The sequence below is a fragment of the Python bivittatus genome, unplaced genomic scaffold (assembly GCF_059951505.1).
Source record: "Python bivittatus isolate LINGU-HERP-01145 unplaced genomic scaffold, Pbiv_v1 ctg000160_np1212, whole genome shotgun sequence".
Classification (NCBI taxonomy): Eukaryota; Metazoa; Chordata; class Lepidosauria; order Squamata; family Pythonidae; genus Python; species Python bivittatus.
In genome coordinates, this window is record NW_028277076.1 from 7,914,173 (window position 1) to 8,057,888 (window position 143,716).

Consider the following 143,716-nt stretch of genomic DNA (forward strand, 5'->3'; position numbering starts at 1 on the left):
TTATTTTATTTACAAGGTTAAAGTGACCATTGTTTCCTGTCAGTTGACTATGTAAGTATGACAGCTCGAGACATCTTATCCTTATTAGAGGGGCAGATTTTTAGAAGCAGCCACATGGGACTTGCGTTTCTCAAAAATGCATATTTTACAAAAACTCCGTTCCTTGATCCCATCGAGGCAGAGAAACTGTTTCTTCCCCATGTCAAAGATTCCAGATTGGTTCCAAGCAGCTCCAGAACTTTAATTGGACAAAAAGAAATTGCACAAAAATTCTTCTCTGGGAGAGATCTAGAAAGCTGCGGTCCCCACATACAATACTGAGAAAAACCCTTTTGTAAAGCAGGGTCTGTTTCGATTTCAAGTCATTTTTTCCCCAAGTTTTAAACACGAGTGGACAATTGTTTTCTATCCATGAGACTGATACTCTGCCAGAGTAGAGAGGCAGAAAAATGGGTGCAACAGGTTTAAAAAAAAAAAATAGGGCCATTTGCAAAGCGCATCCATTGTTCCCACCCCGGATAAATGCAACACAGCGCTTCAACCATCTTGTCTGGGCAGCGAAGCTAAGCAGGAATTAGCCTGGTTAGTACTTGGAGGGGAGCTGGACTGGAAGAAAGCAAATTGCTTTTGAACCATGGCCAGGGAACGGAGAGGACGCCTTGAAATATTCAGAGCAAGCCTCGTGTTTTCGGGAAACCATACAACTGCCCTGCCAGGTGGGCTGTTGTTTAGTCCCACGTTGCAGATGGGAGAAAGGAAAGACTCTCCACCTTGGGGCAGAGACAGGAAATGAGAATGGTGGGAGAACTACAGGCTGCCAAAAATCCAGAATTCGGCCCAAATCCACTTTTTCTGACTGGGAAATTATCTCTAGCCCCGGGCAAACAATGTAACCACTACGAGATATTCCAGATTGCAACCCTTCATCACTCCCACTGACTGGAGATGGTCTTCCTTCCTTCCTTCCTTCCTTCCTTCCTTCCTTCCTTCCTTCCTTCCTTCCTTCCTTCCTTCCTTCCTTCCTTCCTTCCCTAGACACCTCTGGAAAGCCCCTGGCCAGAGAAACTGCTGGGCAAAATTTGCCATTCCTCCTCCCCGTGCCTTCCATCTTTCTCCACTATTCTGATGTCCCATTTCTGCATTAACTTGCCTCCCCAAACAGCAGTCCCTTGGTCCAACGTCACCAATCCGACGGGCCAGAAAGCCTTCTTCCTTAGCCCCCCCCCCCCAAGATGGTTGAAATCCTCCCCGCTGGATTAGACAGGCCCGTCCGAAAATCAGAGTTCCTCCCTCTCCCAGATGCCCACGAGACGAGTGAAGGTTTTGCGGCCGAAACCTGCATCTTCTCCTGCCGCTCCTCCCCGTTCTGTTCGCATGGCCTTGCTGGAGCAGAGCCCAGATGGCTGTAACCCAGTCTTGTGTGTCCGACAGGGGATAGCCAGAGGCCCCTGGGGAACACACCACCGGGCCACAGAGACCGGGCACCGTCTTGCAGCGTTTGCTTTCCCTGGAGTAAGGCGCCATCCGTGTGCCCCAGGACAGTCCCCCGGCCCTTACAGCACCATGGTGGGGATGTGGTGGCCCAGGGCGGTGGGGTGTGGCACAGGGAGGGCGGGCGAGTGGGGCTGCAAGGCACTGTTAGGGGGCCGGTGTCGGGCGCTTTTCTGATGGGCCCGGAGCCCAGCCAGTTGCGAGTAAGCGCTCTGGCAGACTTGGCACTTGTACGGCCGTTCTCCGGTGTGAAGGCGGACGTGGTTGCGCAGGGTGGACGACTGGCTGAAACGGCGGTTGCAGAAACGGCAGATGAAGGGCTTGTCCAGAGTGTGGATCCGCATGTGGGAACGCAGGTTGCTGCGGGAGTTGAAGCCGCGGTGGCAGATGACGCACCGCATGCGGCCCATCGTGCTGATCCCACCTTCGGCCACGTGGAAGTCCTCTGGGGGGCAGAAAGGAAGACAAACCAGTGGATTTTTGGAAGCAATCGCTGTTGCACACCTAACGCCACGAGAAACTTGGAAATCGAGAGACATTCAGAAAATGAGATTAGGTTCAGCAATTGAGAGAAGCCTGGAGATGTCAAGACCAAGAGCTGAGGATCTGGAGAGATTGGAGGCTTAGATGTGGGCATTTTAGAGGAATTTGGACATTTAGAGCCTTAGATTTGGGATATTTCAAGGGATCTGGAGCCTTAGATTTGGAGACGATGAAACACCAACATCACGGACAAACCTATATCATATTTTAGCTCAAGCCCATAACGTATGTATGTCTGTATTCACACACAGATGGGCATGTAGTTCATGAAATAAATAGGTATGACATCGACCCCTGCACTCTGCTTGTGCTGCAACAACACTCATCTCCCTAAGCCCGAGCAAAAATGAAATCAAGCAGAAGAATCCATTTTCAAGAGCTACTCCAGGCTCTTCTATCCAAATCTGGGTTCCTGAGAGGGGCACGGGGGGAACAAGTGACATCATGTGTGTTATCCCTACAACGTCATAATGAGGTCCTTTGCACCCATCATATAGGAGACTGTAAGTTGCCTCCAACAATGTCCCAATGGGACCGATGCAAAGGACATCACTGGTGTTATTGGCGTGTTGATGTCATGGTGGCTTGTTCTGGACATCTATGAAGGCTTCGGATCTCAAGAGGGCAACCAAGCGTCTTCCAGGGGATAGACATGTCACAGAAAGATCCTGCCAAGAGAATCTAGCCATCTTCTCACCATGTTTGGTCTTCTTCTGTTCCTCTTCAAGCCCGAGGACACCGGGAATGCCCAAAAAAGTATTATGGGAATTTCCATACCAAACCAGCAGTTCTTGATCTGGTGGAATCATCTGGAGGGAAAGAAGAGAAGACAGAACACATCTGTTGTTAGCTCTCTTGCCACAACAGGCCTTTTTTCTAATATGGGATGGAGATCCGCTTCATCAGATCAAGAGAATATCTTGTCCAGCTATTTTTGTTCCACTGTGGACCCAAGACATCCATGACTACCTTCCATTCCTAGCCTTCAAATCCAGATTGGCCCTAACTCTGGAGGTGGTCACATTGACTAGGGACCTCAAATGTGATGTGGCTACTAGAAAGATCAATGCAATTTTAAGCTGAATCAACAGAAGTATACTGTACTTTCCAAATCAGGGGACAAAATCATTCCACTTTATGCTGTTTTGGTCAAACCCAACCTTGAAGTCCATGTAATGGTTGGGGTATCACGCTTGAAGGAGGATTCAGAGAAAGTGAAACGGGTTCAGAGAAGAACATCAAGGAGGAGGAAGAGACTGAAAAGTAAGTTCTATGAAGAGAGGTAGAAGAGGCAATTTGAGCCTTCAGAAGAGCGACATGAGAAGTGATATGAAAATACTCTTTAGAACTTCCAAAGATGTCCCACAGAAGATCAAGACGAACAAGAGGAGCGGTTAAATCATGAAATCACAGATCCAGAGAAGTTGAGGACTTCCCTTCACTGGAGGGGTTCAAAGAGAAGCTAAGGAGTTTCATTTGGTTTTCTGGACCAAGCACGAATCGGACAGGATGGTCTCCATGGAGTTTCCAAACAGTTGGAGTTTATGAGCCATCAGAATGGGCCACCAATCAAGTTTTCTCTTCCATAAATATACCCTATTGCCATTTCAGAGCATCACATGGGGAAAAAAAATCACCATTTAACACTCTTTTTTGCATTTGCGGACATTTTAATGACTCTTCCTAGTCCCACCCTCCCGTTGAGAGCAAAGATCAAGAAAACCAAGCTAATAATTAATAAATGTTCATGATCAACAAACAGACAAGCATTCGCTTCTTTTTCCCCAGATCAAAAAAACCCAGAACGACATTTTTCACCTTCCTTTTAAGAAGGAAAATAATGGCATAAATCAGATACCCAAAGCCACAGGGTGGAAAAGGAGTACCGTATCTTACTGCGATCCTAACAACAGCCCTGCGAGGAAGGCTGGGCAGCTGAAACAAACCAACCTGAGTTCCCCAAACAGGAGCAAACATTTTAAAAAGGGCAGACTGATGGGTCGCTTTTTAGCCTATCTTCTTCTGCATGTCTACCCCGAAGCAGCTGGACGGGACGGTCCACCCGCTTGGGTCTCTGGGAGGCAACTTGTGGGCGCGCTCACAAAATGGCTGCCCGGTTGCAGGCGTGCAAAATCCCCATTTATCAGGCTGGGGAGGCTGCTTTCGTTCAGCTTAGCTTTAGCTTGGCAAGGTGGCACGTTTTCAACGAGGGCTTTGAAACTAGGCATCACGTCGATCCTCAACGCACGGCTGCCGAACATGGAAACGAAGCCACAGCTAGCGTGTGGCTCCCTCCCTCCCGCTTAATCTTTTAATTATAATCATATCTTTAAAAATTAACTAATGGAGCAAGACGGTACCTGGAAAACCAGCCGCCCCCGCTATTCTCTCTCAGCTGCGGGAAGGCCCCTAGGGCTAAAAAACGAGGACCGAAACGCAGCGCCAATTAATTAAATCAGTTTAAAATATAGTTGACGGGGCTCTAATGAACCGGTTTGCAGACCCAGGGCTGGAAGGCGGAATCAATTCATTTTGTCAGTTGAAAAACATCCGAAGGGCTCAAAACGGGGCTTAATTTCCCACGCTGCAGAGAAGTCATGTTTCAGGTGTTTTTTTTTAATTGATTTTTAATACAGGTGTTTATATGAACTGCAGGCAGCGAGCCACGGTGTGTGTGTGTGTGTGCGTGCATGAAATTACAGCCACACAACCTTCTAATAGGTGTGAAATCCTTCCTGTGATTTCACACCTATTAGAAGCAAATGTCTCTTCTATCAATGTAAAAACTCTTCTGTAAAAACTCTCAGTATCAGGAGTTGGAGGGTAGCAATTCAAAAAAAGAGGGCTTTTGCTTATGGCTTTTTGCCCTGACAAAATCACCTGTAATTTTTTTTGGGGGGGGGGTCTCTTTGACAGTGTCACGCCGTCTCTCTCTCTCTCTCTCTTTTTTTTTTGCAAAAGAAATAAATAAGCCGGAAACCGAAAGGCATTTGAAACCTCCGGCAAAAGGGGAAAAGAAAAGGAGAGACGTGTTTTTCTTTCCCAAACAGGCTCGAGCGAGAATCTTAACGGTTATTTTTCCCATTAGGAGGCACAACCTGAGCTATAAGAAGAATGCCCCGTAATAACAGCACTTAGTTCATGCGCACGCTGGAATCACATAGATTGAGAATGCGCCGGGGAGGGACCCGCAAACATCTCAGCCTGTTCGTGGGTGCTTTGCACCTTCATGTGGCCCGCATTTTAGCATTTTCAAACTGCAAAGCCAAAACCCATTAAAGTTGTTAAATCGATCAACCGGCGCTTTAGAGCGCAATTCTCAACGGCTGCGTTCACCAGCGAAGGGAAATTACGACGCCCAGAGTTCCCTTCAAACTTTCTTTCGTTCGTCTATTTTTTAAACGGCAACCAGTCGCTCAGCCGAAGAGGCAAGCCGGGCATGGCTTGCCTCTTCGGCCCGCTCAGCTTAACAAGGCACACTTTTGTAACGGGTCGTGCCTCTTTGTAGCCGATCCCGTGCTTTGGGTCAAAAAGCAGATTTTTCTAGGCAAACAGAAGGATTTGCTACCTGCTGGGTGCTCTGCTGTCTGCATTCTGTGTTTTTTGTTAATCCTATACGTGCATCGTGGTACTTATTTTTGTATCATTTCCAATACAAAAGTTCAGTTCAGGAGGTTCTTACGCTTACGTTGACATCCTCCATGGCAATTCTTAGGGATAGAATTTTTAATTTTCTCTTTTTATTTTCAACACATGAAGCTTTTTCAATAATCGAGCGTTCATACTTTGTAATCGTATTATATAAACGTCGCATGGACATCCTGATTGAAATAATGCAAGGTATCAAGAGGTATCATGTAACAATAAAAGGGGGGAAAGGAAAAAAGAAACTGGGACTGATCTGTCCATTTCTCAGGCTAAATTTTCTTCTGGACAAATGCCATCCTCGGAGAATCATCCTAAAGATTCCCTCAAAGCTCTCTGCTAAGATTTTACTTTCTCCACTTTAAACTCCCCGCTTCCAGCATATCCCATTTGGAGAAAAATCCCTGACGACTGGAAAAATTCATGGCAGATCAGGCTATCAGGGGCTTCCAGTCTCTTACCTCTGAAATCTAACCCCAGATCCCTGAAAGACTAACTTTTTTTTAGGTTTTGGTTTGATGGTTGATGGTTTTAGGATGGCTGTGAACCGCCCAGAGTTGTGCTTGAAGATGGGTGGCCATGTGCATCTTTGAAACGAAATGAAACGAAATGAAATGCAGTGCAATAGACTAGACTAGACTAGACTAGATGAAAGATAGATAGATAGATAGATAGATAGATAGATAGATAGATAGATAGATAGATAGACAGACAGACAGACAGACAGACAGACGATAGAATGGATGGATGGATGGAAAGAGAAGAGAAGAGAAGAGAAGAGAAGAGAAGAGAAGAGAAGAGAAGAGAAGAGAAGAGAAGAGAAGAGAAGAGAAGAGATTAATAGATAGATAGGTAGATAGATGATAGAATGGAGGAAGGAGGGATGGATGGATAGATAGATAGATAGATAGATAGATAGATAGATAGATAGATAGATAGATGATAGAACAGAACAGAACAGAACAGAATAGAATAGACAAATGACAGAACAGATAGATGATGGATAGATGATACATAATAGATAGATAGGATAGAGAACAGAACAGAACAGAACAGAATGGATGGATAGATAGATAGATAGATAGATAGATAGATAGATAGATAGATGATAGAATGGAGGAGGGGAGGGGAGGGGAGGGAAGAGGAGAGGAGAGGAGAGGAGAGGAGAGGAGAGGAGAGGAGAGGAGAGGAGAGGAGAGGAGAAGAGTAGAGATAGACAGACAGACAGACAGATAGATAGATGATAGAATGGAGGAAGGAGGGATGGATAGATAGATAGATAGATAGATAGATAGATAGATAGATAGATAGATAGATAGATGATAGAACAGAACAGAACAGAACGGACGGACGGACAGATAGATAGATAGATAGATAGATAGACAGACAGACAGACAGACAGACAGACAGATGATAGAATGGAGGGAGGGAGAAGAGAAGAGAAGAGAAGAGAAGAGAAGAGAAGAGAAGAGAAGAGAAGAGAAGAGAAGAGAAGAGAAGAGAAGAGAAGAGAAGAATTTTGGCTCCCCCATTTCCATACCTCAATGGCTTTGTAGAAGATGCTGTTCCCAATCTGGACCACCTCCAGATTCTGCTCCTGTTCATTCCGGGCACACTTGATGTAGGTCATCCAGCTGCGGTGGTCCTCCTGACTCGCGTCAATGAAATACCGAACAGTCCCATCTTCATTGAAGACCTGAGGTTAAGAAGCCCAGTGGTTAATCCTGGTTTTTCTTTTTCTTTTATATTAAACCGTCTTCAATATGTCATACTTGATTGATTAGCCATTAGGCCATATCAGAGTACAAAATACAGAACAGTAACAAGACCGTAGGTTAAAAAACAGAGTGAGACGTAAGGAAAAGAGAATAGCGATCATATTTCTGTGTCGCCCCAATCAGATCCACCCAGGCCATCCTCAATTGTACTGTTTTGTTCAAATAAAAGGCTGAATTATATAGAATTTTTTGGATTCTGACCACAGATGAAATGTGTTGTTTTAATATAAGGATCCCTACAGGCCGTTCATCTCATGTGCCATTCAAGATACGGATCTCTCGCTTCCTTATACAATTGATGTTCAAATAAAACATGCATTTTGTCCTCTATCTCTGGGGCTCTGCAAATTCAAGTACGCAGCTTCAGTATGTGAATGGAGGCCCCTCATTCATCCTCTTCTTCCATTAAAGATAAAAGATTAGGGAGTCTAAAATCACATCTGCTGTGGATGCTCGGTCACCTCCTCCTCTTTCTTCTCCTTCTACAAATCAGATCACCAGCAAGGTAGAACTTTTATTTTAATATCCTTTTTTCCTCCCCTCTCCAAGCCAACATTGTATTATGGCCTATCTGGCCCCACGGAGAACCCTTCAGTGGCAAAAATTTACAAGGGGAATCTGTGTGCCATCCTGTTATTTATTTATTCGTAAGATTTGTATGGTCCCCCCGTTTTAAACACAACTCTGGGTGGCTCACGACGACGATAAAACCCAGTAACTATAAAATCAAAAACCCTAAAACCAGAAAATAAGCAATTAAAAAAAAAACACGATTGTTTGATCTAGCTCCAATCGAGTTTGGATCTCCATCGTCCGAGAAAAGGAAAGAGCAGTGCGAAACGCAACAGACTTTTTTCTCTTGGGGTTTAATAGCCAAGAATAATGGCGACAAGAATAAACTGATGATGGTTTAATAGCCTCTGGACTGAAAAACGGACAGCTCTAAGCTTTCATAGGTCCTATCGGATTTTTGAAGCAACTTTCATGAGAATCCTCTCCGGCGTTTTACAGATTTCAGCCGATCGAGGGAGAAAAGAAGATTTCAAGAGCGAAAAATTCGTAACCACGCCGTTCGTTCGGGGCCGACACCCAGAGGACACGTTTTTACGCAACTGTAATGAAAAGGCAACATTTCTGGCCACAGAGATGTGGGCTGGCCGAGGGCAGAGATGAATTTCAAAAGGGAGTGGATAAATTTATGGTGGAAAAGTAGTGTAAAAAATGTGGAACACCCTTATCCAGGCATCATCTACCTTTGATGGGTGTAGTCTGAAGGGGTTTCTGAAGGACACAACGGCTATGCTCAGGGAATATGAGTCCAGATGGCTACCAGGCTATAATTTAAGAAAAGTACAAGTAATTTTTTTTTCTCGGATTGGCGATTGCTGAGTTCTTCCATCTCCCACCCTGTTTTTCCCCCCATGTGGAATTTAGATTGTAAACTCCTTGGGGCCACTCGAAACACATACCAAATCTTCCCAACCCAGTTTCCCTTCTAAACTGGTGGCACCCGCTGCCACGTCTTGTGGCAAGGAATTCCACAGGCCAAGAAGATACAACTTTGTAGGGGGGGGAATCTGCAACTTTCTCCTTTCTGTTCTGCTGAAATCACCCGGCCCCAAACCGAAACTCGCGCAAGCAGCCGCGGAGATCTTCCGGGGCACAGCCGGGCGACGATCTTAATGCACTGCCTTTTTCTCCGGAGTTGACTTCATCCATCTTCTTCCCAATGTGGGCTAGACAGAAAGGGTGGATTCACACGACCTGCTCGTTTAGGCTAAAATGGTATAGGTTAGGCTAGGCCATGTCATTTAGACATGGCGTGAGCGTGCTGGGCAGAATGTGGTTTATTCACTGAAGCGCTGCCGTCTTTCAGGAACCTGAGTTGGCAGGGCTGTGCGAATGCGACAGAGCAAGGTTGTACAGGGAGAAACGTTGGATTGACCCCCTTCTCAGAAATCAGTTTCTTCTTCCAAGCAAATGGAAGAGAAGAAGGACAACGAGTAGGCAAGGAACTTCTATCCTCACCAAGACTATGGTGGACGGGACTAGGGACGTGCCACATGGAAAATGCTGCTTTCCACGAAAAATTTAAAGGGAGACCTGCAAGTCATGGCGCTGCAGGAAAATTATCTGCTGCAGAGAAAGCCCCCACCGCTCTTTCTGGCCTGGGTTTAAAACTTGAGCCGTTCCTGAACTCGGCTGCTCCCAAATTAACAGGGAAGGTAAGTAGCACTCATCTAGGGAAGAAGAAACTACAGATGCCCTCCAATGGCGCTCCTCTCCTTATAACCCCACCCAGGCATTCCTCTTGGCTACGTTGCGGACGTGTCTTACCCCTGCCTTCTTCTGGCATGGGTTTTCAAAGGCTCAGGCTAGCTGGCGCAACTGAGATCTCCTGGTGGTGTCCCTTCCCTGTACTACCCCACCTGGATCCTGCTTTGCTTTTCAGATCAGCCAAGGCTGATGCAGAATTTCTTTCCCCTGAGGGCTTCAGGCAGTGGTTCTTGATCCATTTGACCCAATGACCTCTTTCCCCAGTCCCAAATAATGTCCTTACCCCCACAAAAAAAACTCCAGATCCCGTTATTTTACGGAAACATCCCGAACTGGATCTTTGGCTCACAGACAAGCAATTGTGCATGGCTCCATTACCGCCAGAATATGCCCAGATTACCCCCAGTTTAAGAACCACTGCCTTAAGGAACTTCTCCTTATTGATAGAAAGACAACTCAGTTATTGGAAAGGAGCAGATGGAATATCAGAAAGGGAAAAACACTGCGAAAAATGGACGGAAACATATTTCCTGCATCCCCTGAAGATCACAGTGGGGTTTTAGAAATCCCACGGGAGCGTCTAAGAGGCCATTCATGGACTGTAGATCGCCACGTTAGGGTTGTCTCCCGATTAGCCTGGTTTGGGGTAGGGAAAAATCTTGGCCATCATCTGCGACCAATTTTTTAAAGTGAGCCCAGGAGCAATTGAATCACTGGAGTGTGAGCCATCCAACAGCTGGAGATATTTCCTTGTTTAGAAATCTCTCTCCTTGTTTAGAAATCTTTGCAATTGGAAAACTTGCAAAGGGAAAAAAGAAGGAGAAGAAAACTTGCAAAGAGAAAAAAAGAAAGAGAAGAAAACTTGCAAAGAGAAAAAAAGAAAGAGAAGAAAACTTGCAAAGGGAAAAAAGAGAAGAAAACTTGCAAAGAGAAAAAAAGAAAACTTGCAAAGAGAAAAAAAGAAAGAAGAAAACTTGCAAAGGGAAAAAAGAAAGAGAAGAAAACTTGCAAAGGGAAAAAAGAAAGAAGAAAACTTGCAAAGGAAAAAAAGAAAGAGAAGAAAACTTGCAAACAAAAAGAGTGGTCTTAGAAGCAGGAGGGCAAGTGAGCTGGAAACAGAGCAGCAACAGGGCCAATCCAATGTCAGTTTTGGAAAGTCCTTAGCGGGCTTTGCAAACAGTTGCCTCGGAGGCATTAGAGAGGGAGAGGGAAGAAATGCATTCAGTTTCACACTTTGCCAATCAGCTGGGAAATGCCCAGAAAATAGGCTTATTCTCCCATTCAAATCCCACTCGAAAGGCCTCTGCTGTGGGGAACGGCACATAATGATGCCGGCGTGGAAGAAATTACATTTTTAAAAAAATGTAATATGAAAAGTCTGGTCGCTTGCAAAAATATGTGCCTGTTAAGAAAAGCTTTGCAAAGAAGAAAAAAAAGAAAGCGTGCATCACAAGAATATACAGAATATCTATCTATCTCACACTCCAAATAGATACAGAAACAGAATTAACGTAAGTGTGAGGAGGAAAAAAACCCTGAGGTTTAATGGACAGATTCCTTTATTCCTGGGCTGAATGGCTGTCATTTGCTTTCATTTATATATTTTTGAATAAAGCAAATATTAGAAAGCATCCATTATGTCTCTGATGGCAGCTCGAACCCCACATTCCACCCCTGATCCTCAAGATAGGTTACAAAAACTAGCCACTTCATTCATGTAACAGGCCAAGCTGGGTTGGTTTAAACCTTAGTTAGTTTCTTTAGCGGCTTAACTTTGATTTCGCCCGTTTCCTGGGGAAGCATGAAACAAGCCACCATAAATTAACCAAACAGGCTGGCTTCCGACAACCTGCTAAGCCCCAAACAAACCAAGTTAAAACTAACCATGGTTAGCAGGTTGTGAGAATGGAGCCACTCGGCTCTCCCCTGAGCAGGGTAAAATGAGTCGTGTGAATACAGCCATAGCGTTTTTCCTGCATTTGCAGGGTCTGCTTTGTCACATGAATACAGCCAAGGTATTGTGCAAATTCAGAAACTCTGCGAATTAATCCAGTAACCAGGTTAAAACATGCTGTGCAAAGTCTAGCTTCACGGTCTTTGGAAAGGCTAGGTTTCTATGTTCCACACTGAAATCCATCTTTTTGAGTTAAGACGGTCAAACTGATCAGAGAAAACAGCCTGAGAATTATTTAAAATTTCACACTGGCTTCCTCGACTATCGAGGACTATTAAGAGAAGAAGAACTTCCCTTGAGGGTGAGGCCTCCCACCTCTGAATATCTTAAAAAGACCTGGATTTTTCTTCCCCCTTTTTGGAATTTTTTCTTGGTTTGTTTTTAATCTGATGTGAATTGCCCAGAACTAGGTGGCCCTCCAAGTCAATCAATCAATTGACCGATTAAATAGATAAGTAAATGAATTATTCAGGCCAGTCCCCGTCAGTAGTTGGGAGACCGGGACCATCGAAGATGGAGAGGTGAAATCAGAAGGTGGAGAATGACAGCCAAGGGACAGTCAGGTCAACGGATTCCCCAGGAGGCGGTCTGCACGTGTGTATCAGTACCTCGGAGTCTGGTCGTAGACGGGTTTGAAATGAATGCATGTGCTGGTTTGTGCAATTCTCGTGTGTGCCCTGCGCACCCACGTGTGTTTCTGTAAGCCCCAGCCCATGTTCTTCTGTCCCTTTTTGCACGCCCACGTTCTGCCTTTACCTCCCACATGAGATTGTTGTTCTTGCAGAGGTCCACGTGCTCCGGAGAGATGATCCGGCCGGTGAAGGGTCCCATCTCGGTGCCGGCTTTGATCCAGGTTTTGGAGAAGATGCCCAGCCCCTCCCCGGGGATGGAGCTCTGGGCGATGATGACCTCCGAGGGCAGGACAAGACTGGAGAGCTTCTGGACTTCTGCAGGGGAGAGAAGCAGGAGGGGAGGAGGAGGTTAAGCAGAGGAGGGTGACCGGGGTGCACCACGTCTGTTCATTCCTGGAGGCTCTCCGATGCCACCCATCTGCTCAGTCCTTAATTCTGCCTGGTAGAATTGAATTTAATTGAATTTAAGATATAATTTAGAGCCAGTTTGGTGAAGTGGTGAAGGCATCGAGCTACAAAGCAAGAGACTGTGAGTTCTAGTCCCGCCTTAAGCATGAAGCCAGCTGGGTGACCTTGGGCCAGTCCCTCTCTCCCAGCCCTAGGAAGCAGGCAATGGCAAACCTCTTCTGAAACAACCTTGCCAAGAAAACGGCAGGGACTCGTCCAGGCAGTCTCCGAGAATCGGACACGATCGAATGGATTAAAAAAAAAAATTAAGGACAACTGGGCGAGGATCTTTTCCCAACAGCCAGACATACTAGACTACCACTCCCATCCTCCCCACCCTGCCAGGCCGGTGTCTGAGGATGATGGGGATTGTCACCCAAGCCACGTTTGGGAGAGCTGGACTGGACTGACAGGCTGGCACCGGGGACGTCAAACTTGCAAGCAAAGGATGAAAGTCCATCGACTCTCCCAGCTGCTCTTCCGAACAAAGGAAACATTTGTTTCTCACCCTCCCTGTCACAAAGGTATACTGCTCCTGTATGTGGATGTTCTACTTATCCAACCGAGTGGAAGGACCCCATCCTGCTCTCTGCCCTGATTTTTTTCAGTAAAAGCAGCCTTCCCGCATTGCAATGGAAGAACAGCCCTGTCACCAGCCTCCCCAGCAGTGGTCAGCTCTGCTGGACATCGGTCAGGCCGTGAGCAGCTGAAATGTCACACAGGAGCACTCAGTATTGGGATCCTGAAAAGACATTGGGGCAGGTTTGATGGTAAATGAGATAAATAAATTAAATTAAAAAGTCCAGGCCAGGTCTCTGGACTGAGTTCTAACCTAGAGGCGTAAAGAGATTCACTCTTCGACCCCCAACGTAAATGATGATCTGATCTTAGCCATTCAAATCTCTCCCCAAAGCAGGGAAAACTTGCAGAAGTTACATTTGAAAACACGAACCGCTCAGCCTAGGACAGAGGAATGAATAAGATGCTATAGCATTATTGGGGAATTCCTTTAGCGAGCCACCAAGATCTGGGAGAAGTTGCCCCAATTTCGCACAAGCCATTTCAACACCCCAAAGCTTCTCTTGGGTCCCCCGACAGCTTCTCCCAAACGAGACTGTCGTTTAAAAAGTGAGAGAGCCACCAGTTGATTGACGCCCCAGGAATGCTCACTTCACCTGGGTTAACACGCACACAAAGCCCTGGTTTCTTCAGCCATGGTTTGCTGAATTCACCAATCTCCTAGATTGGCCCAACAGAACCGAGCTGCGCTGGGCTCCACCCTGCTTTAGTGAATTTGCACCCGGATTTACAATCTAAGCCATAATCTCCAAACCGCGTGTCCGTCATCGGCACCCGCCGATGAAAACCTAATTGCTAAATGGCACGGGGCAGCGCCTTGCGCGAGGCACGCAACTCATTCGACAACCCAATGAGAAATCGCGTTTGATTTAAACCGGTTCATTCTCTGTGGAAGCCGACTGGATAAAACTGGGAGAGATTATATTAGTTTAGTGGGGACAGGTTAAGCACAACATGCATTTAATTGCTTTTTAGGTTCAGGGACTCCTGAAATCCCATCTTCCAAGCGCATTTTGGATGGAGCAAGGCTTAACACGTGCAGACACTTGCAAAGTGTTACATTAGTGACTCACACCAATAGGTCCAGCCCTTCACAACGGTCAAGGATATTGGTCAATGTAGATTTGCTCAATAAAGCCTCCATTGATCATTTTCATCGTTTTCCTAATAACCCCAATATATTTCTTGACTAGCATCGGCCGGTCTCTTCTTGCATCTTCCGGGTTAAATTGTAAATGTGAACTCCTTGGAGCACAAAAATCTTGCAGTTTTATTTTCCTGTGGAAAATGAAGGCCACACAGTTGTAATGTAATTAACCTGCTCATTAAGTAGATTTTTCTACTTAGTAGAAGTAGAAAAATCTACCCATTCATCAACCAGCTGAACCATCCACGGGTATTTTTAGATCAATTGTATTCTGCAATTCCAGGTTGCCCCCGCAGATATTGTCAAGGAAATTCACATGACCCTCAATTTTTATTTTTCAGGATCAACGCTACACCCCCAGATCCTTTCCAATATTATTAACCCACCCCTCGGTTGGATAAGAACATAGGTAAGAGAAACCCCATGGCGCTGGGTACAATGTGGAAAAGGGCATAGAATAAACTTCTGTAGCCCTCTTTGTTGCAAACCCACCCATGTTAGATTAGATCAACCTTTCGCGATAACAGACTTAAGACGGGAGCTGGAGAAATCCTTGGAGAAACCATTATTTTTGAGAAAAACCAATGCCTATTAAAAGTACTCTCTACAAAACAGGCTGGTGAAGACCTGAAGCTGGGAGCCTTCAGCGATAAAATGGGGATGGTATATCCAAGAAGGGGGACAGCTGAAATTTAGGGTTCTTAGAAGTCAGACGCAGAGAGATATAAACAGAATTAGGTACGGTGGATGCTAGGAGCTGAAAATGACTTGATGGCATTCAATTAATCAATCAGTCTCCAAACCATTCATCAGCCATCTCTTCTGGAACTAGGAATATCATGTACACACACACCTGTACACACCCTCTTCCCCAGAATTGCAAAATGCAGACACTACCACTACCAAATAAATTAATTGATTCATTATTAGCCCCCAAATCAAAGTATTTGTTTTTAAATGTTGACCTCTGACTTTCAGGTACTGGGACCCCCAACACAAGATGCTAGTCCTCTGTTGGAAGCAAATTACTGGAGCTCATCAATGCTTGCTTGGATTTAAAATCACCCTAAAAAATGTGCCTTCCCTATACAAAAAATTTATATAAATTTCATATCAAAGTATAAATCTCAGGGATGTGCTTTCCTTCCACGAAGATGTTCGTACCACGGCAGACTAAAACTTTTCCATGCCACACAGCGTCCGCTTTTGCAAACCCCACGGGATTGAGGCGTGCCGTGTGCCCATGGGGAAATGAGGGTGCAATGCCCAGGTTCCACTTGGGACACACTTGGCGTGAAGTTACAGCCAGGTCGCACCCCCAGCCTGAAACGGCAACCTCCGATGGATTTGCTGTGGCTCATTCCGGAAAAACAGAGCTGTCGGATGGATGGAATTTGCGCAAGAATACACATTTTTGAGACCTGTGGGGTCTGACGCATAAGATACCAAGAGTCTGAGATCTCACTGTAACTGTGAGATTACAGTTGGCTCCTGGAGGGATCTTTGCTATAAATGCACCCCTCCAACTCAAGACGAATTTTAGATCAGTGCTCCACATCTCTTCTCTGCACACCCCCAAATTTTCTGTCCCCACTGGTGGTATCTTTGACCTCCCTGTGGGCTTTCTAAGAGAGATCACCCCTCTTTGCTGGAAATCCCCACCCATGCTGTTTTTTAGCTAGAGAACGCAACAGACAGCGCCCCAAACCATGTGCTTGGTTTACGCACCCTCTGCAGACCTGTGGCATTTTTAGATGTTTTTTTCAAGTATCTCTACACGGACCGGACCGTCAGCTCAACTCCGGCTCATTTTGCACACCTTGTCCCAAAAAAGTGGACAAAGAGTGACTTTAAAAACAACAGCAACAAGGGTTCCCTGGAAGATAGCTTAAGACAGAACCTGGAGGGGAAAAAAAATCTTTAAAAAGCTAAGAGTGTGAGGTTAAATGGTGCCATTGCATTCCATAAAGCAATTTGTCACGCTGTTTAAAGTGATCCGCATTCATTCAAGACCCTTAGAAGAAAAATGGCTAATTCTAAATTCATTAGCCTTTAGAGAATGCTGTTGCCCAACACTGGGGGGAACTGAATGGCCCAAGAAACTTGTTTTAAAAGGCGCAGGAATTTCTCTCTACAAAATGGGAGAGATTAGCTGGCTGACATCTTTTGAAAGGGGACAGAATGGAGTTTTCACGGTAGATTAAGAAAGGAACAGTAATCTTTTGGGGTGGGGGGAGACTAGGGAATCAGAAATGCCAAAGGCAGGGGGAAAAATTGCTTGTCCTGGGTTTGATGAATGAAGAGTAAGGACTTGAGACATTTTAAATAAAAGGAAAGTGGTCCCATGTCCTTTTAAAGTTCTCAGTTTAAGTGGGAACTCCCCCCCCCCCTTTAGGTCAGGCCCAAGTTAACTAAATGAATTTAAAACCTCTTCTTTATCAGTCAACTGCTATTACACGCTTAATAAGCCTTTAAATGCCTGGTGCTTTAAAAAAAAATGAAGGGGGCTGAACAAGGAAGAAACTAGAAGGGAAAACTTGAGTGAGAAAGGCAAAGAAATAAAGGGCAATTATTATTATTATTATCATCATTATTTTTAAAACTTGAAGAAGGCACCTTGAAATCTGGGCTAATCTTGCACTCCGGCTAGGAGAGGTGGAAAAGAAACTCCTTGAAGGGAAAAAAAAGAGGAAGACTTTTTGGTTCCATGCTAAAAAATCAGGGGTGGGGTAAAACTTCAACCAGAGACCATCAAATAGAAGCTGAGCCCCCCTCCCCGAAGAATTCAGCTCTTTGGGTCTTTAGGAGAAGCCGGCGAAGACAACTGTGGTTCTTTTTAAAGATATTTTGCTTCTAAGATTTTGTAGATCAGAAGGAGGGAGAGGAACTGGCCCACGGTGGGTTTTCAGGTTCCAGCTAGGTTGCTCCAAATTTGATCTGGAGGGGAAGGAAGGGAGGGGAGGGGGGAGAGAGAAGGCAGGATTCACACGAGAATGGGCTCAAATAGATCGTTCTTGGTTCAAGGGGTCGTGTGAATTAGATTCTTACATTCAACTAGAGTATGATTTACTTGGTTGGGCATTGCACAGTCTGGGTTGGGTGGGTTACCCGGGGGTTCAGGGTTTCAAGCTTGTATGAACCCACTCCTAGTCCCAACCCAGGGCTGGTGTCGCTTAGAGAAGGTGGGGGCGGTTTTAACCTTAATTCTTCATTCATCTCCTCTTTTAAACTTCGTATTAACCTCCCCTGCCCCCCCCAAAAGATTTATGGCAAATCTTGGATACCTAAAAGGCATAGATGCACGCACCCGACACACACTGAGAACGCGACACACGCGTGTAGAGAAACCAGCAGATACACACAGCTACAGACGGAGCTTCACTTTCAGACCCGTGTCTGTACTAAACACCAGAGTAGCTAGGGGCCCCTAAAAATGAGAAACTGCCCCAGTTCGGCTCGTTTCAGGGTCCAGCCTGGCCGGGTCTTTCTCGAGAAGCCGGACTTCGAAGGGTTCAAACTGCGCAAAGCGCGCACGTGTCCGACCCCGCTCCTGGCGCTGCTCCGGTGAAGTTTCCTCTCGAAAGCCGGGGAAGCCGGTGCCCGCTCAGGGTGCCTCCCCGGATCCGAGGGAACCCCATTCCCACGGCCAGGCCAAGGGACGCCGCGTGCCGAGGCAGGCCCCACACCCGACTTCCAGAGTCCCACACCCGCAGCTCTTACACGCGTCAGCCCCCCCGCCCCCGCGAAGCGTCGGCGCATTCCCACGTGCAGAGCGCCCCTGCCCCGCGTTCTCCCCCGCGCCCCCGCCCCAAAAGCAGAGAGGTTGGAGGAGAGAGAGGAACTCACCTCCCGAGAAGGACTGAGCCAAGACCTCCGCCGTGAAGGCAGTTTTGGGGTTCCCGTGGCCGCCGCCGCCGCCGCCGGCCGCCGCCCCGATTCCCCCTCCGGCGCCGCTTTTCTCCTCCAGCAGTTGCTCCCCCAGCACGTTCCTCCAGCGGCCGTAGAGAAAGCTGTGCAGGATATCCGACGTGATCACCTCGGCCAGGGAGAGGCTGGGAGGTTTCAGGCCGCCTTTGAGCACCAGCGCTTCGGCCGGCAGCACGGAGCCCATCATGGGGAAGGGGAGCGAGAGCAGCCGGGGGCGAGGGGTCGGGCAGAGGGGGCAGCCCCACACCTTGGCCGCGGAGAGAGGCTGGAGGGAGGCAGGGCGGTGGGGAGGCTAGGGAGAGCAGAGGGACCCCCCACCCGATTCCCAGCTCCTTGGCAAGTAGCAGAGTCTGGGACCAGACTCTCGGGCTGGTATATATGCGCTTGGGTGACCTTTCTAATTGCTTATTAATGACCCCCCTTCCTCCCCTGACGTTGCCCGAGAGAGAGGCAGATCCCGTTTTTTTTTTTTTTTCTAGAATGAACGAAGTCCAAAGAGCGAGAGAGCAGGAGGGAGGCGCCCCTCCCTTTTGCAGAAGGGGTGGGGGCGCGGCTGGGGGAGAGGGAGGCGGGAGGAGGCGAGGCTCCGCCAGGCCTGAGCCCACCCACCACATGAGGGGGACTGGGCTGCCCCCAAAGACACCTGCTCTTCCAAGGTTCTTCGCAGACCAGGGGAAATAAAGAGGGGGGGCGAGTCCACCAGGAGGAAGAGAAGCGGCAGCTTCACCAGGCGGAGCGGATCCAACGCCCACCTGCCCACCTCCGCGGGTCCAGCCAAGATGCCTTTGGGTTGTTCTTCCTCATTTGGGGGGGGCGATTTATTTTAGCAGTCGAAGAAAGCGAGACCCCCGGTTTGCCTTTGCTTTCCCCGTCGTCCACCCCCGTCCGAGTTTTAGGGGCAGCGAAGTCTGGGAAAAGGCGAGGCAGCTCCCGCGGAGCTGCTGGGCTAGCCAAGAGCGCGCTGCCTGCGCGCCGCGGAAAAGCCCGCCGTGAAACTGACTAGAAAGAAGGGCGAAACTGACCAGGCTGTCGGGAAAGTCGGGGGCTTCTGCCTTCGCCCGACCCCCGCGCAACCGCCGCTTCCACTTGGCGATCCCCAGTCCCGGCGCTCAGCGGGCTTGGAGGAGTCAAACAGGTTCTCCAGAAGTTTGTCCTGAGTCGGACTGAGGGGAATTAAAAAGCAGGTTTCTGGGTGGGAGGGAAGGCGAGAGGGATGACGGGTGTCTGATTTATTTTTGTAATATTCATTGGGGTCCCCCCGCGCTCCAAGTCCGTTATCTTTCTTTGGCTGGCCAGCAAGAAGGGACAGTCGTGCGTTTTAAAGGGGCGCGTCTCTGTCCCCAAAAGGAACGAGAAGGGGACGAACGATGTTGGCTAGCTTCCTTCGGGAGAGGAGGGGCGGGGCCCCTACCTTGCCCCAAAGAGCAAACCCGGACCCCATCTCGGGCAAAAAAGGCTATTAAAACAAGCCAGCGCCGGACGAGGCGGGGGCGCGCGCTGGTCGGCGGGGGCGCGCGCAAGGGTGCGGGGCGCGCGCGCGAAAAAAAGAGACGCGTTTCTCCTGAGCGCTATAGAAAAGCTGAAGTGCGCGCATCTTCCGATCAGTCTACGCCGAAGGATTGAGGGTTCACCAATGCGCCCCTAAACCAGGAAGCTTTGATTCAAGAACCACAACATTTACAGGGATGAGAATTATACGGACAGCTGAAGGGCGACAAAATGAAACGCCCTGGAGAAAAGAAATAAAATCAGATTAAATCACCTTTGGCGCTTTGTTTTTCCCCTGTAAGGAAAGGCAAAGATTTAGAAATGTAAGAGGAGGGTGAAGGAAAAGCAAGTCAAGATTTCACAAATGGTTGGAGTCTCCTTTCGCTCTGTCTTTCGGCTTACCCTGTTAAATTGGGAGGGACACACAATTGCGGAAACGTTTCGAAACTTTGGGAAGTGGGACTCCCCCCTTTCTGAAATTCCGGGCAAAATAATAACAAGAAAAGCACCCAATTGTTCACTACGCCCTGAATGTCGATTAATCCCAGTTCAAAAATCCAACGATTTTTTTTTCTTTGAAAGCTTAAAACGCCCGCCGCCGTGATTTAAATCTTTCTTGGGAGGTGAACATCTTACCTGGAGACCTGTGTTTTGCCAATTCAATTTGGCCTCAAGAAAGCTTTCATTCAGGAGGGAGGAAAAAAACATCGGGAAAGGATTTTTTGTAAAAATAAAAAACCGTAGATCCGAAGAGCTGGCCTTACGGATCAGCTTCCCGTCGTGCGTAAAGACAGCCCCGTGAAAGAATAAAAGGGGATTTTGTTTTCGAAAGCCAAAACACGAAGTCAAAATGGGATCTTTTTTGGGATCTTAGAAATTAGTGGGAACTTAGAAATAAGCCCCCCTAAATTCAACGGGACTCGTTCCGGAGGAAAACCTACTTGGTAACCGAGCCCACATCACATGCTTAAATTGGAGATGGAGTTGGCCAATTTGCTGGATTTCCCTAAACTCAGGCCACAAAAAACTAACCCCAAAGTTTTCTGCGAAGGCAGTCACTGCGTCTCGGACTAACTGGGTTAACGCGGTTGCATCGTAGTAGCTTGAAGGGTTTCGGTTACTCTGGATCTGTAAAGGTGGGGGGGGGGCGAGAAAGGGACGTTCCGAGAAAGACAACGCAAATTAAATTCAGAATTGGAATTTCATCTCAAAACAAAAGAACGACCCCCCCAAAATGCGAACTGGATTAAACGCAAGCCGTAAAGTGAAAGTTCATTTCAGGGGTTGCCAACCGATGCCGGATAAAAGGGGGCGCGCACACAACCGAGATGTCCTAAAGCCGGGTTGGGATGTCGCTTCATCGGCGCTACCACAATTCCCTTCTAAAGGCACCCCTTTCAAAAGCGGAGCAGACCTCTCCCCCCCCCTTTTTTTTTTACCCCGGATTTGACAACGCCACGATCACTGCGAGGGCTGAACGCAAATGAAGCGAAGCGGAGAGGAGACAGAAAAGCTTTTCCTGCTCTAAAAAGAAAAACGAGGTTTAAACAAATTTTCTCTATTTTGGGGGAGAGAAGGGGGGAAGTCGCCCGGCCGTGAAAGCCGCAAAAGACTCGTTCCTGTCTCGAGGTCCTGCGACCGGCGGGGTTCACACGGTTCGGAGAACCCGCAAACGTTTCGTTCCGCTGGGCGGCGGTGAGAATGAATCGGCGGGTTTAGGAGCCCGACCCGCTTACGAGCAGGGAGCAAGAAGAGCTCTGCCACCCGCGTCCCCGCTTAGCGGGACAGACAGACACTCGCATTCTTTCACACGTGCTACGACAGCAAACCTAGGTTCCTCCAGTTTTTACACGGCTAAATCCCGCGTACCTTCGCGTCTTTTTCCTTACGCATCGGTTTGGAGGGGGGCCCCGACCAGGAGCGTCACAGCCAATCAAGATACTCGAGTTTCATCGACTTCACACGTTAATAGAAATATATTCCAGACGTCGGTGTAGGCTTGCTAAGTGGTTACTACTGTTCTGATTACGGAGTATATTTTTCGCGCAGGGCAAGATCTGATCTTGTCTTTGTTTTGTAAATAACTCGTTTCCAACTGTTCTTAGATTTATATTTTAAAAATACTGGTTTTTCGGGAGGGTGGGACTGCGGGCTTCGACTTTTCTTACTCCGACAAAAACCCCGCGAAGAAATGTCGGTGGCTATTGATTCCCTGCGAAGGAAAAGGGGGAGCAAACAAAACCGGGTGCTAAATTTTGGAGCCAGTATTCGCCTTTGCGCCTCGCTTCCTTCCGGAGTCGAGGCTGCGTCAAAACAGGGCGCAGGACACGCAGAACGCAAGATCGCTGAGTTAAAGGATAGTGCTCGGGCACAATTTATTCGGAAGTAAACTGATTCGGGGGGGGGTCCAGATTCAGAAGACCCCCGCCACCGAAGTAAGAGAACTCCCTAAGAGTAGATCGGAGAAAAATAGAAGGGAGTCCCCCCTTTGATTCGCAGGATTTGGTGTTCAGGGATAGACTGCGTTCAAAGGTGGAGGCTCTATTGGACCACCCAGCCAAGAGCAGCGGGTGAACCGTTGCACTCGGGATCTGTGCCAACCCCCCTAACCTTCCAGCCTTTGGCAACCCTATTTCCTCCACCCCAAATCTATCCAAGGAATGTTTGGGACACCAGCCTCCATCTCAAGGCACATCCAGCATTGCAAAACAATTTTTTTTTCACTCCCTTTAAAAGAAGGGAGGTAGAAGGATGGAAGAGGTGAAAACCAAAATGTGCCGCCTAGAAAAGACAAAAAGAGGAAAAAACAAGCTGACTGGCCAGAGATGACCAAGAATCACCCAACTGTAGAACTGGAATTGGGAAGGGACCCCCAAGGATCATCTAGTCCAACCATCTCGCAAGGGGCAGGGGAACTACTGTAATTAAACTACCCCCGAGTTTTCAGTCTTTTTTGAAACCCCCCAAAGAGCAAAAACAATGGCTTTCTTCACCGCTGATGAATCTGGTAGGGGAAATCAACCCTTTTTCTGGAGTCTCACACTCCACTGGGTCACAAACTCATCCAACAGACCAGGTTCTGGCGACATGAAGCTGGACTCCCCTCTTAAGCCCACCCATGGTGCCTTTTCCCCCAGTAAGCCATGGTTAAACCAACCAGGGCTTAGACTGTGTGAAGCTGTACCATCCAAGGAGGACGGAGGCAAAGTGCGGAGACCCAGAATTAAATCAGAACACAAAACTCTCCCACATTCTAAAACTGCTAATAAATCAGGCTGGGGCTGGCATCTGAGTCAATTTGGTTTGGACCCTGAAATCCTACATCCGTCCAAACAATCTCTGTCCCACTGCAGCATCTAAACCTACATGGAGTTTACAGGGGGTGATACAACCTCCAGTAAACTTCCCTCCCCCCCCAATAGTCCATAGTAAATTCTACACACACACATACACACACACCAGACAGTTCTGATTCACACAACCACAACCCCAACCCCTTTCGGCTTCCCCAGGTTGTGCAAACCCAGCCAAAGTGGTTGGCAAACCACACTTTATTGCAAAGCATCTTAGAAAACCTAGGCCAATGGTGGCTTATGGGTCTATGCTGATCTGTGTCCAAAATAAAGAGTGATTTGATCTGATTCTGAGAATGTAGTTTCAGATATCTGTTTGGAATGGTGAAATGGCTCCATTTTTTTCAGTGTTACCATCTTTTTCGATACCCAGAAAGCTGTTTCACCCAAAGGGGTCTTTGCCACATTCTCAACCTAAATAAAGATTAACAATAATTGTTGCAGGCTTGGGGGCTGTTCTACTCACATACATCCCCCCGCTCCCTTGGTCAGGCAGTCCTCCAACAAAGTCTGAATGGCAGGGAAGAAAATGTTCTTTTTTGGGGTGGTTCTGTAAAAAACACCAATTTTTTGGAGTCATTTCGAGAACATCTTCCTTTAAATCAGTAACTTCTTTTCCAACAGGAATCTCACATCAGCCTTTTTTAACAGACCAACATTCCGGTGCACATTTTACCACCTCATCATTGCCCACCTCACCACATTTGGCTCTATTTTCCCCCCATAAAACTTTATTGTATAAGTTTTAAAACTTTGCTTTTATTAGCTGCTCTGGATTTTGGGGTACCCCCATGGGATTCTTCCCAGGGCTGCTGTTTCAATGCTGCTCAGAAAGGTTTTCCTTTCACACAACCAGTTGACCCATATCAGCGAAAGCCCACGTAACTTAATTTTCACAATACGCTTCTCTGGGACTGGTGCAAGCAGGAATAGGTCTTGTTTTGAGGGTCATCGGTTGGTTGAAGGTTCAAGGAGTTGTCTGAACTCAGAAAACGGGTTAATGCAAAATCCAAGATGTGTTCTTCATTGAGTGTAAGAGAGATGGCATCTTTTCTGTTTACACAATGGTTAAATAGTACGCTTACTATGATTTGGGGGAATGGAACTTCCATATCCATGAGCAGACTACCTTTAAATGTTAGGGCCAAAGCATGGGATGGAAATTTCCTTGTGGCACCAAACTTGATGCTATGGGAAAGAAAATACTCAGCTGAGCTGTTTGCTTTGATCCAACATGGCTTTTTCCTGCTGGCTGTTCTAGTTTATTCCTTTACGGAAAAGTAAATAGACCAGCTTTTTAATGCCCTTCTGGGGAAAATAATCTTTCATTGCTCTAGTGAGGCATTTTCAAAGGTGAGTTCCTAAGAAGGGCTTTTTTGCAACATGTTTACAGAGGACACCACAATGCCCTGAGTTCTGCCCCTGTGCTAAACAATTAAGCCATGATTTAGAAATGACGATAACTCCAGGCTATATCAAACCAACCATGTTTGATGTAGCCCAATGGGCGAACCTGACTAGCATCGGGCAGGGATGGAAAACAGCAATTGCCGTGTCAAAAACCACAGCGAAGGGGCGGATTAGTGGCAGGAAGATAAACCCAGTTGGTTTTCCCCACCTGAGGGCCCAAACCTTCAAGTCGCTGGTCCTCATTGGAAAACTTCCATCCAGGTCCTCACATGGGTTGTCTCAAAGCTTTAGATGTGCCAGGAAGTGCTATGCGTAATAAAACTGGGGTGTTTCCAATTATATTTCAAGGAATACTGGCTTTCTTTGGAAACACAGCAGGTTTCTTTTACCAGGGGTCATGGAGAACCATTCCTGAAATGAAAGAACAGGGTTACTCTCATCGGCAGTGCAGAACCAGGATTATGCTGGGTGTCTCCCAAGCTGATGGGAGACAGATCTATAAGCAACGTCCAGTTAATCAGCGGGAGCCCAACCCAGCTCAGGGGAGGCCTTTAGAAACCAGAAGGCCTTTAGAAATCAGGCCTTTAGAAACCAGAAGACTGGAAAGGAACTCAAGGGGAGAAATGGCGCAAAGATGGTTTGGCAGGACAGGCCCATCCTTAGGCACAAAAAGTATCCCAGCCCCAACCGAAGGGGCCACGCAGGCCTGCAGCCTCCTGATCCGGGTGTTCAATGGGCAGGCAAATACAGTGTACGGTATATCCATAATGTATGGGATTTATGGTCCACCCCAAAAAATTCAAGCAAGCGCTCTACCTAAACCAAGACTTATTTTCCCAACGTAGTAGTAGTAGTAGTAGTTCTCCTCCTCCTCCTCCCTCCTTCCTCCTCTCTGTTCTTGTTGTTGTTCTTCTCCTCCTCCTTCTTCTCCTCCTGCTCCTCCTCCTCTTCCTCCTCCTCCTCCTTCCTGTTCTTCCTTTCCTCCTCCTCCTCCTCCTCCTCCTCTCCTTCTCCTCCTCCTCCTCCTCCTCCTCCTCCTCCCTCCTCCCTCCTTCCTCCTCTTTGTTCTTGTTGTTCTCCTCCTCCTCCTCCTCCTCCTGCTCCCCCTGCTCCTCCTCCTGTTCCTCCTCCTCCTCCTTCCTGTTCTTCCTCTTCCTTTCCTCCTCCTCCTCCTCCTTTCCTTCTCCTTCTCCTGCTCTTCCTCTTCTCCTCCTCCCCTTTCTCCTTCTCCTGCTCCTGCTCCTCCACTACCACCACCTCCTTCTCCGACAGTTCAGAACTTTGCACTCCTTGCACCCCGCTTTCTCGATCTTCCAACTGCCCTATAAGATAGGCTAGTTTTGGAGACCCAGGACCACGAATGGGCTGAGGCAGATGGTTCATACGCTGTCCTCCTGGGCTGAATCCGGGCTCCCAGACGGGGGCTGCAAGATCACAGCAGCAAGAGGCAAAAATGGGTGGCTCTTCGCTGCCCTCTGGAGCCCTTTTGGAGATTAGCAACCCTGATGCAATCACCTTAGTTAAATCTGATGCTGCAAATCGGGGACTATGCTAGATCCCTTTTCTAGCTAGGCTAAAAGGGTTGCTTGGGAAAACTAGGCTCTGTTCTGTAGAACACCAATTATTTACCTCTGTTTTAAACCCCCAGGTCCAGCTTTGCCAAAGAAATCTCTTTATTTCGCTGCAGCTCACGCCATGCCTGGAGGGGCTCAGCCACGCAGAAAGGGAGTGCGCCAGGCTGCCTGCCCTGCAACCACCTGCTGCAGCCAACAGAGGGCGTCTGTGTCGATCAGCCTCGATCAGCTTTTGTTCGCAGTGATCTAATTGTGGTTTTCGCCGGGGAGGCCCACGAGCGAAGGCTGAGCCACGCAGACCCCTGAAAAGAATTCACGGCAGATCTGGAGCAGATTCGCATCCCACAGGCTTCGCTCATGGCGCAGAGGTGTTTGGAACAGGGCCCGGATGCAAGAATCCAGCTTTTGCATCTCTGATGAAGCCAGAATCTGGGTCCTTTGTGGGGCAAGGTGACTCCAGGCCCTCTCTCAGTCCAACCTACCTCGCCAGGTTGCTGTGGGGTTCAAAGGGAGTGCTCCATTTAAGCCACTTTGAGTTCATCCATAAATCCATACTTTTACTCAGTATTATGCTTCTCTCTAAATGCAGCACGAGACTTATTTCCTCCCGCAACAACCACCCTGCGAGGTAGGCTGGGCTGGAACCAAACATGGCCCCAGTGTTGATTAACTCAGAGTTGAGCGCACAGGACCCCTTTTTTCTCTGTAATCTGAACCAAGTTGGCTTGCCTTTAAACTTGGGCTGAAGAAACAAACAAACCCCCCGTCCGTTCAATTTTCACACTCATTCCCTCCGATCCCAGAGCCTCCTTCCACCTCCTGCTGAAAAAAACGGGATTCCTTCCCGTTTCCTTCCCCCGGTTATTCTCCAAAGGTTTTTTTTTTTCCCATAGGAAAACCACTTTAATATTCATAGCCTTTAATAGACCAGCCGTTCTCTTTAGGAGCCATTGTTAGCTCACTCTTCCCTTGTCTATATTCCCATAGTTCCTTCAGAAAGACTTTAATATTCATTGATGTTAATAGAGAGACCTCTAGTATATTGGACCTTTGTTCAAAGGTGTTCATCTTGCCACCAAGTCAATAGGCAAAGTTCTTTTTCTCTCTCCCCCCCCCCCCCCCCGAAGCTTTTTCTCCTTTAGAGAGAGGACATCTTTATCCAAGCTTTAGATTTTCGCTGGTCTCCTATTCAGACCCGCACACCCCTCCCCGGAACGATGTCAAGAAGGAAAACAGTGGAACAGATCAATCTTGTATGGTGCGCGAGAGCAATTTGACATCCATACAGGAACGGCCTGTTCTCTCTTTTCGTACACGGGGATGGGTGATGGAAAGGCGAGGGCGTGGGGAGGATGGAGGGAGAACTGGATATATTGGGGGGCTGATGAGCGAAATCAAAAAGGGAGAAGAGAAAGGCCCCATACAGCCACGGGGAGGGAGAGAAAATGCGCGAAGATGTCGGGGGAGGAAGGAGATTAACTCCAACAGCTGCTTTTTTGGGGAGGGGGCGATCCCAGGAGGGGAAAGGGGTCCTTTGCAAGTCTCTTTCAGCACCCCTCCCCGTGCATGAATAGGAATGGGGGGGAGGCAGCGAGAGCGAAGGTTGATTTATGTCTCTGGTGACTGAACATTTATTTCTCCTGGAAAGACTAGAGGCGAGGCAGCGCCTTTGTCCTAAAGACGATCAAATGAAGCTCAACCCACAGGGGCTGATGAGGATTTAATTGTCTGCCGTAAAATAAAAATAAAATATTTCTCTTCTTGACCTCCCCCCCCCACCCTCCCCACTCCACTTTTGCCCGCCTTCTCAGCGATGGTGGTGGGAGAGCTGGTTGGTTTGGCAGCTGAAGGAGCCTTTGGAAATTTAAAGCTGGGGAAACACACAGCTTTCTTGCCTCCTTCCTTCCTTCCCATAGCATAATATCAGAATCCTTCCTTCCTTCATCTCTGTTGTTCTCCCTTGCTAATTTGTGAATGGTGAGGAAAAAAGGGAGAGGGGGTTAGGATTGGTTGAGAGTTACCCCTCCTCTTGCTTTTCATAGGTGTGTGTGTAAAGCACACATATACACATGCACACATAAACGTATATATGTTTAAGCAGCTCGAATTGATACTGGATATCCAAGACGGAAGGAAAGCAAGTACTGAGTGGTGTGGCTTAAATGTTGGAGTGGGAAAAAGAAAGGAAGGAAGGAGGAGGAAAAGAGGAAAAGAGGGAAGGAAAGAGGGAGGGAGGGAGGAAGGAAGTTACAGGAAAAGAACAGGGTAGGTGAAGACAACTGGAGGGTGGAACTGTGTTCAGACAACATGTTTAACCGGGGTTCCTCCTTTCACCTATTCACGATCCATAAATGAACCGTGTTAGTACAATAGGCTAAACCACAAAGTAACTAACCCATATTAAAACTAACCAGGCTGCGCCGTTTCGGCGGATCAGCCGTTCTGCGCCCACGAGCTGACTTGGTTAAGCGCGGGGCGTGAAGCGGGAAGTTCACAGAAGTGTGTGGGGAGAGAGAGAGAGAAAGGAAAGTTGGTGTGAAAGGGAGGTGGGAGAAGAGGGTGTGTTTCCTCATCCCGTTTCTAAAAAACAGCCTTTTGTATTCGCCCCAGACACAGACGCCTAGATGAACCCAGGTTAAAGTTAGCCAACGCGCGTTACTCGCAGTTGTAGGAATGCAGCGACTGCTTAGCTAGAGCGTTACCGGACCATTGCTGGCTACTCATGGTTTGTGTGAGTGTGTGTGTGCAAAAGAGAATGAGCGAAGGAAAATAAAAGCAAGGAAGCGGTACGTCCGTACGGGAAAGTGCGCCAAGGAGATACGTGTCCGAGAGAACAGGGATGGGAGGAAAGCGTGTCCCAGCCTGCGCGAGACAGGCGGGCGGCGTGGCGAGAGCACGCGCGTGTGCGAGTGCGGGGATCAGGTTTGTGCGACTGAGGGTGGGCGCAGAGGGACGCCCCGGGGGCGGGAGCCGAAGGGAAGGCAACGAGAAAGGGACACCCCTAACCGAGCTTACTTGTGTAGATCTGGCCCAGGCCCGGCAGGCAGCGCCGTCCTCTCGTCAGCCCGTGTTAGACTACTTTCCCACGTGCAAGAGCGCTGACCTAGGCGCGCGTTTCCGCTCCGCACCTGCCGAACCCTGCCAGCTCGCCAGCTTTATCAGCAGAGTTTGGCCAGCTGGAACGCGCGCGCCCTCCCTCTTCATCTTCATACCCTCCCTGTGAGGTGGGCCCGTAGAATGGAGCACGGAGCGCGCGATTGAGCTGGTTGGGTTGGGTTGGGTTGTGGGCAACTGCCCCCCCCTTCGCCGCCCCCCCGCTGTGGAAGAGAGGTCAGTATGGAGAGGGAGCGTCTTCCAACCTCCCCCTTTGTGGGTTAATATTTGGGTTTAAGGCCACAGCAACTCTCAGACGAGTTTTAACCCCTGCCCCCTAAGCCAATCGACTGGGACCCCTCCCCAGCCCTGGGATCAGAATAAGCCCATTGTTAATCGGAGCGAAAGAGAAATACAGCTTTAATCATCGATTAAAAGCCTCTTAACTCTTTTAAACTTTCTCGCTTCAATTTCTCGCCTCCCGTTCTCCCTCCCCGCGGCTCCCGCCTTCCTTAGTACCTCGCCTGGCCCCGGGGGTGGCGGGGGGAGGAGGGAGATTGGCTTTAAACATCTGCTGGGATGAAATCCAGGCTTTAGGGCACCTCTTTATCCGCACTCCCCCCTCCCCCGGTTGGGAAGTCATTAAAAAGATATTAGTTAGGCTGTGAAGAAGGAGCACCAGGCCCTGTATTGATCAGGACGCGGGGAGGGAGGGAGGCATCCTCCAGACTATTTGGTAAAGATTTCGGCGAATTCTTTTGCGCCTCCCTGCCTCGCTGGATGTCTACCCTTAAATTGTCTTTCTCTTCAGAGAACTTCCTCTGCCCTTTCACACGTTCATGTCCACCATCTGGAATTTTTACCCCCCCCTTCCTTCCTTCCTTCCTTCCTTCCTTCCTTCCTTCCTTCCTTCCTTCCTTCCTTCCTTCCTTCCTTCCTTCCTTTTTTCCCTTTCTCATCTCCCTCCCTCCCTTTCTCTTCTTTTTTCCCTTTCTCATCTTCCTTCCTTCCTTCCTTCCTTCCTCTCTTTCTATATCCTCCCTCCCTTCCTTCCTTCTCTCCTCCCCCGCTTTTCCTTCTTTCCTTCTCTCCCCTCCCCGGAACTTTTCTACTTTTGCTGCCAGTGGTTCTCCGCCCCGCCCCCAACCTGCAGCCCTCCTCCTTTCCCCCCATAGGTACGCCAAAATGCATTCCCACGAAGGCATCCGTGAATCGATCATCAACCCAAGCAAGAGGTGAATTAAGGGATTCCTTAATCTCTGTGAACGCAGCTCCATTCCCGAATTTTCTTCGCATACACCATGTCTTCCAAAATGCATTCGCACGACCCGCTGAACCCGCAGTTAGCCCAATCCTAATTCTCTATAGGGGTTAGGGGAGATATGGGTTTAGGTATGGGGAGGCGAGGCGACCCAGCAACTTGGGGTCCCGGCGCGCACCTTGGCGCGCTTAACCATGGCGCCGCGAGTCGTGCGAATCCGGATTCAAAGTCTCTGTCTCTGCTCAAACTGAGTTTGCCCACTTTTGGGGGGGGGGGGGGAATCCCGCCCAGTCACATTCAGCAGAAGACGAAGGTCTGGGCTGTTTTGCGGGGGGAGGGGTCGGGCAGCTTCCTTGTCGCAGAAAAGGAGAAATCGCGAACGTTTGGAAGGGTTTTAACGCCGGGGTGGGGACACATCTTAGCCAAGAGGGTTGAAAGGCGGGGAGGGGGACGGGGGGAGACTGAGACGGATGGGGGGGCCTGGGGGCTCCGTGTTTGCCAGATCAGGTTTAATTAGCAATGGGAGACAAAAACAGGCAATCTGGATCCAATCCGAAATTAGTTTGGGAGAGAACGCAGCGAAGAAGGAAAGGGGTTTATGGAGCGAGGCCACGCGAAACAGCTTTTGGGGAAAAGGAAAAAAAGTGGGGTAGGGGAGAGAAGGAAGCATGGAAAAACACCCCCCCTTCTAAGCATGGTCTGGCCCAGGTGGGGGTTCACAAGAGAAGGGGGTTGGGTGCTACCAAAGGAAAGCAGGAGAGTGGGAAGTGCTATTCCACTTCCTCGAAAGGGAGGAAATGAAGGGGGCACCCACCCCCCAAAAGAGAGGGCAGGGCAAGTTGGTAAAACCCCGAAAGGGTAAAGATTCCACACACACCCCCACACACACACCCGTTGCTTTGGCGCTAGCCAGGCGGCAAAGAGACTCTCCCAAGGAGGAATGAACTAGCCCCTTTCTGGGAGAGGGCACTGAAGGTTAGCCTTACCGGTAAACAAGGGGAGAAAAGAAAAATCTTGGATGGCCCCACCCACAGGGCAGCCATTTTGTGAGTGCTCCCACAACACTTTCCAAATTCATGGGATGCTCTCGACCACTCCCCCCTTAGCTGAACAGGTATCATTTTGCTTGGCAGTGGGCACCCTCCTGACAAACTATGGCCAATTTGTATTAATTGATTTATTTTTAAGAGGACCTGACTCAGCAAAGGTGGCACATGTCAAATCTGGCTAGGAGTCAGGAACTAAGTCAGAGCCAGCTTGGTTGGAATATGGATAGGAGACCACTAGGAAATCCGAGGAGTGTAGGCTGCATTGGGGAGTTGGGAAAAAAAAACAGTAGAAGACTTCATAGATACATCCATAAAGTGACCAGGAGATTATTTCAGCTTAACATTTGTACCTTTAGCTGTGGGGTCTACAAGGGACCCTGATGATGCTTTGAATTGTGGCATGTCACCGTAGAAATTAGGACCAGAAAGAACAGGTACAAATTGCAGTTATTTAGATTTCTTTCAGTAGAAGAAAGCACTCCCTACAGAAGATCTGCTCACCGGTGGAACAGCGGATCAACAGAAGCGGTACCTTCTCCACATCTGGAGATTTTTGAGAAGGGGCCAGCCACTCCTCCTGTGGACGGTTGAACACTTCTTCCTGCATGTTGCAGAGGGTTAGCCTGGATGGTCCTTGGGATCCCTTCCAACTTTATGAAATTCGAAAGAAATCTTCAAGCTCCCTGAGAACGACAGGAGAACAGAACAGAAGAGCCCTTGAATCTGCAAGCTGGATTTGGCCATCGCGTCCATGTCCTAGGGTCGCCTTCTCTCTGCTGAGGAAGAAGGGAAATTTTGCCCACTTCCATGCCCAGCTCAGTCCTGGGGCCAAGCAAAACCCAGGACCTGTCTTTGGAAGCACCTGAGATGCTCTGGGGTGGGGGGGACCAGCTTTGTGGATTGCAAGAATCTGGACCTCCAAATGAAATCAGAACTCTGGCTGGCTGATCTCTCGTCTTGGTCACGGGGAGTTTATCCAGGTGGAGAGCCTGGGTTCATTCATTCCAGCATGAGTTTGTTCTCCTTGCTGAATCAGACCTGCAGCGAACCATCTCCTTGTTCGCCCCCTGGTCTTTTCCCATCACTTCTTCCCCATTCCCCCTGCCCGGGGGGATCCCCAGCTGGCTGGCTCTCCGTTTTTGTTTTTAGTGAGGAATAAAAGATAGAAAGAGCAGTGAGAAAAGGGGGGAAGGCTCCATCTGCCCCCTCCTCAAGCAGATCCTACAACTGAAGGACCTGGAGCTCCATCCATAAATTAATCAGGGGAGGAAGCATGCAATGAAACTTACAGATTTTCCGGAGCAAAAGGACTCCCACTATTAACATTTAAAAAAAAAAAGGCTAATTGGGGCATTCTTCCCAGATTATTTGACTCCACCCTAGGATGGTTGAGCAGGATGACTGAGCTTCTGAGCATGTGCAGAAGGCACTCTGTCTAAATCATAAGCGGTGCTCAGCAGCGCTCAGCCACAGCGCCCAGGATTCACCCCAAAACTTTAAAATATGAGGTTTCCCTGCCTTGCTACGTCTGCTTGAAGGCAGGGTTAGCTGTTTGAAAAGCAGCTAGCCAAACCTTGATAACCAAGACTGGGGAAACGTTGCCTCTGAGCATGTGTGAAATGCTTCGCCTTTCAGGAACTGCATCTGACATTGAGACATTTGCCTTCATAAATGAAGTAATAGCTGGCAGGTTGGTGACAGTAACTATATTTAATTTTAATGAATGTAAATCAAATCACATTTCGTTTCTGCCTTAGCAAATCTGCTGTTTTTTCGTGCTGTTCTCCTTCACGCCATTCAAAAGATTTCAAATGCACCTATAGAGAGTCCTGATGCTGCGTGGAATTGCTGACCTCTTATAGGTGTTACAGAAAGTGTCAGATCCCAGCTGACCTTGGTTAATTTTGCAAAACAGGGTTAAACCTGGTTAAGAGGTAGAGAAGATCTTGCTGGAAAAATAGGGCCTACAGATTTGGGCCACACCCCAAATTTATATTTTTCCACATTTAGGGTCTATATTATTTTATGAAACATTTTATTTCCAGTGTTGATCTAATATATGACAGCCTGTTATCCCATTATCCTACGTTTTCAGGTATTCTCATCTTAAATCGAAGAGCGATTTTTAATTCATATTTCATAGCTTTATGGGTATGAACGACACATTGTCAATTTTTCCAATGACATTGAAAAATCTCCATGACATTTTGATCCCATCTTTACTTAATCGTACCTTAATTGTAAGTTACCTTGTTATCCTTTTTACCTGTCTTTTACCTTTCATGATTCATATTCTTGTCAAAATGTTGGGGGGATGATGAGGATGATAATCTTCATCTTTAATGGTTATCTTGTCTTGATTTTATTGTAATTCCTTTGGTAGAATTGTTGAGAGATGGGCGGCATGCAAGTTTAATACATTATACATTATTTAATGTATTAAATACATTAAACTTGGACTCTCCTTTCCCTTTTTTAGAAATGTTTTTAAATTGATCTATGTATTTATACATATTTATGTTTTTAATGTTTGGTGTGAGTCGCCCAGAGTTCCCCCATTGGGGGGAGATGGGCGGGTGAGAAATTTAATAAATAAATAAATAAATAAATAAATAAATGTTGGTTGCGCAATCAGCCAGATGTTTAGACTGGATTTGGCATTTTTATCCACCTAGCGAGTCCTTCCCAAGGACCTGGGATGGGTAAATGTTGTCTGATGGTGTTGTCGCAGGATGGAAGCTGTTCCAAGTGGAGCGGCCTTGTGCAATGGACTGATGGTGATTTGGTCAACGCCGATGGTCTTCAAGGGGTGCTCCAGATGTTTTGGGATGGTTAAAGGTATCGTCACAGGATGATGATGACGATGATGATGATGATGATTGAAATCCTAGAGCTGTCGAAAGGTAATTGGTCAAGCTATGCATCCAGAGACTTATGTTTTGCATCCCTTATCAAGAATTGGAAAAAGGTCGAGAATAAGAATATTTCCCCGGGGTCGGGGGAAGAGGAAGATGGTTCTGCCCCTGCTATTGTCCACATTTCTAAAAAAATTACCCACAGACGATTTGGAACGGCTGAGCAGCAGTCAGGAACAACCCGGCTTGCGCCGTCTGCGCGGTAACCGCATTAACTTCGAAAGCTGGCAAGCAAGAGGTTTTTTCAGCCGTGGTGCTGCCTGTGGCCAGCCATCCAGCAGCCTGGAATTGGTGTGGAGCCTGAAAAGGCTTGCTTTGTTTCCAAAGTCGCGACGTCTCCGTGGGACAGCCGTTCCCATGTAAATACAAGCCGCACATGTGAACAGTCCGATTATCAGCTTCCCGAAAGTACTTGCACCTACGGTGAGCAATTGTTGGGCTCGGCAGGCGTTCTCTTCGCCACCAGAGTGAGATGGTGAGGCTTCCATTCTTGCCTACAATGATATTTGCAAAATTGTGCAAGCAAATTGTCGCGTGCTGCCGCTACCCAGATCACATCTTGGTTTGGTTTGGTTTTGCAGAAGGCAAATTGGCTGCCAACTCAAAGTGGCAGCTGGCTGAGGCGATGGGGTTGGCCAAAACTCAGGAAAAACTTGGAATGGGACTTTGGGGGCCCTCAACAACGGCCCAGGGGATGCCACGTGGTCTATGGAACTCCAGCTGTAGACTAAAATAAAAGGAGTAGGTTCTTGGCGAGGTCAGAAAGTTGAGTTGGACCCTTGGTCAATTCTGGCTTGGATTAAATCTTCTAAGAGCCCCAAAGAAAACGTGAGCCTTGATCCATTTTGTAGGGCAGTCTTGGTGGACTCCCTAATGGTTGACCTCAGCTCCCAGAATTCCCCAGCTAGCATTTGGCCACTGCTGAGACTTCTGGGAACTAAAGGATGTCCTCCAGGTTGGTGGACCTCAAGTCCCAGGATTCCCCATCTAGCATCTGGCCATTGCTAAGACTTCTAGGAATTAACAGATGTCTTCTACCTCGATGACATTCAGCTCCCACAATTCCACACCCAGTATTTGGTGATTGTTGGCTGGTGAAACTAGTGGATGGTCTCTTACTGTCCTCCAATGGTTTGAACAGAGGTATTTTCCATCATCTTCAGCCTGAACCTTCTACCTGGAGGTGCCGGATTCATCATTTGAATACAGAGCAAAGACTCTAGCTTAGAACAGAAATACACAAATTCTTTGGAGGCTCATGGCTAGATTTGGCCTCTGACTGACACACGCACTTTTTAAAATTTAGGCAGGGTCTGAGGAAAGAATTGCGGGGATCTGGACAAAAATGGCACATGCTTTCATTCAATTTACATAGCAATTTTCTTAAATGAGTGAAAAACCTTCCTATGCCTGTTCTCCATATCTTTAAATGTTTCCTCCTGTGATCACCTTGGGAATTATTATTTTAGTTGATGGCTTCTCTGATGGTAGAGGGAGGTTGATAGAAACTTCAAGTCTTCAGAGACAGTACTGTCCACCTTCTGGAATGTTAAATTTCCTGGATTCAAAAATGTTTGGAAGATGGTCTCCAAAACAGAATGATGTTAGTTGTCCTACTGTATAACCTAAGATAGCACATCAGCACACACTTTGACTACGGCTAGATTAAGCCATGTTTAGCAAATACAGGAGGAATTATTTTTCCCACTGCTTTCAGTTACTAGGGATGAATCTTGAATTTGTGGTCATGGAGGCAGTTTTTAGAGGTCAAAGAAGCCAATTTCCTTTGAGTTGAGCTCAAGGCCTGGATCCATCTCTTGGCAGTACTAATATTAGAAACAAGAAACCACTTAACAATGACAACTCCATGGCCATTGCTGCTGGTTCTCTGGATTGATATGTGGTTCAAACAGCCAACACAATGTTCAGCCTAACAGTTTTCAAGACGCGTTGTGTGAACTCCAGCTCAACCCTATAATATTCTCTGGTGAATGGCAGAAAGGTTTCTCGAGTCAACGTGGAGCACTAGATGAACAAGCGAGTTCTTCCAGGCAAAGGGTGAGAAGAGGAAACTTCTTAGAAGCCAAATTTGGGGGTGGGCAGGGGGTAAAGGGCCTGGCTGAGAGACCCGAAAGAAGATCAAGAAGCTTAATTTTGAGGAAGCCCCTCAGAAGAAGATTTTGCTGAAGAGATAAGTGAAATCAGAGGTTCAGACATGGTGGGACAACCTTAAAATAAACATCTGGAAGCAAGCTTGCCACAGTACCTTTAGATCCAGATCAATCACACCACAAAGGTTACTCATCTGTCAGGTTCATCAATAAAAAGTTTGATTGGAAACCATCTCTGGAGGAATCAGTCGATGGATTGCGCTTGCCCAGGGAGCTCTATTCAGCTGCGTTGGACTACAGCTCCCATCACTCTCAGCTACTATGGCCAACACCGATATCAGGAATTGCAATCTGGGTGTCAATGTTTCCCTCGCTGGTCTCATCCCATTTTTAGTCAGCTACAGCTCTGAGGCGAGACCATAAAAATAAATACGGATCAATCTCATGCCAGATCGATAGGTGTAAATAAATAATAATATTTATTATTATTATAAATAAAGATAAACCTTGGAAGATAGTTGCAACACAAGGCAGTAGTAATCATTGGAGATCTCAGTCGATCTATTTGGATTTAATTCTAAGCAGGTGTGTGCTAGGGAATTCTGAGAATTTAGGGCCCAGCACATCTGGAGGGCATAATGTCCCCAGACTTTCAGCATCTGTCTAAAGAATGTAACTGTGAGGTTGTCTACCAACTTACCCAGGGAGGAAAAGAGGTGCATGATTTGCCCTTTATGTACATGCATTGACAAAAATAATAATATTCTGTGGGTACTCATAAGCCTATTAGCCCAAGGTGCTAGTTTGTAAGATTTCTGATCCAAACAGTCTGATTTGAATCAGACCGTTTGGATCAGAAATCTTACAAAGAAGCTCTCCATACTTTTTGACTTAATAACCAAGGTGTCCGGTTTTCCTATGGCACTCTCGAAGAATTAGTTTAGAAAAGTTCTTTTCAGGGATGAAGCTATTCCAAAAATAGGAAAACAACTTACAACAACAGTTTTAACACGAATCCTCTGAAAAAGTCCTGAATCATAAAATCAAAAATCGGATTATAATGCCCTTAACCCTGGAGGAACATCTGGAGCACCCAGAGCCGAACAGAAATGCCTCAATAAATTATCATTAACATTGTATTGCTGTCCGAGACCGGAAAACAAAGTCTATTTTTTTTCAAACCCAACCCAAAATCGGTCACAAAACACCCAACTCAGCCGTGCCAAACTCACAACATCCATAACTTCATTTTAAATGAAGGGCAAGAGCAAGTCCATCTTAAACAAATCACAGCTAAAACTTAAAAGAACTGTTTATATTAAACATTTCAGTGAAATGTCAGAAGTCACTTTTCACCACTTTCAGGCAAGGATCCAAACCCTTGCTTTGACCTGTATTCATCATCATTTTAGCCGCTGTTTGTAACTGGGTTTTCATTGGGAAGTCAGATTTCGTTTCTTCTTCAACAAACTATTTTGAGCCCCCGAGAATGAAAAGGAAGACCTTTCATTTCCCATTATTGTAATTCATTGTATTATTGTAATTATCGTATTATTGTGGCTAAAATAGGCTTTTTTCATCCAGACTAGTTTTATTCTACATTTTGATTTCCGTAGGACCCCGAAGATGAGGGTTGCAAACCGGAGTGAGAATTTTCCACTCCAAATTAACGTTCACGTGGCCTGCACAATTCATAGATCCATGCAACACTCACGTGCCAAATTGCAACAGAAGGAAGCATTTGCGGACGGATTGTACATCCATCGCTCCCCATTCAATAAATTATAAATGCAGGGAAGGGAAATAAGATTCCAATAAATCAGTGTATTGTCAAATAAAAAGGTTTGAGAGTTAAATAAGGTCTGGACCACCAGCGGCTAAATTCCCTTGAGTTAATGCTTTGCTAACAGAAATTACTGTAAATACAAGGAAAAGGAAGGGAGAAATGGAAACGCAAATGGATGTTTAAGAGTCAAGAGACCCATATCTTCAGGCTTAAGAAGCTATTGAGAAAATTGGTTGTAATTTCACTTTACATTTGGGGAAGTAATTACTGCAAGGAGAATTTGCAATGAAATCCAGGCCTGTTTCGCCAGAGACAAGGCTAGTAAGGATTTTCCCCAAAATGTTTCCACTCCTCTTTTCATTCTACCATCCACCCAAATGGATTTTTACAGCATTATGTCAAACAATATAGGAGTTTGGGCAGAAGGATGGGGGTCAATGTTGAAATGTTAGCGAAGGGAGAATTTTCAAACCCATCTACGAAACTGAAAGTCAAGACTCATTTGAAAGGGGCAATTTTCCAAAATGTGTAATGCACTTCAATTATCATAAAAATAATGGGTATTAAGGAAACATCAATAGAAAATGGCAAGTATTCTTGACAGTTGTGGGCAAAAAATGCATTCATTAGGTGCCACTGAATTGAGTTTACCTGATGGTGATTATACAAACCAGTCTTTAGTAATTCAGGAAAATGCTTTGGGTTGGAGAAATTGTTTGCAAAACCTGTGGATGTTCGACAAGTTGCAAAAAAATAATAATAAAATAAAATAAAAAATAAAATAAAATAAAATAAAATAAAATAAAATTGCACATGCCCCAATGCACCGGTGCTTATTGCGAACTTCAGACAAAAAATCAGATGTTCAGTATACTGAATCTCTCCAATATTTGCTGAGATGAGAAGCTGAAACGGGTTGAGATTTTTTCCAAGTTCCTTTAAGTGACAGGTCGAGTTGTTGAACTCGAAACTTGAAATGCTGTAAGTTCTTGTTACAACCAGGTGTATTAAGCTTCACTAAGAAGATTAACAAATTCACATCAATAATATTAAAAGTATTTAATTGGTACAAAATCCCCACTCTTTTAATAACTTTCGTTGGCTCCCTTTTCTCCTTCAGGTGAGAAATGTCACTAATAGACAATTATTTCTGAATTTAAGCCACAAAAATTCACGTCCCAGCTCATGACCCACACAACACATTGTCCTTGGACTTCCACGAGAGATGTTCCTAGTCTATATTTCCATTTTAAAATCAGTTCATTACCCATATTACCACATTTCTTCCATTTTGATGGCCGACCTACAAGACGTTTAAAGACTGGATGGAGAATCATCATGCTGGTTTTGAACAGTCAGCAAAAGCCAGCAAAGAATTCAGTGTGATAGTTGTGGCAAAGATGAACGAAAGGGGATACAGATGAAAATACTAGAGGAAAAAAATCTTAAGCTAGCATGGAAAAGGTTGTGAATGAAATATTAGGCATACTTTTTTAAGCCGGACAAACCAGCATCATGCAAAGATGGTTACCAAGGAGGGTATAATTGTCTGAAGCCTGAAACAGAGGAGGTGAAATCCAACCAATTATGGGAAGAACATAGTAATTAAAAGTAGTATCTTGGCCAGGCTTCCTCAGCTGAACATCTTCTAGATGTGTAGCTTTCAACTCCCAGAATCCTCCAGCTGGTGCTTGGTCTTTGCTGAGAATTCTGGGAACGGTAGGACATCTTCCAGATGGATGGAGCTCAACTCCCAGAATTCTCTGGCCAACATCTGGCCATGGCTAAAACTTCTGGGAGTTGAAGTCCACCCCGATTGTGATAAACTACCCCAGTGGAGAAAAAGATCTCCTTTTTCTTGATCTTCGATTGTTCAGTAGATTCACACGGTCTTGAATTCCACCTGCTGTTTAATCCGGTGCCAAATGCGGAGGATTAAAAATTCAGATTGGAACTGATTTTCTAAGAAATCTGTTTTTTTTCACATTTTCTACATCGGCCATAAGTAATCTTTTAAGCCGCGTATCTGAAAGGAAAAGGGTTTTTAACATGGGAGGAGTCAATTCCACCCTGACTAGACTACTGTAATGCACCTTACTTGGGCCCATCCTTGAAAGCAGTTTTAAGCATCCCTTGGTTCAAAATGAAGCAGTGCACAGGTAGGATATGAAGCTGCAACTCCAGCTGAAAACCCCTTTAAGGCAAAATTAAGAAATAATGCAGGGCAAAAACCCACCTGATGTGCCTGTACATGACTCATGGACTTCAGCAGGTCTGGAGAGAAAGCCTGGGTGGAGATGTAACAAAGACTATAAGGTATCAGCTCCTATTTCTGGTTTGCAAGACTCCTTCATGATAAAGTGTTTTAACCTGGGCTTTACTGGGATGAACACTCCTCAAGGGAACACCTATCTTAATTATCCAGCCTCTAGATACTAATGGATCAATATCTAATTGTATCTCTACTACTGCATTGCTTTGGGCCACTATGGGATGTTACAGCAGGGTTCGACAAATTGACTCAAAGCTCAGATTCAGACATTATGCTGCAGTATGGTTTGTTTGGCTTTGACTCAGGGTACAAACCAAACATTGTGATTTGTAAACCGTAAGTTGGGGCTTAGCACCGCTTATCTCCACTTTGACACCCACCCAGCGGGTAGATTTCAGCTCCCAGAATTCTCTGGTGGGTGGACTCTAGAAAGATGGAGGAGATCCGGGTTGAGGAAAGTTAACCAAACATGTTGTGCTTGTTTGTGTCTTGTTTGTGTCTTGTGGCTTAGCCAATGAACCCTGGATTAACAAGCCATGGTTTCTTACACACGTCTGGGCCAGGTCAAACCCTCTTCTCCCAAGTAAATATAGCCACTTTAACCCCCCTTTCGGGGGGAGAGAGCAAGTTGTCTTTTGTCCTCCAAAGAAGTACACCACTAGGGCCTGCTGTCTGCATGACAGCCACCTTCCAGATGTTGGTGAACTAGCACATCCCCCAGATGTATCAGCCCTTCATCAGACCAGACTAGGAGAGCCATGCAGGCTTCCTGTCCCTCAAGGCCATTCCCTCTGTCCACGACAAGTTGTTGGGGAACAGACACACAACTATTGGTCATCTTTGCTGGAGCTGTCAGAAGCTGGACTTTAGCTTGAGTGATGCAATAGCTGTTGTCACCCTGGGAAGACCCAGCTTCAGGAGCACCAGCCTCTCACTTGGCCGACCTCACCAGAAGGTGAGGTGGGAATAAAATGAAGGATGGTCCAAAGTATGCCACCTTGAGCTCCTTAGATGAATACGATGAGAAGATAAATGTAAGAAATTAGTATGCCATAAACTTCTGAAAGGGCCCATGTTCTCCACCCGTCTTTTCAAATATGCCAGAGGGGCACTTCTGACCTATTCTGTGTGTGTGGTTCCGTGCCCACTTTTTCCAAGAAGGGCAAATTATGTGGACAGGTTGAGTGCTGAAAACAACCGAGTTCAAGGCCTACCTTGCAAGAGTTTCAAAGAGAAAAGATGGAGACTTTAGAGACAGGACTGCAAATCCGACTCATTTTCAGGAAGACAAACGAAAGGATCCGAGAACCATTTGGATAAAAGACAGCCCATATAATCCGTAATCGCTGTTAAGCCGCGGAGCCAACGTTAATGGAGAGATGCACAATTTTCCAAAAGTAACCATCAGCTTGCTTTTGGATGCCAAGTTCAAAAGCGATTCTGCAACTCTAATGCAGGGAGTGGCACGACACGGTCATGGCGGGGAGGGCGGGGGGGGGGAAGAACAGATGAAAATCCATTACTAGATTTGGTATCATTTCAAGCACTTAAGTGTTCTTCCTCAACACTAGACTGCTGACAAAAAACCCAGCTTCGCAAGGCGCCATTCCTAATGGCTGGACTGGTTTTGAGGGCCTTGGCGAGTCGGTGGCCCCACCCACTTGATATTTGAAAAAGAAAAGCGGGGGGGACGAAAATGAAGGTTGCATAAGAGCTGAGTTCCATAATTCATATTCAGGATATTCCACAAGGGAGACACTCATCGGTACTTACAGATACCATTTAAGAAAATGCATCTTCTTGACTCCTCCAAGCACTTACGGGTTTGGGTGGAGGGGGAGCCATGCATTGTCTTCAATTAAGGGACACCTTTGAGTTCATTAACAAACAGGCCAAATGTTCTTTTGGCACAGAGCCTCTGATCCACATCAACGTTCATCTGGACCTTCACGAGCGCCGCATCGCTCCCTCCCTTTCTCAGCCCAAAGGGCGTTTTACCATTCCATTTTTCCTTAGGTTCCTGCCTTGAATCTCTGGAGGTGTATTTTAAAAGATGCCATCTTCCCACTGCCCCCTCTCCTTTTCTTCCTTCCCTTCCGGCTTTCAGCAACAACCCCGTCGCCCCCCTCCGTGTTGTCACTTTCGCAGATGGGATCGACTTGGGGGGGGGAGGAAATAAATGGCAAGAGCAGATGCCAGGAGGACTTGGGAGGTAAATTTAAGGAGCTAGACTGTCGATCTCCCGGTTTGCAGGAAGGCCCAGGACTGGGTTGCGATCTGGATGGTAAAGCCAGCGGAAAGGAATGAGAATTGACGAAAGAGAGAGAGGAGCGAAAGAATCAGAGAGTTGCACAATCTGTTGACTTTTGGAGTCTAAGTCACAGGGGGAAAAGATATGATTAATAGGAGACCCGGATAATTTCTGGAGGCAACCGCGTTTTAGGCAGGTGCATGAGCAGGAAAGGTTGGGCGGAAAGGGGACTTTTCATACTTTCATCAAACCATAGACAAACTAAGGGAATCTTCGCTCCGAATTTCTGCAGGGAAACGAGAATGTTCTCCGATCATCTTTCCTACTTTCATCAAACCATAGACAAACTAAGTGAACGATCGCTCTGAATTTCTGCAGGGAAACAAAAATGTTCTCCGATCATCTCTCCAAAGCACGACTCCCCTTTTTAGACACTGCTCCCCAAAAGACCTGCTGGGAAGAACTTCCTAGGATTGAACAAAAGCGTGGGAAATTGGGGAGACTGCGGCCTGGGAAGAAGACGACGAAACAAAAAAGGAGACGTTTGCACACAGACCCTTGCCCACTTCCATTGCTCCAACCCCGTCTTCTCCTTGGAGCAACGTTGCTGAAGCAAGTTCTCTTTCACTCGCTGACCAAGCAGGAACCCATCCATCGTGGACAATCAAGCCACCTTATTGGTGCCATCAACCATAATCACTTCCAGAATTTTAAGCCGAGGCCTCTGAATTGCAACCGCGGGACAATCCAAGTGTAAGGAACATCCGGTTCTCATCCTTGTGTATTTATTTGTTTGTTCAATTTATATAGCCAACCATCTCACGTACGTGACTCTGGGCGGTTCGGAAGAGGTACTCGGCTGTCTGGAGAAATGGGACTGTGCTGTATGGCAGCAGTTCTCAAGCTGGGGCCCCCTGGGGGCCCTTGGATATCCCAAGGGGGCCACAGGTAAAAAGCATGTGCCGAGGGAGCCGCAGTAAAGCAAAGCAGATGCTGTCTTTATTATAAATAAAAATATGTATTCTATTTATAAGCCAAGTGTGTAAAGTGGCAATGAAATGTGGAGAGGTGGGCCACGGGAATAAAACAAGGTGGAAAGGGGGCTGGTGGCCAAAAAAAGGTAGAAAAATACAGTGTTTGGGACAGACGTGTGATCCAGCCCAGCCTCTCCCTTTCTCTGAGTTACCACCTCGATGTGCAACTGAACCACGCGCACGGTTGCGGACGCATGTGCGCTCCGAGCTTGCTGTGAAAAGACGATCCATTGTCCCGGGAATTTAAACTCTGGCACTGCAGCACCTTAACTTTGGTGGGGGAGAAAAAGAGAAGAGGCGGCGATTCGGCCATTGGGAGCTACGGGGTTCAAAGAGGCGCCCCGACGTGACATCAGGACAAAGTTCATTGCAGAAGACCGAGGACTCATTTGCCGCGAAGAAAAACTGTTTATAAGCCAAGCAGAAAGCGAGCAAAATGTGTTTTCCACGTAAGAGGACACCAGACAGACTTTGATACAAAACCCGGAAATGTATCATGTGGAATTTGTTTTTATTATAGAGAGAGTGTAAAATGCAACTGTCAGTCAAATAAAAAGAACATTTTTGTTTAAAACATCATGCTCAACATTTTCCAATTGTGTTTCTGTATACAGTTAGACATTTCAAGCATTATAAAGAAATGGGAGGGGGGGGAGGGAAGATCCTAAAACAGTAACTTCAGTACAATTCAAAACGGAATGTCCCGCAGATCAATTAAAAATGTCAAGAAAAAAATAGCTTTACTTCCGTTTTTTTTTTTTTCTCTTTAAAAATACACTGTTATCTGTACAAGAAAACACTACAATAAACACTGGAAACCATATTATCCCTTTTATTAAATCAAAAAATTATTCGGAGCATACCTATGGTTAATACTAGATTTCATTTTATTTCCTTTAGGTAAAATTTGACAAATATTAAGGTAAGAAAATACTTAAAAACAAAGGAAAAATAAAAAGCAAAAAGCATACACACACCCTGGAATTAAAAAATAGTTACTACTATTTTATAGGATTTAATGTTCCACAGTGCTTGTTAAAGATACTAATAGCAGTTTCATCTTAATATTAAAAATAACAGTATTTATTTCTGAAATAGACAAAAGGTATTTTGTATTTTTTCGTTTTTTAGAGAAGCTTGGAGGTCTTAGATATACAAATGCAACCAAACAATGGAGACATAGAAAGAAAAATAGTATCACTAAAAAATTAACACATTGTTTTTATATTACCCCTTTAGATCTCTAGAAATTATACAGCCCCCTACAAAATTCCCCCCACAATAAACGAACTCGACAGCAAACAGTAACTGTCTTGATAAAGAATTCACATAATTAATTACAATACATAGCATAATTCAGTTTCTTCTTTTAAAAAATGCAATAAAATCAAAAAAAGACAGCCAAGGTACAAGAAATTAGAAGTAAAATATTTAATGAATTTACATATTTAAGAATATTTAAATACTGTTTTTTTTAAAAATTTCATTTTTTTTTCTTTTTTAGAATTTGTTACATACCACCTAAGACTTCCAAGCGTTTTTGTTTTTCTGTTTCGACAGAAAAGATTGAAAATTAAAATACAAGGAGAAGAGGTGGGGGGGGGGGGGGAAATACCACACACACACACACAAAAAACCCACTTGTTGAAACGTCACAGCTTTGGGGAAAGTTTTGATGCCAGCGGTTCGCTGGCTTCCCTCCAAACCATGTTCCCGGAGTTTCGCTTCATGTTTTTTTCCTCTCTTTTTTTCCTTACAAATTTGGAAATTAACCCCCCCCCCCAAATTAAAAACAAAACAAAACAGAATCAGAAATAAGGAAAAGAAAGAAAATGACATAACATGTCCATAAAGTTTAGTACACATTACTAATTGTTCCTGATTCTTAGAAAAAGTTCAGTATAGATTTATCCTAACAACTAGTGTTTCACGAAAGAAAGAAAGAAAGAAAGAAAGAAAGAAAGAAAGAAAGAAAGAAAGAAAGAAAGAAAGAAAGAAAGAAAGAAAGAAAGAAAGGAAGGAACAAAGTCTTCATCAAACGGTTGCAAATCTAGAAACCTCTGTTACAAAAAAGGTTTGTTTCCACAATGATTCCAAGAAAAAGAAAAGGAGGAAGAGAAGAATCAAAACGGTTGTTCTACTGCTCCTGAAAAAAAGAAAAAGAAAAAAAAGTGGGTGGGTGGATGGAAACAGAATTAAAAATGTTCAACAAGTTTTCAATCCTTCCTTGAGCCTGCAGATGGTGGGACAACAAGACCCATCGGCCCCACCCCAGGCCCCCTTCCTGCCTACAACCGAGGGGGTACCTTTGCTCAAGAATGTCAATGAGACCCTTTTGAGCAACAGTTGGGGGCCCACAATGTGTTGAATGAGGAACTAACGATCCAACCCCAGTTTACCGTAGCCTTGTAGGTTGGGTGAACCCAACACTGCAACTTCTCCCACACATTTAGGACATCTGAGCGCTCATTTTATCTCGGACAGGCACAGTAACTTTCCAATATTTTATCTAACTTATCCAAGCTGGTTTGGATTTGACCGACCTCATTCCAATTGCGTTTTTGATTTTACATGCTGCAAAAGATCCAGTTCTCCTACAAGTTGTTTTAAGCTTCTGTGCCTCTGACGCGGCTCTCGTTTTCTTAAGCAAGCGATTAATAGTTAATAAAAAGTTAGGGCCGTTCTATTGGTTGCCGCATCAGAAATTCAGACGTGGAAACTATTGGGCAACAGTGGAAAAGCTGGTTTGACCGAATAACAGCATACTTTGCTTCAATGGGAATCAAATCCTGGTTTACTTTCCACGGTCAATCCTGGCTGATAAATTTAGGCGTAGCATGAATGGTTTCCTTAAAGGCTCTGGAACTGCTAACACTGAGATCATGTTCAACATAGTTCATGAGTTTGATTCACCTCTCTCAATTTTGCCCATGTTGGCACCAAAATGCCACCCCAAACTGCCATTCAAAAGTTCAGTGTCAATTTGATCCAGGCACCCCTTTGAATGAGGTGGCTTCGGTGCCCAGCTTTCACCCAGGCAGCCACCCCCTTTGCCCCTCTGAAAGGAACTGAACATTTGGATCAACCCGACCCAACCTTCCACATGGGGTCCCAAATTTGAAATCTAACCTGGCTGATTCAGCCCAGTAATTCCCAAGTGTTCGGATAAGCAAGGAGGACTTGTCAGGACAAATAAAGCTTCTCAGCAAAGAGCCTGCCTGCTGTATCTCTGAGTGAATCCTCGTTCTAGCCTCATTCTCTGACCTTCATGGGAAATGAGGAATTCATTCAGTTTGGCCTCTGCACAAGGGGAGCCCAGTTGCTCAAAAGACTCGGAACAAGAAGCAGAAGAATTATGCCAATGAGTTTTTCACCCCTGGAGAAGTCACTACTCTAAGTCTGCTTCCACGTGGTTCAAAAAATGCGTGCATATCACTTAACTGGGACTCATACAGAAGCAACAGGTGGACTCCTAGGCGGGCGAGCAATTCTCGCACACACACTGGAAGCACAAATTTAATGCAGGGGAGAAAAGCAGACACCTTACTTCCCAGAAGTGGGGCAGCCTTGGCAACTGTATTTTATTTATTTTATTGTAAGCCGCCTAGAGTCATGTAAAAGGGAGGTGGGCGGCTACATAAATCAAATGAATGAATGAATGAATGAATGAATGAATGAATGAATGAATGAATGAATGAATGAACGAACGAACGAACTGTTATTTGGAAGCGCAAATTATGTCACTGACAAGTCTTCCCAAACCTAGAAAAGGCCTGGGGTAAATTGAGAATTTCCATCCGACAACCGGGGAGTGAACTTTTTACAGACGGCGAACGCTCGCTCGATCCATCTATGGTGTGGTTTGTTTAGCTTTAACTTAAGGCATTTTTATTCAGCTTTCACTCTGTGTAAGCTACCCCTATTTTGCTGCTGGGTTATAACTGCCGAAGCGGCATATCTTTTACGTCTTTTAATTGCTCTGGAGGAGGGACTGCTTTTGTAATTCTCGTCCAGGACTTCACTTCAAGATACAGTTGGTGTCCTCTTTGTTAGACGGTTCCTGACTTTATCGACCGGTTCTGTTGTCGGTGGGCTGGCGTTACGTCCAACCCAGCCCACGCGCCGGTCAGCACGCCTCGAGGGCTTCCACTGCCCTGCAGGGCCACCTATTCTGCCTCGAAGAACCGCTGAATTAAGCCCCTCTTTTTTCAGGCTCGCTGGTGGGTCGTCAGTGATTCACGGCTTGGTCTTTTAATTCACAGGGCCTACAGAGAAACGATCAGCTGCCAAGTGGGCTCAAAGAGGGGGACCGTGCGGGAGAGAAACACCCACCTGGCTGTGAGCTTGAGCCTGCCCTAACGTTTGCCCGTAATAGGCTGCCTGCTGCCGATAATACTCTGCCCACGCCATTGTGTAATCTGGCTGGCTGCTGGCTTGAGAAACAGCCGTAGCAGCGTGACCTGGAGGGGAAGAAGAAGGCGAAGAGAGAACCGAGATAAAGGGGATGCCGGCGAGGAAGCTGGGAGGTGGTCACCCCCCCTTCCTTATAACTTGCACCAATGGGATTTGTGCTTCATGCTCAGCCTTTGGTCAGAGCTCAGCCCAGGGAGCGACACCACCCTTCCGCGAGCGCCATTCTGGATGTTAGGCTCGACCAGTTTAGGTATGTGTCAGCCTTACCAGGCAGACCAGACAGGAAACACGACCAGATCAGCTAATTCTAGTTTATTGTAAGGTTATATTAACGGAATCTTGAAAATCTGAAAGGACAATTCTCCTCCCATCTATTTTACCCCTGAGAAACTAGGGACGGTCTCTTCTGAGCCTCTTGCCCTGCCCGCTATCCAGCTGAGGGCTATGCCGTCTCTTATCTGGCTGTTCCCTTTGCAGCGTCTCTTTGCCCCATCTCCCAAGGTCTTTCCCACATACCATTACAGGCACCAATATGGTGCTGGTGTACTTATCTCTCCAGCTTTTTCGAAAGGCTGTTTTGACTAACTAACAGCAGCCTGGGAAATCCAACTGCTGCACAGCAACACTTTGAGACTCAAAGCACTGCCTTTCCTCCCGCAGAAGCCATCAAAAGGTGGGGAGGGCACAAGTCCCAGCTTGCTTGACAAGCATGCCAGGAAAACAAGACAATGGGAAGATGGAACGGGTAGGAGCATCCTGGGAGGGCAGAAGGGGTGATGGTGCTTGCTAACTGGCCCTGCCCTCTGTATCAGCTATTTTATTCTGAATGCTACAACTTGGATTTTTTTTTCTGCACATGTAACGGAGTTGTGATTACAGACCCTTCAGCCCAATCCCTCCGTGGACAGGTGGTTGCCCCAACCACCAGTCTACTCACTCTGCTTCTTGTAGTAGTCTTCCCATGCCTTGCTGTAATCCGGCTGGCTGTTCTGCTGCTGGCTTTGCTGACCTGCACAATGGAAAGCAAGTAAAGAAAAAGAAGACGTTTGAGGGGTCCGGAAAGAGAACGGGACACACTCTCTGGGTCTAAACCCCTTAGAGATGCTCATGAATTGGTTCTTCAGAAGAAGATCGGAGGTCCCTCACCCTTCAGGCACCGGAGGGAGAGAAAACGTTAAGCAAAGCCAGAACCTGGTTTCGACACTCCCAGGGCTGACTATTCCCCATTTTATCTTGCTGTTCTAGCCACGTTCTAACCCTTCAGGTCCTCCCATGTCTGCTTTACCCTCAAGTTCACAGTTGCTCCTTGAGGAAAGAGATACTGGCAGATGCTGCGCACTGAAAGGACAATACGGGGACCAGCTCTGTGCACCGACAAGGAGTTGGACCTGCCTATTTCCAAGAGTAGTTCCTGCCTCCTCTTCTCCCACACAGGGTGCTTTGGAAAGCAAAGCATTTCTTCTGAGTCCTGATTCATCACTGTACAACACTCAGCCCTTCCAGACACCATGACAGCTATAACAGTCTTCCCCAGCCTGGATCCTCCCGCCTACCCACCCAGGATCCACCCACTGTGGATCCAACCATCCAGATGGGTGGATTCCCAGAATTCCTCAGCCAGCACTGGGAATTCTGGGTGTTGAAGCTCACCTTCCTGGAGGGTACCCCGACAGGGGAAGATTTGCGCCTTCTCACAGGGATAGAGAACAGTTGTGGTCCGGTGGTGCAATTTAGAGAGCCGTGGGCAGCCATGAAACACCCCCCAAACGACCCTTATTTAGCGTTAGACAGCTGCTAACCGTCTTTGCTATTTTCTAAGACAACCCGCAAGGCCTTTGCGGCCTCCGAAGGCATTCTCGGGAATCAAAGTGAGGTTGGCATTTCTGCGCTACAACAAGGCAACTTCCTTCTTTAAAATAAGAGTAACAGCAACAGCAGCTTTAGGAGAAAAGAGCGAAACAGGGCAAGCCACCTGATTTTGCTTATTCTGCCTTTATTTAACGACGGGTGGCTTGTTCACGTCCTTCCTCGAACCTTGCAACAGATGGAACCATAGCCCCATGTCATCTGTTGCCATTAGTCATACCAGCTAGAGCGGATGGGACATGGAGCCTAGCCCGACCCGTGGGACTGCTGCCCCCTGCCCGTCCCCGCTTTCCCTTTTGGAGAACGTTGGGCAGAATTTTTCACATTTAGCACAAAGGTCTGGTAGAATTCCACCTCAGCTTAGGGTTAAACCAGCGACTGACTGAACTGGAAGACTATTCTGCTTGGTTTTAAGCTGGTCGATCTCATTGCTCTGGTGCTCGTTTTTCATTTTTTGCATTTTTGAAAAAAACTTATTTGCAGAGCATGGGAGAAGAAGCAAGACCAGCCCTCCCGTCGTGGTTGAAGTCACTGGGTGTCCCTTCAAGTGCTTAAAGTTTTGTTCTGTTTTACAAAATGCACTTGCTGGAATATTAAAGCTGCTTGTGTTCTAAGCCCAGATCGCTTTCTCACACCCACTCGAGGTGGAAGCCAAAGAACAGACATGCAAGAAGCAGGAAAAACTAAAATGCAGGATTGCAATGAAAACATGATGGAGTAGATGCAAAATGAGGTAGGGATTGAAAAAACAAAGTGTGAAGGAAGCACACCTTCTGGTCACTTCTGTCCCACCAACCTTGCTGCAAAGGAGGATTCTGATATTTTATTTTATTTCTTGCTGCAAAGGAGGATTTTAGTATTTTATTTTATTTTATTTTATTTATTTGTTTTATTTCTTGCTGTAAAAAAGGACTTTGGTATTTCATTTCATTTCATTTCATTTTTTGCTGCAAAGGAGGACTTTGGTATTTCATTTCATTTTACTTCTTGCTGTAAAGAAGGACTTTGGTATTTCATTTCATTTCGTTTTATTTCTTGCTGTAAAGAAGGATTTTTGGTATTTTATTTCTTGCTGCAAAGGAGGACTTTGGTATTTTATTTTATGTTATTATTTGATTTGATTGAAAACCATCCACAAACATGAAGGAAGCAGGCAGGGAAATGGGGGGAAAAAGACAATGGGGCTAATTTGGAGAAGGGAGGAAGGAGAATCTTGTATCTTGTACAGTTCAAAGAATTTCACCCAAGCGAGAAGGCAGGAACCAGGACTGCACTGGTCAGGGCCAGCTGGACAATGCCCCCCAACCCAACCAGGAGCTCCATTCAATGCTTTTCTTTCTCAAGAGCTGGCTGAAAAACCCGCGTCTCAAGTTTTGCAGCCCCAATAGGCTCATTTATCCAAGGTAAGGAAGCAATTCAAATTCAAAGTGGGGGTGTGGGGGGTGTGGAAGGAAGAGAAACTAACCCTCCTTCCGCAAAGAATGAAAGGAAGAGGCGGCTCTGGAGTTCCCCATGCTGCGATGCAAACACAGCGTTTGAGGTTCTGGGATGGCTGGAGGGGAGAAGTCCTCAAACGAGGATGACGTTGCCGAAATGGCTCGAAAGTAGAAAAAGGGGAGCTTGAATCGCCAGGATGAAGACAGCCTCACGTAGCATCCCTCTATTTTGGACAGCTACAAGTATCTGCTTCGTATGGTTTAATCTGGGGCTGCTCTAACCAAGGGGAAGAGGCAGGGGAACTCTTAGTTAGCTCCGACCTGTGACTTCGGAGGTCTCACAAGGGACCAGCTCCATCCAAACCTTCCTTAACAATCACAGCCAGCTTCAAACTTCAACTTCCCACCCTCAACCAGCATCAGACAGGGGAGAACGCTGGCTTAGTAGGTGCGTCTTTGTAATGAAGAGAACTAGAAGCCTGGGTTTGGGTCTTAACCTAGTTAAATGTATTTCCTGCAACTTCGTTGAGGTGACCTCACCCTTTGGGGAAAAGTGGCTTATTGATTTCCTGGAACACAACAAGGTGCCAGACTCTACCTTCAACCCCAACATTATTTTGGATGGGAGCAGATTTCCAGGAACCTGTCTCAGCGCTAAATTTGACACGGTCTCCATACTACTGGCTCCTCCCTGGCAAGGGTATGGCCTTGAAAGGTTGAATATGAATATCTTTAACAGGCACAGTCCTTGTACTGTTCTTCTTTACACCAAACTAGCCCCCTGGTTCATCCGTTCCCACTTGTAGAGGAATACGGGGGTAACTTTGAAGGAGGAATGCAAGAATGGTTAGGAAAACCTCTACTTAGTTTCAGGGAGGAAGAGGGGGCGATGTAATGGTATGCGGGAAAGGCCTTGGGGGACTGGACAAAGAGACGCTGCCAAGGGAATGGTTAGATAAGAGACAGCATAGCCCTCAGCTGGATAGTGGGTGGGGCAAGAGGCTCAGAAGGGACCCTCCCTAGTTTCTCGGGCTGTACATGATTCACTCAATGTAGCTTTACAATAAAGTAGAATTAGCTCATTTGGTTGTGATTCCTATCTGGTTTATCCCACGAGGCTGACATCACTCTTGCAAAACAAACAAACAAACCAAAAAAAGGATGGGTTTGGGGGGAATCTTGGCTTTAAGTAAAGACAGATCACCTTTGGAGGAGGACCTAGGTTGCCTTTCTCAGTCTGCTTGGACTGGAAGACAAATCCTCCCCCTGCCCCCCAGTGATCAGAAGCAGCACCCCGGCTACTAAGTGGTGCGGCTGCTTTGAAGATGAAAAAAATAAACGAATAAATAATGCAAGCAAGCAACGAAAAGCATGAGGAACCGCTGATTTACCTAGTTTCTTAAAATAATCCTCCCATGCTTTGGTGAATTCCACCTGGCCTGACTGGGTGCCATTGTGATCTGCAAGGGGAAGAAGAAGCAGGGAAGTTCCCTTGGAGTGCAGCTGAACCCCTAGCCTCCCGCTCCTCCCATAGGCGCTGCCGTGGCTGCAACATCGGGGTCAAAGGCAGGAAAGACCACAGTGGCTGTTGCAGAGGTCCCCAGGACTGGGGGCTGGCATTGCCACCACGTGGCCTGCTTTCTCTCTAAAGGAGGAGGCTGGGTGAGATTTCCCAGCAAGAGGCAGCGTGTCTGCTTTTCCTAAAGTCATCAGTCGGTGTTTTTAAGCTGAATTTCTCAGACGGGGGAGCCTCTCCAACAAGGAGTAGCACGATTCGATTCTAAAGCTACAATTCTACATCCAGACGCACACAAACTGAAAAAGGGAACCCCGTATCCCCTGAGCAGCTTCTGAAGAAAGTTCCTACCCGGCCTTCCTCAATCTCAGCATCTTCCAAATGCATGGGCACCCGCTCCCAGAATGCTCGCTAGGAGCCAAACACTGGCTGGGGGCTTCTGGGAATTGAAATCCACCGAGCTGGATAGCTCCGGGGGATGGAGAGATTAGGCACGGGTTACAAGTAAGGCCGAGGGGCTTGCTTGTGTATGTAACTGAGAGGGACATCAAAGGGTTGAGGGTTAAGGCATCTGTCCCTCTAGGTCACCAGATCTCTGGGAGAACACACAAAGGGCACGGATTCAAGACAATGTACGGCACAAATTGTCCACTATGCAGAGGTTGGTTAGCCTGAACGACAGACGCGCCCCCATCGCAGCTCATTCACAAGTCACTCCCAAGATTTGCATTTTGCTCACGGCTACCTCAAAGTTCAACCACCAGAAAGGTCAAAACCTTTTGGACAGAAATCCGCCGTTCCGTGCGCCACGATAAGGATGGGGAACAGAACCAGAAAGGCGCCGAGAACGTTCCCTGCCACTGGGCTGAAGATCAGAAGGCTTCAGGAGACGAAGAGCTCCAATCCTCGAGCTGCAAGCTGGGGACAATCGCTGGGTAGGACGGAGCTGCAGCTGGCATCAAGCCAACATCAAGCCCTAACTGAAACCGTCCTTGCCTCGTGCTGGGCTTCGTAGTCCCAAAATTCTAGGAGCCATGCAAAGCTACAGCCATGTACTCAGGAGTAAAAACCCTCATGAAATCCAGGGCAATTTGTCCCCAGAAAAGCCCATCCAGAACAGCAGCTTCATAAATACATTTCCGTAGCAGAAACCGGAATAGGACATTATTTAAACTGCAGGCAGTCTGAAAGAGGAATTTCTCGGTCTGCCTGTGCTACCTCGCCCTCCTTCCTTTCCCACACCCGGACAGGCCAAAAGAGGAGGAGGAGGAGGCGGCGGCACAGAGAGGTCTAGCAAAGCAGAAAGCAAACTTGTTAGGGGAGCAGGACCCCCCTCAGGCGGTTGAAGCAACTCAGGAGAAGCAAAGGACCCCCTTGAAAAATGTCAAACAGACCCTTTATGGACTTTTGGCTGAAAATGGGTAAAAACGAACTGGTGATTTCCGGATTTAACGATTAAAAAGGGTTGAATATGGGAGAAGGGAACCCCTGTATGCAATTCTGAAGGGGGGAAATGATTTCAAGTACGTCTATAGCTGCTGTAAAGAAGATCAGAAGTCACTTCTTTAAGTATCTTTTTCCTTTCCTTTCCTTTCCTTTCCTTTCCTTTCCTTTCCTTTCCTTTCCTTTCCTTTCCTTTCCTTTCCTTTCCTTTCCTTTCCTTTCCTTTCCTTTCCTTTCCTTCCCTTTCCTTTCCTTTCCCTTTCCTTTCTTTCCCCTTTCCCCTTTTTTCCTATATTGTTGCATGTTTATCTTTTAACTCTCTAAAACAATTCTTTAATAAAAATTATACAAAAAAAAGAAAAATGTCAAACCGGCCACACCAATATTTTCAGGGAGAATCAGCCACGTCTGATGGCCGAGAACAACCAGCCCAGCTCTGGCCGCCCTGATGGTGCAGCCTCGCTGGGGTTTGCTTGGGGGCACAGTTCCCACTCACTTCTGCTCGCGAGCAAAACACCGCAGCTGAAAACATTCCATGGCTGAACAGGCGGGTCCCTGAGATACTTTGACTGAGACCCTCTAGACTGCACTCCTATACCCTCCCCCAAAACAATTCTAGGACAGGGAGACACTTACTTGGGACCTGCTGCCCGGGTTGCTGCCACGTCTGGTAGGTACTGCCCCAGCCTTGGGTCATGAACGCCTGAGGACCGCTGTGGATGACAAGATCCCGTTACTGGCACATGCAGAGTCCTTCCTCTTTATTCAAATGTGCTCTATTCCGCCTGCCTCTGCTCTTGCGAGGAGACGGGGAGGACCTGTTAGGCGTTACAACTTCTGCCTGGATGGAAGGACAGCAATTTTCCAAGCGGAGTTCTTGCAGGGTCTCCTTTGCAAGGTTTACTGAGCAGATGGCAAGAATTCCAGCCGCTGAACCTTTGGCCACCTAAAAATCAATGCCTCCCCAAGTACCTCAGAGGGCAGATATTTTTTAATCACCTTTCTAACAGCCTTGCGGGAACCAGCAACACGGCACGTCTTTTCATCAATCACCTAAGATCTTGCAGGTGGCTGTTAGTATAACTGTTGCTTGAATCTTCCTCTGTCTGAGAACTAACCATTACCTAACGATGTGGAAACCGGGAAAGGAGAATTCCTGGATGCCAAGGAAGGCTTGACTCTTGTCTGTTGGGTGCTGTCGCCTCTGTCTCCCACCCCACCTTTGAGCACTGGCCTCCGCTGATTCTGACCTTGAGAAGCAAAAGACTTCCAGGCCCAGGTTTCAAAGGCAGGGAACAGCCTTTGTGTGCATCTACAAAGCATCGAGAACGATGCGACATTAAGGACCTGGACTCTGGTTGCGAGCACCGGTCACGCTGGAAAAAAAATCTTACTTTTGATGAGTTGTCGCAGGTGGCTGGCTGAAAGGACTCTGGCTGAATCCTCCGGATACACCCAGGCTGGTGCCCTGGAAAATATTTAATTAGGGACTATTAAACACTCCCTGTTTGAATTACAAGGTGACGCTGAAAGCAGAGGGACGCTCAGGGTCTGTGACGACTCTGTGAAACCCAGGGTAAAAGGGAGGGACGGTCAGCTATGGACCCAGAGCCTTCTCCAGTTAAAGACTGCTGAAAATTCATAGTCTTTTCCCACCATTCTGCAGTGGGAAAGATACAAAAATGGTAGGATGAGTCTTAAGATGGACATCAGCTAGGTGTTTCTTGGCCGTTTCAAAATGGTACCGTTTGCTTTTCAGGTGAAGGTTCTAAAAGAAACTGACCAGCTGGGTTTTCCCCCGGCTCTCCCTCTCTCGCTTTAAATAATACACCCCCATTATGGATATGGGGATGAATATGTTAATTAGAACCATACTCGTTGGCCTAGGAGTAAACATGGTTCACAGGACAACCTATGGGAGTTTTCTATGCTTTCCAGCATCCTGCAATGGAACTCCCCCCTCCCCCAATCTCACATCTTTGGGTAACCCCCTGATGGGTTTTGAAAGAAGGGAGGTGGGCTTAGCTAGAGGTAGGTGGTTTGGGGGGCTGTAATTTTGCCAAGGCTCATTGCTCACCCTGGAATTAGCAAGATGGCATGAGACAACGAAAGGAGAAAGAACTCCACTTACTCCAACTTTTTCATCAATCAGATGTCTTGCCAGCTCAATCTGCTGGGGAACTCCCCGTATGGTGAATATCCGAATGTTAGGGTCCGTGTTGGGAGGGGGATTTCGCTGAAGTTCCACGTGAGCCCCTGATTGCTGATTTATGCTCTTGATGTTCTCACCTCCTGCAGCAGGACAAGGGCGAGGGAGATGTTCGGTGAGATCTTTGGCCCGGCAGGCTGAATGTCCTCATCCCACATGCATGACACAGCCAAGAACTGTCATGGCAGACTCCTATATTTCCAAGACACGCATCTACCAAGGATGACTGCTACCAGCACCCACTTTTCATAGACACCCTCATGGGCTACTTAGAGACAGCACAACTCTTAATCCCATTTAAGATTGGTGCTCTTATCCTACTATGGGATACCCATAGAGTGGTGAGGCAGAGCAGTGTTTCTCAATCTCAGCCACTTGAAGACCTGTGGCCTTCAACTCCCAGAATCCCCCAGCCAGCATGGGTGACTTGAGTACAGTCGCTCCTTAAGCCACATGACTGCTTTATGGGGACGAAATGGACTGAGATCCCCATGTCAAGCCACCCTGAGTTCTTGCAGCAAAAGCGGGATAGAAAGCAAGCAGGTCAATAAACAGACTATCGTGGTCTGATCTAGCAAGACATTCCTTATATTCCTAAAGGAGATTCTTGTACCTGGCCACGCTGGGATTTTGGAGGTCTGGTTAACATTATGCCTCTTTTATTCTATTAATAAAAGTTAACCACCCCACCCTGACCCTAGCAATGGCATTCACTCAAGCCACTAAACTTGATAATGAATAAACCTGACTGGGTCTGTCTGTGGCTTGGGGGGTTGCACGAACCCCAGCCAGTTTGGTTAGCTAAAGTTTAACCTCTTGTTCAAACCCTCTAAAATGGATTGCTTTACTAAGCTCCCAGCCATATAAAACGCTCTCCTTGCAGGAGCATCTTCCAAATGTCAGCCCTTTAAGGGTCATCTCCCAACAAGTGCAAAGAAGCAAAATCATGCTTGAGCCCTAAAACGTCCTGCAAAGCTGCATGTCCCTGCAACTCATTGCAAGCATTTGTCGTCAAAGGCCGCCACGCTGCCTCGTAGAGTTTTGCCACTGATTCCCCAAAGATCTCTCCCGTGTTAGCAAGGGCTGGTGGAAAGCCGTCGGCTGCCAACTCTGGGAGAAAAGAACCAAACAAGGAATGGCTTGTACGAGGGTGGAGCACGACTAATGAAAATTTAGCTTCCTTCGGCAGAGCAAAGGGAGCAAGACATTTAGATATACCCGGAGGGTCTCGGCCTCGGTCTCTTAATGAAATTTGCTTAACAAAGGATTCCTCTATGACTACAATGACTCAATTCTTCTGCTGGAGCTTCACGCAAGAGTGGAGGGTCGCCTTGCTCCGACAAGGACAAAGAGGGCGGGGAGGGACGATATGCATGGCCCTCACTCTGCGCAGGGTGACCAGCCGAAACGAAAGCCAAAGGGGTGAAGGCAGCAAATGGGGAGAGAACCAATTAGTTCAGCATCTGAGTACGCTTGCTCTCGCCGGGCACCCCCTCCACCAACAGGTTGGTGCAAGGCGAGCAGTGCCCAAACCCTTCCCAGCCTGCTCCTTGTTGCAGAAAGCCTGCATTTCTACGCCCTTGCCCGTCTCAAAGGTCGCAGTGATGGCTCATTTTCAAAAGCCCTGAAATGTGGGGCTTGTTATCGCTCGGACGACTTCCAAGGCAGCAGCAGCAGCAGCAGGAGCTTGACGTGCTGCTGGATTTTGTTTACTTAAACACACCCTGAATATACAAACTTGTTGCTTATGGGCGTGTGTGTGTGTGTAACTGGTATTCTGCCTCTTGCAGAACTGCAGTATTTTGGTGAATCAGGCCACTACGCGGCACAGCAGGTGATGCCCAGAGTCACTGTGATTTGTGAATCTAAGTAGAGGGTTTAGTATAATCCTAACTCCTTTTATGTGTAGATTTAAACTGGAGTACAGGTAGTCCTTGATTTATGACCATTCATTTAGCGACCATTTGAAGTTACGATGGCACTGAAAAAAGTGACTTGTGACTGGTCCTCACATTTATGACTGTTGCAGCATCTCCGCAGTTACATGATCGAAATTCAACTTGGCAACCAACATGTATTTACAAGGATTGCAGCATCCTGGGGTCACGCGATCGCTATTTGCAACTTTCCCAGCCGGCTTCCAGCAAGCAAAATCAATGGAGAATCATGTGATTTACTTAACAACCATGTGATTCACTTGACAACCATTGTGATTCACTTAACGACCATTGTAATTTGTTTAATGGCCACTGCAAAAGAAGTCATAAAATTGGGTGTGGTCACATGATGCCTTGCTTAATGATGAACATTCCAGTCCCTATTGTGGTTGTAAGTCAAGGACTACCTGTAGAGTAAGCTGGGACAGAAATTATTGTTCTCTTCCAAGCCCCTAAGGACATTCAGGTAAGAGAATGAAACCTTGTTCATTGCCAAGACTAAATCAAGATTATCTTTCCGAGACTTTGGTTACAGGAGAGCAGATTTCAGCTGGATCTAATGGAGAAATTCTTGGATGAGAATCAAAGTTTAATACAGTAGTCATCTCACACCCTAGACATCAGAATGGAGGAAATATCATTTTCAACCTCTCACTGTTTTCAGAGCAGGTTCTTCTCATTTAGCAAAAGATTTGAGGACCGAAGAAAGAGAACTAGCCCACATCAGACCACTCGGTCCCAGAAAATATTCACCCTCTTTCACGAAGCCAGTCACCCGCTTAACACATGGTGCTTGTCTATAGACAGCTATTCAAGAAGAGTCTTCCTTTCTTCAACCTGACGGGGAACAGAAAATGCCAGAGCGGGGGGCCCACAGCTGGACACAAAATTGTAAAGCAATTAATCAAACTGGGCTAAAAGCAGTTGTGACAAGGAGGCGGCTGGCCACGTTAGCTGTCAAGATGGCTGGGTTTATCATGGAAATCCCGCCTGGGCCCGAAGCGGCTGCAGTCTGTCTGCAAGTCCTGGCACGCAGAGGGAGCACTTGACCGGCGAATGGCCATTCTCAAGCCTCTCACCCCACACCATTTGGGAAACAAGCGTGTCCCTCGGAGTACAACTCCGAAGGTGATTTGCTAGTTGTTTTCAAGAACAGCTCACCTGCTATGAGGACAAAAAAACCCCACGCATCTGGGGAATATATATCTTACGCATACCCCAGAAAAGACTTCTGTGCTCGCTCGACAGATCAGCGAGCTGGAAACTGAACAACTGCACTTCCTCTGTGTTTGAGGAGCCCTCTTTGGAGGATTTGAAACTTGTGAATGGTGGAATGGGAGGCCGAGTGGGACACTGACACAGGCACATGGCATTGCAACGACAACGGTTGTTTCAGTGCCAGATAGGTTCCAAGTTCTACGGTTGACGTAGAATCACATGAACCATCCACAGCAACAGGAGAAGGCTTGTTCTAAGTTGTACCTATCGTTCAAAATAGATGTTATCCTTCAGGGATTGGGTGGCACCCATTTTGATCTGCGCTGCATTTAGTTTCCACCTAGGGAATCACTTCCTAGAAGAGAAACGCTATCTATCATCTTTGGGACTGGATCCTTTTTTCTGAGCTTTGACAGAAGTTCCTCATCCTTCTAAGCTTGATGTCTGTCTCCAAGAAATTGTAAGGCCTTGACTTTCAAGTGGAGGAGGTGGGAAGGAACTAAGACAGATAGTTTAGGGAGAGAGGATGGGGGGGGGGGCTTGAAAACAAGGATGGAGAACTTTTCCTGCTGCTAAAGATCACATCTGAAATTAGACGCCACTATCCCACGTTTTTTCCAGTCCCTGATAATCATGGGGGTGGTGGTGATGGAGCTGAGATGCTCCCATCAGATGGAGTGGGAATATCCTTCCCTTTCTTTCTGGATTGTGTGTCAGTGTGTGTGTTTTGAGGCAGGGTTTCAAAAACTGGATACACATAAAGCCTCTCAAAAACTTAACAGCAGTTAGTTTTAAATTTGCATATGCCTGTAATTTACCGGGTCTGAATTCTGTACCGTGGTTTTGTGAAGTTCTGTAGACCTCAAAAAAGGAGCTGGGGATGGCCCTTACGTTGCCCACTCCTGGATCTGGAAGAAGACCGTTAGCCACCATTCAGGGGCTGTTCAGCTACTACCTCTGCAACAGACGCCCGGGAAACTCCTGGAAAACTCTCTAGGGCTGTTGCCCAGCCAGAAGTAAAACCCACTAGGGAATGGCTGTGGAGTCGGGAGAGTGAGAAGTTGAGGAAGGAGGTTCTAAATATCAGGAAATCTCTATGGATTGAATGAGGGACAAACACCTGCCTTGGTTAAAGCTGCAAGGACTGAAACCAACTTTTTTCGCCAGTTCACCAGGAAGATGTTGACATCCCCGCCGGGACTCACCTTTGCCAATCACCAGGCCACATTTATCAGCGGGCACCGTGTAAGTGATTTCCTGCATGCCCCCGGGCGTGCCCACGCTCCAGTCTCCCCGGCCGCGCCCTCTCCCCCGAGTGACGGTGAGGCTTCCAAAACCGTCACGTTCCTGCAAGCGAAGAACACAGCACCTCTCACCGCACGGGAAATGCTGGCCAAGTCTGTTTAGGGGCATCCAATGAAGGAGAGGCCCCCATCTTTCGAGGGAGTCTGACCCCCTGGGAAAGAGCTCTTATCATTAGCCAATATTTCCTGATGTCCAACCAATTAAAGATGTCTCAAAGAAAACAGTCAACCATCTTCCCAAGGCAGCCAGTGAGAACTGCGTTACAAAATGTGATGGAAGAGCCTAAGCTCCACGAAGGCTGGATTCAGGCGGCAACGTAAAACCAAGTTGCACGAATGCAGCCAGGCGACTTTCACTGGTGGATAGTCCCAGCTGCCCCCCATTGTGGCACTTGCTGAACTAGGGAAGATCTGTCTGAAAGAAGGCCTAGAGTAGCTGATCTCCACAAACGTTGTCCAGCTAGGCGCCCAGAAGGATCAGAAGATACCAGCCTGGGGAATAATTAAGGGCATTTAAGGCTGTACCAAGTTTGTTGGCAAGCAGTGTTCATGCAGCATAATGGTCTATGGGAATCACCTTGGGAGACAGGAGGAAGAGCCACAGCCAGGGGGATGGTTGGATAAAATGCAACTTAGCCCACAAAAGCAATGTGGGCCTGGTAAACATCTCAGAAGGGACCCTCCCTAGTTTCTTGGGCTATAAAGGGGACGGGGGAGAAATGTCCCTTCAGACTTGCAAGATTCTGTTATCGCAACCTTACAATAAAATAGAATTAGCTCATCTGGGGTTGCTTCCTGCCTGCACTACCTCACAAGGCTGACATAAATCTTTAAAGGACCCGAAAGGACCTCTCTCCCCCCTTGCCTTTACACACCAAGAAACTAAGGAGGGTTCCTTTTGAGACGTTTGCCACGTCTCCTCCTGCAGGCTCAGCTGCCTCTTCTCCGACAGTTCCCCTGGCTGTGGCTCTTCTCCATCTCCCGAGGTCATTCCCAGATACCATTACAGACAGCGCCTTTAACCAGGCTGGTGGAACATACCAAGCTGGGTGATTTGCCTGTGATGCAAATCCAGCCTGTTTGCTTAGCATATGGCTTCACACATTGTCTACAGAAAAAGGGGTTAATTCAGTAATTGGCTTGCCTTCTCCAACCGGAGTCCCATGGCCATCAGGTCAGGTCCATTCTTTTGGCCAAACAGTGCCGTGGTTTAGCACTGCACCCCTCCCCCATTAGAAGACAAATTCAATCTCAGTCAAGAGCAGCTTAAAGGTGAGTGCTGGGCTTTGCCCCGCGGTGTCCCTAAGCTTGATGGTGCTCATCCTTACTTACCTGTGCCGTGAGAATAAGCTCATTGATGATGTGACCCGCGTGCTGGCATCGATCAGGAAGGCCCATGACCTGTGCAACTCGTTCTGGACTAATGCCATCGTCTGTGGAACAAGGCGAGGGAAAGCCCAAATTAAACAATACAAGAAAAGGTAGAGAGTCCTCCACTCCCCATCTATGGGACTTCCGTTTCACCATAAAGCCAGAGGAAGGACAATGTAGGGAAACTGTTTTGCTTCCTCATTTACATTTTAACTAAGACTCTGAGATTTCCCAAAACATACTTGGAATTAAATAATTTCAGTTCCACTGAGATAGAACAAAGAGTGCTTTTTTTAGACCAATAAAAGGAAACTTTTTTTTTTTAACACAACATGTATTTAAATTATGGAACTGGCTGCCCTCAGAGCCGGTGGTAAACTCTTAGTTGGATGGTTAAAGAGGACTAGATAAATTAATGGAGAGTAAGTCACCAAGGCTTCTCGTTTTGAGGGTTGTTTACAAGTTCCTGAATCAGGGGTTGATGGACTGATTATGTGCCATTAAGTCGGTGTTGACTCTTAGGGACCACATAGATTTTTCTCCGTGACAATCTGTCCCGTTAATACATCATAAATGCCAGTCGCTAAACAAAACTATCACTTTCTTGTCCATGTATGTGAACTTCCTGCTTGGTGACTAGATTGGTCAGAATGTGGCTCTTGGCTGAATCCATCTGCAAGGCAATTCCCACGTTCTTAGGAGCCACAGAACTGCAATATAAATTAAGGGTGGGCAAAATGTCACCGATTTCCAAGGTATCTGGCTCCCAGTGTTGTGAATGTGAAACAGTGAGTGCACCTCTAATAAAAATCCACTTCTGCCAAATTGCAAGCATTCAAAATTTCAGCAGTTTATTTTAGGCAGGCTGCCATGGTTACACAATTGGGAATAAGAAATCCTGGCTGATCCACCAAAAAGCACACTGAGATTGTCTTTGTACCCACTTGTAATCTATAAAAGGGGAAGGTCTTCCAATGATCTGGGCGGCTCACTCCGCCGTTTCTGGACAACTGCAGGAGTCACTGGCCTGAGAAAAGCAGCATTCTCGAAAGAAGCCACCATCACCCCTAACCTGGGCATATTTTACAATTTTCCTGAATATCCAGCTTCCTTCTCTTTTTATTTGAGAACATCTAAGAAAATAGCAGAAGCAATATGTAGCATTGTCCCCGCTTCCAACAGTGATAACCATATCATGAGGCACAGCGTTGTAATCTGCTTAAAATAAACTAAAGCCCCATTGTTAAAATTATGTCACCTTGTGGGACCTTGCAGATGAAGCTTTTTCATGGTGACCCTGCCCTGTAAGATAATATAACAGCCCCCACCCCCCCAAAAAAAGTCTGCATGGCTCCGTGTTGTTATTCGAATAGCCCTTAAAATATTGGTGTTTCAGCAACAAGGTGAGTTTTATGACCCCACATTGATAATGAGATTTTATTCCTTGGTTCTTGGTGTTCCTCTCCCTGATATAGTAACACATATACAGACTGTTGTTTATAGCTATTTTTTTGCTTGTTTTATTGTCTGAAGACATCGTATGTCAGTTAGAGTCGCTTGTATGCCTGAAGTGGCTTATAACAGGAACAAATAAATGAGGCCAATATTACTGTGCTGTTAAGGCATTCAAACATATTCTTGAATTTTTAAGTCTGGCCGATTGCATGGCCCGTGATAAAGCATGCCTCTTCTTTCCCCAAATTTCTGGCTTTGCAATGAAATGTGATTCATTAGAGCCCCCCCCGGCTTTGCATGAAAAAACTCCTAGCCAGTTCCTGGCATTTGTAAGCAGTTCGGTTAAGAGTTCTGGAGAACTTCTGCAAAGCTATAGACTACAAAGCCTGACCAGTACCTAATGCCACTTTGCAAAATCAGATTTCAGAGAAATGATTTGCTTAGTGATGGCTGGGTTTGCAATACAAAGCTAACCTGTGCTCAGCTCGTTTAGGGCTCAGAGTGCTGGGAGACCCAGGGGTGTCCACAGGGAAGGTCAAAATGTCAGGATGGCAGCTGCAAACACAGGATCAAATTCCCATCCTTTTTTTACCTGCAACGCAGACGCCCCTGGGGTGAACCCAGACCTGTAGTTAAGTTTATGGTTAACATTATAGTTTATTTATTACTGTGAAATGTATGTTGCTTCGGTCTGACAGGTTCTAAGTGGCATAGACTCAGACAACACAACCAAATTAAATCAATGCCTCTCATCACATCCAGCACAACTCATCATCAAATAGTTAAGTTTATGGATTGCTCTATGCTATGAATCCAGCCAAGTGAGCTAATTCAGAATTCCTTTATACTGGTTTCCAACATGCTAAAAAAAAAAAAAAAAATGAGTGCATCCTGTGGAGCAATGAGAAGCAGCTTACCATAAGATAAAAATAAATAAATAAATAAATAAAATGCAACCCTAAACCATGATTAAACCATCTTGTCCACACGTAGCCTCTGGCATTTCACCAGAAACCTAGGCCCCACTGAAAGGAACAAAGCAGTCAAGGAAAAGACCCACAGACCTGGTTTAAACTGAATCCGCACCCCTGCATCGTTCTGAATCTTTTTGATCATTTCGCCATTTCTTCCTATTACAATTCCCACCGCGAATCTGGGTACGGAGACCTGTGGAGAGGAGGGAAATTAGTGAGCAGGGGGCTTGGGTCACGAACCACACTGGAAGCCCAGCCACGTTCAAGCATTAAGGCCAGAGATTCACCCCGTGCCTAGCCAGCTTCTTCATCACTCACAGCCGCTTGCGTTAAGATTCCATGAGGCACAGAACCTGGTTATTTGTGGGACCGCCCTCCCTAAGAATAGCTGCCTGTCCCATCAGATGGGACAGGGTAGGCACATTCCAGGTCCCTTCCCTGAAATCCTGTCATCTAGTGGGACCTGGGAAGCACGCCTTGTGGAACACCCTCTCCCCCTGGGTGATTCGGCAGGCTCCCACCCTTTTAGCTTTTCGGAAGGCCGTTAAGACCTGGCTTTTTCCCGAGGCACTGGGATAGGATTGTATAGACAGACAGTGGGGAATGAAGGCAACTGGAGCCTGCTGTGGGTCTTCCTAAGGGGTCAATTAAGGCATGGGGTTTTTGTTTTATTGTTTTACTGTTTTATGATTGCTTGTAATTACTGGTTTTATTGTTGTGGTGAGCCGCGCCCAGAGTTGCTTAAGATGGGCGGCCATATAAATCTTTCGAATGAACGAATGAATGAATGAATGAATGAATGAATGAATGAGTGAATGATCGATCAAGAAAGGGAGCTAGAGTAAATATCGGTTCACCCACAGATTTTGAGAGGACTTCAGCAGCAACCCTACCACACAGTTGTTGATTTTAGGACTGGGATGAGGGACCGGAGGCCCAGAATGACATTTCTGTACCTTCCAGAATGACTACAGTTACTAAAAGGTCTTTTTTTACTATTTCAAGAAGGGGAACACTCAAAAACTAAGCCCTAAAATGCACTTAACACAGTCAAAGGAAACACTCCCATTTTCCCTAAACCCCCTAGAAAAGCTTGGCTCCATTCGCCTGGCATCACCAACATGGCATCCATGTGGCATCACTAACCCATCCTGTGCGCCTCTTGGATATCCCACAAATGTAGTTCAGGTCATCCTTGTTTAGCGGCTGCCTCGTTTAGCAACTGTTTGCAGTTACGACAGGGATGAAAAAGAAACTTTACAACCCATCCTCGCATTTATGACCTTTGCAGGTCTGTAAAGCCAAGGAAAGCTGAAGTAAGCACTGTCGTGGTTTCACTCAGGAACCGCTTCACTCAATGACTGAGTTGCCAGTCCCCATCATGGTTGTTAAACAAGGACTACCTATATGTGGTCTCTGGTCATTGAAAAAGGCCCACATACGGAGGAATGGATTGTGAAGATGGCAGAATTTGCAGAAATGGCAAAACTGACCTGTTTGGTTAGGGATAAAACAATAAGTATTTTTATAAAAGACTGGAAACCTTTTAAGGACTTTGTGCTGAAAATAGAAAAAAATGAAAGGGTGGTTTTTGGATTTGCTGGTTAAAAAGGGTTGAATATGGGAAGAAGGGAACCATATAATAATGTAACCATAAAGAGGGAGGAGAGTTAATAAGTTTGTTTGTACCCGCTGTAAAGAAGACTGGAAGTTACGTCTTTAGATTTCTTTTTCTTTTTGCTTTATCTGTATTGTGTCTTGCACTTTTATCTTTTTTCTTAATTTTTCTTTATATACTTTCATGTTTATCTTTTACTTAGGTAAAAATCTCTAATTAAAAATTATATAGATGAAAAACAGCCACTCACATTCTAGGGGAATGCATTACTGTAACTCCTAAAATTAGTTGGGGGTTAGAGGACCCCTTGCAACAAGGTTGGGCAGCTGTTCCTTAAGGCCATCCGCTGGGGGCTGCCTGATGCAAGTAGGGGGTGGCCCCAGAGGGTGAAGCAAGTGGGGACACTCCCCCCTTCTTTCTCCTTGAGATTCCCCTCTTATTTTCTAACACCTGTCCCTTCCCTCCCACCCTCTGCAGACAACCCTGAACTAATCCTCTGGAGAAGGATTTAGAAATTAAGCCAGGGATTGCCCACCCTGCCTTACACAAAGGTAAGACCACCTGCTCCACCTGGTAATGGCTAATGCACCCTTCCGTAACAGCTTAGTCCAAGAAGGAGCTGCAGGGAGATTCTATCTCTTTCTCTTGTTCCTCCAGCCCTCCGTCCAGGGGCTCCCAGGGAAGAGATGCATTCGTTTTAATAAAGTCTGCCCCGTTACCCCTCACCAGGAAATATACAGTAACAGAGCTAGGGACAAAATCTGTTAGCTTTTCACCTAGCGTCAATGCCGCCTTGCAAAAGCAGATTCGATTTCAAAGTAGCCACGGTTCTACGACTACTACCACGGGGGAAATCACAGCTCTGCTCCCTCTTCCCCCAGACCCACCCCCCACCCCCCAATTATTATCTGCAGAGCAAGAAGGCACAACTTGTTAAGACAACCACATACCTCTATGCTTCCTCCCATTCTGGATGTAAAATCGTTGCGTACGCCCCGGAAGTCCGCCTGATCTTTTTCTCGGATGATCTCCAGCACCATTTCTCTGGCTTGCTAGATTATTCAGAAAATGGATCCGGATTAGAGTCAATCAACGGGGAACCTGTGTTTGTGTCTCCCAGGTTAGGGAAGCAGGACATGCTCTGTGACTGCTAGAATTCTCAGCGAAAGCCAGGTTGGCTGGGGAATTCTGGGAATTCACATCTGGAGGACATTCAGGCTGGAAAAGACATGGCCTTTTCGGCCGTTTTCCTTTGCCCACTTTTTAAAACGTCTGCAGACTTCAGAGCAGCAGAGAATGCTTTTTGGGGGGGAGGGGGGAATGTCACACTTTAAATCTGCATCCGTCCAACCTCGCCGCTGCATGATGTGATAACCGATCTAATTTTGTTTCTAGATTTCACAGGAATGGCTGGCATTTGAATCAAAGTTTGAAACATGGAGTCTGTGGAACTTACAGCTTTGTCTGTCTCTCAACACAGAGATTCTTAATTTGCCTTCTATAGTTTCTTCAGTCCTAAATCCTACCGTTCTGGTGGGGTTTGCAGAAGACTCTAGGCTAGCCTAAAATGCAGTTAAGGCGGTGATGAGAACTGAACCTCTGTCTGAGCGTATCTTGCAAATGGTACTGTAACATTAATGTAATCTGCCCTGCGTCTTGGCCATAGAACGTCATGGGAATGCAGCCCCTGTATCTTACAAACCTTGGTTCAGAAATAATTCTGCTGGAGAACCAGCCTCCAAGTTGATGCAATCCAAATGTTGCAGCTTGTTTCTTGATTTATATATACCCCAAGCAGAGCTGATTTGGGCTAGCTCTTTTTAAGTGGAAGGCATGAAAAATATTTTCTGACACAGAATTAAGGGGACTCTTTTATCGCACTGGAGGTTATTCTAAGTGTTAAACTGAGGTGGGGTTAGGAGGGAAGGCAGGAAACAGGATGGGCGTGTGCAAAACGAGGAAAGACATTTCTGATTTGGAGAACGGAAAAAAAACCAGCTTGTCCTGTAATGACAACTGAAGGAAGAAAAAAAGATGGAGACAATAGGATTTCTCTCCCCCTGTTCCCCGCCCAGGGTTTCTTCCATTTTGAGGAATGATGCTTGGGACTGGAATCAAGGGCTTTTGGGTGGGGGGAAATGAAGGTTTTACACTGGGAACAGCACAAATGCTGTTTGGACAGCAGAAGCCACTTCTGCTAGAAATGCAGTGAAACGCTGGGCGTCCAGATTCTGACTCGATAAACAGGAGAATCCTCCCACCATTTTAATCAGCAGAATAACACCGCGAAGGGCTTCTCACTCTGCCCTTTCTTCTGGAGTTGGGCCATTATTCCAACAGAAACAGGCCTTCGGCGGGGAGGGGGCAATCCCATTTCATGTTTCCAGATTCGTTTCTGGACTTCATGAGCACCAAGGTGTTCTGTTTCCGGGCATATAGCTGTGTGGTGTTTTTTTCTCCCCTTCTCTGTCTTGCCAGCTTTAACACTCAGCCTCTTCTTGATGTCATACACATCTTTTGGTGTATAAACACTGGTTGTATTTCTAACTATGTTTTTAATGACCTGCTTAGTGGCGACAAATGCCATTTCAGTAGAAAAGGAAGGGGGGAAAATAAAATAAAATCCACCCTAAAGGCAAGGCGGGGATTTGAACCCAGATCTCTCCAGTCCTACCCTGACGCTCTAACAGCTGGGCCCCCCAGCTTGCTTTCTACTGTATTATAGTTCAGCAAGCACTATGCAGCCTACATTATCTTTCTTCCCCCACGATGCACAGATTTGCATCCTGCTTTGGCTTTTTTTACTTGGCCGAACTCAATTGGGACGGAAGGTGGAAGGTTACTAATGTAAAAGAGGCGAGAGGTAAACAAGGAGAGAAGATTGTTCGGACCATAAGCCCCCCCCCCAAACACACGCCAGAAAAATAATCTCAAGCTAGCACCCCCCACCAAGCCATTATGCCAAATCCTCCCAGAACTCTTTTTATCAGCACGACTGCAAATCCTCTGATACACACCTGTACTTTAAAAGCATCTCCAGTAATCCGAAGGGGTTTATCTGCTCCAGTCGGTAAAGGGCCATCTTGGATCATAATCATTTTCACGCCCGTTCGTTCCTACGCATGCATCGCACAGATAACGGGAGGGAGGGGTGGGGGGGGAGAGAAAAAACACTACAAGAATAAATGGAATGCCAAAAAAATAATAAAAAAAATAAAAATAAAGCCTGAAAGCTATGAAAAATAGGACAAGGGGGTGGGGGGGGCTGCAAGGGAGGGAATTGACAGGAGCCCTGGAGATTCAGTCATTCGAACACTGGATATAAGGCAGACGGGGCTGGGGAGGCAGAGCAAAGCGGGGACCTGTTTATGGTTTTGCTTCGCATCGAAAACTTTCTTGGAGGGTTCTCTCAGGGGGGCGGTGTCAAAGAAACGCAGCAGAGGCTAAAGCAGCAATTCTAATGCTGAAGGACAGAGCCCCCTCCATCACTGAACTACAGATCCCAGCTTCCCCAACCCATCTAGCCAGCAGTGAGGGATGCTGGGAGGTGGAATTCGGCAACTTCTAGAGGGCCAAGGTAGAGGTGGGCCTTTGGGGGCTTTGGCATGCCTTTCCGAGCCCAACTGAAGAGCGATGCCCTGTTGCGCAGCTCCTAGTGATGGGCGACACTCAAAAATGAGAATATATCATCTATCACTCCAGTGACAGAGGTGACGTAGCCCCACCTGCTTTGCTGCACTCAGCGGTCGGTATAGCGGGACCCTTGGCTGCCCATCCATTGCTCACCTCTGTTGCAAGAAGAGGAACGTTGGAAGGGACAAGGGAGACTCCAAGGACTCCCAAACAGTTTGGATCTCAACTCGTAAAAGAGGGCAAGGTCATAGAGAAACTCCCCCCCTTCTCTGCCCCAGCTCTCTCGACAGGTCAGTCCTTCACACAGGAGGGGATGATGGGTGGGTGGGTGGACAGGCGACGGGGAGGGCGCGGGACGTGGGATTCTGCGCACCTGGAGTTGCTTTATCGTTTCGCCGCCTTTGCCAATGACCAGGCCCACTTTGGATGCTGGGATGAGAATTTCTTGTACTGTGCTGTTGGTGTCCACGTCGTTGTGAAAGCCTGGCCCGTTACGACACCGATCTACGATCTGGCCCAGTAACCGCTTTGCTTGTCTTTGGAAAGGGGGAAGACACAGAGAGAGAGAGAGAGAGACAGAGAGAGAAAGGAAGGGGAGGGAGGGAAGGAAGGAAGGGAAAAAAAAGAGAGAAATCTCAAGGAAAACAGCTAGCAAATGGCACCCGCTGCCCACCTGTCTGGGTCTAAGAGGGGAAATCGCATTGGAATGCAGAACGTACGTTCCTTTTAGTGGGGAGGAAAAAAAAGGAGAGAAAGGAAAGAGAAATGAGAAAGGATTGTAACTGACTGTCACAACAACTCTGCATTTGGGATGGCAAACACCGCTTCAACGTTAGTGTCGGGTGACCACATGCAAAACAAATTCTTAAAAGTACTGGTTCTCACTATTTGGCCAATGGCTTTTCCTCCACTCCACCCCAACTCACCTCCCAAAAAGAGAGAGGGTTTTTTTTTCATCAAGCTCACCCTCTGGAACAGTGTTTCTCAACCTTGGCACCTTTAAGAGGTATGGACTTCAACTCCCAGAATTCCCCAGCCAGCATGGCTGGCTGGGGAATTCTGGGAGTTGAAGTCCATACCTCTTAAAGGTGCCAAGGTTGAGAAACACTGCTCTAGAAGGAGATTTACAGCCACCACATTTGGGCCATGCCTCCAAACCATTTCAGAAAGGGGCAGAGATCTGGGTCTGCTGGCAATCTAGAGAGATTCCAACTTTGCGCCAGGATGTCCTTTGTGATGTCGCCCGAGGGTCTTTCTGAATGCCCTTAGCTTTGATAACCACACAGTCATGGGGAAGGACTCTCCGTGAACTTCCCAATCAAGTCAAATGATAGACAAACCACCTCTGGTGGCCTCTTTTAGTCACAGGTGGCTCAGGACAAAAGACACATCTCATCCCCAGTGCCTTAACCATGATCCTCACGCCCTCCTGTTCTAAGGTATGCAAGCATTGTGGTTGCTGGAGGACCCTGTGACATCAGTTGTCCACCAGCAAGCTACTGTTGATGCAGCACTCAACAAGCCATGTTTTTTCTGCCGATTTGGGTGAAAAATAGCCAAAGCAAATAAAACCCAGGTGCTCACTTAGGGGCAAAGAACGTTTTAAACAGATAGAGGCAGCACCCCACTCAAATGCATGCACGCACCCACCCCATTTCTCAGATCATGCAGCTTTTATAAAAAAAAAAAAAATCTCCCTTTGCTTTAAAGCCATCCATTTATCCAGAAGATGGGTCAGAGTAGAGGAGAACCCACTCCGAACCAGGAAAAGCAGCCACGGCAGAACCTCAAACCAATCCATGTCCATAGGCCCTCTGAGATTGCACCAAGCTGTCATATTTATTGTGCCTTGGTGTGTACAGATCCCCACCCTAAGGCCAAACTTCAAAAATGGAAGCAGAGCAACGTCATTGAAAGAAAGAAAGAAAGAAAGAAAGAAAGAAAGAAAGAAAGAAAGAAAGAAAGAAAGAAAGAAAGAAAGAAAGAAAGAAAGAAAGAAAGAAAGAAAGAAAGAAAGAAAGAAAGAAGCAATGCCTAGGTCTCAGAATTTCCAGGGTTCATTTGCTTTCACATTTGTTAATCACCCCAATGTAACTCTTTAAAATTAAAAAAAAGAAGAAGATTCCCACAGATGGATTTGGAAAAAACCCACCTACCCAAAGGCTGGGGGAGAGAGAGAGCAGGTCCATATTGTTAAGTGGGTTCCTGTAAGCCTGAGGCTCGTGGTTCCAGCGGGAAGAGGTCCTCAAACTGGCTTGGGAGAGGCAAACTCAGCTCCTGAGAAGGGGGAGGGAGGAAACACTGTCCCTAAAGTTTCTACAGGGCGTGAGAGAGCAGAACCCCCCCCCTGCTGGGCTGCCAAGTGGAAGGGTTTAGGGAAGGACGGGAGGAGGACAGCCACAACACTACAATCGGTCATATTTCGCCCCCCAACAGGTGGTCAGGAAGAGTTTACTGGCATGCATCAGTCAAACGCAAACGTTGGGATCAATCTATTGGAAGGAGAAATTGCAGGTTCATTTCTGTACTTATCCAGCCTGCTGCTGAGATGGCCTTCTCCGGACCCCCTTTCAACAGAGAAGGAAGAAGGGAGCTGATGGCACTAGAGAATTAAAGCCCGCCCCTTTAATCTCTGATGGGCAATGAAGTTGGGAAGGGGGCACGAGTTCCTCACCACCATCCCCACTGGTGGCTTCTGGGCTCCATACAGGCCCACAACACCTTTGCAGCAACTCTTATTGTCTCTCCAACTGGGCCTGGTGCGTTGTAATTTTTAACATGACAAGAGGGAGGCAGAAATTATTAAACGCATGGAGAGAAATGACTTAGCGTTCACTTCAGTGACCTTACATTAACTCGGTCCCACCATCACACCCACTCATGCATAGCCCTTGGTCCAAAACAGGGAATTCCCTTCAACAGAAAGGGCCCCCCTCTTCCTTGAGGTCTTACTCAGCCCCTCTCTCTTTCCTTATTCCTTCTAGGCACCAATGGAAGACCATCTCTTGGTTTGCCCAAAAGCAGGATCTACCTTCATTAAAATGAAGACCTTCAAGATCTGGAAGTTCTTCCTGACACTTATCTTATCAAGACCTAGTGCAAAGGATTGAGGGCTAGTGGAGAGATGGAAGGAACGGGTTTTTGACAACTAAAAAAAAAAGCAGGGGTGGGTGGCATTTTGACAATTAAAAAAAAAACAAAAAACAATGGGGCTCTCTCTCAAAAGCCACCCTTCCAATCCTGGAGCTCTCCTCCAAGCAACTACACCAGAGTTGGTACGATTATTAATTTGATTTTTAAATGAAGGAAGAAGCAGATTTATTCTCCAGGCATTCTATGTGGAATAAATATTCACTGCAATAAAAGCCAGTTGATTGCGCTTATGGCCTACTTTTCCAAATCTGATTGGGGGAGGGATTAAACCTTGTCAGCGCTTAGCATCCAACCTCCCTTGGCACGAAGCAAGCTTGGTGATACATTTTTATACAGGACTTGAAGGAGCGTCTATGTCGAGAAACAGAAAAAGGGATCCAAAACAAGAGAAATCTCTGATGGGCAAAACTGCAGAGTTTTGTTTTAAGGAAAGTTTCGAAGCCTGGCAAATACGCCGTTGGCAAACGCCATTGCTTGTTCAAGCCAGCACGGAGAAAAGTAAAATAGATCAGGGGAAAAAAAACAAAAGAAGAGAGGAAAGAGGACAGAGGTGAGGGGGTGAAAGCAAATCACAGATACTGGCTTTAAACGCTTACTCAATGCTCTCTGGGGGTCCGGTGAGCATACAAGGCCGTTCTGCCATCCCACCGCTGTCTGCCAAGACAAAACAGAGAAACGTCAACGGATCCTGCCCATTTTGCCACCAGCCAACTTCCTGTTTAAAAAGGAAAAGGTGGCTTCTAGACAGGGCTGCAGGTAACCCAGGCTAAAGGGCCCCTCTTTTGGAACAGCGAACCCAAGTTCCGTGGCTTTGCTATCTTAACTAAATGTTACTGGAAATTTCACTGAAAAAAGTAGAAGATCTACTTTTCAGAGCCTCCCCTAGCAATATTCATTGCTTGCAATACCCCTTAGGCAACTCCTGCAGTCAGTGTGGGCTGGTCATTTAGAGGTCTATGGAGAGAAAGAGATTCTTAGATATTTTGCTTTGTAGCTAATGGAAGACTCTGAAGAAGGAAGTGACTGGAGCATTTAATGGGCCTTAACAGAGATCAGGACCACAGGCTACCCTAATCAGTTCAGAAACCCAGATTTATCTATTAATTTTTTTGCTTTATGACCATCAAAGGCACTCTTTTCAAGGCTGTTGATGTTAGGGAAGACAGGGGAACCTTCCTCAAGCACTGTGAGAGTGTTTCGTTCATGGATAAAAGACAAGTGGATGGGGTTCCTCCGTCGTGACAAGCTACGCTGGGCTAATAAGCCATGATTGGCCAGAATTGCACAATCAAGCTGGCTTTCCCAACAAGCCACCTTCTAGATGTGTGGATTAAAATTTCCAGAATGTTCAGTAACAGCTGCTGGAGGGCGCTCAGGTGAGAGAACGCCATGCTAAGCCACAGAACATGGTTTATAAATCATGACAGATGGTTCCACATCCCACAAACTCAACCAGGACCAAAACAATCGCATTATGGCCCAGTTTGATGCCTGAGCCCGGCTGTAGCCCTGGAATCAGGGGCCGGCTTGCAGATACGGGCTTTTCGGGCGCTGCCCTCTATAAATGAGGGAATGGGTTGAAGCAAGAAACAAATTACACCCCAAAAACCTCCTTACCTGGTGCAATCTGAATTTTGCACCCTGACTCTGTCTGAATCCGGGAGATCTGCTCGCCGCCCCTGCCGATTACTGAAAAAATAAAGCAACCATCAGAACGTGTCTGTTACTGTTATTCTTGTTTGTTTTTATTGCAGCAGCAAGAGTAGTAAGCAACTGCATGATTCATATTCTGCACATAATCAGTTCACAGCAGTAGCAGCTCCTGGTTACATCAGCCCTGCTTTCAGAAGAACGGGGACCAGGAAGAGGAGATGAAACATCATTTCCCCAGACCCTCTGTTTTGTTCTTCTCCCCTATCTCTCCATCTCCCAGATCCTGGATCCTGTCTCTGTTAAGAGCGTTAACAATGAATGGATGTGCCTTGATCCCCAGGAGCAGAGGAGAGGGGACGATGCTGCAGGTCGTAACATTAAGAGCCCCTGGAGGCAGGCAGTTTCTAAATCTTATATAAAGAAATAAATGATCGTTCTAACAGCCTTGGTTTTTATCCAACCCTGAGTCACAGGGTAACGTATGCAACTTCCACCACTGGCCAAGGGCTCCCATCCAAGAAGGAAGACCATGGAGGAAGAGCTGCTTGGCTCAGATTGGATATCAAAGCCCACTGGCCGCTCATTCCTTAATTCTGGCTTTAAAGAATTCCTCCCTTTTCTCTCCTTTTCCTTGGTTCACTCTTTTTAGTACGAAATCCTGAGGGCAAGGCCTGATCAAGGCTTGTTTAATGAATGTCGGGAACCTTGGAAAACAACAAAGCTGGGTTTGCACAACAGATTTAGCCCTACTCTCAGGTTATCATAACACAGTGGCTGCATTCACACAATATCCTATTCCCAAACAAACATATTCCAGCTTTGTTCCCAGTGTATGGCTGGTCAATGTTTGAGTTCCCTCTACACAATGCACCAACTCAAAATCCTTAAGAGGGCTTCTCTTGAAGATCATTTCTGGACAGGTTCACACTGAGATGAAGCCTGGAGGGACTGCTTAGAATATTTAGGCATCTGTATATCTAAAACCCCTTGTGGGGAAGCCCCTGCAGAAAAAAAGACTTGCTTTCAGGGCCTAAAGACATCTAGGAAACGCCACTGTGACTTTGGACCACTGGAGGTTTTGGGTTGACCCAATCTGATGGCTCCTTTTTTCCTGCCAAACTGTGGTTTTTCAAAGGACTGCTACATTAAAAAAAAAAGATTTATGAAGCAATCCTGTGAAAAACCATGGTTTGGCAAGGAAACCCAAGACAGCAGGGATCAAAGCACAACCCCTATGGGAACACCATGCCAACGTGTCCAACATACACACTACTCTACCAGCCGTGTGCTTTCCCACCCCAAATTGTTCTCAAGTGATTTTAAAAGTTTCTAGTCCCACAATTGCAATGTCCTCAGCTGTGTTAATGGCTCCTGTGCCACTGCAACTAAAGCTGATAGAAAGCAGCTATCTGCTAGAAGACAAATTGATTTTCTGTAGAATGCTGAATGCTACCTCCTCCGAAATACTTACTGAATCCAACCATTTTGTCAGGCACTTTGAAATCTTCGGTTATTACCGCCCTGAAGAGAACAGGAAAGAAGATGCATCATAGTTTCTGCCTTCAGAATATCAAAGTTTGGAAAATTAGCTGTAGTAGCCAGGAGTTAGAATTGGTATGAGTTCAACATCTGGGAAACTGTACAACTAGGCCATGATGCAAAGTGAAGAAACGGGTTTGATATTATTGTAAGCATTCTAGTCTTTGTGGGGACCTGGTGTCCCCCAGTGGATCCTGCTGGTTGGGGTTTCTAGAGGACTTCCCCAGACGATGGAGCAGAAGCAGAAGATTCCTTCTTTTTTGTCACTGCTTAGACGTAACAATGAAAATAGGTAAGTTAAAACTTCTGCTAGACTTAACAAAGCTATTTTCAGTTGAAACTCTCCACCAGAATCTCCAAAGGAGGTTAAAAATTTGGCCTAGTTAACTCTATTAAAACTAGATATAGTTTTATCTATATATCATTAGCTACATCGTGTGGCTTTCAGAGACCCTCCCCCCAACAACCCAAAACACAGAAGAAAATGTGTTGACTATTCCTGGCTTATCAAACAAATCATAACTAACTGGATTCCTACTACATGCTCAGCCATGAGCCATTCTTTGCAAACCACACTGACTGGGATCAGAAAATACGTCAAATCACAAACAAGCAAACAACATTAAGATTTAGCATAATGTGTGAATCCAATTTAGGAATGGTCATCATTTGGCCAGAACAATGCAGCAATTGCTTCTACACAACATTTATCACCACCTCATCCTAATTTCCAACTGCAGGGACAACTAGTAAGTCCACAGCAAGTTCAGAAGAAGTCCTTCAGGAGACACCTAGCCACCTTAGATTTGTTACCTTTAGAAGCAACAATGCTCACTTGTTTATAAAAGTGTCTTGCAGCACCTTGAAGACCATCAAGCTCATTATGATCATAGCAGTCCATAATTTTATAAAGTCTGTACATAAGTGTATTTGCCCCCAATACACACATCAGTCTTTAAGATGCTATAAGATACCATATTGAGTCACTCTTGAGTGAGATGGACAGTGACTAAATTTGAAATATAAATAAATAAATAAATAAATATTGTTTTTTGCAGCCAACATGGCTTAATTACTACTCCAGAAGCAAGTAAATTACCTTACTCTTTTAAAGAGATTAAGTAATTGAGAATGTCTAACAATAAGTAAGAGTAGGAATCAAACAGGGCCACTGAGAACCAGACGGGGACATCGGAATTCTTGGGGAAGACTTGGAGATTCATAAAAAGCATACAGAAGAAATAACAAACATGGTTAGAAACCTATAGAATGCAACTAGTATGGATTCAGTACATTATATCAAATACAGGGGCAGGAGGAAAGCAGGAGGAGGTTAGAATGACCTGCTTGACCTCTTTCCTAACCACGGTGCCACCCTGAACTGCTGGCCAATGGGTAAGCTGACTGGGAATTATGGGAGTTGCAGGTCTACCTAGTGGCTAGAATCCAGAAATGGAGTATTTCAAGTATGAAGTGAAGGAACCACCACCACATTTTAAGTCCCCCTTGTTACTAATGCCTTGAAAAGTATTGCATTCCAACTGCCAAGTAACGTATTTATGGACAAAGGTATGGAAGCTACATGTTAAGTTTTTATTTTGGAACCTCCAAAGAAGTCTGTTCCTTAGTTAGCAGTCCTGCTCAGAAATATTTTAGTTCCCAAATCTCTAAAAAATCAAGATTTCTGATGACCGAAGGAAGCAGTATCAAAGTATCTGCTTAGGGTTTTTTAAAAAAGAAACATTCAAAATTCCACCACCCAGAACAAGTCAAACAAAGAGATTTGACCCTGGTTTTATTTCTCCTCTTCTTTCAGAAAAGAGTGTCAACCTTGAATTTCTTGATGATCAGGAAAACTCTATTCATGGAAGTGAAGCGATTCTAACCACCTCAAAACTGAGCTGTGACCCCAAAACCTGGAGGTTCACATCTAATCACACCCACACATGGTCACTAGAAAGCCTTAGATCGATGTTTTCCAACTGTGGTAACTTCCAGATGTGTGGGCTTCAAATCCCAGAATTCCCTGGTTAGTACAACCAACGCTAAGATGCCCACATGTCTGAAAGTTGCCAGAGTTGGGTAACACTGCTTAGATAAAACATGTTCTCGTAGCTTTGGTTCTTTAACTTCAGGCCGGGGTGGAGTTGGAAAAATACCAGCGGCACTCCCACCACAAATCTGTGTTCCCCAGAAGCCCCTTTCCCCCACAATTTTTTAACAGCCACTAGTGGACATATCTAGCACTAATCGAGCCCATCTCCTATTATTTTTATCCTGACCTATTGCTGCCTTTTGTGAAAGCTACTAATGAAGTAGTGCAAAGCAATCTGGACATTCAAGCCATGTTTTATCATTGGCATGGTGATAGCTCTCCGAAGGATTATGTATTATCACGTTTCTACTCAATATGACCAGCTGGCCCTATTGAAACGAACTCTTAAAACCTGGCTCTGTCCCCAGGCCATGGGTCAGAGTGGCTAATGGACCACTTGTGCGATGTTTTACTCTTTTAGGCAACTGATTCTTTTTCCTGGACATTTTCTTCCCCTTCTTCAACCTCGCCCAAGCATTTCCCCCCTCATCGGCATCACGTAAATGTTTAATTGAAGCCAAGCTTCTTAGTTAATACGCCACAAATGCCTCATTCACCCTCCGCCCCCAAAATATACAATATTCTAAAGCACAAGGCTTAGAAAAGAGAGAGGGGGAGAGGAGACAGAAACTGCCCAACAGTTTTGCCACGTTCTCAACCTCTGACTTCGTAACACTTCAGTACAGATGGCGGATCAATAAACAATTACAAGTGATCGATAAATAATAAAACATAACCCACTGCTTACCTTTGATGTACTAGGGCCCCTAACTGGTTACCTACTGTGGCAGAGAAGAGAGAAAAAAGAAAAATCAAAGCATTAGCATGGATAAACTAACTTCATCTGGCCATTTTCATCAGGGCGAGGGGAGAAGAGAAGCGGAGCAAAAAACAGCAATTTAGATTCAGTGACTGAAATGAATGCGTTTCGTGGGACGGAAAACAGGAGGGGACGTCTTGATCCGCAATAGCCCGGCAGTAAAGCCTCCAGCTGAACGCAGGATAGGAAATTGATCCACCGCACTTCCATGCTGAGAAGCATGGGAGAAACACCCCCCCCAACCAAATCTCTAGAAGCGTATCACCCGTCCCATCGGGAATCTCCCCCAAATTCAAGCTGATATTAAAAAGATCAAGAGGATTGCCGCGCGTTAAAAAAAAACAAAAACAGACGGAGGCAAAACAAAGAGATCTGGAGAGATTCAGTCAAATCGAAAAAGTATTTGGAGAGAAAGAGCGAGAGACATACAAACATACTTCTCTGGTTCTCTCTTATCTGTGGTCCATGGATCCAATTTACACGAAGACCTGTTAAAGAGAGAGGGCTGTCAAAGAACCTTCATCATCACCGTTGAACGTCTTAGCACGTTTCTACTCAATATGTCCAGCTGAGATACGCAAGGTTGCCAGGTATCCCCAGCTCGTCTGAAAACTTATACCGATGGGCTACTCCCCATCAGCCTAGTTAGAAATGAAAAAGCATTTGAACTGCAAGAAAGCATCACATAAAACTAACGGACTGCGCTCAGTAATGTCTTCCAAGGACACCGCTCTATGGTGACAAAACATAAGAGTATTGTACCGGGAGCAAACCACAACCAGCCTTGGAACTACAAGGAGAAACCTGGATGCTTTCAGCTTCATCTTTCAGTTAAATGGGTTAATCTTAACACAGATTTGTTGGAAACTATTATTAACTATTCTGTTGGAGTTGGACAAAGGGCTAACCGTGTTTAATAAACTATTTTAAAAAGTGACCGCTCCTGACTTAAAGCTGGGTTTTTAAGGGGAAGGGGAAATAACTACATTGCAACCTTTTCATTGAATAATAAACCACAGTGAGATCCAAATTAGTTCATCGACTCAATTCAAAATTGTCTCTCGGGTAAACTTGAAGAGTTTAATTGGGTCTGATGCTACATTTGAATTGACAGAGCAAATGTGGCTTAACAGGAGATTTGAATTAACAAACCATAGTTAATTAAGGTTACAATGGTGTTTCTGGAAATTCTTCCCCAATCTATTAGTCTTCAGATGTGTTGCACTTCCAATTCTTATAATCTCCTTGCAGGATGAGAATTATGGCACCTGAAATCCAAGATTATCTGGAATCCCATCTTTGGGGGGAAGGCTGGAATAGAAAAATGAGAACTAATAGATGTAATTTATTGTTATTTTTAAGCTCAAGTGACTGTCTGATCTCTACAGTACAGCTGGCACAATCCAGTTTGGCATTATACCTCAATTAAATCACTCTGAAAGCAATAAATACAATGAAATCCATTTGAGAGAGAAAAAAAATTCTCTCTCTCTTTTTTAGTTTTATCATTAACTCCGGAGAGAGAAAGTAAGGCAATTGAATGGGAAACCATTTTAATTAGATATTCAATCAAAGAATATTCGATTGAATTTTCAAAGTGAATCGAACTGTCAAATCGAATTTCTGGAATGATTCAAACTGTTTGATCAGACAGAATCTATTTGATTCAACTGCCTTTGCACATGCACAAAATCACTCTTTTTCTGAACCTGATTTGTTGAATCAAACTGATTGGATTCAACATTTCAAGTAGATGATCTGAATCAAATTATTTGGATGTTTCTGATTGGAACAAGGTGATGTTCTGAACAGAACTGACAGCTCAACTCAGAAAACAATTTATTTGTACACCCTTTTACCATCTTGAACCCAACACACTCGCACATTATATTCATCTCTTGAAATGTCAGCTATGAATGTTCTCTCAAATACAAACATTCCTAGAACAGAAAGCTTTACAGGTATATATTAAGGGGCAAGATGAGTTTTATAAATCTTTCAGAGTCTTAACATACTGGTACCCCCTTAAAATCCCCACCCACATTTGGAATTCAGCCCCTGACATGACCATAAACCTTGGGAGAGGGGTTCTTAGGTCAACTGAAGTTGTACACCTCTGGCTGAAACCAATTTTCCCTAACCTGGCCTGCTCCAGATGCACTGCATCATAATTTCCATTCCAGTTGTTTGGGAATGCTAAATGTTGCCACCAGACATTACCTTTTGGAGAACAACTTTTGAGAATGTCCTCCTAAATACTTGCTGTAAAATCACTATATAGCTTCAAGTAATTTTTACAAACAAATGGGTCTTCAAATGTGTGAGCTTGACCTCTACAATTCTCACCAACGTGGCCATCACTGAGAATCCTGGGAGTTGAAGTCCACAGATGTATAGAGCATCCAGATAGGGAAAGACTCTTTTGAACAAATCTGATGATTTGTGAATTGCACCTCTCCCTCACCCTCTCCTCAGCACATGATTCTGACTCTGAAATTAAGACAAACACTCCTCTGTCCAGCCTTCAGAAACCTGGATGTCCTCCAGATGTTTGGACTTCAAATTTGAAGGAACTGAGATTCTGGAGGTGGACTCACACTTTTGGAGAGCACCCATGCAGTCTTAGCCATCTACAGAAGTTATTGCCCCCTCTGCGTTCCACAACTTCACTGACTCCAATTTGCCCAACCAGAAAGGTTTCCCCCTTCACATAAAAAAAAAGCACAGAAAGAGATCTCCAAGGCACTTTCCCTCTCACACAGAACAGATTCTACCAAAATACCTAGTATAGTTCACATCGCTCACACGGATGCAGTGCTAGCTCAACATTACATAAAAATGCGGCTATTCAGATCTAGCAATCAGCTGAAGGCCATTTCAATTACAAATATACAGATGAGGGGCAGTCAAACCAAGTTGCAATGAGATACATTCCCCTCAGACACTCATCCAGCTATCCACTTATTTTTGGGCCCCCCCAAAATGAAACAGCCCCCTTGTTAAGTCAGTGGAAAATGGGGAAGGACAACATTGAGGCATGCAAGAAACTACCAGTGGCCAAGGAAAAACTCAATGAGCCTTTGATTAAGCAAGTTGGAGATAAACAGGCACACAAGATCATGATCCTATTTCAGTTCTCCATCTGCAGCTTTGTTAAAATATGGCTCCTGATTTTAGTGAGCAAACACCTGCATATTTTTAATTCTCCTCTTGAAAGAAAACTGCTCCTGTGGCATTCATTCCTCTGCTGGTTGAAGAAACACTGATTAGCTATTGATTAAGCTAATAAAAGAAATTTGGGACAGAACAGGGAACTTGTTGGAATAGCCAGGAAACCCAAAGTCGTGAATTTAACTTAGCAGCCTTGCAAATCTAATGTTCTCCAGATACCACTCCCACCCCCAGCACAGACTGTACACTAATAGAAGAGAATATCTGTAGCTCAGAATTGAACTGTGGAGTTCTTGATTGTTTGTTTAGTGTTAATCCCTGCTTATCTGGGTGTTGGTTGCTGGAGAGGATGTGTTCTGGTCTTTTTGTTTCCTTCTTAGCTTTCTGTTGTCTCTTTTGAATGGTGTGTAAATATCGATTATTTCTATGTGCCTACTGATGGCTGATTTGTCTGAATGCCAAGCTTCCAGGAATTCCCTCGCATTTTTGGATTTGGCTTGGTCTAGGATGCTCACAGTTTCCCCGGTTGAAACTGTGGTTGAGTCTGTCAGATAAGCAGGGATTAACACTAGACAAACAATCAAGCAGAATCAAGGAGACAAACAATTAAGCAGAAGACAATACCTAATCAAGGAACTACCAAGGAGAAAACCACACCCCACCAACACCAGCAGGGCAAGCTACTGTATATAAACAGGGAGCAAACCCAACACTCACTAGCACTGATTATGCTACCTAGTTTGGTAATAAAATGTCTACAAGCAAACAACCAAACTCAGAGAGTACCAATGACTCGACAGATCATATTCTGAAGGGGATCTGATTGAAGAATGTCCGAGTGTATGTCTGTGGTTAACAAAGTTGATCGAAATTAGCACATGGGAGAAGAATTTGTCACACCAAATATTCTTCTTCCTAGGTTATCAACGAATACAGGTATTTCAGTATGGCTTCTTCTGAACTTCTGTACTCTTTTGTGTGTGTGGTTAGATCATTTTTTTTTCCATATTAAGTTATCAATTATGTTTGATTGATGCAAGGCAGAAACTTAAATATTTGATTCTATTCCCTGTGCCAAGTCACGGTTAGCTTTAGCCACGGCTCACAAATATAGTGTTTGCACAATGTGCAATGGTCCCGGGAGGTAGACTAAGAAACTGTAAGAGGCCCAGAGTAACCAAAGAAACTCACATCTAATTGGAGATGGGACTTAAGCTGAAGGGGTTTTTTTTTTGTGCTGCCTCTTCACAAAAGAGTTCTGCATTAGGTGGACAATATTTCTCCAGCAGAATCTCCATCCAACTTGAAATTATTTATTTATGGCATTCATATTCCCAGCTTTCTCACCAGGGTGTGTGTATGTGTGTGAACATGGCTGTCTTTCCTTACCATCAACCTTCCTTATCATCAACCATAGACAGAGGTTGGAGGGGGAAGAACGGAGGTTGGAGGGGGAAGACTGAGAATGACTCAATGATACCCATGGTCAAGCAACACTCTACATGCTAACTAGTTCCAACCTACCCCTCAAGCTGAGGAAAAACTCTCCCTAGTATACAATTTTCTCCTTGCAGAGTAATTTTAGCATGACTTGTGGCTAACATGATTGGATTTGTTTTTTTGCTTAGCAACAATATGTGAATGAAGCCACTATGGATTGCTTTAAAAAATCTGACCTAGCCTTGTCTGAATATAGCTTCTTATTGTTTTTTTTTTTTTAAAGGGAGCTCCACATTTACCATGGAGAGTACTACAATCTATTCTCCCTTCTCTAGACTCATTCATTTGTAAACCAGATTTCCTCCAAAGAAAAAAAAAAGTTAGAATTATATAGCGATGTGAATTTCCTTTGGCAAGAACTCTACCTATCCATACAGGCTCAACAAATGTACCCTCCTTTTTTTTCTATATAACCCAGAACCTCCAACACACCAGGATAAGGCAAAGCAACAGAACCAAAGACCTGTTCCAGATACCCTTGTGATACCACATACTGCAAAAGAGTTCAAACCTACCACAAACAATTTAAAGCACTGTTTGCTGTCAAACAAGGCCCCTTATTTCTGTTAAGAGAGGCAGGGCTGGGGGGCAGAATGCAAACTCTCGTTTATAGTCCAGGCCATCAGCCTCCGAATAGCAGAGGAGAGGCAGCTGAACTCGCAGGCCACCCGATCCACTCTTCTTCCCCACTTTTACATCTGCCAAGCACAACTGGTATAATGGCAGTCATTTTACTGCAAAATAAGGAAAAAGGCGGCATAAAAATCAGCCCCATTTCCCATTTAAATTGCTCTCCCATCTTGGCGTTGGGTTGACTTAGCTGAGCTCTACCCTGATGATACAGGTAACAATCACTGATATTTTTCCAGGCACGTATGCTGCCCCACGCATTCCAGATCATTCTTGTGTTGTGCTCCATGGACAAATCCGGCTTGGGTCAGGTTTGGTGATGCTTAACTTGTCAGAAACCTAGCCACTGGTGGATCAGGTTCGCATGTCATGCTAAGCGGTAATATGGTTTGTTTGCAAAGGCTTGGTTTTCAGCCTAGACTGTTGTTAAACTAAACCCACGGTGCTTTATTCAGTACAACAAGAGCTGACAAACTATGGAATAGGGTTTTTTGTAAGCAAAGTCTTAGAAAGCATTGTTTCACAAAACTGGCAGCCCCGTCAACAAACATTCGCAAATCAAATTGGGCAAGTGAAAGAAAAACACATTCATTAACTCTAAAAGCCAGGTTTTAAGAAACCATTTTCCGAAAGCGATCCCTAGATTTATTAGCATGCCGAGTTCTCTACTGGCAAGCCGAAATAAGTATACATTTCAGCGCCTTTATTTCTTTCCCCTGAAAATACTAATCAATTTACCACTTCATTGACCAGTTGTAAACAGACACTACCTTCTTTAGTGGTTTGACCAAGCCGGAACAATGCAGACCACAAACCTTCATGTCGTTTATTTCATTTATTTAAACCATTTACATAGCCAGCCATCTCACAACAGTGACTGTAGGCAGTGAACAGAAGATGAAAAGCCAACATTAACTGAAATACACAACCCCAAACTATCAATATCACACAAGCCCTAGGTCTAAAAACCATGTTACATTCACAATCAATCAAAACAACCCACCAAATCAACAGCAGGGCTCGCTTAGCATGCTGGCCCAAAGGCCCACAAATGTCAACAGCTGTTTTCACACAGCCTTTGAGAATTTATGGGAGTTGTAGCCTCAACCCAGTTGAGGGATACTGCTCTATGGTTGAATGACACATAGTAGACGGATGGCCTACGTCAGAATTGCACTTCCAGGTGGTCATAATGCTTCATGTGGCTTTGCACCTTTGTTACAACAGGCCTGAAAGTCAGGACGTCCTCCCCATGTGTAGACTGGGAGAAGCAAGTGTCAACCTACTAGTAAGTTCATGCATGGAGGAGATGTAATGCATTGCTGAACCTCAGTCGTTATCTTACAGAATTCCAGGCATGGTTCACAACCTGAGACTCTTCCTCGCAACTCACCTTGGTTGCCCCTTAATGTGGATAGACTGCCAGCCTTCTTATTTAGCTGACCAATCCAGTCTAAGCCCTACCAGATGAGAGACCGTATTGCTCTTCAGAGTCCTCCCCACTTTGGCACTTCTGGATATTTGGGATTACAAATTCCATTAATCCCAGCTAGGATGGTCAAGAGTTGTTGGCGGTGGGAATCACTCTTCAAAACATCTGGAAGGCATATGGTTGGGAAGGCTGTTGGACAGAGCCAATGTGCTTAATAATGGTGGGTGCCATCTAAGGCTAGTTCTGCCACCTTGGATCAGTCAACAAATAGGCATCGTCCAGACTCATCTCAGTGAGAACAGAAAAACGATTTCAAAGCATTGCCTTCTCTGTTTGATGGAAACAGATTGAAGATAGGCAAAGTTGGCTTCCTCTTTTTACATCATAAACAAGTAAAGCAAACATCTACTTACAGAATGTATCCCCTGCTCTTCAATTAAACAAAAAAAAGGTGCCAGAAAAGCTGAGTTAGTACTAGTCAGAGAGGGCACACAAAGACTGAAGTTTGAAAGCCTTCTCAGCAGAGGTGGTAGAAAGATAAAAATTAAAACAGATTTGCCAGGAGGCAGCTTGGCAGACGCAAGGTGCTTAAGAAAATCACAGCCATGAAAAATGTTTCCCCCCTCCTTGCCGAGCAGCCCAATTACTACAGGTTTTCAGCTGCCTGTTTTAAGAAAGTAGAGCACCTTTTGCAGGAAATAATTTAAAAAGGAGGGTGGAGAATGAGAAAACGAGAATGAGTTCTGCATTTCAAGCTCCATTTCATGCCCATTGCCCAGGTCAGTTCAGCCATTTTCAGTTGTGCGAGGAATAGATTAAGTCTATTTTAAGCCAGGCGATATCGGACAGCTTCTTCAAAATGACGCCCCCGCCCCCACCCCTCCACTTAGAAAAGCTCTGGGAACTTGTGACAATCGATGCCCTGCCAGGGCATCTCCATTTCGTAATGCTCTATCAATCAGCTGTCTAGTTTCAGAAATGGATAGGTACAACTCTTACAGGCATCTCTCGCTGCTGAGGTTGCCATTCCTGGGTTTAGAATATGCATGAGTGTTAGAGAGATGAAAAGAAGCAGTAAAGGAAATCTTCAGGCAACTCAAGACAAATGAGGACTGTATCCCAGATCCTCTTTTTCTTCCTCTATCAAATCTTTCCCAATCATCTCCAAGCGAGCAGAGAGTGCAGGGCAATTCTGTTGGCACGGGGGCCAATTACAGATTTTCTTCCAGGCTAAATTATGAATCAGAGGAAGGGAGGGGATAGGTTGAATGGGCTGGACTGCTAAGGAAATATATCTTGTACATGAAGTTGTTAACCAACTTGCAATGAGGTGAACAACAAACGGCCTGGTTGCAAAGCTTGGTGGGATGTGGGGACAGAATATAACTGCAATAAGCTGGGTTTTCCCAACACGCTTTGCCCAAAATAAACAACCTAACTTAGTTTGGGCTCGAATCACATGGGATCCAAAGCAAAGGCAAGGAGAAACACTAAATTCTTTTGTTGTTCTTCAGTTGAGAAGGAAGGGACTGAAGAAGCCTTGGTGTGGAGGTGAGAAAAATATGGGTCCTGTTTGAAAAAGTAAGCTGGGCTGGTGACCAGAGAGACAACATTTACTGAAGTGATGATAATTCAAGGATTTACATAGATTACCTTCATGTTAGGTGCAGAACTGCAGATATATTCAAGTTTAGAAAGGCAGGTGGGGGGGGGAGAAAAGGCACACCCAATAAAAGACCTGGATCAGAGAATGTACAGCCCCCAGTTGTGTAAAGTGTGTCAGAATAAATGACTCTCCATATCACAGCATTACAACAAAGCAGGACACAATTAGCCACACAACGTAAGCCAGGGCCACAATGCCTTCATGAAAGAATGAAAGAATATAGCTTTGCCCACCCTATGCCACCCAAAAATATTAAACAACACTTCCAGCCAGCATGGCTGATGACCAAACAGGAAAGATGGGAGCTGTGGTTCAGCACTTAAAGGAACAAGGCCATTCCATTATTTGGAAAATCCCAAGTAGCAGTATTACATGGACGTTTTGTCTTGGTAGGGAAAGGAAATATTATTATTTCTAATCTTATGGGAGTGTTTTTAACACTCCCATGTTTTAATATTCTATATTCCCATATTCTAATCATAGGATTTCTAATCCTATGGGAGTGCAAATCCTATGGGAGTGTTTGTCAAATTTATTTCTGGTTGTAGTCCCTTCAACTGACTTAGAGGTGACTGCAAGGTTCTTCTGAAACCTGAATGTTTTTTCTGGGAAGAGCAACTTACTAGAGAGAAGAGGAAACATGTTTTAATGGAGAGAGCTCTGGGCATTCCAAGGCAGATTTTCTACTTGCATTAAAAATGAGGTGTAGACATTCCTGAAGTCACAGCAGGTAAAATTAACACACTACAGCTCAACAGCTCTGGAAGATGATTCGTCATAGAATGAAACAAATGTCTGAATATCAGCTTTTCTTTCTTGCCAGCTGTTTTTCTGTTAACTGTTACTAATCTTTATGTCTGTACAAAGTATATGGAGTTGGCTCTGTATATGGTAATGGCTGCTACGATATTTTATGCTTCTTACTGGAAATTACACACAATTCCTGTCTTAGAACAGCAGACTAAGCTACGTCAACATGCATCAGTGTCAAAAATAGCTTTGTATTTAAACACCAGGTCTGATACTGAATTTGCTGGCTGATGTTGTTTTTATTGTAAGCTGGGATTTGTTTTTGTGGCCTTGAATCTCTATTATTTGAATTGTTGCTTTAATTGTAGATTTTTAACTTGTGCACCACCCAGTGTCACTGCTGTGAGATGGGCGGCCATCTAAATTGTTTAAATGAATAAATACGAAGACTTTAATGGATTGTAATTATGCGCACAGACTTGTACCGTATCCAAAGTTTCTCCTAATGGAAGGTTTTTTAAAATATTAGATTTTGCCTAATTCATTACAGTACATACAGACTTTCTCAAATTAGATAGAAACTCCTATTAATTGTTTCTTTTGATTGATGATCCTTATTTTGTTGGTTGCCTTTGTTAATTACTGAACACTGATTAGATTTTAACAGTGGTTTTAAAGTGCTTAAATTGATATAAGATCACCTTTGTCTTCCTCCAATGCTGTCTCAAAAACTCTTATTCCATTTTATGCTGCTTATAAATCTCTTCTCTATTTCTTTTCTGCTTTTTCTTTTTTGCTCCCCCCCCACTTGGTTGTGCTTTCAAATGTTTGTTAAAATAAAATAAAATGAGGGGCAAAAATTAACACATCTGATTATTTCTTCTTTGCTCCTGGCTTAATGTGAGTGAGTCCAGTCTCCTCCAAATCCAGTGCCCCCAGAATGGCACAGGACCTATCATTTCTTCAGATGGCAGGGTATTCTGGGAGATGTAGTCCCAATGAGGAAGGTTGTGGCAATATAAAAAGCAGGAAGGCAGATGTGAAGCATTAATAGGCAGTTTGCTAGGCACCAGTAACACAGAATGGACAAAACAGGACTGAAAGACCCTCAAATATATTCTAGTATACCCAGCAGGACTAAGTGTCTCTAATCCATTAAACCCAAAACACTTAGGACTCCCTCCCCAAATGGAGCAATTTTAGTCCATGCATAAAACAGAAACAACAGTCCAAAACTGCTCAGAGTCAGAATGAATTGGAGCAGAATATAAGTCCTGAATACAAGCTCTGTAAATAAAGAAAACTCAACACAACTTTCCTAGGACAAATGACAATGCCACAGAAGACAATGTAGAGATAGGACACATCAGACTTGGACCAACAAAGAGGGGAGTCTTAACTCTACTCTTTTTTGTTTCCTTCCACGAGAAAATGTCAACCTCCCTTGGAGCTAATCAACATCTCCAAAATTGATTTGCCCTCGGACATGCACTCCTTGGACAGAACATTAATTCGTGCCACTCAGCACCCAATTCCCCTTATCTTATCAAGGGAAAGACTAAACAGTGTGCCCAAGCATTGTTGCTATTGGCAAAATTATTCTTCTAACCACTTCTACGAGTTCTGCATCATTCTGCCCTTGGAAGGGCCAGCACGCTGGAAGACAACAAGCCCTAATTCTCCTCCCCGTGTCCAGCCATTACCAAACCAAACGTCTGCTAAAGTAAAAGGCACTTCGAAGGTTGAAACAAGGGGACTTACTTCCATCGTCCAAGGCCCGTTTTACTCCATAACCATACACAGCGGGGTCCACGATTGGTGCAGAATTGTTCAAGTGAGAAATTTCTCCAATTTTTGCAGCCATTTGCTGTAAGCAGACAAATAAAAAAAGTCATTAGGTGGGTCAAACTTGTACAGTTTTCTGGGCCTGCTCCTGCAATGAACCAGCCTTGGAGGGAAAGCACCAAGACTGCCAATTCGGCAAATAAACCTTTGGATCTGTTGTCTTGCATCTATCGATTTAGTTATACTAAGATAGTTCCTATCCCCACTTCATGCTCCATGGCCTAAATTAAGATAAAAGGAAGCATTCCTTTCCCATGCACTTTCAAAGGAAAAAGAAAAATTTGCTTAATCCCACTGAATCCAGCAAGAACTCTCTACAATATATGTATTCCATGTGTCTGATTTATATCCTGCTTTTCCTCCAGAGCTTAAGATAGCATACATAGCATTTCCTCCTCCATTTTTCCCCCCATTAAAAACAACCCTGTGAGTAGGTTGGGCTGAGAGAATGACTGGCCCTAAATCACCCAGCAAGTTTCCACAGTGGAGGGTGGACTTGAATCTCCATCTCCCCAGCCCATCTGTGCTCTTAGCCACAACCCTGTGACCCCCATCATACTGTTATCCCCTATGCATTTCAAAGGATTTTTTTTCCCTTCATGCAGGTGACTTTTCCAACCATATTTCCATATTATGTGAAAACCTAGCTCTCTGGAGAAGGCTCTAAGGCTGGGAAAGGTGGAAGGAAAGAGAAGAAGACAACCAGCAGCAAGGTGGTTAGATTCAAGTTATAGTGGTAATGAATGTACCCTTGGAAGACCCGAAAGACCAGGTTGGGGACAGGTCCTCCTGGAGAAAATCTATCTTACTAAGAGTAAACAATGACCTGATGGCATACAATCAATCAATCCATCAACTTCTATCTGAGCAAGCCATACAATTCCTAGAGAAGTCCATCGTGCTGGAAAAGGTGGAAGGAAAGAGGATGATCAGAAGCACGGCAGATGGACTCAATTAAGCAGTGATGGTGCACCGTTGGAAGACCTGAAAGAACAGGTTAGGGATAGATTGTCATGGAGAAATCTATCTATGTGATCACTAGGAGTCAAAAATGACTTGATGGCACCTAATCAATCAACAGCAGACAACAAAAAGGGTGTTGTTGCGTCTCAGTGTAATTCTTCTGTCATTCCTCAGGCTGCTTAAAGGAAGAGCATGAGGAAGACAATCTGCCTTCTGAAACTTAGGTGTGTTCAACCTCAACTTCTAAAAACCCCAGCCACCACGGGAACGCTTTAATATTTCTGGAGGAAAGCAGGGAAAAGCTGACTTTTGTGAAAGAAGCACTTGGAACATGAGAGTTATTTCCCATTTTGCAACTATTTCTTTTCAGGAATGTGGATAACTAAGCAGCTGGGAGTCTTTCTGCTACTATTAGACAGCCTTATCTCAGCTATGTGGAGTTATTGCCCCTGTGGCTCCTGCTGATGGAAGAGCTATTCTCCTCCCTTTTGCAGAAGATTTAAGGGGTACCAAAGTCTTTGCCTTCTGCCCAGAAGATCAATATGGTGCTCTCTGGCCCCAGAAGGGTAGCACATTACATTTCCCTCCCTCCCCTCCACAGAGCGATGAGGCTGATGACCCCTGACCATCTGCTAATGCTAAAACACACAGGAATGGACCTCTCTAAAAAGCAACAACATTCCAGCCAAATTAACGAAAGGCAAATTAACCAAGGTGCTGGGAGGAAGATGCCAGCAGATTTATCCTTCAAGGTGGCTCATGGGTCTCCTTGCCGTTACTTAAAGAAATCCTTCACTCCATGACTTTTTAAATCTTACGTCAAGCTTCCATAGCTAAAGCAGGTGGACACACCTTTTACACAATGGAGAGGAGGAGGAGGAGGAGGAGGTTTTCATCCATCAAAGAATAACACAGCATAAAGAACAAATACAAGGGTCAGATCTGGGACCGGTTCTTTGGAAATTCGAATTGCAGCCGACCAAATGTTAAATCTTTGTATGTTGCTTGGATGATTTCTAGATTCACCCAAGCGACATCAGGAGACGTAACGTCTGCCCAGCAAAGTGTTGTGTTGTGTTGTTTTGCTTTGCTTTGTTTTGGTAAATCCATTTGAGATGGCGGAATTACTTAATTCCTGTAATCGTTTGCTCAATCAGTTTGTTATTCTGCCAAATGCACCAGTAACTGTAAGAATGACTTTGCTGCAAGACCTCTTTTAATCATCACCATCATCTCTTCTTCCTCCTCCTCATTTTGGGTCGAGGGCCACAGAAGGTGAAATGAAGATATGATTATATCATCAGAAGGAGTAAGGACCAATTTTTCAGATCAGTGCCCTCCCACCACAGGGGGAAACTGAGGGATATTTTTAAAGGTAAGAACTACCCCCATCTACTAAGTTTCCAAAAAGGGATACCAAGTTGGCTCTGGAAGAAAGCATTTAGGAGACAGGAAGCTTTTCTTTCTATTTATTATGGCCTTCCTGAGCCAATTAGTGCAACTGGAATATATTTTAATTGTCAGCACTTGGATATCGTTCGCCTCAATAGTTCTGCTATAGGCACCTCAGAGCTGTTCTGGAGTTCAGCAGCACAGAAAACACCATAAATAAATAAATAAATAAATAAATAAATAAATAAATAAATATCTATCTATCTATCTATCTATCTATCTATCTATCTATCTATCTATCTATCTATCTATCTATCAAATAAAGAGGGGTATATTGCTACTTGAGGCTTCAATGTATCTATTTTGTTTCCTCCTAAAAATCAACAGAATAACGCACTGGCTTTATTTGGGGAACAAAATTATTTGCTTGACACCAGCCTGAACCTTCTAGGATACCCAGTTAATATTTCATTGGCACACTGAGGCTGAATTGTTTCACTGAGCTTTTAGACTCTAGCAGTCCTGTGTGAGGGCATTCACCCTCTGTATTTAAGTTGAGGTTTTATAATGACATATTTTTAAAAATTTTGAGGGAGGAAGGACGGAAGGAAGGAGGAAAGGGAGAGATGGGAGAAGAAAGGAGAGAATAGGAAAGAGAGAGAGATGAGAGGAGGAAGGAAGAAAAGGGGAAGGGGAAGGGGAAGGGGAAGAAGGAGAAGGAGAAGGAGAAGGAGAAGGAGAAGGAGAAGGAGAAGGAGAAGGAGAAGGAGAAGGAGAAGGAGAAGGAGAAGGAGAAGGAGAAGGAGAAGGAGAAGGAGAAGGAGAAGGAGAAGGAGAAGGAGAAGGAGAAGGAGAAGGAGAAGGAAATGAATTCAGGTTTTAGGTTGACCTGGTCTGTCGTAGGTATGGTGAACTAAGTGCAGTGAAATCACTGGTGTTTTCCAGATGTTTGGGGTTGGAGATCTCACAGGCTGAGCAATCTGCAGTGCCACCACCCAACTCCCACTGCCCAAATTGGGTGGCAAAATGCCTCGACGTTCAGCAGTGCAATTTCACTATGGCTTGGTGGTGGTGTGGGGTTAAGATAAGAAGAGTTTCTCTGGGGAAGGCCTCCCAATCCCATCTTCACCTTCGAACTCTCCAAGAGGGAAAAACTGGACCAGGAAGGAAAAAAAAAGGCCACCCTTTTTCTGGTGATCTTTCAGCATCCCAATCATTGGCTTCCCTGTGCCATAAAGACTGGCACTCGCCTTGCGACAAAGCGTCATCAATAAATCAAGCATTTCTTCTCACGGTGAGGATGGATGGATGGATGGATGGATGGATGGATGGATGGATGGATGGATAGATAGATAGATAGATAAATAAATAGGACTATTCTTCACAAAGTAAAACCGAGCAAGAGATCCAAACATGTTCCCCTTTAGTGACTGAACTAGCCATCTTGGGGTTTTTATTTTATTTTAATTTTTTAAAAACCATTCTGGGGAGGAGGCTCATTTTAAATTGACAGGCTGATTTTTTAATTGAAGCCGTGTTGCCGCTGCTAGAATACAAGCTCCACGCTGGCATTTCTATTTAATTGCTACAATCTAAGTCTCCAGACGCAGAGCACTGAAACAGCTGAGGGGATATCTATCACTTCAAATTGTTGCTCTTTCTCCCCCCCCCTTTCTTAATACTGCTTCTCAATCTATTATATGCAAGGGAAAGATGGCAAGAAAAACTTCTGACCCCTTGTCAGTTGCTATTGTTTTTTCCCAGGGTGCAGTTTTATTCCTAATGTATATGTGGGTGTGTGGGGGGGGAGAGGCATTAAAGCAAGGGGGAACCAGCTTGTGACCTCAAACGATACAATCCATTCTTTACAACTTATTTCATTGATTGCATAGGCCAAAATGATGGCTGCTTTTCCTGCCAAGATGGTAGCCTGCCAGAGATCCAGTTCTTGGATTTTAATACCAAGAAACCAAAACATTCAAATCTATTTTGGGGGGTCTGGGCCTCCAAATAGGGCCTTTCTGGTCAAACTGAAGGCTGCAGCTGTTTGGCAAATATTTCCGATCCAGCTTATGTAACACAATGCCCTGAGAGAGAGAGATAAAATGGGAAAGAGGGGCAACGTCCAATGTACTAATGTGCAGTTGCGCAGGCAGGGAGGAAAGAGAGAAAAGTGCATACAAACCAGAACTGGAAACTCCAGCACGATTCTCCCAACAGCATGCGTTAAAGCATGTTCCTTCAGGAAGCGTATAAAAGATATAACAAGTCCATGTCATTGAAAACCAAGAGTTAGCTCACTTGAGACTTATGATACAGGATAAATAGCAAATGCAAAAAAGTGCAAGAATAAACAGGCAGCTTCCACAGAGGGACCTCCTTGATGATCTGTTTGCGGAACAACATAATTCGTTCCTACTCAAGTCCAGTCAAATCTTCCTTTTGGCCACAGACCAGCATGTTCCTAAAAGATATCACGGCTGATGTCAGAAAATGAACTACATTTAGACTTGGTTAGTACTTGAATGGGAATCCACAAGGAAATTCCAGGTTTTTAGGCTAGCTTGGGAACTGGAAAAAAGAGCTTGAAAGAAGGCAACAGCAAGCCCTTTCTTGCGCCAAGGAAAAACTACTTGGATGTATCCACGAAGACGCTAGGAACTCAGACTTTCATCGGTTTTCAATTATCTGGAATCACAGATACATAGCAAGGGGAGAGAAGATTGTGGACACTGGATAAAAACTCAAGCTGAGAAAAATAATTAACTTCTTCAGACTGGGGGAATAGGGTAGCTTAAAAAAAAAAGAAGGAAAGTGGGGAAGAAAAATCCTGACTTTACAAATACACAGAGAGCTAAGTTGGCAGCAACTGTCCAGGAAAGAAAGGTAAATGGCTCAGTGAAAACCAACCATCTAGTGACAGAGAAGAAGAAAAAGAAGAAGAAATCCATGCTAGAAATCTTTTGGGAAGGAGTAGAAAAAGGCCCATCAAATCATCTGAACTGCAAAGACTGTGTACAAATCTGTTATACAGATTCTCAATACCCCTTAATGGAAAAAACATTTGCTGACCTGGAAAAGTTTCAGAAAGCCAAAAACAGTCATAGGACTGGATGGGCACTTTTGCAAATTTTGAAATTTGGAGGGAAATAAAGACAGAAGGAGGAACGTACGTGAGGTTTCTAAAATGATGCATAGTAAGAAGTAAAGCAAGTTTTTCTTCTGCTCATACAATACCAGAACTCAGGTCAACCAATGAAATTGTTTGATAGCAATGCTCGAAATGCAAGGAAAGCATAAATAAACTGGATCACTCAATGCAGTATGTACTTACTAAATTCACTCTTGTGGAATATAGTGAGAGCCAATAACTTATGGGGCTTTAAAAAGGGATAAATTCAAGACAGAGAAAAGATCAGTGGCTCCAGAATGATGACAATGGAGATGACACATTCCAGGACTGGAAAGCAATGGTGGAAAATTGTTGTAGGTTACCTCTTGTGTGATTTTCCTGCAGGCCTCTGGCTAGGCAGTCTGAATAGCAGGATACTGAACCTGACCAAGGATTTTAAAAAAGGGTGCCTTCCAGATGCTTTAAAACTTCAAGCTTCAATCAACATGACCAACAGTACGAGCGTGTAGAAGGTGTAGCCCCAAACATCTCAAGGGTACCAAGTTGCTTATTCTTGCACTAGATTAAGATCTGTTTCTTAAATCAAAACAACTGAGTCCAGTTTAGGTTGTTCGTGAGAATCATGAGTGTAAGATTTCCCTTCTAAAATGGGGAAAGAGTCTAAGGTTCTGAAAAATGCATCCAAAACATATTGGGCAATTATAATAAAAGTTGGCCAAGGCATCTTTACCTTTTGTTTGTTCTTTTAAAGCAAAGTCTAAAAAGTCCATTCTAATACTTGTGGTGGAAGAAGAGGATGTCAGATCTACAACTTAACTAAAAGAAGAAATCAGAATTGGTGGTAGAACATCAAAGGTCCCATATTCAAATCCAACATCTCCAAGAACTCAGAAAGACTACAGAACTACAGATAGGTAACACAGACAATTCAGAGGACCAATGGTCTCAGAGGTTCAAGCAGCTTCCTGTATTCTAAATCAAACGCCAAACACGTCTGGTTATACAGAAAAGCCTTAAACGTGATTTATGCTCTGATTTCTAGACCTCTGAAGCAGCACCTTGAGCGTGAACATGTGAGTTCAGAGATTATCCAAGCTCCTTATCCACCAACCCATGACTTGAAGTGGAATTTATTTTAATAAATCTTGCAAAGATCCAAAATTGTTGACAGGGTATGGATGTACTTTAATCAGGATTAAATATTTTAGCATTACCCAACATGGTAATAATGTAATATGGTTCATGGGGTCACGAAGAGTCGGACACGACTTAACGACTGAACAACAACAACAACAACATGGTAATAACACAGCTCCCATAATTCAAAGTCCCTTAAACCGTTTGGGTTGCAGAAGTTTTCGTTCATTGTATCTGAAAGGTACCAGGTTGGGGAAAGGTAAGTTATATTCTATAAAAGAACGAATGCTTGGGGCTTCCAAGACACTGGCGTAGAAATGCAAATTCTAATTCGGAGTGCACAGTTTCCAGCTGTCCAGCTCTTGCTAAACTATGATTATCAGCAACTTCCAAATGTATGGTCTTCAACACCCAGAATTCTCAGCAATACCCACACTGGCTGAGTGCTGACATCCAGACACTGCCCACATTGGGAACCAATGCTCTAAACAAACAGACATTAAATTTTGCAGAGAAGCATCTCTAGCCCAAGCAAATGCTGACATTCAACGATACTAGTTCTTTTATCAAATATGATAAATACTCTCATACATACATATATACTCTCACTACGCCTTACTTAAAGGCAAAGCACAGTAAAAAAATCTTTAAAACTGCATGTCACAAAGATAACACCGTCTTAAAGGAAGGAAGGATTTTTGTGACATTGGTCAAATTACATGTAAAACTTATTATCTGCCATACAAAAAGGCATACATATCTCACTTCCCCAACAATCCTTTAGTCCTTAAAGCAAAGGACTGAAAGTCTGCTGGAGAAGAATCAATATCACTTGTGTCCTATTCCCACAGTTAAGCCACGTAGCTTAACTTTTCCTATGACTTAGGTGCTGGAAAGGGGAAATGCATTCAGTAAGAAACAGAAAGCAGAACAATTCAAAAGCTAGGTTGTATAAGACAACCAAGCAGGTTAGTTAAAGACTAGTGGTTGCACTCACACAACCTCAAGTAGTCTTTTGTGGCTTAATGTGTTGAGTAACTATAACATCATCAATATCAGGCTTTGAATTGACTTGGCTAGAGGTGTGATGTAAACCAACCTTTGCGTATATAACAAAAACGGGTTAATTCAGTGTAACGTAAAGTCAGACAAAAAGCTACCAAATTAAATGGAGACCTTCCATTTAACCCAGCGTTCTTGCCGTCAACTGACCTGCTAACAAACAGAATTGGTTGTCGTTTTTATTGTTTTTATGGACATTTGTACTTGGATGTTTTACTTGGTTTTTAAGTTCTGTGTAAGGTGCCTTGGGATTGTGGTGGGATAGAAGCGTGAAAAATAACACACACACACACACACACACACACACACACAGAAGCCTTCTTCTATGTGCACAGATTTCCTTAAGGAATTGGGATGTTCCTCTTCTCAAAGACTGCTACCTTAAAAGGACCAGTCCACTGTGCCTATGATCTACACATAATAGATTCAGATGCTGGATTCTTCTTGAGGTAAGGGTAATTATTCTACTAAAAGTGTTTGGAACTTACAAACCAGATTCCCACTGTGTAGCTTCACCTGGAAAAGCAGGCCAAGGCTTATTGCAAAATTCCCACCATGTTTACTCATTACTGTGTACAGATACATTGGCAATTCCAAGACAAAGTCCCCACTTTCAGAACCCAGGCCTGATTATAAACACTTTAAGGTTATCCAAGAGAGCAGACCTTTAAGAAGAGCACAAAACCCAACCTGGAACAGCCAGAAGCAAACGTTCACACATCTAAGAGGCAGCTGTACAGGTTTTATGGGTGAAAAAAAGACAATCCTGCAATCTGCTCTCCACCAATTTACACCACAAAATGCTTTTTAAACCAGTTTCCTTCAAAGCCCAAGGCAGAAGGGTTTGTTGTTCAGGAGTTCAGAAATTTTATCAAGGGTGGGGTGGGGAAATACCCTATAATCAACAGGTGTCTCGCTACAGACTTTTCTAGGCGAACCACTACCTTTCCAAGGATGTCTCAAGTAGTATTCACAAAGAAAAGGGACGGGAGAAAAATCAGATCTACAGGTCTAAGAGAAGCAGGAAAGGATGTTGCGTGATTGTGCGTGCAGTCCAGGGTACGTGTTGGATTAAATTCTGCACAGAACTGCGCAGCCAGAAAGGTTTTAAAGTGAATGCACTGGATAACAATGAATGCCCTAGGATGATGTGGCAAGCTAAATTCTGCCTTACTAACAAATAATTGCACGAGCTGTTTTGTTATGCAACTCGTTTTGATGAATAAGCCACACACTGCTCTTACCATGGTTTCTTAGCAGGTGGCCTGACCAGGGACTCTGGTTTGGACAGCATGCCAAACAAGGCATAGATAGAGCTGTCTGTGCAATGACAACAGTCAGCAGGATCAGCCATGCACACAGTTGATTTGTCATGATTCAAAACAGCCAATACGGCCAGATCCCACGGTAGAAAGTTCCAGCCACTGCCAAGCTATTACAGAAACATAATACCATAGGTACGATCATAATTTATGAAGCGTATTTCAAGTTTTGAGAGTGTTTCATGCGCGTTATGGCTTTATTAAAATAATAACATCTATTATCCTATGTAGTATCCAGTGGTGGCTTAGACAGAAAACAGTGCAGAGGTTTACATAGACTAGGAAGAATAGGAAGGAGGGGTTTTTTAAAATTACTTTTAAGAACCCTATTAAAGGAATTTGTTCTGAAAATTGAGTTCACTGAAGCCCCAGATGCCAGCAAAATCCAAAAGTGCTTGAAAGCCCCCAGGTAAGTACTTAAAGGCAGATTTAAGCAACAGGATAAATAGATTCTCCATGCCAGAATATACTTTTACTTGACCCTGGAAGATAGTGCTGGAAGGTATCAGTGCTGACAGCCAGAGGATCTCAATAGCACTGCCTAAACAGTATTCTAATTCTTCTTCAAAACAAAAGAGGGAACAAGGATATTCTTTGCCATGTTCTACCTATGGAGTGAAGGATAAGCATCTGGGCTGTGGTTATGGCCCTCGGAAGAATTTTCTAGATGACTGAAGCATTATTTTATTTCACAGATTAACATCCTGCCTTTCCTTCAAGAGCTCATGCCAGCTTATAGAGATACCTCCTTTCACTGGTCCTCACAAGAGCCACCTTATGAGATAGGTTGACCCAAAGTCACCTAGGGAGCTTCTGTGGCTGCGGGTGAACTTGAACTAACTCTCCCTGGTCGTAGCTCAGCCACCCAGATACTTTCACATCACTTATAGTGGCTAGATTCACATATTACAGTATACCATGGTTTGTTTCAACCACAATTTGTTGAATAAGCCACCATGAGTAAAGTAACCTACAACACTAAGCCACAAACCATGGTTCACAACCTAGGGCTGGATTTAGACCATTTGCTAAGACAAAACAAACTAGTCACATTGTAGTTCAACACAAAGTGTGCCCCTACTAATCTTATACAAGCCTAATTGGCCCAAAAAAAGACTTTGGTCAAGAGACATTCAATAGTCTGTACTGTCATTCACATTAAGGTTTAGAAGTACCAGCTTACAAATAGGTTTATCCCAGTAAACATCTCATCCAGGTAAGTGTAATGAAGCTCAGCTCTTCTCTTGAACTTGGACCTAGGGACTTTCCCAAATAGATTCAAAATACAGTGAGGCGAGGGCCAGTCCTGTTTTCAAATATGGGGGATGCCCCCTCTGAGTGCTGTGCTTTGGAGGACCTCAAATCAATCTTTAACCCTAACCCTAATCAGCATTCAGGTTCACAAAATGGAATGCTCAAGTGTAGCTCTACAGGAATGGTTGAAATTGTGTTACACTCAACTCCTAGGGGACTCTAGGAGAAGCTTTGTTATCCAACAGTAAATAAGAAAGCCTTGGGAGATATCTCCTATAAAAGAAGACTTGATAGCCACCTCTCAGATATATTGGCAGCCAGGAGGTAAACCTAAGTAGATCTTCAAGCATATTTCCAACTCTGTTCAGAAGAAGGTCCTCAAAACTAAAACTGAGTCTGATTATCAAAACTGGGCAAAATCTGTGAATCTTAATACAGAACCTAAAAATGCTGAATCCTACAAGAATACATGACACTACACCAACAGTTCAGCTCTTGGCCTGCTATTTTGCTTTTCCTTTAGGCAGCAAGAGTCCTCAACAATGATTCAGAAGTATGATTATGCCATATGTGGTCATGGGGGAAGGGGGCATAAACATGGGTTGGTCTTCAAATAGAAGACTGAGAAAAGGACAGAGTCTTTGATAAGGTAGAACATAAGGGGGCCTTTAGATGACTAACGAACTGTAGAAGAAACAGCACTCTTTTATGCAATGACAATGCCTATAAAAAAAAAACCAAGAGGGGAAAGTTATAACCAGTATACTGAAAAGATGGCAGATAGTGACACTTGCTAAAACCAACAACCAAAACCAGGATAGGCCGGAAATAAAGATATTCATACACAGGAATTCACCTCTATTTCTCCACTAAGATGCTAAGTGTCCCCAGGAATATAAAGAAATCCAGACTACAAATTGGTGAAACTTGAGAAGGCTGCGGTCATGTTTTTGGGACAGCTGACTCAAACTGAAAGTAATCCTTTCCCCAAGAACAAATCATACAGTCTTCTTAACAAGATGTATTGAATTGAAAGGAAGTATTATAGGAATTTGGCAAATGAACTATTTCCTATTTAAATACCAGTTTATCTCCTAAGATATTCGAGAAGAAGCTTAAAGGGTGAGGAAGCAGGACCTTTTCACTGATAACAGTCTGGAGGTGCCCCTTTACGACTGTTGTCCTGAATCCTTATCAACCTGAGAACTGACCCTTACAATTTCAATTATCTGCCCACCCCTTCTAAGACTAGAGTACCTGTAAAAAAGTCAACGGTTCCATCACGTAAAGAAAAGGAAAAATCCAAATTCTCCTTGAAATGATTGGAGAGAAACCGATGCTTGAGGTTGGTCTTAAGAACGATAATGCTACTCTCTGGCATTTATATAATGCTTTACAGAACAGCCTTTTTATTGTATGTGTTACAGATAATAAACCTTTTCTACTGAACCTAGTATGATGCAAGAGTGTCAAGATACAAGCACTTCATTGCAGACTTAGCAAAATAAACATGAAGCCAGACCTGAACCACTAGACCTTCCTATCTGATAGTTTGGGAAGCCTATGGTTTGCCCAAATGAAATCTATAATGAAGGTGGGAGAATACTAAAGCAGGTTTCCTGGCCCAAGGTATGCAGGCAATCTTCTGTCACCACGGATAAGATATAATTCACTGACCGTCTTGTTAGAGTAATCAGGACACAACAATATGGAGCAATAGCATAAGACAACTTCACAGGGACCAAGGAAGGTCACCACACAAGGATTTTTTGTTCAACCTTGAAGGAATACACAGTGGTGACAACTGGTGGATATTAAATAGCTAATGCACAAAGAAAAGGGAGACAGATTGATCCTTAATGTGCTTGCTGTGGGAAAAAATGACACAGTAACAATGCTATGGGGGGTGGCTAGTTTAGAAGCATGACATATATTGTGAATGTTCACGCATCCAAGTTATCTCATCTCTGTTTTCAAGAGGCCTCCCTAGATAGACACTAAGGAGCACCCAAGCTGCTTCACAAACTGACAAAACTATTCTAGTACCAATAGTTTAAAATAGAGGACACTAGTTTAAAATAGAGGACACTTTACAGAATTGTAAACTTGGCTGCTATACAGTTTTCTCTCATTGCCTTTCTCCTTTTTTTTCCCTAAGAGATCAAAAACAGAGATGTTTCAAGGAAGAAAAAGAAGTGTTTCTTGGGGGTTTTTTACATCACTTTGGTTGATAAATAATTTGAAATGACAAAGAAAGAAAAAAGCCTTTGGCATCTAGGATACATTAAAACAGGGCTCCTTAATCTTTCTGTGCCATGCACCTTTTGAGAGTCTGGGAAAATCTACAGGCCCCTCCTCAGAAAAATACTATTGAAATGCATAAAATAACAAACACAGATGCTCTGTTATTAATTCATTAAATCAATAACAAGATATTACCCCTTTTTAGAGTATAATAATTTTAGATAGTGAGATTTATTGAAGTTTACTTCTGGGGGCATACAGACCATACGTTATTTTGGTACCTACATACATTATTGAATTAAAATCAAAATTTCAATTAGAGGTCAGGAAAAATAAAATTGTAATATCTTTCCCATCCAAGTTCAGGAGGACAGATCCCCTGAAAGAGTGAGAGATTAAGAGGTCTGAAGACCTCAGGTTAAGGACCTCTGCTTTAAAAGAAACAAAAACTTATTTATTTTTATACTTAAGTATTATACTTTATCACATTTATATTCCACCACAATCCAAGGACTCTTGGCAGTTTCCATGATATGAAAAATGATGTAAAATATCCATGCATCAGAAAATCATAAACTAATAAGTCATCTCAACAACCACTCAAACAAAATAAAGGCAAAGAATAAAAATTAGAATAAAAGAGGGTGTGCATCACGAACTCAGCTTGAATGCTCTCCAAAAGGAGCTCAGTTTTTAACATCCTTCAAAAAAGATCTTTAGAGTGGGCTGGGAGGGGGGCTACTCTGATCTCCCCTGGAAGACTATTCCAAAGCACCAGTGCTATCACTGAAAAGCAGCATCTATTCAGCTCTCTTCCCCTCCCAAAAGGAGCTTCTCCCTAGATGATCCGGTAGGTGAGGCTTGTTTAGGTTATATTATATATTTGTATAACACCCACATAAAAACACATAAGATATGAGATAAATACATACATGGCTTTGCGCTCGAGCCTGGGGCCCTGGACATCAATTAGACCCTGTCTCCTGCTTGTATGGATGATAGGTTAGATCAGTGTTTCTCAACTTTGGCAATTTTAAGATGTGTGGACTTCAACTCCCAGAATTCCCCAGCCAGCTTCTTCCCCAGAATGCTGGTTGGGGAATTCTGGGAGGTGAAGTCCACACATTTTAAAGTTGCCAAGGTTGAGAAACACTGGGTTAGATCATTCCTGGCTGCTGTGTGTTTTTATTTTTGTTTTACATTATGTATTTTGTGTTTTATTTGTTATACCGCAAGCCGCCTAGAGTCACGTAAAAGTGAGATGGGTGGCTATATAAATCAAGCAAATAAATAAATAATCGTGTGTGTGTGTGTATGTGTGAGAGAGAGAGAGAGAGAGAGAGAATTTGACTTATTTCATCAAGAGGTTTGGATTGTACTTCACAGCTAACATTTTGAGCATCTGATGAATTAGATTAAATTAGACTGAAATCATAACGCCTAAGAGAACTTTAGCGTTTAAGATGTGGAAAGACTGTCAATTTCAACTGACAGCAAGTGAATAAGAGAACTTGTCCTGAAGGCCTCTGCAAAGAACTTGGTTAATCTCACCTCTCTTCCTGCAACTGCTTTTTTCCTTTTCTTCCCCTGTCCATGTGTGTGTGTGTCTGTCTATTGAGCTAAAAGTTTTGTTTTGCATGAATATGAAACTGAAGGTTGGTTGCCGAATACGAGTAAATATATGATGGAACTAAAGAATGCATGAGAGTAAATGGAATGCTTAGCAAAGGGTTTAACGCTGAGTAGGGAATAAGGTAAGGATGGGTGATGCTCCCTCAATTGTTTAACATATTTATGAACAAATACATAAGCAATTGTTGTGATGGTATTAGAGGTACGTTCTTTGGGAGTGTGGCTATATACATACTTTGGTACACAGATTATGCCAATGTTGAGTTGGACCATCTTAGTCATCTAAATTATAAATAAATACATTTTGGCTGAGAACCTGAATGATTTGCAGCAAATGTTAAATAGATTGTAGCATGTAACTATGAGCATAGATCTGAAAACTGATGTATCAGAAACCAAGGTGGTCGTGTTTGACAAGGAAAATGAAGTGAGCAATTATAAGTTATAAGGCAATGGCAAAAAACCTAAGTCAAGTCGATGAATTTGTGTATCTTAATACAATATTTACTAAAGCTGGCAAAATGGATGGAGAAATGTTAAGATGTGTACATGCTGGTAGAAAAGTAGCGGGAAGCATATAGTCTGTTGCATAGAATGAATGTTTGTTGAAAGAAAACAGCTATTTACAAGAGTGTGCTTCTGTCCCCATTTTTTATAGGAAAGTGAGAGCTGGCTGTACTGTGAGAAAAACTAAGTTGGATGCAGTAGGAATGGGGGACTTAAGAAGTCTTGTAAATCAAGAAGAAACAGAATCAGGAATGCTGAATGAATTCTGGGCCAAATATAAATGTAAGTGTGATGAGACAGTTTGGTTATATACAGAGAATGGAAAAGGACTGGATTATAACACAAATAAAGAAAGGAAAAATGAATGGATAGAGAGGACAGGAAGACCAAAATCATGGTTAAAAGGAGTTCCTAAGATCCTCAAAAACAGAGAAATCAGAACTTAAAAGTACACAAGAACATAGGGAGCAGTGTATGGATGTGGTTGGAAACAAGGATGGTTTGTAAGGATAGAAAGTTACAGAGAGGCAGAATGTTTGTATAAAGTAGATGCAGATATGTCCATTTTTCTTAAGTTGTACTTTAATTTCCTCAGCTTACTATTTGTTATTCCTTTTCTGTGCTTTGCAAAGATCTGCTCATCCAGAAAGAGAATACAGTAGTGTGATGGGTATAGACGTATGTCTGCATAAAAAACAAAGCAAGACAGAGTTGAAGAACACAGACTTTCTCGTGCGCAGGGCCAAAAACGAAGCAACGCTTTGATAAGAAGCTAAAAAAGAAGTACAAGAGGAGACTAGCAAAGGCGATGACAAAACAACTTGCATTGTCCTGGCTGCAAGTCTGTCAACTGACGGCGCAGCATCTGGTTGCGTGCAGATTTGGTACAGCTGCAGAAAAGAGCAAAGAAAACCGTAAGGGGGCTGCAGCATTCCCCCTGTCAGGACAGGATATAAGGGGTTTTTAGTTTAGCTAAAAGGGTCCCACTGCAAGTGAGCGGAGTTGCCGAGAACGATCGCAGGGCAGAGGGAAAGTCAGCGGAAAATGCTCAGGGTTAACGAATAAAGCCCGCTGGAAGTAGAGGGAGCGCAAATAAGGATTTGTACCGAAGGCGCTCGGTCCACAGGCTCCAGTCAGAACAGCTGGCTTGACACCAGCATTGGCGCATGGCATGGAGGATGCAAGGTTGGACGGCAGGCACCAGCCCGCTAGGAAGACTTTACACAGCCCCTGGCAGGCTGGGTCAAAATCCCCAGCGCTGAGGATGGGGCCGCCACATCTCATTTCTGGGCCTTCCCCGGGCTCTGGGTGCGTGTGTGTGTGTTTGTGTGTAGGAAAGCAGACCAGGGCAAGGGACCCTCCGCTCCTGGCTAGCCCCGCTTGGGACGAGGCTGCTGCTCGCTCTGGACAGTCGAGCCTCCACATCCAAGGGCAATCTACCAGGGAGCAACTGACAGCGCGTCAGGCAAGCCGAAGAAGTGCTGCTGCTGCTGCTGCTGCGGGCCCCAATGGGGGGGAGGCGGATCCTGGGGAGCCCCCGGGGGCAAGGCCAAAGATGGGGGGCTGTCAGCGCGCAGACCCCGCAGCGCCCCGGGTTCAAGCGTCAGCGAGGCAGAGAGGGGCGGGGGAGCCCTGAGGCAGCTGGCCCCCCTTCCCGGCATGCCTCGGACGGCCGGGGCACCCCAAGAGGCCCCCCGGCCTCCCATTGGGCGGCCCGGCCCACCTCCTGTCAAGCCAAGCCCGGGCCTGCGGCCTCCTCCCGCTGCCCGCTCTGCCCCGGCGGCCCGCGGAGCCGCGCCCCGGCTCCCCCTCGGCCCCGCGGGGCCCTCCAGCCCCTCGCGCCGCGCCCCGCGGCCGCCGCCACTCACTCGGCCTCTCCGTCCTGCGCCCGGGGGCTCAAGCGCTCTGGCTGCCTCGCTCTCCCTCCGCCTGGGGACCCGTACCCGGAAAAGGAAGTCCCTCCCTCGCTTCCGCCGGAAAGCGGAAGGAGAACGGGGAGGGGGCGCGAAAGGAGAGCGGCGCTGGCCGGGCGAGGAGGGACGGGTGACGTCACGGCGGGAGAGCGTCACGTGCCCGGGGCTCCTCCGCGGGAAGGCCGCAGGGGGCGGAGCTAGCAGGAGGGGGCGTGGCGGGAGTGCGGACACGTCATCGCCCCTCCCCTTGGGCTGCCTGCTGGCCACGCGCCGCGCTGGGCTTCCTCGCGCGCAACCGCTGCGGGATCGGGACCGCCCTTGGAGACATGCCTGCCCCAAAGGCTTCCTTGATAGAGGTCCTCCACCCCAAACTCACCCAAAGCTCTTCCATGGGAGATGCTGCCCACCCCAAATGTTCCTGTGGTCAATATTCTTCATGCAGACTCCTTCATGGTAGATGTTCCTCACCCAAAGCTCTTCCATGGGAGATGCTGCCCACCGAAAGTGTTTCCACTGTTTACATTCATCATGGATAATGCTTCCATGGTAGATGTTCTCCATCCAAAATCCATCGTGAGATTTTTCTCACTCAAAGCTCTTCCACAGTAAATGTTCTTCACCCAAAATGGTCCCTTGAGTAATGTTTCTCCTGGAAAACACTCCACAATAGATGTTTTTAATCTAAAGCTCTTCCATGGTAGATGTTCCCCATCTGAAATGCTTCCACTGTTTACGTTCATCATGAAAAATGCTTTCCCAGTAGAGAGTCTTCATGCAAGGTTCTTTCATGATAGATACTCTCACCCCAAAAATGGTTCCTCAGTTAACATTCATCACCCAAAGTGCTTCCTCAGTTAATATTTCTCATGGAAAGTGTTTCCACAATTAGACCTTCATCCAAAGCTTTTCTAGAATAGATATTCACCCAGAATGTTTCATTGGTTAATGTTCCTCATGGAAAACGCTTTCCTGAAAAATGTTTCTCACCCAACCTCTTTCATGGTAGATGTTCCTCACTGAAAATGCTTTCCTGATTAATGTTCCTCCTGGAAAATGCTTCCACACTAGACATCCATCACTCAAGGTTCTTCCACCATAGATGTTCCTCATCTAAAATTCTTCCTTGGTTAACATTGCTCATGGAAAGTCAAGTTAATGCTATATATTTTCTCTTGGAGCTTTGTCTTCAACAATGTCTTAGGCCAACCCAACAATATCCAGCGTTTCTCCCTTTTGATAGAAGGATAGCAGGGCATTTCCACTCTGGGGCGTGGTACCACTGAAGATCTGTGCCACTCCCCTGTGTCCCCAAGCTGTCGTTGCCAAGCTGATTTACTTCCAGCTCTATTATAACACATCACAAATTAGAACAATTCTGGATTCCAGCTTGGTTGGAAGCCATCCTGAACACTGTGTGGAATGCTGGGTTAAAGGATTTCTAAGAAAGAAACGCGTGGAATTAAGGGACGGGGCCTTTTAAGTGGTGGTTCTGCATCTCTGAAATAGTTCACTTGGAGAGGTAAGTGGGTCCTTACATTAAAGTTTAGCATCTGGGGTAAACCAGCCTGGTGGACCCAAACTCGTTGAAGATAGTTTCATACAATTTTGAAAGGACAACATTTGGTATGTAACTAATCACATACTGCACATACTGTATGTGACACATTTGAAATTCCTGTTGCCAGTTTCTTGAGCTTTGCGACTGAAACAGGCAATCAGTCTGCAAGGGAAAAATCCTCTTGGTCTACAAGTTTCCTCCTTAGTTCTGTTTGCTGACTTCGTTGGGAGCTACAGACAGACATAAAGAACCAATTCCTCCCCCCACCCCATGCTCTCCTGTTAATTTGACTCCAAATTCCATAATCCCCAGCCCACATGTGAGTAAATCTCACAAAGACAGGCCATCTGAGCAAAGTATTCATCTCTCACATCCTCTGTCTCTTTCAGAAGAACATACCCCATGGTCAATGGCCATGAGAAATGCCCTTTATCCAACCTTCCTTCCAATTCTTTTTGGTTTTCCTGCGTGAAGCTCTGTCTTTTTAGCTTCATGTCCATGAAGTGGAACCACAGCTATCTAATCAAGGAAACAACACCATGGACACCTCTAATTAGTAGAAAAAAGGCCTTCAGTGACTTGAGAAGAATGGGAACCCAGAGGAGGAACTGCTTGAGGCCCTGGAGGTGGAATCCCAAGGAGAATAATTCCATACATCTAAGAAAAGACTTCACAATTAAAGGAGCAAGCCAATATCTGTTCTACATTACAACATTGTAGCATACAACAGACTTGCAACACAGATACACACACAAACAGCCCATAGACACTTGTGAAAGGCAACGCTCCAACCTCTTACTTGTGGAACGTGGTGAATTAGTTGTTTCATGGCAGCTGGAGGAGGGCTGCTATTTTAATTTCCCAAAATATCTAGCCTGAATATAACTGTAATCACTTTCCACAAATACATTATAGAGTCAGACTTCTTGAGAAGCCTCCAAGAGTCACTCATCTGAGATGGGCGGTTATAGAAATCGAATAAATAAATAAATAAAAATAAAGAAGTTGCTTCCAAACCAGCAGAATAAGCCTGTTTGCCTTTGCTTGTAGTTGTGCAGAGCTGAGTTATTGTAAATTACTCTCTTGAGTCATGATAAGTCAAAAGCAATGAGTCACTCCATGGGTTGATCCTACTCCTTTCCCGTATTCTGGGTTCTTCCAAGTCAATTTTTCCATAAAAAAATTCATTTCCAGCTCTTCCCCTGTTACAGAAGTGTAATACTCTGTAAGTGTGCTTTCCAGAGATAATGGTCTTTATTACAAGCTCTTAAATCTTATTGGATACATAGATGCTGGTTAATACAAGAAATCACATTTATTGTATGTGCTATAATTACATTTTCCCATAATACATGTTCTATATTAACCTCCAAACTACTTTAAAATAGTAATTTCCTTCAGCTAGATATTACTGTTCAGTCAAAGGAGGTCTGGAATCTGCTAATGTTAACTCTTGGCAGTTTTAACAATTTCCCAAGAAAATGGGGTGGGGGTGGGGAATGAATTCTTGAAGAGGCAGAAAATCAGGAGTGGCCTTGACATGTGCTCCAGAAAACAAAGGATGAGGGGTGAATGTCAACCTGGATTCCATGTATGGAAGCCAACCTTATTGGTAGTGGGCAGTTGTCATACTAATACTGGGGACACCACAACCTTTATACACCTGGCTGTTGCAACAAGTTTGGGTTTCTTTTGTGGTTTATTTAATGCGGTAAGGGTGAGGTCAAAAGGGTGGTTGCCAATCTGGAGAAAACCTTGAAGGTATCTGCCCATTCCACAAGATTGGATAAAGTGGGCACAGTCCAGGTCCCTTCCCTTAAATGTTGCCATCTAGTAGGACCTAGGCATTGTGCCTTTCCCATAGGAGCCCCTTCCCCTTCGATCCAGCAGACCCCCATTCACCTAGCCTTCTGGAAAACCGTGAAGAGCTGTAGTGGGCTGTGAGAATAATCTTGAGGAACAGGAGGAAGAGGTGCGACCAAAGGCAACACTCAGATAAGAGAATCTGAGTCTGTGGCAGAATGGTAATTTGAGAAAGCACCTCAAATGTGATCCTCTCTAGTTCTCTTTAGGATAAAGGCAGGGACGGGGAGGCGCATTCAAACTTGCAAGGTTTTGTTACTGTGGCCCTCTCATCCAAGTAGTTTTAGTCTTCATAACTTTGGTGTTCAAGCCTGGTCTGCTTCGAAGGATTAGCAAGAACTGGCTTTTCCCCAGAACTGCATAGAGGAACGGGTATCGATGATGGACCGGGGTGCCTGGTTTTTCTTGATGTATTTGTTGTCCTGTTTTTCTTGTTGGTGCTTTTATCACTCTGGTGAGGTGCCCAGAGTTGTGTACCACAAGACAAGCAGACATATCAACCTTTTAAATGAAAAAATAAACTGTTGGTTCATAGTTATCATGGTGGTTACCTAACGTATCCTAGAGAGTTTCAAACTAGAAGTTCACAATTTACATTACAAATCTGCTCCAGATACCTTTTGGATCGGATCCTACGTTCTTAAGAAACGGCCAGGATAGTTGGGCCGAAAATTGGTTGAAAGGGACCCCCTCCACCTTCAGAAACCTCCCTTCTAAGCCAGGTGCGTGCCCTAACTTGCCAGCCAAACCCGGGGAGAAAACCGTTCTGACATTTACAAACGTGACAACACCAGGGAGCGTTGGAGATTTCCACCGGGCAACGTGACAGCGATTGATGGAGAGGCAACAAATGGAGCCGGGCGGGGGACCAGTGAGTGAGTAGCTTAGGAAATAGACGCCATCAAACGGCAATTGAAAAAGAGGAAATTACAGTCCTTAAACACTCCCCGAAACAAATTTTTGATGTAAATCTTTCTTCCGAAAGTAAAAAAAAAAAAGAGAGAGAGAGAGAGAGAGAGAAACGAAGCCTCGACCTGACAACCCTCTTCCCCGGAGCTCAGAGACTTGGTCGACGGGCGTGCACGCACATACCCGCACGCACACACTCGCATTCTGGAGAGCCAAAATTAGTTGTGACAGCTGAAATTCTCTACCCGTCGGACGGCGTTTGACAGGCGACTTCAAAAAAAACGTAGAGCCGAAGAAAAGAGGAGAGGCGCTCGGCGTAACGCTGGGGGGTGGAAGGGACGTGGGGGGATTTAAAGCGATACAAGACGCATAATTCAACCCTTCTTGGATTGCTAACACTCTCCTTACCTAGAGGGACTCGCTGCCCTATTTTTATCTAAATGGCTCAATTACCTCAAAGCCCCACAGAGAAAATTACCGATGGAGGCCTTTATTACTTTTCTCCCCCTCCCTCCCTCCCTCCCTCCCTCTCTCTCTCTCTCTCTCTCTCTCTCTCTCTCCCCATCTCGTCTCGACGGCTGTACACATTTTGTTTGGTTTCGGCTTTTGGGGGGGGACTCGTTTTCCCAAGGGGGCGAGCTTTGAACGGGTCCTCCGAGCGGGGGGGGAAAAAAGGCACCAAAATCACTGGAGAGGCTGCGGGGAATGCGGGACCCTCGAGTTGTAGGCGCAGAGTCTTGAAATAAGAAAGGTTCAGCCTTTTGGGGGGAACACCAGGTTACATCCCGGCTTAGAAGCCGTCTTTTCCCATTTGTTGGCGCTTCCTCACCCCACCTTTCTTTGGACTCCCCCTGTTCTCCCCACCTCGTCCCTCCTTCCTTCGTCTACCTCTTAAAGCCCTCGTAATAGTAGCTTGTTTCGCACTTCGCTCGGTCTCAATGAGAAAATATCCCCTTCTCTCCGTCTTTGACTTCGTTATTTCCAAAGCCTGCAATAGCGTCTTTGCAAAGGGCGGCGGGAAGTATCCATTTTTCAGCATTTTTCTTCGCCTTATGTTTGTCATTCTTCAAATTAACACTCCAGGGGTTCTGCTTGGACCAAGACCAGGCCTCGCTATTTACGCCTCCCCTGCTCCTTGAGATCATGCAGGGAGAAATTAGTTATTTATTTTGAGTGCCTGCGGTAACTTCTTCATCCACCCAAGTGTTTGTTTTGATTACCGGCAGGGGAAAAGAAGGGAAAGAATGAGCCTCAATGGGGGGGACCCCTTTAGAAATGTTGAGCCCAAGTGGACTTATGGCCACTTCAGATCTAGAGAGTACAGTCGCGTTAAAAGGGGGGGAAAGGCTGCTTAAGAAAGGGCATACAAGAATGGGGAGGAAGACTCAGCACATGGTTTTATTATGCCCAGAATTTCCAACAGGAGAGGCTTTAAAAAATACAGTGAAAGCTGTAGGGTTGAGGAAGCAATAGGGAATCTTCCTGTCCAGCAGGAAAAAGGGTCTCCTGAAGAGCTTCTTCTGTCAAGTTAGACTTTTGGATCTTGGGAAGATGACTCGGTTTAGGAAAGAACCCACATTCTGCTAAAATTGCCAGCTTTGAGTCAGCCAAGGGGTCTGACCATCTTCTGGTCCTTCATGACTCTACACCGCCTAGAAGAAACAAGGACTGTGCCCGTTTAGCTTCTGTGGAGTTGAATTGAATCTATTCTGGTTTCACTTAGCTGGTCGTGCCAACCACCCACTCTAAGCTGGAAGCACTGGTGGGGATGAGAGAACTCCAGCTCTCTTGGCCAACTGCAGTTCTCTTCCATTCAAGATTTCCTGCAGGCTTAATGCATTGAAGCAGGATTAAACAACTTAAGTAGCAGAACTATGGTGAGAAGATCAAGCTCCATTCTCAGTAAGCAAGCCAGCCAGCCAGCCAACTGGGAAATGTTGGCCAACAGGACTGGCAGCGTTGGGTGTGAGAGTTACACTGTGAACGACAGTTTCTCAGGCAGAAGTATCTGTAAGGTCAACAACCCTCAATTAATTAGCTCCAAGACTAAGGACATTTCCACACCAGAGACTTACTTCTTCATAGTACCATCCAACCATTGCTGAAGTGATATAAAGCTTATCAACACTACTGTTACCTTGACCCAACAATAGTTGGGTGACTCTAGAAGACACTATGATCACTTGTGTGCTACTTAATACCCATTAAACCATGAGAAGGGTGGGAGAATGAAATGCTATAATTCAACCACCATCACAAGGGTCTTCATGTCAACAGAAGGCAATCAACTACTAATATAAACTCATCCTAGTGTGAAATATTCTGGCCATGATTTGCCAAGGATGAGCTTCGGAGCAGGACACTGGTGAAGGGGATCCATCTTCCAGCAACCAAGGCCATAGAGATAGAAGTCTTCCTAATAAGAAAGGTGCTAGTTGTGGGGCTGACCCTACTTCTCGGTAACACTTTATAGAAAGACCTGTTTATCAGTTGAGCACATCAACCCTCAACCTCAGCCCTCAGTTGCTTGTATTCCCCAGCTGCATTCTAAAATAGAAATACTATTTTTTGCTAAGACATGTAAGTGCCAAAAATGGATCTTAGCCAGCCCATTGAAATGCTGACGTATCTTGAACCGTTCCCTTCCTTCTTCAGCATCATGTGATGCACTTTTAACTTAACATGGAGCCAACTGATGAAAACACTGGCGATGCCCGCTAATTCTTTTCTTCAGCACAGAGGTGCTCAATTTATATTTGCAGCAATTAAGGTTTCCTTGGCCAACCCTTGTGGCTTAACTGCTATATACAGAGCACAGCTGGGTCCATATTATAAATAAATAAATAAATAAATAAATAAATAAATAAATAAATACATACATACATACATACATACATACATACATACATACATACCCATCTGGAATCAGTTCAATCAAAGCTTTTAAGATCTCTCTTCCACATCCTTTGCTCTACCTCAAAGACAGCTCTCCACATTGATGTGGGATTAACTAGTGTTGAGTCCAACCAACAGGTAGGAATTGTTGATCTTTAGCTACAATTAAAATCTTATCTACAGGGTTTACGCCCTCTGATTTTGGAAGATAAATTCCTCTCCGTTTGGAAGCACCTCCTGGAGATGAAATTGCTCCAGCGTGGCTTCTCTTTAGATGGCCTGACCGCAATGACAGATGACTTACGATCCTGGCAAACTGGACTTCAATCAGCCTGACAAAACTGATTAGATTAAGAGAGATCATGCTTAGATTGCCAGATCTACTGCACTTAAATCAAGCCACGGTGTCAAAATATCGTAGGATCATGTCATCGCTACAGTTCAGTGCTCTCTGTTCGGCAGTCTTCCAAGGAAGCGACACGAACATAGTACTATATTCACAGAAGTTTCATTTATGTGCAATTAAAACAATGCCCCATAATTTGACTGTACTGTGACTCTATAAGGATATTCCTTTTCCTAACAAATTACCCACTTGGCTTGATGCATTTTAGGTTGTTGGCGTTTTATCCAATTCGCAGGGTGCTATCAACTTGAATGTTGCTAAATTTCAGGTTTTATCCAAGAGGCAAGGACTTGAACCATGTTATCAAGCTCTCAAGAAATCCAAGAACTTCTAATAAGTAATATTTATTAAAAGATGTTTGCAAACCCTAACCAAAGAATTTTAACCCCTGCAGTGCTTCTTGTATTTCTTCTTTCTCACCCTACCTAATGAGCAGGTAAAATTTTTCCACCTCGCCCTCCTTTTTGCCACAATGAGATTCACTATCATGTTTTTTTTTTCACTAACTGTGTGAGAGCTCTCACACTGTTTCTTGTAAGGGCCCGTCAGCTTTTAGTAGCTCAGCCAAATTAGCTCATCTATCGAACTTTTATCTATTTATTCTACTTGTATACTGCTGAATCAGAACAGACTCACAGCCGTTTACAAACCCGTCAACCCAAACATCCATCACAGTTACAAACATCCACGCTAAATATAAATCAGTTAAAACAATCCATCGCTAATTAAAGTGACAAGCATACAAAGGTAAATGAGACAAATAATGGGGGGAAATTACAACCAAATCAAATCAAATCCATGAATCAATCAATCAGTTCAGAGGGAAATAAATGAAAACAAAATGGTCTTTGGAACAGTCCATTTTCAGTAACTTCCAGATTGCTAGAAAGGATGGAGCAGTTCCTAATTTGGGGAGGGGGGGAAGGGGGTGTATTCCACATGTTCAGAGTAGCAACTGAGAAACAGCATTTTCTGACCTCCATTTGCCTTACTTCACCAAAGTTTATCGACATCCGTTGCATATATATTTATATGTTTCTGGGTTTTATATGTGCTCAGGGACTGAAACATAATTTGACTTTGACTTTATCTGAAAATCATTTGACAAGTTTATTTGAACTTGTCAAGCGGTTGCAGAAGGGTATAGAAGTCACCCTGGGCTATGCCAAAGAAAAGGAAGCAGAGACCCCAGAGGGGGAGAAATCTGACCGTCAATAGTTTTCATCGGAGAATGAGAAAGAAAGGCTGTGGAGGCACAGAAGCTAACATAAGTACATTTGATGTCTATCTTTAGACCAAAGCTGGACCCAGCCCTCGAAGCTCACACGTGATGTACTTGATGCACAAGAAGAAAGAGCGGCCTTTCTTGACCGTTGCCATTTTCTCCTAATGGAGTTCTAAAGTACTGGCCATTCCATTGACAATTAAGCCCAGAAGAGCACAAGGGTTAGAGATTTCTGACAGATGGGCAAGTCCAGCCTCAAACATAAAACCCTTTGAGTCTGCCTGGGGCTGTGCGGTTAACTTTTTCCTCCTTGGAAATGATTGACAAGCAGTTTCTCTGAGAATCAGAATTATGTAGGTGGAGTGTATTGGGAGGGAGGGAGGGAGGGAGGGAGGATTCTGAGAGTGAAAGAGAGAGAGAGGATGGATGGATGGAAGGAAGGAAGGAGAAGGAAGGTAGGAAGGAAGGAAGGAAGGAAGGATTGATTCTGAGGGTGAAAGAGAGAGAGAGGATGGATGGATGGATGGATGGAAGGAAGGAAGGAAGGAAGGAAGGAAGGAAGGAAGGAAGGAAGGAAGGAAGGAAGGAAGGAAGGGATTGATTCTGAGGGTGAAAGAGAGAGAGGATGGATGGATGGATGGATGGATGGATGGAAGGAAGGAAGGAAGGAAGGAAGGAAGGAAGGAAGGAAGGAAGGATTCAATTCTTTCTAAACCTTTGAAAGGGCATTTACAAGGAGGGAATCTGAATCCATTTGGACTTGACTTCATCCAAAATAAAGGGAAAGGGAAAAAAGAAGAGAAGGAAGGAAGGAAGGAAGGAAGGAAGGAAGGAAGGAAGGAAGGAAGGAAGGAAGGAAGGAAGATGAGAAAGGAAAAAAAGAAGAGAAGGAAGGAAGGAAAATGAGAAAGAGAAAAGGGAGGGAGGGAGGGAGGGAGGGAGGGTGGGAGGAAGGAAGGAAGGAAGGAAGGAAGGAAGGAAGGAAGGAAGGAAGGAAGGATTCAATTCTTTCTAAACATTTGAAAGGGCATTTACAAGGAGGGAATCTGAGTCCATTTGGGACTTGACTTCATCCAAAATGCTGCCATCTGCTTTCTTATATAGTTCATTTCATCATGCTCGCTAACTGCGGAGCCTCCTTTCTTGAAACGTCCTATAGAGTTCCCTCATAAATTTCCCAGGCATATCACCTGAAGTCTAAGTAACAGTGATAGAGGTTTTTCCCATTATCATCAAACCCACAATCTCATGCCTTTTAGATTGCATTCCAGGGGGTGGGCTTTATTTAATTTTAGTTCTGCACCACTGTCCCCAACAGGAGCCCAGAGCCATTTAGAAGAGAAGGGCAGAAGCTGTAAATCAAGCCAGCCCAATAAAATTCACGATGCTTAAAAACAATCCATACCAAAACGTTTTTTAAAAAATTGGTTGAGAAAAAAGAGAAGCCAAATAAATGTTGGTATTGTATGGTAAAGGGGGTCTGGTCCTGGAATAATGGTTGTCCCTAAATGGCTGTATTTTCACAGAGGAGATGAACATGAAGAACCATCAACATGGAGTTTCGGTGTTGGGGGACACAACCCCCGAATGAAGCTGAGGACATCTCAACTACAGTGGGGTGGGGTGGGGTGGGGTGAGGCAGTGCCACCTGACTTGGTAGCCTAACCCAGAATCTGGGCTCATCCTAGGGAGGGCATGATCCTTCTGGGGAGTCATAGGAGAACATGTAACTTTACTTTCCCTCCCCACCCTGAAATTTGCACCCACTGTTGTACCTTCCCCCAAATGTATCTTCAAATGCGTTTGGGATTGGAGAGCAAAGGGAGGTGGCAGAAACCACATGTCTGCAAAGTGGCAGGAGCTCATTGCAAGTGATTGACCGCATTTTGATTGACTTGATTTGATTGACTTGATCTCATCCTTCTGATCCGAGTCATGGCACCAGACCAAATCTGGCTCACGTGAGTCAACCAAATCATTTTGAAGAGGCAACCTACTTCTATTTGCATGCAATCAATAATACAGTATACCGAGCTCCTGGCAAAGCGTTGCCCTTTGCTGACAGCCATTGGGACACATGGAAATAAAAGTTGGTTGTCTCTTCAGAGTGATTTGATTGCTTCAGATAAGCCAGATTTGGGCCACCACACCACTGATAAGGCAGGGGGTCTGAACCGATTCAAACAAAGCTTTCCTTTTGATTAAAGGTTTTTCAAAAGGAAAATACGAACTAATCCAAACTAATCCAAAGGAAGAAAAAGACAAGAAAAAGAAGTCAAGAAAAGGCTAAAAGGGCAAGAAAGGAAAGAAAAAAGGAAAATAGAAAAGAAATAAATGTATAAAGAAATCGCTTCCGATCTTTTTTACAGCAGTTATAAGTACAGTCATAAATTTACCTCTTACTCTATGGTTACAACATAAGTCTCTTCTTTCTATAATTATCCTGTCTAATCATCAAAACCATAAATCATAAGTTCACTTTTTTCTGTTTTCTGCAAAAAGTCCATAAGGGGCTTCCAGTCAGCAATATATTGTTTTTTTCTCTGATCAAAGAAGTCAGTTTAACCATCTCAGCAAGTTCCATCATCTTCACCAACCATTCCTCCATGGTGGGTCCTGCCAGATCTTTCCATCTTTGTGCATACAATAATCTCTCTACGATTATCATGTACAAAAGCAAAGTTCCATGACTTTTTTCCAGCTGTTTATCCCTCAATCCCAAAAGAAAAACCTCTAGTTTCCATTGTAGACTCATCTCAAACAAAGCTTTCACACTGGGTCCATCACATACCAAACTGGGCCTTTAAAACACAAGCCCAGAAGCATCTAATTCACATCTTACTGAAATAAAACTTCAGTCAGATGTCGATGCCTCAGACACCTCTCCTCTCACCACCTTTTTCTCTTCACTAAAACCTTCCATATCTCCCAAAGGCTTCAAATTTAAATTCCCCTGGGGATTTTGCTGTTTCCCCTGGCAACGTAACCCTATTCTGGGTTTCTCAGCTCTTCATCTCCAACTGGAGCCTACAGTTCTTGCTGGTCTCTTCTGCTTGCCTTTTCTGTAACTCTCATGTTGTTCCTTGCTCTTTGGGGATGGATCCATAGCTACGTTCTCTAATTCCATGGGCCTGATTTTCCTGGAAGCCAGCCTGACCCGCAGATTGGACATCTGGATAAAGCTGCCTAGATGTGAACATCCAGTCTGTGTCTCGCACTTAGGTGTAAGCACACACTGAATACAATTATTACTCTTCCGACTCAGCTGAGATCATTCAGGAAGAGCATCAGTTTAGGACCTGATTTAATCCAGCCTTGGGTTTCCACCAGGACCAACTAAATGCTCACAAACAGGACATCCTCTCCGTGGATCTTAGCAAAGAAATTCGAAGCCAGAAATCCCAATTCATAATAACCCATCAATAGAATGTTACAGCCTTTTTCTCCATGAATTTGGGCTCTTCCCTTAAAAAAAAAAAAAAGAGTTGTCCAATTTAGCAATCATCACTTCATTTAGAGGAAGTAAAATATATTTTTTGGCTATGCGCTCAACTTCCTTTTGCCATTTCACTGCTGTCAAAGCAGTGTGTGAGATTGGATTATTTCTCTATTTAATCCAGTATTATTTACTCCAAAAGTACTCTCAAGTCTTTTTTAAAAACTTTTTTGGCTTAGTACGGTATGTAGAAGAGCCCGTTTGGTGTCGTGGTTAAAGGCACCAGGCTGGGAAACTGTGAGTTCTAGTCCTGCCTTGGGCAGAAAGCCAGCTAGAAGATTTTGGGTCTCTCAACCCTAGGAAGAAGGAAGCCATGCCCATCCACTTCCAAAAATATTGCCAAGAATCCATGTGGTCACCAGAAGTCAAGGATGACTCATCGGCTCCTCCTGAAAAAAAGTTATAAAAATTCCACCTGTTCCTGCTTTGAACCTGGGTCTTAACATGAAGCTAGTGCTCAACGTTTGAGTTCAGAGCTCATCCTGACGTCCCTCACTACAGCTCCCACTCCCGTGGAGATTTTTTAACCATAACGTGGGAAATAACGCCGGATTCTTAAAGTCAAGTTCTCTTTTCATACCACTGCTGAAACCCAAACCAGCTGGGATTTTCTCATGCTTGGCATCCGGGAGAAGGCAGCTTCTAGAGATCTATACAAGCCGTGCCCTCAGAGAAGACCATCTTGGCCTCTGCTGGGAAAACCTGCTGCTTTTATGTAACTCAGTCTTCTTCCTCGAGAAGACCCCCCTTGTCTTGCCTCAAGGGGTTAAGCTCAGTGAGGTCATTGTTATTTTTATGATTCCATTTTTGTAAAAGTTAATGTCTAAAGTCTTTGCTTGCTCCTCTTCTTCCCTAGCACCATCTGCCACTCTCTTTAACATTACTGAAATGTCCTCTTTCGGCCTTCTTTTCAAATTTGGGGCACAGGATTTACTGCCACACCTTAAAAACCATGTTATTAGCACCATGTTGCTGAGGGGGTCAGCGTGTCATGGCAGGACCTCCATCGATTGGAGGTTCTTCTCGCCCCCCCCAAAAAGTTAAAACTTCCCCCGCGGCAAAAACAGTTTGTCCTCAGTCAGAGCAAATGGTCTCAAGCTTCAGAATCTTTTCCTCCGCTCTCCATCATCTGACCTAACTGACTCTAAGCTTCTGAAAGCGGATGAAAGGAAAAGAAAAAACTCAAGCCGATCGTTTCTTAAAACCTGGCTTCCAGGGTGAAAAACCAGCTGTGTGGCTGAACTTGTGACCTTCAAGGCAAGATGGAGTGTGCCTTCCTAGTTTCTCCTAATCAATATTTCCATAAAACAAGTTCCTGGCAGAGGATCCTCTTCAACATCTCTGTTGATCTGCAAAATGGAATCCCTCCACTGTGCAGTTGGTCTTCAGGAGTTGGGCTACAAGGCCCGGTGGCTGTGAACGAAAAGTGAAAAGTTGTACCAGGGAGAGTGTGTGAAGATTAATGCACTTCGTTCACCTTTCCGCACAAACTTTCTTCCTTTTTTTCCATATAACTTTATTGAGATTTTAACGAAGAAAGATAAAAACAAACAGAGTTAGGAAGCCCAGAAGAAGAAACAGAGTAGCATGACAGTAGAGCAGACAGTTGCTTGGTTTTAGTCCAGGAAGAGCACCCCAAGCAAGCCCTTATTGTAAAGGCAGCAGCAACCACTAGCTTGGCCAACTATTACTACTGGAGGATGTTCAACCTGACAAGAGGTCTTCAAAGATTTAGACAGGGAGGAGAAAGCCCCCAATATTCAGCCTGCAAGCAGGACCTGGGCTGTATCTCTGAGTTCAGGCCTCAATCACAACATCCTGAACTTGGTTTTGGAGAAGAGGTAAAACTGGTTTATGAAGTAGCCACAAAGTCCTACCTTAGGTGTAGGATAATAGTTTGTCCAGCCTGCATGGAAAAGTCCAAGTTGGGAATGTCATCATCTGGAATGCACAAGAAGAAGAATCAAAAACCGACAGCAACATCGCTTCCACCTCGATTCTCACCCAACTGAACTCTTCGATAGACTACCTGGCTAAGCAGCCACGCCCAGTTTGGAAGCTCTTGGACCTTAAAGGGCCGATGCCTTCAGCCTACAAAGCGGTCTCATGTCAGGCTCTTTGGCAACTGCCTAAACCCAAAACTGATTCTTTTCCAAGCATGATTGTTGCAGAATTCTCTTCAACAAGATGAAAGGGATGGAGTTACAACAATTCTAACGACCTTCCTGTGATCTGGTGAGGAGGCTGATCTCTTCACTAATAACAAGGAAACTTGCTGTGGCTGTTTACATCATGGTTTTCTAAACTTTTATTATTTATGATCAGCACAGGGAGTACAGTACATAAAATAAGCTCAGTCCCCTCCCCCCCCCCGCTTTGCCATTGGCCTCAGCTGGAGTCCCCTTCTTCCTTGGTTCCCCCCCAGCAGCATCAAACATGGGTGTTCCCCAGGGAGAACATTGGAGAAGCTTGGAGGAAAAGCTTAAGGGTGGGTCCAGTTAGTTCCATAAATCCCAATCAAAGGCAATAATCTTTTAATCTTCTCTTGATGCTTTGACCTTGCTCCGAAGCCAGGAGAGAGTGGTTAACAATGCAAGGAAAAGCCCATCACTAGTTAAAAGAAAGGAAGCTGGGCCAATTACTGGCAACCTGGCTGAGTCCATGATGCACGCTGATCTAAGAGCAGGTGAAGCATGACCCTCAAGACAAGTACATTAGAAGGGATGGAGAAGTTCCTTCACTTCTACTTTCATGTGGATTCTGGAACAGTAACTCAGCCCCACTTTTCTCCAACCTGGAGGCCTTCTATCGACATTTCCCCAAACTCCCCAACTGCATGTTCCCAGGCCATGAAGCCCCCAGTGTTGATTGGCTGTGCTTGCCTAGCATCATAGCCCAGGCAATTGAACTGGAGCTGCTATTGGCCAATGATCTGATCTGCATTTGGAATAGTGCATGCAGTGTTGGGTGCCCAGTTACTAGAAGGGTATTTGCAACAGATCTTTAGATAGGCACCGCCAAATTAATCAAAGAGGAATGGCCCCACAATTTCCTTAAAAGAGCCTTTTCAGCCCAACCTGGGGACTGAACTTCCTATAGGTGAACAGGGCTTCAGAACATTTCCATACCATTCTAAGATCCCTTCCAATTCTATGGTTTTATGATTTCCAAGGTGGACCTTGGCCACCTTGCTTTATTGAGAAAGGATATAAAATTCACTCCGGAGCTTCTCTGGAGTGAATTTTCAACAGGAAGGAAGAGATTCAGGCGCTAAATATGGCTGAGGATAGAATGAAAAAAACACCATATAACTACTAGGTGGAGCTGAGATGATCTTCTGAGTAGAATGAGGTAATCTTCTCATTTTTGAAGATACAACCATCTTTTGAAGGACTTACTTGTGTTCTCAAAATTGCCCCAGATGGGCATTGCTTCCTCACTGGAGAATTCAGCTAAGATCTTTCTTTTTGCATCAGCAAGGTTAAAACTCTGGATAAGCTGGGTAAAGATTCTCTCTGTTCAAACATGACTCCTGATAACTCCATGGAGGCCTCCACAGAGTTTTCTGGGCAACAGAATGGAAAAAATTTGGCCTTGCTGTCTTCTTAGATCTTTTTTTCAACTTCCTAATCTATCCAGCACCACTGAGCTCTCCTAGCAGTCTCCCAGCCAAGGTCAACTCTGGGTAGCATCTCCAAGATCAGCCAAGACCAACCCAAGATTGCCCTTGGCTTAACCAAAAATCAGGAGCAACGTTCAGATTGGAATCCAGGGTCTTCTAAGAATTCTTAGCCGAATTCTCTTCCCCTTGTAACACGGGCTAATGGAACTGGATTTCCTTCGCAATCAAACCCAGGGAGGCCAAGGTGGAGACATCTACTTGTAGAGCGTGTGAAAATGGCTGGTGGTGTCCTTCTCAGCTTGACTGGTCAGGAGGACCCACTGCTCATTTGTGGCTATTTTTCTTTGAAACCCTCCTGAGTTGTACAAGCAACTCTGTCACTAACACATTTGTGTGTGTTTGCGTGCATGTATCTCCCTGCTCTTTGCTGGTGACTTCTGTCCTTGATATGCTCAGCCTGTGAATAAGATATTATTATAGCGCATAGAGAGAGCCATTAAAGAGAAGAATCACCTACATTCTCTGTCAGACAATGCCCGTTTTTGCTAATTCTCATCTATGTTTGGGTCCCATCTGGCTGGCACAGTTTGCTCCAATGTCTCCTGTCCATTATGTTCCTGCTTGCCTGTTTGAATAATTTTTCCTCTCCACTTTATCTGCCTCCACCCCTTCCCTTTCTATTCTTCTCTCTTTTAATGGTCTCCCAAAGGCTGAACAGAACTTGCTTAATAGAGTAATGTCAAATATGTGCAAAACAGACCAATAAAAAACTAATGTATTTCCCTGCCTTTGTCTGCCTGTCTCTCGAGTGCCTAACATTTTCCACTCTAAAGCCCACTTAAAACACATCTCCAACAATTCAACACAAAACCACCACTTGTTGGCTAAATCTATGAGCTTCTCTACCCTGTTTCTCCATTTCGACTTTTCTTATTTTGTTTGCATTCGGAGACTCAGTCTGGACAGGACTAGGCCGGCGCTGAGCGCCTTCTGCTCCAAACTGGACCTTGATGGAGGGGTGCTGAGCCCCTGGAAGGATGGGGCCACCTTGTTTTCAAGTCCTGCGCGAGGCTCATCAAGAGCTGGTCTTCCATTCGAGGCTAGGGAGTTGCCGCAATGACCTTGACTGCGCTGCTTAAATGTGGGAGTGTGTTTCTATTGCATCAAAAAATAAAATAGAATAAAATAAAATGGCGGGGGGCATAGGAGAGGAAGAGGGACTTTTATGTGTATGAAAGAGCTCGCTCGTCGGGCCTTTTTTCAAAAGGGGATGACTGAAAGAGGTAAATGGTTTTGGCCCGGAGGTCATTTCAAACAGCTTGCCTTTCCCTTTCTCAACCTTTCTGATGCCAGGATAAAAAGAACTCAAGATTTATTTATTCAGGCGGTTGGGAGATCTGTCCCGTCTTCCCAGCCTTGTAACTCTAATCAGGATAGGAGCCTTGTTCTGCCAATGGACCATGGTGGAAGAAGAGATCTGAATGCCTAGAAACTAACCCAGCCCAGACAAATTGAGCTAGGATGCCATTAACCAGAGGGTGGTTAGCACTAAACTCTGCTTGCTTTTGCTTTCTCTCTCTCTCTCCCCCTTTCACTCTCTCCCTTCCTCTCTCCTTCTTTTTCTTTCTCTTTCTCTTTCTTTCTCTTTCTCTTTCTCTCTCTCTTTTTTCCTTCCTTCCTTCCTTCCTTCCTTCCTTCCTTCCTTCCTTCCTTCCTTCCTTCCTTCCTTCCTTCCTTCCTTCCTCTTTCTCTTTCTCTTTCTCTCTCTCTCTTTCTCCCTCCCTCCCTTTTCTTTTTCTTTCTTTCTCTCTCTCTCTCCCTCTCTCTTGCTCTTGCTCTCTCTCCTCCTTCCTTCCTTCCTTCCTTCCTCTCTCTCTCTCTTTCTCTCTCTTTCTCCTTTCTTTCTTTCTTTCTTTCTTTCTTTCTTTCTTTCTTTCTTTCTTTCTTTCTTTCTTTCTTTCTTTCTTTCTCTCTCTCTCTCTCTCTCTCTCCCTCTCTCTTGCTCTCTCTCCTCCTTCCTTCCTTCCTCTCTTTCTCTCTCTTTCTCTCTCTTTCTCTCTCTTTCTCTCCCTCCCTCCCTTCTTTCTTTCTTTCTTTCTTTCTTTCTTTCTTTCTTTCTTTCTTTCTCTTTCTTTCTTCCTTTCCTTCCTTCCTTCCTTCCTTCCTTCCTTCCTTCCTTCCTTCCTTCCTTCCTTCCTTCCTTCCTTCCTTTCTTTCTTTCTTTTTCCTTTCTTTCTTTCTTTCTTTCTCTCTCTCTCTCTCTCTCCCTCTCTCTTGCTCTCTCTCCTCCTTCCTTCCTTCCTCTCTTTCTCTCTCTTTCTCTCTCTTTCTCTCTCTTTCTCTCTCTTTCTCTCCCTCCCTCCCTCCTTTCTTTCTTTCTTTCTTTCTTTCTTTCTTTCTTTCTTTCTCTTCCTCTTCCTCTTCCTCTTCCTCTCCCTCTCCCTCTCCCTCTCCCTCTCCCTCTCCCTCTCTCTTGCTCTCTCTCCTCCTTCCTTCCTTCCTTCCTTCCTTCCTTCCTTCCTTCCTTCCTTCCTTCCTTCCTTCCTTCCTTCCTTCCTTCCTTCCTTTCTTTCTTTCTTTCTTTCTTTCTCTTTCTTCCTCTCCCTCTCCCTCTCCCTCTCCCTCTCCCTCTCCCTCTCCCTTGCTCTCTCTCCTCCTTCCTTCCTTCCTTCCTCTCTCTCTCTTTCTCCCTCCTTCCTTCCTTCCTTCCTTCCTTCCTTCCTTCCTTCCTTCCAACAGGGAACAAGATGTCAGAGGACCCACCACATTCCTTGGTGGTGGTGTTTTTCCCGCCTGCCACATGCCAGTTTCAGAGTTTGCTATCCACAGAAACCCCATTCTTTCGTGCCATTTGCAACTCTCTGGCCACGATGCTTGATCATCAAAAGACTCATCTGGCTTCAAAACTGGAAACACGCCTTCCTTAGTCTTCACTGCAGCAATCCACTTGTCACTGGTCGTGCGTTGCAGATTTGCTGAAACAAGCCTCTGACTTTCCAACGTCAGAAGTTGCCTGAGAGAGAGAGAAGCCCTCGTTTCTGTCTCATTCAGCATTGCTTGCACTGGAAAACAAGCCGCCTTCAGGGGTTCAGGCAGAAACAGCTGTTTGAGCTAGATCTCTTCCAACAGGAACCCGAGTGGGACCCTTTTCCACCTAAAGGGATGCTGTCAGTTCTGGCTGGTGATGGCAGTCTGGTTTTCAAGCAGAAACGTGACCCTGCCCGTTGGTGAAACGCTGCTGAGCGAGAAGCGGAGGAAAACAGCACCGTTGTGTGGACGTCTCTGCGTCTATGGGACGACGTCCAGCCTCCCATGATGGGTGAACCACAGTGCAATGCACAGCGATGTGTCCTCATCCAAGGAAGGAAGAGGGTCTTAAAAGATGCCAGGCTGGTTCGGCTCTCTGTGCCCCTGCCAACCCATGACCCAGAGAAGCCACTGGAGCCACAGAGGTGGCAGCTGATGACATTAGCTCTCACGTAACCCCAGAGGTCAACCCAGTGACCTCCTTGTAGCCTTTCCCAAAGAGAAGCTGAAGGGAAGAAAGAGGCTGGGGGGTGACTGATGGCTACGGTTACCCGGATCCAATAAAACTTACCTGTCGGATCAGTGGCCTCTAGGATATTTAAGCCCATCCTCAATTAAGACCAGGGGAGGGGAAGGGGGGCTAGGCTGGAAAGACCCCCTGCGGAGCCCCAACTGACCACCGCTATTGAGTGACCAGATGCAATCTGTATGCCTCTCGTCTTCTTTCTTCGCCGCAGCCGAGCGGCGAGGGTCAGTCCCCCGGGGCACCCCTTTGCGATGGCCTTCTGCCCTCGCTGGGTGGGGTTCCCCAACCTCCTACTCCCTCAGGTGGTTCCCAGGACGGTGCGCGAAAGAATAGCTGCTTTCAACGTGCCCGGCGACAGCTTTGACAGAAGGAGATGTCAGGCAGGTCCGCGTCCCGCCAGGAGACAAAGCCATCTTGTTAAGGGGTTTACAAAGGAGAACTTTGCTGCTGCGGTTGGAGGCTTTGGGCAAAAGGCTTTCAACCAGACAAGGGGAGTTTTATGCTTCCTCGGCTGGGCGTTGCCTAACCCTAAATCCGCAAACTTGCCTGGCAATGTTCGGGTGGTTCCCGGGTGATTTTTCCCAGCGGGTAGGGATCCTGTGCTGCTGGCGCCATCTTGACTTTTTCTGATCCTCCTTCCCCCCAAGGCTGAAGCACAGGGCAAAACATCAGACGGGCAGCCTTGTGGAGGGACCCTAGAGGTCGTCTAGCCCAACCCCGGGTTGACGGCAGCTGGAAAGCAATTCGGAGAGGATCTTGTTAAAGAGGGACTCAGAGAAGCGATTGCAGCGCCTGGAGATGGGAGCGAGTGTTGGAAAGAAACTCCAAAGGGATCCTGCCTCGATTTGGGTTAATTTCAGATGCGGCAGAGAAAAACCTCTGAACGGCTTTTGAGAGGGGAGGGCTGTTTTAGGGTTTTATTTGGAGTTTGTTCTTCAGGGAGATGGGCAGCTATATAAGGATGATGATAACAACGATGATGATGATACCCTGCATCCTTGACCTATCTGTTTCTTGACCTGGTTTATCTCGGAGGGCAATCTCTGGTCACTACAATATCCCTTACAACTGGTTTCTAATTTCTGCTTAAAGACAGAACCCACGGCCTTCCAGAGGCAGCTTATAAGCCAGAACCAGCCTTGTGGGGGAGAAGGATCGAAAAGGTTAAGATGTGTCAGCCTTCCCAGGTAGGCCAGACAGGAAACATGACCAGATGAACTAACTCTATTGTAAGGCTAACAGGATCTTGCAAGTCTGAAAGTACAACTCTCCCGCTGTCTCCTTCACAGCCTGAGAAACTAGGGAGGATCCCTTCTGAGCCTTTTGCTCTACCCATTATGCAGCTGAGGGCTGGGCTCCCTCTTATCTGACTGTTCCCTTGGCAGCATCTCTTCACCCCGAGGTCTTTCCCACATCCCACTACAAGATGGTGGCTGCAAGCATGAAGTGGTAGCCTCCATCTTGACTTTTGGGGACCTCTCCCTCCTCACCCCTTGGGCCTTCATGCTTGAATGATACCAGCTAAGAGTTCCAGGAACTGGAAGACCAAAACTTTGGGGGGCTCCAGGATTTTTGCTTTGAAATGAGGGTTCTGCGTGTTTTGCATTTCGTTAGCTTCTTTATGGATTCTTGTGCCATTCCAACAAGGGTTTCTCCTTCGTTTTCGGTGGCCCGTGATCCAGAGAACAATGATTGCTTAGGGGATTGAAATAAATAAATAAATAAGCAAGCAAGTGGGGAGCGGGGAGGCCAATATAGTCTATTCCCATATATGAAATACAGCTTGCTGGGGGGTTTTTTAGCCAGGAGCAATTCCTCGCCCAGGAAAAAGTGATAGCTGTTTTTTATGGACTTTTTGCTGAAAGCGGGAAAAAAAAATGAACTGGTGATTTATGGATGTGACGATTCGAAAGGGTAGAATACGGGAAGAAGGGAATTAGGGTACAACCTTCAAGAGGGAGGAGAGGTGATAAAGTTATTGGCAACTCTTGGACTCTCCTTTTCTTTTTAGTAATGCTTTTAAATTGATGTTATTTAAATTGATGTCCTTTTCTTTTTAGTAATGCTTTTAAATTTATATATATATATATATATATATATATATATATATATATATGGTTTTAACATTTGTGTGAGTCGCCTAGAGTTCCCCCACTGGGGGGAGATGGGGGGGGGAGAAATTTAATAAATAAATAAACAAACAAACTGCGGTAAAGAAGATCGGAAGATGCCTCCTTACATTTTTTTTCCTCCTTTCTTTCTTTCTTTTTCCCTTTTTCTGCTACACTGTTAGATTCTAGATCAGTTCACTCTTGTACAGGAAGAATTAGGGCAGGAATAGGAAACCTGTGCTATTGACAGATTTATTCAGCTTGTACCCTGCCCAGTGACTCCCAATACATGATTTTAAATACGTCTCAGTTACACGCATACCCAACCAGCACATTCAGAAAGTAATCGAAACTGCCTCTCCCCAATTTCATCTGCCCGTCCTGCCAGATCCAGCAGAGAGGGCATGTTATGGGTTCCATCACCTAGGGATGGTGGTGGGCATTTTCTGCTATGGTGCCCACGCTGTGGAATCTTCTCCCCCTTGAGGTGAGGTTGGTCTTGTCCTTGATGAGCTTCTGGAGGTCCCTCAAGACTCGGTGATGCCAGCAGGCTGGGGACCCCAGGGGACGGGGGAATTAGTGAGAGGGCTCCCTTATTTTTCACCTCCTTTTATTCTCTGTTCTGTTTTGCTTTTTACATTTTTCATTTATTTATTGACTGTTTTCAGCGTTGTTGTACGCCGCCCAAAGTTGCCTGCGGTGAGATGGGTGGCCACATAAATGGGCTGAATAAATAAAATAAATACACAGACACTGGGGGTTGCATCCAGAGGACCATGAATTCCCCAATTCTAGATCCAGCAAATTTCTGCATGGGTTGGTTCATCACCAGTCCCTAAGTGGAACCTCCATAGCTGGGAGCACCATAGCTTACAAAATCTTCCAAGGCAAAAGAGCTGAAGGTTCCTTTACATCCTTTTCTGCTTCCAGGAAGTCTCTTCTTAGCTGAAAATGAGTCATGCCACGATCCAGCACATGATGATTTCAACTTCTGGGTGATCGGAAGACGGCGGCGTTGAAAGGAAGGCCGTGCTAGTTTCTGCCCTCCGTGCTGGTCTTTTTTTCCCCCCCCCCCCTCCTTCCTCCCAACCCTTTTTTCTGAGATTGCAAACCTGTAATTATCCTGGACAATCATATTTTGTTTGCAAATAAGATCGTCCAGGGCAATCTTAACGGGAACGTCTGTAAGCCGTCTTGGGGAAGGGCAAAAAGCGGGCGAAACGTGCTTTAAATTTTAAAATTAAATTTTAAACAATGCTAATGTTGGCAGTCCGTCGGCTGTCCTGAGCTGTGTTAAAGGATACCAAACAGAACAGCGGCCCGGGGGTTGCACTGGTGATCTAACTAAACCAAATGTGTGAAGTTGATCATGGGGGACACACATGTCAGGGCCCCTAGATCTTTGTTTGCCTTCTGGAGAAAGAAGGCCCCAAGGAAAAATTTAAAGGGAGCTTTTAACATGCTGCAACCTTTAACTAAGAAACTTTTGAGAGTTTGCACGAAGCTACTGCGGCTTTAAAAACGGCATGCAAGCGAGGGGCTGCCGCTGTCGATGTGCCGGGAAGACACTGGAGGCCCACCTGTGGAGACCCTCTACAGCTGGGGAAGATTAGCCTTTTCCACTAGACCAAAGCCATTAACTTCTTCCAATATGCTATCACTTCCGCTAGCAAAGCCGGGAGATGAGTTATCGATTGAAAGTGACCCTGGCGGAGCCCCCTTCTCTTCCAGCCTGAGAAGTGTGCAGATCAGCCCGGCGTGAGAAGCCCGGCGTGGAAGCCAACAGGATGGTCCTGTCGCAGCTGCCTTGGAGCCAAAGGCTCTTTGGTTTTAGGGGACTCCGCGGCGGAGAGCAGGAGGAAGCCGGGAGGGTTGACAGGTGGCCAGGAGGGGAAGGAGGCCCTAGGAGGAATATTGGTGTCTTCTGGGTCCTGTGGGGCATCCTCCTGGACATTCTTGCGTGGCAGACCTGTGGGGTTTTTTTGGTGCCTTCAAGTCAGTGTTAACTCCTGGAGACTGCCTGGAGAAGTCCCTGCAGTTTTCTTGGCAAGGTTTTTCAGAAGTGGTTTGCCATTGCCTGCTTCTTGGGGCTGAGAGAGAAGGACTGGCCCAAGGTCCCCCAGCTGGCTTCATGCCTAAGGCAGGACTAGAACTCACCATCTTTCAGTTTCTAGCCTGATGCCTTCACCACTACACCAAACTAGACTTTTAACCACTACACCAAACTACACTTTCTGGATCCCAGTTTGGGGATCATGGTCTTAACAGATCTTCTCCTAGATTGGAGGAGAAAGAAATTGCTGCTCTTCTTCATCTGGAGAGGAACCACGCGGCCAGGGAGCTGTGGGGATTATGTACGGATCCCTGAATGCAGTCCCTAACAGATGCCAACTAAACTAACCTGAAATGCCCTAATAAAAATTCCTGGCTTCATCACTGCTTTCCCCAGGGTCACACTGGCACTAACCATCATCCCTTGCATGGTTTCGTGGAAGTCTAGATTTGTACCTGTATTACCTCTTTTGTGGGAGCTGAATTGATTGCCAGCTTGCTTGCGGGTCCAGTTCAAGGTTCTGGTTATCACCTTTAAATCCTACATGGCTTGGGGCCAGGTTATTTGAAGGACCACCTTTTCTCAGTTATATCTACCCAGCCCACCAGATCGGGGAGGCAGGGTATGTTATGCCCCCCCCATTAGGGAGGTCCATCTAGCAGGACTGAGAAGAAGGCCCTTCTCCGTGGTGGCTCCCTCCCTGTGGAACATCACCCCCACAGAGATAAGACTGGCCCCCACCTTGATACGCTTCCGAAAGGCTCTGAAGACATGGCTTTGTCAGCAGGCCTGGGGATCCCAGGTTGATACAAGCCCATCAAGTAGTTTGTCTGAATGTATTGTTGTCAACAGGGGTTGGGGAGTGTGGTGGGTTTTGTATCTGGGATCTTATTTCTGTAAGCCGCCTGGAGTTACTGTGAGTTGGGTGGCCATATAAATTGCATGAATGAATGAATGAATGAATGAATGAATGAATGAATGAATGAATGAATGAGCGAGCAAGCAAGCAAGCAAGCAAGCAAGCAAGCAAGCAAGCTTGAAATTTGGACCCCTGTTGCCACTCCGTCTCTGGCCTCTGTTCGTGTCTGTTTTGATTCACTGCCACACGCTGCTGTTCTGATTACGCGAGCGCAGCACGTGATAAGCCACGTGATTGGTGGAATCCTCCAGCTTTGCTGCCTTCCTGTTTCTGCACCAATCACAGCCCTGCATCTAGAAGAGAGAGTGAGACCTGCCTGCAGGAGACCGGCCATCATCTCTAAGCTCCTTCTTCTGCCTTTCCTACACACCGTTCTGTTGCAACCTGAGCTGATAAGCAAAGCCCAGCACCACAGATTCCATTCTGAGCTGGGTAATTTACTCCCTACGGGCATCTGAAATATTCTCCCCCTCTTTGAGGGTTTTCAGTGGTTGCCCTCTTTTTCCTTCTGCAGATGAACGAAAGGCCCAGATCAGCCCAGAAGGTCCACTCGGATGCCAGCTATGACTGGCCTCCAGAAGCATAACTGATCCACAGACCTTGTGGCTGTAGTCGTTTGCTGTTGGTCTAAAGGGGAAAATCCTACTTTAACACCAGTACAGCTAAGAATCGTATCAGGCTGTCTCACTCACGGGTTGGGAGCGAGATGGAGACATCATGGGGACACGGCTGAAAAAAGAGGCTGTTGGGACACGTCTGTGCCAAGGGGGCAAGCAGGAAGAAGTCTATATACAGAACAGGAATGACTAAAGTTCAGAGCTCCTAAGGGACAGAGGACAGATGGAATCCTTTTTGCCATTATCAAAGAAAGAGGAGCTTGAAATCTTGATTGATCTCCCAAAAATTATTCCTAGATTGATTAACAGAAAGATCTGATTTCCACTCCCCTCCATCTGGGTCCACCGTTCAAGGAACAGCCTTAGGTGTCCTTCAAGGAAGCTGTTCACCCAACAACCCAACCTCATGACTGAAGAAATCCATTTTCTCCATCTACACCTGGCATGAAAACACACCCTAACCAAAATAAGCTGGCTTCTCACAAAACACACCAACATCAACTACTGTTAAGAGGCTTGCTTGGGTGAAACTGGATAGAAACAGGATGGCAACTGGACTGTAACTGGGCACAAGATTTACGGCGACCTACGTAGACCACGGGTAGACTATCTAGTTGGCAATATGGAACTGATGCTGGAATAAACCAGCAGAGTTAGAACAAAACACGAACACTGAAATGGCAAACCTCCATGGTTTTCTTTTTGTCTGTGGGAGAACTTAAGGGATGTCTCAAATCAGAAAGGTAGAACAAAGGAACGGGTTCACATGTAATATGCTTGTGGGATGACAGTGGTTGATTAGGAGGTCAGCTTGCGAGAAGATCCAGCGGGTTCTGCTCGCAACTCTCCAAATGCAGGACAACTAAACCCGATTAAGATAACTGGAAGAAATCAGGTTGGGCAACCAGCTTAATCTCTCTTAAACAGGATTTCAGTTGGCCTTCCCATCCTGTTTCTTTCATCCTACCAAGCCACGGAGGCAAAACATTCGATTCCCCCCTCTGCTTTTCTCCTGGACCCGTTTCAAATGTGCACGGCGTCGCATTCGAGACCAAACATTTTAACATTCCACGTTTCCCCGAGAAGCACCTTCTCCTTTCAATCTTTTGTACCCTCTTTACCTTGAATCGGATTTTCAGCATTGAATCCACGGGGCCTGGGGAGGCAACAAGCCGTGCGGCAAAATATAAACAAAAAAATTCCTTTCGCGAAAAGAATTTGGAAAAGAAAAGGCAGACATTGAGAAACCCAACCAGATTTCCCAGCAATTAAGTCAAAGACAAAGCAACACTCCTAATGGTTGGTTATGAAAAGGAAAAGGGCGATTCCCCCCACCCCATCCCCTTGCCAAGCTAAGCTCTTACAGGTAGGAAGATGGTTTGCTCTGGGTCAAGTCCAACCCTTGCAGTATTATGTGTTTTTTTCCCTTCCACAAAAAATGCATATCCTCAACAAAATACAGTGCGTCCTTCAGATGCTCTCAGTACCCCAGGAATCACAAAGACGGGCTCGGCGAACAGTTGTATGTGAGAAGATGAAACAACCCCACACAAATGAAGAAAGGAGAGTTAGAAAGGCCCCACTCCTTAGAAAGGAGAAATAATGACACAAATATTTTAATAACATCTTCGTTCGCAGGAGCACACTCTGCTTTTCTGCGGGCCACCTTGGCATTGAACAGCGTAACAAAACCTTGCTGGAGAAGGTGGGTAACAGTTACCAATTACTACCCTGATTCTAAGAGCCAGGAGGAAATTAGCAGAAGGGGAGCGAAAGAGCTTTTGGTCCCCTTGATTGCCATTAATTCTGCGCCAGGCTGACCTTGTCTTGGAGCCGATGATATTCTTTCAGCCTGTACACCGGCAGAAAAGAGGGGGAGAGGGAGAGAGAGAGAGAGGGAAGGAAACAAAAATTCATTATGAATTTACATGTACGGCAGGAGGATTCAAGGCAATTAAGCTACGTGAAAGGAAACAACAGTAAACACGAGGTGCATTTATCAAGACAGGTTTTGTTCCTGCATTTTTTTTCCTCGTCTCCAGGTTGCTAAACACACAATTATTTTGTGTCTGTCTGTCTTTCTTATCTCTATCTGTCTATTTATCTCATCTATCTATCTATCCATTCTCTCTCTCTCTCTCTCTGATCCATCCATCCATCCATCCATCCATCCATCCATCCATTCTATCTATCTATCCATTCTATCCAATCTCTCTCTTTACCTATATATCCTTCTATTCTATTCTATTCTATTCTATTCTATTCTATTCTATTCTATTCTATTCTATTCTATTCTATTCTATTCTATTCTATTCTATTCTATTCTATTCTATCCATCCATCCATCCATCCATCCATCCTATATATCTATCCATCCATTTTATTATTCTTATTCTTTCCATCTATCCATTATATCCATCCATCCATCCATCCATCCATCCCATTCTTCTCCTCTCCTCTCCTCTCCTCTCCTCTCCTCTCCTCTCCTCTCCTCTCCTCTCCTCTCCTCTCCTCTCCTCTCCTCTCCTCTCTCTATCCTTATCTGTCTATCCATCTATCCATCTATCCATTCTATCTATCCATTATATCGGATCTCTCTCTTCTTACCTATATATCCATCTATTCCATTCCATTCCATTCCATTCCATTCCATTCCATTCCATTCCATTCCATTCCATTCCATTCCATTCCATCTTTCTATTTATCTCTCTATCTAATCTCTCTATCTATCCATTCATCCATCCTATATATCTATCCATCCGTTTTATTATTCTTATTCTTATTCTTATTCTTATTCTTTCCATCTATCATTATATCCATCCATCCATCCATCCATCCATCCATCCATCCATCCATCCATCCTCTCTCTCTCTCTCTCTCTTTCTCCATCGTTGCTCCCTTCCTCCCTCCCCCAAGGGCTCTGGAATAAAACATTAGCATCCAGAACAAAGAAGTTAACAGGTTATAGAAGAACTCATTATGTAAATGTATCATTTTTCCATGGGGAAAATGGTTGGGGGGGGGATGACAGAGCAGTAAAGACTAGGGGAAATGAATGATGGCAAATGGTGTTAAATAGAAAATAGTTTTCTTCTCCTAGGAGTTCAACAGCTGAGAGGTTCTCTTTGTGTTAGCGGGCCATTCCCTGCAGATAGAAAGCTAGCAAATCAGAAGGAAAGAAGTCCATCTTTCCTCAAAACGTATTAGCTTTCATGTCAAGCACATCTTTCATAATTTGGGGAATCAGGATGCCTTACCTTTGCCTTCAAACTTTACCATCCAGAAAGGACTTATCCACACGCATTCAAGAAACAACGCGCAACACTTTTCACTAAAACGCTGTGATCCCTCAGTGTTTGAAGCGGGACATGGCACAAAATGCCTCTGGGCTAGGGCAACATGTGTTTGAAAATGCTTGAAAATGAAAAGAGCGTGCCTTTCTTTTCTGCTTCACAAAAGGCTGGGGTTCAAAATGACTCTGGATTCAGTTCTTTTCATCTTCTTTCCTTCCAACATCAGCAGTTTTGCGTTTCTGTTTTGACCCTGGGCTATCACAACCGGTCCTAAACCTGACTGTGACAGCACCTGCCTTGAGATACGAAACATTCAACTGAAAACATTCAGATTTGGGGGAAAAATAAACAAGTCCTTTTTTTAAAAAAAAAAATCTCCATCCCACCATTCTTCTGCCCTATTTTCTTCAATCCACCCACCCCACATTTTTGTCCAGATCTGTCCAAATCTCCTTAGTATGAACAGACAACTTAGGACCTTTCATGTTTGGCTGTGGGCCCACAGCAAGCACAGCCAGATTAAATAAAGGTCCAGCAAGAACACTTCCAGAACACACTAAGCTTGGTTAATCTTACCATTCATTCATGTTTCTTGCTTTCTCCTTCTGTGGTTTAGCTTCTAGTCCAAACCCAGCCCTGGGGGTTAGTTTATGATTCAGTATGTTTTGCCAACTCAGGAAAGAGGTTAATGCGGTTGCCAGGTGATCTGTGTTATGCGCGTGCCATCATGGAATTGCAAAGAGCACTCAGCCAGCAGCAGCAGCAAGAAACACAGCCACTGGGCATGGAATGGGAGAAGAAATGGGGAGGATGGACTTCCAAGTCTGGTTCTGGGACCTAGAAGCCCAAGACAGAAGATTCTGGTGGCATTGCAAGATTCTGTTGGGCTCTTCTAGGTTTGCAACAGACTTTCTTTCTCCACATTAGCTGCCAATATAATCCTTTTGGGTGATATTCCAGAAATATGGTGGGAGTTGTGGTTCTCCAAAAGAGACCTTCTCAGCAGTGGACCCTTGCTTATAGAATCCTCCCCAAGGAAGGTCATCTGACATCTCTGTCTTCTCACACCAGATAAGTCTTTCATCTTCTGAAGTTTAACCTTACCACCAAAGCATCTTTAGCTCTGAACATGTGCAGCTTCTGCTGGAGTTTTGGAAGAAATACTTTTGGTTACAGCGTCAGAATTCATTCCTGGTCCTTTTTTAAAAACCGGTGGTACATTCATTTAAGATTGCATCATTACAATACCTGCCGGTTTATCTGCTGCCTCAAAACTTTGCTCAATCTGCTTGAGGGAACAATACATTCAAAGCTTTGTGCTGGCTAAGTATTCTGGGAGTTGTAGACCACCACATCTGGAGACCCCTCCAGGTTGGGGAAGGCTGGTCTACATATTGATCAGGAGAACATTTCTGAAAGCAAGAATTAAAACTCTTTGTGCACGTGGGATACCGTGTTTATGCTGAATACAAACCTAAGGGAATTGATGTTGATGAATCCAGTAGCATCAGATGGTTCATAACCCCCTTGAACATCCATGCTGAATGAAAAGAAGATGAAAGAATGAATTACAGCTGCAATATTGGGTACAGAAAGAGACTAGGGTTTCATTCAAGGAAAGTTCGAGCGACCTCTTTGTGCAATATCTTAGACCAAGAGTTAGAACAGAAGTAGGTAGCCTCCATACACTCTAGACTACAGGTCCTACACTCCCTTGCCCCTTGGCCATGCTAGCACTGGCTGATGGGAACTGAAGTCCAAACATCTCAAAGGCCCCAGGTTGCCTACCTTGAGGGATACAGCCAACATGCAAAAGCTAAGCAGAATTGGATTTCACATGTTGCTTGACCAAACCGGTAATGTAGAAAAGGCAGGATGTAAGGATAATAAAGTAAGACTTCACTGATACCCCACTTACATGGGAATAATTTCCGTATACCAACTGAGTAGCCATAAGAATTCTGGAAGCCTAGAGTCTGAACTATCAAACCTAGACTTGAGGCCATCAAATATAACCTAGTGTGCAGGAATCCAGATTATAGGATCCCTGACAGATAATTGACCAACTTCTGCCTATACATATTAAATGAAGGGGCACTCACAATCTCTGTTGGCCGTGGATTCGATTGTTGGAGTACTCTGCTTTTTAGAAAGTTTGTAAAAACAGGCATTGGACTCTTAACTTAGATCCATCATCTCATCTCCTACATTCCAGTGATGGAAAACAGACCTTCTATGATGTGACACCCCTTCAGCTACTTGAAAAGCCCTAAACCATGATTTATCAATCACAACCATGGAGGGAAATCACTCAACACTATGGCTGGCCAACCACATTATGGCTTAGCATAATGATAGAATGGTCCACTGTTTCTCTGTGGATGTAATAATAGGTCTGGTATGGTAGCTGGGGCGAGATATTTTGCATAACTCCCACAGCCTGCTCTTAGCCTCCTTTGGAACTTGCAAAGATGTGCCGGTGTGGAAACTTTCTTCCAGCTTTGGCAAATGCTGTGGAGGTGATACATCTCCTTGAAGATCTGCGCAGCCCTGGGGACCTGCCAAACACAGATCCTTTTGCTTTAGAAAGATCTGTCTGCATGAGCAACCGGGGGATAAAATGACCCACAGTTATAATCAGATGGGTGATAATCAGTTGATTCATTTTAAACCGGTGCCCCCAAGAGAAAGATGGATCCTTTCTACAAGTCTTTCTAAGGGTTCAGAAATGAACCTCCTGGGTTTCCAATGTGTGAAAAGGCACACAGCACAACCCTGGAGCAGGAAGGATTGCGCAGACGTGATGGCCCAGATCTGAGCAATTCCCATTTAGCAGTGTCAATACTATAAGCTATATATTATTATCAGGTGGGGAAGAGTAAGCATTTGAAAATCAGATGCAGGGACGGTCAACCCCAAGACTGGATTGCCTCCAAGGTAGAGATTTGTCAACACCTCCCTGAGAGAGTGTGGCTGTCCTGAAGCTTGATTCAGTGACAAAGCCACCTCTGTTTTTTCCCCCCATCAAAGGCTCTCAACCTTCACCAGAGCAGAATTCACTCCTTGCACACAATCACCTAATTTAAAAGTGGATGTCTTTCGACAACCTTTGGCTTGAAAACGTTCGTCTTAGAAAGACCCTTTTGTTGGGCAAAGTGCAATCCCATTAATTATGGGGCAATAAAAACAGGCCGTATAATGTTCAATGCACCCAAGGTCTTCAAAGCAACCTCTTTTCTTCTTTCTCCCATTTCCCTCTGTGCTTCTCCACCCCCCAGTTAAACTTTACCTCCCCCGTTTCTCAGATGACAAGAACACCAGTTGGTTTACTTTGCTAAGGAGATACTGTTTTTTCACCTTACCCTCAAAGCCTTATTCTGACCCTGTAGCAGATGTCCATGTTCTAACAAATTTGTTTTCGACAAACCCAGCCCCTTTTGATAGAACAGGTGGAAGAAAAATGTTTCTTCTTGAGCATTTTGACAAGCGAAGATGGTTTGAAAGGTTCTTAGTGCCAGGAAACCACTTGACGTTTCTTGCAACTTCTCAGCAGGAAGTGTGCACACCTCCGCCCATAATTCAAACTCTCGCCAAATTCCCATGGATCATGAGAAAATTTTGGATGAGACCATCATCATTGTTCTTCTCCTTTCTGATTTCAGTTCTCAGTGGCAGGGAAGACAATTGAAGGAGAAATTTGTCTGTTGATCAATGTTTCATGTAGGAATATGCAGAGAGATGGGGACATAGATCAATGCCCAACCTATTTTAAATAAGCACTTACAAGGATGGAAGGCTGTCTTGCCTACCTGTCTGGAAAGCGGGGGCTTGGGACATCAGAAGTGGCTTCAGTGAAGTTGCTTCTTGTTCTAGTTCCATGTTTCAGACCCAGAGAAGGGAAGATGGTTAGGGGAGGCTGGTCAAAGGTTTGATCTACCCGTGGTGCATAATTTGCAGATTGCCTCGCTAACAAATATTGGGCAGGTAATCAAGGGCTTATTGAGATGAATCACTGGCCTTTTAATCACATTGTATTAATTTTTTTGATGTTGGAGAAGACTTCTGAGGAGACCATGGACAGCCAAGAAAACAACAAATGGATCATCTAACAAATCAACGCAAAATTCTCACTTGAAGCAGAAATGACCAAGCTCAAATTATCCTACTTTGGACACATTATGCAAAGACCCAGCTCGCTGGAGAAGGCTCTGATGCTGGGGAAGGTGGAAGGAAAGAAAAGAAGAAGATGACCAGCAGCAAGGTGGAGGGACTCAGTTACATTAGTGATGGGTGCACCATTGGAAGAACTGAAGGACCAGGTTAGGGACAGTTTGTCATGGAGAAAATCTATCCATGTGGTCACTAAGAGTCAACAGTGACTTGGTGGCACTGAATCAATCAATCAGTCAATCAACCAATTGCTATCCAGGCAAGCCATAACAATCCTCAGAGAAGTCCATAATCCTGGGAAAGGTAGAAGAAAAGAGAAGAAGAGGATGCCCAGCTCCAAGGTGGAGGGACTCAGTTACAGTGGCGATGGGTCCACTGATGGGAGACCTGAAGGACCAGTTTAAGGATAGATCATCATGGAGAAAATCTATCTATGGGGTCACTAAGAGTCAACACTGACCTGATGGCACATAATCAATCCATCTGTCAATGGGAAGAAAGAGAAGAAGAGGACCAGCAGCAGCAAGGTGGATGGACTCAGTTACAGTGGTGATGAGGGAACTACTGGAAGACCTGAAAGTCCAGGTTAGGGACAGATGGTCATGGAGAAAATCTATGTGGACATTAAGAGTCATCACCAACTGGATGGCACATTGATGGATTATCTCCCTGGAAAATGAGACTCTGGACTTGATAGCCATCTGAGTTTGGGACTGTGATACCTAGCAGAGAAAGCAGAACAAAACCAGCTCTACCTCTATGACAGCCACCTGCATAAGACTCTTGGTTTTACCTGAACGCTCCTACATCCTTGCTACTTGCTGCCACCGTAAGACAATACATGCCAGCTATAAATCTCTGTTTGGCCACAAAGGTGGTTCTTCTGTCTCTCGCACTGATTTCCTTTGCGGGGTGGTTGTGAGGATGAACTTGGGGAACTCTTCTGTTCTGAGCTCCTGCGGGGGGTGGAAGGATCCACCTGCAAATTCCAAACATCTAGAAGTTTGCAGCCAGCCCTCCTTGTTCATTGTGGCTTCAGGAAATCAGGAGGGGAAAAAACCACAATTAGTTTGCAAGCAGAACAAACTTCTACCAAGTCTGTTCAAGTGATGATATATAGATGGGTGCATCATTAGTATCTGGAACATCCCTGGATGAAGACTAACTCTTTTTAAGATTCAGAACTCTTCCCCCACTTTTTAACATCCCAACATAAATAGGATTGGATTTTTTAATGGTTTATGGGGCATATCTGGGGCTGTTTTTCCTGTGATTTAAAAAAAAAAAAAGTACAATAAGAAAATATGGATAAAAACTAGCTGAGAACCCCTGAAGAGCAGCAAATCTTGGGAGAAACCGGATGGTTTGCTCCTTGGGGAAGACCTCGTTCAAGCGGTTTAAGCCCTCCATTTGGAGCAGACTCTGATTCCACGGGCCAAGTGAATTTGGCTGGTTGATTCAGATCAACTCAAGAAGATCCCAGCTGAAGAGCGAGTTCAAAAAGAGAGAGGGTGTGCGAGCCCATGTCCGCAGCATCGCCGAATTATACCGTTTACCAGAAAGTTTGGGGGGTTTTTTAACCAGAAAGGAAAACTGGCTCCCCACCCCCAAAATAATTAAGCTTTAAAATGCAGTTTTGGTAAAGAAAAGTTTCTTCTGGATGGAGTGTGGTGTTAATGCCCTGAGCAATAAGGGCACTAGTGTGTGTGTGGGGGGGATGGTGAATGCCCCGTCTCTTGTTGTCCTGTCCTTTTTCTCACCATCTGCAGCTTCTCTGTCTCGCCCTTCTTTTTAATCCCAAATGGAGATATGAATGTTCCTGGGAAACATGGTTAGCTGAAGAAGCTACAGAGGGATGAGGATCAATAAATCTCTCTCTTCCGCAGCGTCTTCCTCTGTCCTCTCCCCCTTCCCCCAAAAAAGTGAGCTCAAAAAACACCACCAAGAGAAACCTCAAAGACTTAACTTCTGCAAAAGGTAACCCCCCACCCCAAAATTAAATGAAATAGGTGGCCCTTTGGAGCATGGTGTCTGGATCCAGTTTGCAACGGGGGAGACGGCCGAATAAAACCCTGTGCCATGAAAATGGGGAATGTCATTCCCATCGCCCAGCCTTCGGAGCGATGCTCCGTTCTGCAAGCGATCCAAAATAAGGAGTTGCAAGAAACATACTCAGGGCTTGAAGAAGCCTGCAACAGAAACCCCCCCCCCAAACTGCTGCGCTCCACCCAAATGCAAACCGGATTCATTTCTTATCCCCCCCCCCTTTCCTTGAAACTGGGAAGGGGGGAGCAAAGTCAAATAAAAATAAAAATAAAAACCAGAACCTTCTTCCTCTTCTGGAAACGGCAGAAACCCTTCTTTTTTCCCCAAAGGGAGAAAAAAAAAATTTAAAAAAGAGTTTACAATGACTTTACCTCCCCCGAGGGGCTATAGAAAAACTGAGCTTTTATTTTTGCTCATCAGAGTGCTACTGACCTGCTCTGTAATTATGTTACTTTCTACCCACTGTGCGGAGGCATTTTTCGCGTGTTACATCTCTTGTGGTTCTCACTTCAGTTCCTATGATGCCGTCACTCAAATGCTTTTCAAACCAACGATGTAGAAATCAAGAAGAAAAGGAAAATGGCTAAAGACACAGCGAGAATAAATGTGCCTGTTTTCCCCCCTTTTTTTTTGCACTCTTTCTTCCCTCTCCCCTCCCCGCTCTCTCTTTCTCTTCTTCTTCTTTTTTTTTTTTTACGTTATTCATTTAATTTCGCCGCGTGAGAATGCAAACGATAATGAAAGGTTGGGATGGATTATTAGAAACTGCTGATTTTAAGGGGGAGGGAAGAAAGATCCAGAGAGAGAGGGGGGAGAGATAATTTGACATTTACTCTGAGTGATCTAAACTGATTTGGGTATATTTATGGTTTATAAAGCATTTAGAAGGATTGAAAGGGGAATGAAGGGAGGGAGATAAGAAAGGGAGGCAGTCAGCAGTATACGTTTTCTTTTTTTTAAAAAAAGGCTGAAAGCTTAATCCTGAACAATGCTTTTCACTTTTAAACAAGACCTTTGCTTAATTGTTTTTTGCCTGCTGAAAAAACAGTAACCACAACAAAACAATTCATCTTAGAGGAAGTTATAAAGTCAAAGTTAAGAAAGAATGAATGTCAAGGGGGAAGTTTTAGAGCTGTTAATGTCTCTGGGGCATTTCTCCTATTTTCCCATAGATGTGTAGGAAAGTCAGGGCATGTTAAAAAAAATACTTCATTGTTCAACATACATTTAAACCATGGAAGTCTCTTCCACGTACAGCGGTCCAATCCAACAAGGATCGTTGGATATTCGTAAAATACTAGTCTTAAGCTGCCTCCAGCATGGCCAGAAGAAAGTAAGTTGCTCCACCAATTGGGTTGGAGAAGTTTTAATTCTGCAACACAGGCCTGCCTTCCAGGTTGGATCATGGTCAGTTTCCAAGGCGGGACTCAAAACGAAAGTTGTTCTTTTCCAAGGACAATTCTCCAGAGTTTTCTTCAACAAGATTTATTGAGATGAAAGGGATGGAATTGCAAGAGTTCCAGCTGTGTATCCTCTTGGAGTTTTGGGTGGAAACTTTCTGATTTCCTTTCTAACAGCCTTCCTACAATCCAGCAAAAAGATGGGTCTCTTCACTGCTAACAGGGGAGATTCCAGCTGTTTACATCAGCGTTTCTCAACCTTGGCAGCTTGAAGATGTGTGGACTTCAACTCCCAGGATTCCCCAGCCAGCCATGAAGTCCACACATCTTCAAGCTGCCAAGGTTGAGATACAGTGGT

General features: G+C 45.1%; 3 protein-coding genes across 5 annotated transcripts in view; all 3 read right to left on the reverse strand.

The window, feature by feature from the left end:
- Positions 1 to 1,553: 1,553 nt before the first annotated feature.
- On the reverse strand, positions 1,554 to 18,607 carry PRDM12 (PR/SET domain 12). Of its 2 annotated transcripts, none has more exons than XM_088146745.1 (5): positions 18,340 to 18,607; positions 12,445 to 12,635; positions 7,220 to 7,375; positions 2,732 to 2,843; positions 1,554 to 1,936 (listed from the first exon to the last, which is right to left on the reverse strand). In XM_088146745.1, exons 1-5 carry the CDS (start codon positions 18,605 to 18,607, stop codon positions 1,554 to 1,556), a joined length of 1,110 nt encoding a protein of 369 aa, XP_088002871.1. The 2 variants fall into 2 exon arrangements, with proteins under 2 accessions (XP_088002871.1, XP_088002870.1); XM_088146744.1 differs by having other exon boundaries at positions 2,669 to 2,843.
- A 25,904-nt stretch (positions 18,608 to 44,511) lies between these two features.
- FUBP3 (far upstream element binding protein 3) lies at positions 44,512 to 107,279 on the reverse strand. 2 transcript variants are annotated; one of them, XM_025170356.2, is made up of 19 exons: positions 107,179 to 107,279; positions 90,581 to 90,686; positions 80,108 to 80,158; positions 79,599 to 79,629; positions 76,688 to 76,737; positions 75,181 to 75,252; positions 74,160 to 74,217; positions 70,784 to 70,946; positions 69,795 to 69,893; positions 67,728 to 67,829; positions 65,250 to 65,352; positions 62,692 to 62,792; positions 61,261 to 61,402; positions 56,823 to 56,983; positions 56,086 to 56,159; positions 55,328 to 55,404; positions 49,368 to 49,439; positions 48,350 to 48,477; positions 44,512 to 46,163 (listed from the first exon to the last, which is right to left on the reverse strand). In XM_025170356.2, the coding sequence occupies exons 2-19, from the start codon at positions 90,681 to 90,683 to the stop codon at positions 46,155 to 46,157; spliced, it is 1,596 nt and encodes a 531-aa protein (XP_025026124.1). In that variant the 5' UTR covers positions 90,684 to 90,686; positions 107,179 to 107,279; the 3' UTR covers positions 44,512 to 46,154. The 2 variants fall into 2 exon arrangements, with proteins under 2 accessions (XP_025026124.1, XP_007434045.1); XM_007433983.3 differs by having other exon boundaries at positions 79,599 to 79,632.
- A 26,771-nt stretch (positions 107,280 to 134,050) lies between these two features.
- ASS1 (argininosuccinate synthase 1) overlaps positions 134,051 to 143,716 on the reverse strand; it is a 73,925-nt gene continuing 64,259 nt past the window's right edge. The window contains exons 14-15 of the mRNA XM_088147093.1: positions 137,217 to 137,282; positions 134,051 to 134,302 (exon numbers count right to left, since the gene is read on the reverse strand). Of these exons, the coding sequence (XP_088003219.1) occupies positions 134,251 to 134,302; positions 137,217 to 137,282 (118 nt within the window). The 3' untranslated portion in view covers positions 134,051 to 134,250. The remainder of the gene's footprint in view (positions 134,303 to 137,216; positions 137,283 to 143,716) is intronic.

Bases quoted from the DNA above. Each gene is read 5' to 3' on its own strand.
- PRDM12 (XM_088146744.1), bottom strand. From the start codon at position 18,607: ATGATGGGCTCCGTGCTGCCGGCCGAAGCGCTGGTGCTCAAAGGCGGC. The intron at 12,636-18,339 runs GTGAGTTCCTCT...TCTCCCCTGCAG, and splicing joins GGCTCAGTCCTTCTCGGGAG to AAGTCCAGAAGCTCTCCAGT. The intron at 7,376-12,444 runs GTAAAGGCAGAA...TCTTAACCTCAG, and splicing joins ACAACAATCTCATGTGGGAG to GTCTTCAATGAAGATGGGAC.
- FUBP3 (XM_007433983.3), bottom strand. From the start codon at position 90,683: ATGGCTGCAAAAATTGGAGAAATTTCTCACTTGAACAATTCTGCACCA. The intron at 65,353-67,727 runs GTATGTGGTTGT...TCCTCTCCACAG, and splicing joins GAATGGGAGGAAGCATAGAG to GTCTCCGTACCCAGATTCGC. The intron at 62,793-65,249 runs GTCTGTGGGTCT...CTTGTTCCACAG, and splicing joins GCGGATTCAGTTTAAACCAG to ACGATGGCATTAGTCCAGAA.